The sequence below is a fragment of the Strigops habroptila genome, chromosome Z (genome assembly GCF_004027225.2).
Source record: "Strigops habroptila isolate Jane chromosome Z, bStrHab1.2.pri, whole genome shotgun sequence".
NCBI lineage: Eukaryota > Metazoa > Chordata > Aves > Psittaciformes > Psittacidae > Strigops > Strigops habroptila.
This window is the reverse complement of record NC_044302.2, coordinates 15,839,775-15,983,953: the sequence shown is the minus strand read 5'-3', so window position 1 is coordinate 15,983,953 and position 144,179 is coordinate 15,839,775. Positions and strand designations below refer to the sequence as shown.

Genomic DNA, 144,179 nt, shown 5'->3' with positions numbered 1-144,179 from the left:
TGCAGATCTTGAGACATTAGGGGTACTCATATTCCTTAACTTTGTTTCTCTGACCTCCTTCTGAAAGAGTCTAGAAAGACTAATTTAGAAACCTCCCCTATATTCCTAGAGGAAAGTGGTGTGAACATTCCTGTTGGTGTCAAAATGCACTCTGAGTGCATATATTGACTTTACTGGAGCAGCTTGGGCTTTCCACCACTCAATGAGACCTTGGTGTCCTATGAGTTTTATGCAGTTGAACATCCAAATCAGGAGTGGTGTATTTCCAAGGAACGTGGATGTAAACACTGGTTAATTATAAAATTTTAACCATTTGTTTTCCTGTTAACGTTAATGAAATCATATATTTATATGCTGAGCCCTTTCAAATTAATTTCCTGGACTTCTCTAGGGATGTAAGGGTGGTATACAACGCATAGTTTTTTCTTCTATATGTATGAACACAGTGGTATAATCTACTAGCAACTCCCTTTGTGTACAAATTTTAAAGCTCTTGAAAGCATTTAGTTGCACTAAACTTTGAGATAAGAATCAAGCCCTCTTTCTCTTTATTGGGAGGTTTTTTTTAGAATGTGAAACATGTTTCGTTCCAGAATACCAAGTAAATTTTTCTAAAAGAGGTGCTTTGCAAATAAGCTATTATGGTACTAAAGAAAACATTGATTAGTTTTAAATGGCAGTAACAATTCAAGTGCATGTAAAGACAAGTGCATTTGCTTTTGAGGTTAGGCCTCTAAACTTAATAATTGAAGGAAAAATACAGTAAGGTGCAATAGAAGAAGCTTCTGTGAAATGCGTTATGCAATTATGACTGCCATAACTACAACTGCCTTACCAGATCATATTATGTTTTCCACTCAGACTGCTTTTTGAAGCAAAATATTTGTTTATTATTATTTGGAAATATATGCTATTTGGAAAAGATTGTATACTCTGTGTGTTAATTCAGGAAATCTGAAAACTCCAGACACCATTCAAGTGAATATAGTATCCAGCTGAAGCAATTTTTTTAGTCTTTTCAACATTGTTTTTATATATTGAAAACTCTGGTTTTAGGGGATTTCTTTCCCAGTTTCCTCAATTAAATCATGTTATATTTTGTTTAATATACACAAGACCAGAATTATTAGAAAATAGGTTTTGGCTATGTATCGTGCAGCTCAACTTTAAAGAGACTCTTGACACCTTCCTTACCCAGTGAATTGCATAAGTCATTGATTGTCTAGATCAGAGCTTGGTTGTACTATTCACACAACCTGTCCTGAAAAGAAGGTGTGTGATGTAAAAAGACCTCAAACTGCACAACCTGGAACAGCAGCAGTTTTATACCCATTTGACAGACTGAGAGTTTGATTTCTTCGAAGTTGCAGAAGACTTTGGAGAGCGACAGGAACCTTCACTTAATGTGAATACCTAAACCATTCTTCCTGTCTGTAATACTGTTTCAGATCTGAGAGTACTTCTGGGGAAAACATAATGTATGAGGAAGTGCAGAAAGAGTGGGGTTGGGATCTTGATGACTGTTATGTAGTCAAATTTGTTGCAAAAGGGAATACTATAACCTGTTTTCCATCACATAAAATAGGCCAAGAAGAAGGACTCAAATTAGGGTTGCAAAGATTCACATTAGATTTAAAAAAAACAAACAACCCCAAAACAAAAAACCAAAATAACCTTAACCCAATTTTTGTAATACTAAGATAATAAAGCACTTAAATATATTGCCTGGGAAATTTTGAAGTTTCTGTCTTTAGAGATCTGCAAGAACAAGTTAAACAACAGCTGTCTGGAATTATACAGATACACTTGTCCCAATTCCCCATTTCTTTTTCTATTCTCCAAACAAATCTTCTGTGTCATCAACCAGAGTTTGGATTCTAGGGATCAGCCCATGTTGGTTTGGCTTTAACCAGCTTCATGAGTAGCCAGCAGTTACATGATGTATATAATGTGTAACTCTGTGAAAATATAAAGGCCACACTGGCAGATAGCAAACCATATGTTATATTTCAAATCATAGAATCATGAATACATTTCTGGCTTTTTATTCAATTTCCTTTTCATGTATGCAAATACAGTATTTTTGCATGACCTATGCATACTTTGGTCTTTGGTTACATCTTTAAAATGCTGTTAAACAAAAGATAGAAATAATATTTTGTGTGAATTATTACTTCTTCCTTTTTCTTTTTTTTTTTTTTTTTTTTACATTTACATCCCCACTTAATCTTCGTAGCTCATGGAACTTCTTACAAGCATCAAAGTAAAAGCAAGCATTCAGAAAAGCTGTGAAATCTGAAAAGGTAGCAAGCTTCCAAACTGACTTAGGAAGGTCAAGCCATATCAAATAAGCAGGGAAAAATCAGAAATGGCATACAGAAAGCAAGGAGAATAGTATAGCATGCTGGGGTGGCATTGTTTGCTGAATAAAGTGGCTATATGCCAGGGAGTTGACATACTAATGAGGAGATAAGCAGAAAAAGGGGAGATATATGGAGAATGTAAAGGATAGGATGAATTTAAAGCAGTGAATTATGACCCAAATCAGGATCCTAGGGACTGAAATTCAGTTTTGCGTCTTGAAAATGGAAAAAGCAACAAAGTTTGAACTTAGCTTGGATGACAGAGAAAGTAGGGATGTTTACCAAGAAGTTGTGTTGGATTAGGCCCAAAATTAGTAAGGAGAGGTGGTGGGAAGATGTTTGGCTAGTGGAAACCACAGGCTGATCCAACATTCAAGGAGTTTGATGTAGTTCCAATAAGAAGCACATTTTAATTGTCATGGTTTAAGGTTAAAAGTGAAGTGTGTTAAGAATAACTTCCACAAAAAAACATTTCTGAAGAATCCTTTGTTGTTCCATATTAAGAATATGGGGTGTAGATTAGAAAAGAGAGTGATACAGTTTGATACAACCATTTAGTTAGTGTGGGTCATGGTTGCTCAAATCATAATTGTAACTCCTCTGTGTGTTGCAGCTTAGGTAATATCACATTAGGTAATATCACAATCGGTGTTCTATATATACTAGTATGAACATACAGACCTGTACACGCTCATTTGCAATGATTTCTGACCTAGCATAGTTTTGTAAAAACCTCCAGCTCAATAGTGTTAAAGATGATAAATGAATATATAAATCCAAGGGGAAAGTACCAAAGTTAATAATGAATTTTTTTGCATAAAATAACTATGTTTTCCGACATTTTACAAATAAGTCCCTTCTCAGCTTAATTTATGCTGATAAAGATCAGTTTGGTACAACATTCACCTCTCATCTCACCACCCCATACCTGCAGTTTTTCCTTATTATGTCTATTCCCCTTAAAATCCAATTTTCTAGTTATACTAGTATTTATTAAAAGCTTGACTGTAAGGTCTTTGTTTACCAAAGATCTATTTTTATCATAACTGTTTATAATGATTAAACCTCAACAACTTAAACACTTTACACAAAATAATGTATTTCCAATAAATTGAAATATTAACCAATCATATGTAATGGTTCAGTTCTAGCAAATGGATTGCTAGAAATCCTTAGGGTTTCATATAAATTGAAAACTGTATTGACTGACCAGGCTACACTCGAATTACATTGCATTTGGATCAAAAAGCACAGAAAAAGTTCTCATTATAGTTCCCTGACATTAATTTGAGCATTTTTATATGTGTGTCCTATTAAGTACTTTAAGTGCTTTTTGATAATTGTGCTTTGTAGTTTTTACAGCACTTCAGCCTATTCCCAGTTCAATTTCCTCTTTTAACCGATGTTTGAAATATTGATTTCTGACAGATAAAAGCAAACCTTATAATCTCAGCAGCATGCAATAAGTGAGTAAGACAGGGCTACAGAATGCATCAGGGAATGGTCATATTTGAAACCGTCTTTGTTTTATTACATTTCGTCAACAGAATTTACTTACAGCTTGCTGATATTTATGTAAAAGCAGGACTCCTGATAGTCCAGTAATATTACCCGTTCCTGGTATACTTTTGCATTTAGTAAGATAAAAGAAGAAACTCCCTTGGTGGTTGATGATTGCAGCTGCTTAAACTGCTGTCAGCTGGCTTGAAGTAACTGTGATTTATCTTCTTCAGATTGTGCAGTGTTGTGTCCATGAACTTCCAGAGTTTGCATTAAAAAGTGACAGAACATCAGAGTGCCAGAAGCTTCTCATATTGTGGCTCTGAAGGAAAAGGCAAGAGACACTGTTCTTGTTGTGTGTTTAGGAACATTGTCCAAGCCCTCTGCAAAGCTCTTGTGACATGAAAGAGATCTTAAAGAAATGGGTTGAGTTTTGAACATGGACTAAGTACAGTGAAAAGATGCTAAGGATATAGCAACATACATGGATGCTGAAGAGGGACTCTGCATCAGGGACTGTAGTGACAGGACAAGAGGTATCGGGTTCAAACTTTAACAGGGTAAGTTCAGGTTAGATATAAGAAAGAAGTTCTTTACTGTGAGGGTGGTGAGACACTGGAACAGGTTGCCCAGAGTTGATATAGCAACATACATGGATGCTGGAGAGGGACTCTTCATCAGGGACTGTAGTGATAGGACAAGAGGTATCAGGTTCAAACTTTAACAGGGTAAGTTCAGGTTAGATATAAGAAAGAAATTCTTTACTGTGAGGGTGGTGAGACACTGGAATAGGTTGCCCAGAGAAGTCGTGAATGCTCCATCCCTGGCAGTGTTCACGGCCAGGTTGGACGGAGTCTTGGCTGACATGCTCTAGTGTGAGGTGTCCCTGCCCATGGCAGGGGGGTTGGAACTAGATGGTCTTAAGGTCCTTTCCAACCCTAACTATTCTATGATTCTATGATTCTATGGTAGGCTTGATGCTTTGTCTTACTTATTTTCATGGTGTCTTTTCTGCATTTTTAGAAACTAGAAAGCAGACTGAAGAATTCAGTCCAACCCAATTTCTAGTTGAGTAGTTAATGGCATGTTAGAGATTCAGTTTGCCTCTATCTGCTTTTCATTATCCAGTTAAGTCCTTTTGTGTCTCACAAGTAACACTGCATTAAACATCTCTACTCAGCTACATTAGACCTGCAGTAAAAGAGCAGAATATATAATCTACAGAGAATTAGTTGCTTCATTTCTGGCAGTATTTCCTCTGAAGTTGTAAAAATCAAGATTAGAATACTGTTTCAGAGGGTGAGAAAAGTTCCTCAGGTTACATAGTAGCTTTGTCAATCAATAGTAAACTCATCAATGCGAGAACACAACAGTCTCCATCCTGAAGACTAGGTCAGGCATACATTTTCAAGAGGGATTAATTTACCTGTAAACACAGGCAGGTGAAATAAAGGAAGGGGGGAAACGTTTTGCAATGATTTAGACATTTCTAAAATGAACACTGAGATTTTATTTAATCCCAAATTAGCCATTGCTAATTCAGCCACGTTTTCTTTGCAGGCCTGGAAATACCTAAGAACCTTACATTTAGGCCTTCACCCACTTGGGTATAGAACAGTTTTCATACAAAGGGCATTTAAAAAATCTAATATTACTGAATTTTGGTTGTTATGGAGGACTGGAACTCCGCCAGCCACGTAGCAGTTAAAGGTTTAATCTCCCAGCAATTGAAGTTTTCATTACTAAGCAATTCGCAGTTAAAGTTTCAAGTGATACGCACTTAACTGCATTCTGGAAATGCTGAGTTGGTGATAGCAAAGGTGGGCAGGGTTCTGAGGAATGGCAAGCCTAGAAGTGATTTGGTTAAGACTGTGAGGGAGAAAAGAGCTTCTCAGCTCTACAAGCCTTGCTCATGGTGTATAGAATAAAGGCTGATGGAGCTCAGTAGTAGAATGCACTAGAAAGGAGGCCTATAAGGAACAAAATATAACAGTGGAGTAATTAAAAAGGCTTGGTAGTCTAGGAATTGAGTTTAATAAAAAGTAAGAGCTAGAGGTCTAAACGCAAGGATCATGGAGCATAGCCCAGTCAGTCTGAACTCCATCCAGACTAGGCTGCTGACAGCAAGGTATGCCATATAATGCCAATCTAGACAGAAAGTGCTGTTGCTGGCAGAAAACGAGGGCTGGCTGGAGTTAAGCTTTCCAGCAGGTTTCTTCAGTGAAGATTTAAGAGTTGGGAACCCTGAACCAGCAAGACTACAGAACTAAAATAATTAAAGATTTTCCAATAAGAAAAAAGAAAAGTAATCTGTTGGTTGAATTACATTTAAGAGTAAATATGTCATTGAATAGTCAAGTAAAAATCTATAAGCCCCAAATATAGCAAAATCATCTTTTTTTTATGTTTTGGAATCTAATTTTATCATGCTAGCTGCACCTAACCCAAATGTCTGTGTTCCAGCAGACCAACACAGAAATTTGCATACATATGCAGGTTACATTCCTATACTTTCCACATATCAACACAGATTCTGCAATTGGTGATATAACTGTAGACAATCTTCATTAGAATTTCAAAGGAGCTATTTAGCATTTTTCATATTGAATTGGTTATTTACAGTTCACTATTTAAAAAGAAAAAACATTGGAAAAGGTTTTTCTTCTAATAAATAAAGACAATTATGACATCAAATCCCAAGGCCTAAAGGTATAAAGGCAGTTAGAATCATAGAATAGTAAGGGTTGGAAAGGACCTTAAGATCATCTAGTTCCAACCCCCCTGCCATGGGCAGGGACACCTTGCACTAAACCATGTGGTCCAAGGCTCTGTCCAACCTGGCCTTGAACACCGCCAGGGATGGAGCATCCACAACCTCCCTGGGCAACCCATTCCAGTGCTTCACCACCCTCACTATAAAGAACTTCTTCCTTATATCTAATCTAAACTTCCCCTGTTTAAGTTTGAACCCATTACCCCTTGTTCTACCACTACAGTCCCTAAGGAGGAGTCCCTCCCCAGCATCCTTATAGACCCCCTTCAGATACTGGAAGGCTGCTATGAGGTCTCCACGCAGCCTTCTCTTCTCCAGGCTGAACAGCCCCAACTTTCTCAGCCTGTCTTCATACGGGAGGTGCTCCAACCATCTTATCATCCTCATGGCCCTCCTCTGGACTCTCTCCAACAGCTCCATGTCCTTTTTATGTTGAGGACGCCAGAACTGTACGCAGTTCTCCAAGTGAGGTCTCAGAAGAGCAGAGTAGAGGGGCAGGATCACCTCCTTCGACCTGCTGGTCACGCTTCTTTTGATGCAGCCCAGGATACGGTTGGCTTTCTGGGCTGCAAGCGCACACTGCCGGCTCATGTTAAGCTTCTCGTCAACCAACACGCCCAAGTCCTTCTCCGCAGGGCTGCTCTGAATCTCTTCTCCACCCAACCTGTAGCAGTGCCTGGGATTGCCCTGACCCAGGTGTAGGACCTTACACTTGGCTTGGTTAAACTTCATAAGGTTGGCATCGGCCCACCTCACAAGCTTGTCAAGGTCCCTCTGGATGGCATCCCTTCCCTCCAGTGTATCAACCGAACCACACACGTGGGTGTCGCCGGCAAACTTGCTGAGGGCGCACTCAATCCCACTGTCCATGTCGCCGACAAAGATGTTGAACAGGACCGGTCCCAACACCGATCCCTGAGGGACACCACTCGTTACAGGTTTCCAACTGGACATCGAGCCATTTACCACAACTGTTTGCATGCGGCCATCAAGCCAGTTCTTTATCCACCAAGTGGTCCGTCTATCAAATTGATGTATCTCCAATTTAGAGACAAGGATGTCGTGCGGGACAGTGTCGAACGCTTTGCACAAGTCCAGGTAGATGACATCAACTGCTCTGCCCCTGTCCATCAGTTCCGTGGCTCCATCATAGAAGGCCACCAAATTGGTCAGGCAGGATTTCCCCTTAGTGAATCCATGTTGGCTGTCACCAACCACCTCGTTGTTTTTCATGTGCCTTAGCATGTTTTCGAGGAGAAACTGTTGCAACGTTTTGCCAGGCACAGAGGTGAGGCTGACTGGTTGCAGAAGTGTCTCTTACAAATTATTATTTATGCTATATTATGTGGGATATTTGAATGGAAAGAGCTTCTATGAAGAATTTGAAACAATTAGAAAAGGAAAAATACAGTGTGGAAAAAAGAGGACTAATGATTTTTGGTTGAGCTTCTTGTGGGAATCAAGTTGGGAAACAAGCAATTGTATATACCATCTGACATTTTCTAATGTCCTGATTGAATCTGACATTGTATATAATGCTGTATGCATGCATACTCCAATATTATAGCTGATAGAATTACCCTAATATTTTTATATGTGAAAATTTATCTTAAAATTTAAATCTCAGTGTTTCAACTGACAGCACTGGACACACCAAACTAATGCTGTTAAAACTACAAGCTGTTGAACAGCATCAGAAGACTGAAGTATAATATCCCTAACGTTGTATATGGGAAGGATTGTGTTGCCCTCAGTGAAATTACCACTTACTCAAACACTTAGTTGCTTTGTCTGATGGAGTATAATACCTTTGTGCAAAACAAAAAAAAATTAAATAGAGATAAATCATAAAGCAAGCTCAGAGTAAGTTTAGGTGTGATTTAAGTGGCCAGGTAGCTAGCTATGTAGATAAATACTTGACCTAAAATATCTGTAAAGAAAATCTACCTCCATTTTCCAGGACTCACTAAAAAAAATGCAGTTGCTTCCAATAATAAACAAGTGTGACAGTGAAATCCTTCACCAGGTTCTATTTTGTTGCTAAATAAACTAAACTAAAGAACAAAACAAAACAAAAAAACCTAAAAAAAGTTTAGTTAGAGGCAATGCGATCCAGAGGTTGAAATGCAGCTGGTTTTATTGTTTCCACCTTGTTGTTTTTGTACTGAAAGTTTTAAAGAACTACAGAAAATTTTGGAGGAATATTTTGGGAGAGTTTCAGCTAAAATGATTGGAATTCCCTTGCATAATGCATACAGCCAGCCAGTTCAAAAGGCCCAATTTGAGTCTTTTGTGCATGTGTTTAAAAGTTGGACAATATGTACCATTTTTTCACTGCTTACCCATTTAAAACTGAATTTCAACACTAATCTGATACCTTACAGTCATTCCATTTTCAATACAAGTGGTTATTACATGTTAGAACATTGCTAATAACTTGTGTCCTCTGTTACAAAGCCAAAAGAAACTACTACATTTTGTGCCACCCCAAAATATACACACTCTACACTACAGGAATAAACTAGAGTAATTTATCAGTATGTTTTCTACTTTGGCTCACTGCTGTAAAGGGTCAGTAAGAAAAATAAGTCTTCTTAATAGATGACTTCTCTCCTATTGGGCACTCTGAGCAGCTGTGGCTTGAATCTCCATGTACGCAATATAAGAAAACTAGGACATTGTAATGACTGTAAATACTGCCCCATGGTAATTTTGTTTGCTCTCAAGATTTCTACTTACCTGAGAAAAATAACTCAAAAATTTTACCTGTGTTTTTTCAGAGCATCTTTTTCAATTGTACTCAATATTTTTTAATGGGAATAAAATAATTTTCAATTGTACTCAATATTCTTTTATTCACCGCCTGGGATTCCAGTAAGATGCTTGAGGAACTAGTGCTCCGTGTGTGTGCTTGCAAGTGTTTTTAATATTCCTTTTAAAAGTTAGGCAAACTTATAATACTAGAGTATGTTTATATCATTAAATAAGTAACTCATCTACTTCATAAAACAGTGTAGATTGAATTCCTTTTTTACCTCAATCTTTCTGCCTTCCTCTTTTATTCTCTTTGATGTCTGCAGCTGTTGTCTGCCAAATAGGGCCTGTAGTGCTGCTGCTTTACCAGCTGTTAAAGCTCTACCATTCACCAGGCAGCCAGTTCTCTCCGCACACTGTGCTGCAGAGCGCCTGTGTTTGTCAGCTTGGTGGCATGCACACAGCCCTTGAGCTGCCAGTCCAGTCTTGTCACAAACTCTCAACCTGGAAATACTCAGCAGCTAGTGCACTCATGTTGATTTCCTTGTTAAACAAAGTGTCTAAAATGTCAGAAGAATGATATCAAGCACATTACACTACATAACCAAATGACAATATTTCTTTTTATTTTAGCTCCTTAATACCATCTTTAGCTGAGTGGGAAAGAACACAGATTGCATGACTCTGGGGAATCTTGTTTCAACATTTATTACTGGAAAAACGTATGGCTTTCAAAAGATAAAATGTATTTCAAATATCAGATCTCTCCCTATGCTGAGCTAAATGCTGCCTTGATGTATGCCTTGTACACTCTATGTTGACAGATGTGAAGTTCAAGTAAGAGCAGAATTTGACCAGCTAAATTTAACATAATAGGATTACAAATACTGCAGTGACAAAGGATTTTCTAAACATTAAATGCTACAGTGTGCCTGAATTCTGTTTCCAGATTTAGTCCTAAATAGTCTCGTTGCAGGGCTATACATATACTTTATTTTGTGGTAGTGATTTCAAATGTACAGTGTTTAGAGTGACAGCTACACAGTAATGTACTGGGAGGGTATGATGTAAGTTTATCTTAATATTTTTAGCCTTTTTTTCCCTGCCTGCCTGCCTCTCAAATATTTGGAAAACATTTTTCTCTTCTAGTATATTCAGGAAAGTGTTCAAGTTTCTTGGGTTATTTAAAGTAGTAATAAGAGTTTCCAATTCTGCATAACAACACGAGTCAGTTGTCTGCTGAATGCTAGAGAGGTTTTATTGATTTTAATAAAATCTTTTCTTAACAGTGTGCAAATGCAGAGCACATTGTTCAACTGAAGCTTTTGCCAGAGACTGGGACAAAGCTTTATGATAGTGACCCACTGTCATGGCTTTATCTTTACTCCTCTTACTGTAGAACAACCACAGAAGCAATTGCTACGCAAGATCTTGTACACCAGAATTTTTTCAGCAGCTCCATGTAACAAAATAACTTTCTTTTTTTAGCAAAACCGCCACTCACAGAGGAGTAGGTGGGGAATCTTCCAGTGATAGTGACTCTTATCAAACTTTTCTCAGTTTCACTAGTGGTGTAATTTCCATCAAGATACCTTGCTTGCAACAAAATAGGTAGTAGCTCAGTAATTGGTGTGTGGTATCTGAGGTATTCAACCACATAACAGATTTTTCAGAAAGGTTACTGGTTTATCTCTCAGTTATCACTGGTTAACAGAATACATTCCCAGGTGATGCATCCTTCATTCTTAACTCCTGGGTTCACCTTCCTTTGCAAGTGGTTTGTGGAAAAACGCAACTCAATGGATATTCTCATGACATATTTTGTAAAGGGACTAAAAGGGAACATCAAGATAGATATGCCCAACCTTGACAGATCTTGGGTGGTCCAGGAGTCAGCTGGGATATGAGCAATGCAAACTTTTGACATGTTTTACAAGAGCAAGAAATTGAACGTTGGTTACTTCAATTGCCAGCCGAATGAGCAGATTATTGGGATGTTGGATCCTTTGAGTAGCTATGAAGGGCATTATCATCTCTTCCAAAGATTCCATTCTCATTTAAATAAAAAACTAACTTTCCAAATGTCTTTTCTGTTCAGCTCTAATAATCAAACTTTTATCATAGTTTGAACTATTCATATACTGCAATTTGAAAAGAATATGTAGTGTAGTGTCCAAAATGTTTCCTCTGTAATAATCAGTACACAACTGTAGGCCTGCAGGACAGGACAAAGTTAGTTAGGGGCACATAAGCCTCAGTTGTACATCCAAAAGGCTAAATTTCAAATTTATCTGCAAGTACCACAATTTCAGTGGTATTTGACCATTTATCTAAAGGGTAAATCTGGCTTTTAAATTGTTCCCTTGAAGCAAACCTTGCTGATGACAGGATTTGAGGAGATATTTTATCGAAAGGGGCTTTCTTTTTTTCAGACAGTTAGATTGATTTAAAAAAAAAAATAGAAATTTGAAGTTTAGTAGAACTTTTATGACTAAGGAGAGAAACAAACCAACTACAACTTCATTCCTCGATTGAAACCAAATCTTTCTGGATAATTGCAAAAGTTGACCGAAGGAGCCCATCCACATTTCCCCTTTCCCAGTGATTCCATTAACTCACTCTGTATGACCTCTCTGCCAGGTTGCCACAGGTCTTTTACTTTCTAACTTGGTTTCTTTCCTGATAGCTACCTTCCTCATCCCCTCATCATCTTTGTTCAATGATTATTCTGTTTCCCTTTATGTGCAGCCCTAGAGTCACAATCTCTTGGAAAACTGTTTTAAGGCTAATTTAGCAAAAAGTCTTTTATATATATATGTTTGTAGATGAGTATGGGTTTTTCTCTTTTTCTGTCCTTTTGGAAGTGAATGGATATTGGTTTAGCATCATGCTAGTGATCATCACTAGCATGATGTGATCAGGCTTCCTGGCAGTCATGTGGACTTACAAAAGCCTGTTTATGCAACTCAAGTCAGCCAGAAATGTATTTCCTGAACCCCTGAAAGCAAAGGAGATTGTTGTCAAAATCAAAAGACTTCTCAAAATCAGTTACTTTCCCTTGAGCATTTCTTTATAGGGGAGAAAACAGAATAACTGCTATTTTAATATATGCAGGATAAAATGTTCTCATTTTTCCTTCCTAGATGACTTCTTTTAAGAATTTGATTTGTTTGCATTTACACAACTATGGCGGAATTGATTCCCTATCAGCACTGGTAGGAGAGTAGTAAAGAGAGCCTGGGAGCTGTGCCCCTGGGAACACCTGGGAGCTGTTTACCTCGTTACCTTAATGAGGGAAAGCTGTGATATAAAACATCAGGCAGTTGAATTGAAGAAGGTGCCATTTTGAGTCTTGTCAGAAAGAAAAGATTGCTGACTGTGTGCAGTTCACGGTCCAAGAGCAGTGTGGACATGGAGACATGTGCCTAAGGAGAGGTCAGCTGGCTGTGAGTGAGGGGGGCTGCTCTGGTGGGGTGACGGGAAGTTTGCCCCACAGACTCTGCACTGCAGAGTGGGCTACTGAGGCCACTGCTTGCTGGCACCAGCTGCATTCTCAAGCTTCACAATAAAACATAAAGGTTGTTTCCTTTTCTTCAAAGAAAGAGTTCTGGGGTAAAGGAAGCACTGCCTAGGATTAGAAAGGTGTGAAATTTGTGTTACACGTTGTTAATGAAACGAAAATTCTGCCTACACAGCCCTTCAGGGGAATCTCTTAGTGCAGAGCGTGTTCTTAATTTTATCTTCTGGATTCATGCAGGAAGTACCTGTATGCTGAAAAGAAGTCAGGTTCATCTTCTATGGGGATATTTTGTGTAAAGATCATGCTGCCCAAGATGCAAAGAGGGCTTGGTAAAACATATCTGAGCACTGTATATTAAAGATCTGAATGTTTAGGAAAGTGCAAAGAGATTTACTAGGAAATGCTTTGAGGTTTGGGGGGTTTTTTTTCCCCACTCTCTTTGCATATTGCTTACTACAGACACACTGCGGTTTCACCCCGATTGCATGGGCACTGTACATCCAGTGGTTTTGCCATTGACTTATGGCACGGAGCCTATATTTGTGAAAGTGTCTTACGTTTTCTGATGCTTCTTATTTCTTTACAGTGAACTAACTGTAAAGCACTGTTTACAGTGCATATTGCTGTCTAACACAAGCTTGCCCTGCCTTTTCAGGAGGGTGCATTATCTCTATTTAAGGCCTCTGTTAATATCATTATTTGGCTTTTTTCACTCTGAGCACTGAGTGAGGTGAACTCCCTTTTATGTACAATATATAGCATTAAAAATACGTGTATGGTAAAGTACTGTACAGTCCTGGCTTGTGCTTTGTGGTGATACTGAAATAAGAGTAAGTTAATCACCAGTGCAACTCGCTAGCATGAAAATATGAGTCTTGTACCTTGAAGAAGAGGAGAACAGGTATTCCTGACAGCAAATACTATATTTGGCTATTACTTTTCTTAAAAAAAAAAATATTAAAAAGAGATAGGGGCATGGAGGAAAAACTTTCAAATAAGGTTGTCTCTGTAGTAAAAGCAGATCTTAAGCTGTTAAAAATTGGCAATGATCCACTGACTTTCACACAGCTATGCCAGCTGAAGAACTGACCATGAATATTATCAAAGTTTCTTGGACGTGACAGGAAAAGAAATCCTTTACAATTTCCTCTTTAAGAATTCAGGATTTCCATTTTTATAACTGGAAATTTCTGGACAATTCAGAATGAAACGTAGAGCACAGAGACAGGCAACTCCATGCTGACTGTATTTGATTAGGTTAATCCTTTTTTTCTTTTTATGTAGTTACTACAGACAAGCAATTATTTATCATAGTATCAATTGCTTGAAGCACTGTAGACTACAGGTTAAATATTCTCATGTCAATGTGAACTTCTGCTCCAAGTTCTCATTGAAATCTAATGACTTTCATCTTCAAAAGAAATTTTAATGAGTCCAAAGTACCCTTCTGTTTTAATTGTTGTTCTTTGTACACTTCACATTCTGCAGATCAAAACCACCTATTCCTCATTCTTTTTCATCTGAAAATACTTTCGACAAGTTCTTTCCGGAGCTCTTTTCTTCTGTCTGCTTTTTATTAGCCATATTCGTGTAAGATATAAATCCAGAAATATGCAACACATACACTGTTAAAACCCATAGTAGATCTAGTACTTACCACTGAAAAAGTTAACGTGTGCCAGCCACTGTTACTTTGATTATTGAAATCAGAGATGTTACAGATGCCGGTGTCTATAACAGTCAAATAAAACCATTAAATAAGTGGTGGTAAATGTATTTGGTACAAGTGCCAAGACTTCTAGTGGACTGAGTATGGAACAAATCACATAAAAAAAGTATGTTGCATATATAATTTTGTCCCAACCTTTTCTCACTTAATGTGCCTGCTGCATGCATGTCTCGGGTGCAATTCGTTCAGTCCAATTGGCATCTTCACAGGGCCTTGAGTTTTCATAATCCCCTTTTGCTATGAGAGTCCTTCTTACACTCGTCCTCATAAATATTAATTATTGTGGTCTGGTTGAAATAAATACAGACAGACAGCTTTGCACGTAGAAAGTTATCATGTTTTTTCTAAGAAGCTATAGTCTTGAAATCAGTGTTCTGGTCAATATTTAGAATGTAAATGAAACATGGATGTGGCCTGTGATTAGCTGCAGCAGTTGTAGGAATTGGAGCTCTCTGAAGTATCTGGCCTTAATAGTTAAGTTTCCAGTATTCTTAACATGCAGCACTTGATCTGTGCTGTTCCACCAGCCCTTTAGAGTGAATTATTTCCCTTCTGGTTTCTCATAAAATTGTATAGTATATATTTTAGTATCTTGCATTGAAGCGTGAAACATTGTTGTGCTGGAGAGAGAGAGAGACACGTTAAGTCATTGGCATTGCATGATATACTGGATGGGCTTCAAACTTTAACAGGGGATGTTTAGATTAGATATAAGGAAAAAATTCTTTACAGTGAGGGTGGTGAAGCACTGGAATGGGTTGCCCAAGGAAGTTGTGAATGCTCCATCCCTGGCGGTGTTCAAGTCCAGGTTGGACAGAGCCTTGGGTGACATGGTTTAGTGCAAGATGTCCCTGTCCATGGCAGGTGAGTTGAAACTAGATGATCTTAAGGTCCTTTCCAACCCTAACTATTCTATGATTCTGTGATACAGATTGAATGATTCTTTGATCGATTCTACAGATCTAGAATTTTTTCCTATTGTGCTTATCTGGTTGTTCAATAGATGATAATGCAAAGAGCTGCTCCAATAACAATGGCTAGCAGACTATTAAAATGTTGGCCTCCACTCATTACTAAAGGTGGTCCAGATCATTTAAGTTCTCAAGTACCATATGTGATAAGCCAAGAGTAGAACTATCTCCTTACTATGGTTGATTTTTTTTATTAAGACCCTACATGGTTCATTAGACCAAGCTTTACTCCAGTACCTAGAGAAGGACCAAACACAAGCATCAAATCCAGGTATAAGCTGTTAATATATATCAGCAAAAAGTTCAGCATTAATTTTCCTACACAGTTTTTGTTACTCCATGAAATCTTCTTGGGAGAATGCAGTGGAAGAGCACAGTTTAGTATGTGCTTTTTCATGGGAAATGAGGAATGCAGCACAAAAATGCACTGCTTACATTTTAAAAAGGTACAAACTGCACCCATTGTGGAAGATTCAATTGGATGTATATTGCACTCAAAAATGGTTCAGACCCTTGAAGCTCTTCAAAATCTGTGTGATGTGTAGAATAAGGATTAAATCTGTGTTCAGGATTCCTGAAGTACAGCAGTGAGACACAGATCTAAATCTGACAGGACTTCTCAAGTATTTTTTTTAACTATTTCTAGAAAATAAGTTACAAGATAGTACTTGTGCTTATCTCCTTATATGATGGTCCAGCTTTAGAACTCAGTTACTAGTTATTAAAGATTTTTTAAAATTGCTCTTTTTTAGCTACTAATTTACTGTCAGCCATCTGAAGACAGATTGGTAGGATATAAATTAAATGCTATAATTATACAAGGGAGTGGGTCACTAACCTTTGGATTGCAATATCTTGTCTCTTTTGTCCTTTCCTTATATCACCCAGTCTATGGGATGAAATTGCATCTTTTTCTTTGGTTGTCTCAAGAATGAGGTGGTATTGTAAACTAGTGAGGCATGGTACAATGTAGGTGTTTGTAGCTTGCAATAATTTACCCATTTTCATTTTGTTTGATTTTATTAACACCTGTGTCTCCAGGGAACACAGGGCAGAGGGAAGGAAAGGAGAGAATACTTCAGCAATAATCTAATCATCAGCACTTATGTTCCCCCCCAAGCTCTGCTGTTATGTCAAATGTCAAGATACCTCACAGCCAAGCAATTTATAAAACAAAATACATATATATAAAGGAAGAGGTGCAGGTGGTAGAAAGATGTATGTCATGACATACGCACGTACACGAAGGACAGCAGGGAGTCATTAAAAATATGGATTTTTTTTTTTTTCTTTTTTTTTTTTTTTTGTAATGCAGTGGCTGTTTGTCAGCTGGTGTAATTGGCATATATCAACGGAACCACTCAGAAATATACCTTCTGAGAAATTTGTCACTTAATGGAAGTTAATCAAAATTTCTCATATGAGAGTAGCAAAAAAGGCTTGGACAGCTTTTGGAAACAAAGGAAAACGCAAAGAAAAAGTGGGATTGCAATCTGCTGAAGTTTCATCTGGGTATTTGTTTCTGGAGTATTTCTGAACATATTGGTGTTCTAGGCAGTAGAACACAAATATTTGCTGTCAAGTTAACCAGATGATTCAGAGATTTGAGAAATTATAATAGGGTTTAGTAAAAAACCTGATTTAAACATTATCGAATAAATCCAATAGCAAACTTTCAAAGTCAGAAACAAAAGAAGAGTTTTGTTAGCCTAGTTTTCTTTTCTCCTCCTTTGTAATTGTTAGAAAACTTTCTCAGTACAGTGTAAATGTAGCATTGTAGTGGCTTGACTGTCACTGTTGGGGTTTTTTCTTATAAAAAAAATCTGTGCAGAGTACTATGGGACTATCCCTATTTTGCTCAGAAGTGATTAATTGATTTTGGTTTTTAACAAATCTACTTTTTTCTTTGCTACTAAATAAACGATGTGAATCTCCATATTCAGGCAAATGCTATGTATTTAACAAAGCTTTTCTTAAAAATCCTATTTGCATTTAATTTCTGAAAGTGGTTTCTTGTCTATTGCATTTACAAGACTGGTATCAATACCCCTCTGAAAAACTTCTGCCAGATTAAAAAAAAATGCATAAAATAGCTCAGGTTTATAGTCTCTTTTAATAGGAACTTAATATCCGCAATATCTGACTGTGGTAATACCATTATTGTGGTTATATGGTCTGATCCTTCAGACTGTGAAGAATTTAAATCTTAATAGCAGGTTTTGTTCTTTTCTTTGTTTGTTTTCTTGTGATCCATGTATGTGGGAATCTGATGAGAAGGAGGAATTGAAAGTGAGAAAAGGAAGGGTGAAGTCCTGTGCTGTCATAGGAGAAATTGAAAGTAACACAACGTTTAAGATAGTAGTATTTCATGAGTTTAAAGTGTGGAGAGAACAAATCAAGCTTACTGCCAACTTCTCACTCTACAAACATCCTCGTGTTTTTTTTGTTGGTTTTTTTTTCCCTCTTTGGGTATAAGAGTAGAAAAGGTAACAGTATCAAGTTTGATACTTGGCAAAACAAAAGGTTTTTGTAGCGAGTGTCTTAGTCTGCAGGAACCATTTTGTATCCCAATAGAAGTCCTCAAGTTGTAAAGTACTACATCAATAAAAGCATACTTAAATCGAAGCTATAAAATGAGGCCTAAAATAGCGGGTTACACTTTAACAGAAAGCTGACTTTCAAAAATATATGTAAATTGAAAAGCCTTTATTCTCTTTCGAATTACTTGGGTTTTGAGGTCTTATGACTTTAAGAACAGTCTTCAGCAAAGCGTCTAAGGGTGTGCTGCACTGCGAAGCAGCTGATCTCTAAGCTAATGTGGAAAGAGTCATCTCTGCAGTCGAAAGCGGGGTAGCAAGATAATAGTGCACTTCTATTATATTCACTTTGAGGAGGTTTCTGGTTCCTGAGCTACTGTTTCTCAATGCACACCTGCAGTCTAAAGGTGGCAGCTCATTTAGAGTTACCACAAGCATTTATATACCATGGCAATACACTAGAGTAATCACTCTTTTCAGATCTGTGCTTTAACATGCCTGGTTTCACTTAGTTGAAGTTTTTAATAATTGGGCTTTTTAATTGTAATTGAACATAACTAAGGTTTTAAAAAGTTCTTTAAAACTGAAAAGATCAAATTTTTTTTTTTCCCCCCTGCAAATATTGCCTGCTCAAAAAAAAAAAAAAAAAAACCCAGCTGCAATTATTTGTGGGATTAATTTCAAACTTGTGAATTTTCTGTTGAGTGAGGGAGACTATGGGTAGAGAGAAAGACAAAAGTGTGTGCCACAGCAAAAACCAAAACAAAAAAAACCCACAAAAAACCCCACCAACAAAGTGAAAACTGAAGGCATAGCTAAATGGTTGCTTGCATTTGCCATGATTGTCAATACTGTTAAGCACTGGGTTTGTATTTTGTAAGTTACTAGTTTTGTAACAGGCAGTGGGAGCTGAAGACTGTGGCAGTACTGTATTGCTCAATATTCATGCTTTAGTGCTGTAGGGAAACTTCTGGGAAACAGGAAAGGTGGTCAGGAGCTGTATGAACAGGCGAACTCTGATGTTATCTTCCTCTTCTGGCTTGATCTCAGTCTGTCATATGTCACATGTTGTTCCTATGTAAATGCGTGACAATGAAATGAAGTCACTGGAGAGAAACATGGCCCTCGGTTCACTAAAGAGCCACAGCCACCTGGTGTGCAGGTGCACTATACAGCTGCCCTGGCAGTGTAGGAGGGAGGGGAGCATATTAATAGATTTAGGAATTTACATCCAGTTGTGTATGTTGCCATAGGATTCCTTTCTGCATGTTGATAGCTGTCTACTTTGTGTTTCTTAATTCCTTCACCTCTACAGACAGTGAAGCTGTCTTCTCTTCCTGCAAGTGAAAGCACTAAAACAACAGGTTGCAACTGTGGATGCTAGTTTTAAAAGTATTTCATACACCATGTTCCAGCCATCTGTGTGCTAAAACTGTTTGAATGAAGGGCAGTTTAAACCTTCACGGAACCGAGCCTCCATCCATTTAGTTGACTTAACTAAACTAAAATTGCAGTACGCCTTTAGTGAGGAACTAGTTGTAATGAAAAGTTATACTTCTAGGGTTTGTCTTTTCCTTTCCTTATCGCATATCTCTTTGGAACAAATATGAACCCTAATAAGAGGATTATTGGGAGTTTTCAGAATGTTAACAATTGCTGTGCAGCACTAGGAAACAAACTGAGGTTGTAACTAGAAAATCAGCATTGGTACCCCTCTGGCCCAAACTGCATTTTGCTGAGTGAGGTGACATGCTGAACACCTCTTTCCCTAGGGATAAAGGTGAAATAAGGCTGTGCTCATCCTCTTGGGCAATGCTTCCGCTTACTGTTACATCAAAGTCCCCAGGCTCTTGAGAAAAGCATAAAGCATGATATCTTACCAGAGCCTCTCTTATCCACTCTTACTGCAATCAAACAGCACGTCCAGATCGTTTGTGTGGTAGTTTTGGGGAGGTACTGCCAAGGAGGTTCAAAGGGAACAAAACTATTTACTTCTGTATGGTAGGGGGTTTTTTGTGTTTGTTGTTATTCCTTACAAATTTTCTCGTGGGAGAAACAAAGAAATGGGAGGCTCCAAGTTCAATAAATTGTTGCAAGAAACAAATAGGTCCATGTTGCCTAGACTGCCAGTGCTGGTGGCTTGTGGTCCCTTTTTCTTGTCATACTGTCATCAGCAATACTATGACTAAGCATGCTTATGTCTACCTAATAACCTTTGTATAGCAGTCTGTGTCAAGTCTGGTAACAGATGATGGGATCTCACCATAACTAGTTAGGAAATCAGGATAGTCTTACTTGCATGTCTTGGCAGTAACATTCAAGATGCTATACTTGTTCTGTGTCTGCTCCTTATTTCTGCCTATGCCTACCAGAATCACTGTTTCTTTCCTACTCCTGACTCTGATTTTAAGGCAACTTTGGTGAGTACTACATGTCTCTGGCGTGTCTGAAGTCATAGTATGTCAGTGAAGTAATCACAGGATAATTCTAAAGGTTGAATTTAGAGATTAAAATAGCAGGAAAACTGGAACTTACATGAAAAGGACAGGCTTGGTAGTGCTCTTGGAATTCACCTCAAGCAGGTGCTTAGAAGAATCAATCATTGGTCTGGTACCTAGGGAAACTTCATCAGTCGTCTGGGCATGAGATATTATACAAGCTTTTCAATAGTATATTGAGAATTTTCATCTCTGTGAGCATACCACGGCTGGAGGCAGGCAGGTTTGATTCTTCAGCATTAATGCTGAAATTCCTGTATGCTCAGAACCAAATTCTTTGGCTTAAATACTTAAATCGCACTTTTTCTTTTCTCTCCCTCACCCCTCCCACCTTATACAATTCACTCTACCACTTTGATCTATTCTGAAACACATAGGTTATATCAAATACCTCACATTCACTTCACTAACCTGTGCAGCTACAGCCAGCATTTTCCCAAACAACCATTTAGCTTTCCAGCTAGACACAGGTGTGCAGTTTTGCAATCTTATATGAATATTATTTAGCTGTGACTTTTCCTGTGCTTCTGTATGGAGGAAATAACTGTAACTTTTGCCCAAAAAAGTTACAGTAACCCTTTCAACAGTAAAATATATGGTCCCCTTAAACATCTTTTTTATGTGCTGTTTACATCTCACTATGATAAGAGTTATTAATAAACTGATAAAAGTAGCAAAATTGTCACCTGTTACTTTAGTTTTCCTTTACTTTCCAGCCCCACACACCTTCATTTGTTTTTGTAAACTCCTTTTGCTTCCAAGAACTTTGCTAAATGTTGTGTCGATTGGAAGTGGCGTGATAACGCTTAGGCTAACATAAGTGACATGCTAAACTAAACTTTCACCTCCTTCCACACCTGCACTTTTTGTGCATCAGCAACGTGCTGTCAATATTTTAACCAGTAATTCTCACAGTACCTTCCTCTTCCTTATGACAAGCTGCATTTCCCAGCATTATGTGCGTTCAGGAAATTTGAGGATCCCATTGTTTTCCTCCGACAGAGAATTATGTGATAAAACCTGTTAAGCCTGACTTCAGCCAAGCATCTGAACTAAAAGCTCCCTTACAAGGAAGGGCAGAGAAACATCCGTTGAATTTATCTACATTGAGGGTAGGTACTACTTTAAAAGCGTACAGTTTGCTCTTTAAATACAGAGTTTAGTGCTAAAGTAGGTCAGTGTCTAGCTTGTATACAAATTGAGTAGAAAGGTTTAGGCTACCCTTTTCCAGGAACAGTGACTTTTTCTATATCATCCCCAAATATGAGCATCACCCAGCTACTTGATGCTGAAGTTTAAGCTGCAACAGAAATAACTTAGACAAAGAGAATACAATTATGAGTCTGTTTGATGAGGACACGAGGCTTAACAGCTTGACAAAGTGGCTACAGAAATGCAACCCCCTAATCTTGTATCTTATCTGAATGCATTTACGTCAGCAGAAGAATATCTTCATAATACATAGCAAAAATCCTTCTGTTCAAAACTTGAGGGGGAAACTCAATGTACCACATCATCCATGACAGTTTCTGGAAAAAGCTGCTTTTCTGAGTATCACTTAACCTCACCTGAGCACATGGGATCTGATGCTTATTTCAATAAGGCAGTTAATTTCTTGCAATATTACAGGCCTAGTGGTCCCTGTTATGTTATAATGGATAACATTAAAGCATTAACTAAAATTTCAGTTCATGAAAGAATTAAGAAAAAACATTTTAACTTATAGATCTACAGTAACCTGTTTCTCAGAAGCAGGTAACGTATTCCAAGGAGTTTAATTAGATGCTGTACGTAATCTGGATTGGTTCTAAGATTGCTATTATTCTGCTAAACTGAACAGTGAGAACTCAGTTTTACTGACAATTATGATAATGTATGTGATGCATAGATAGTTCTCTTGTATAAATTTCTGATCTGATGGACCACGGGAGAGGCACAGGCATGTGGATAACCAAAGTTGCCCCTCATGTGACTAATACTACAGAAATAATATTCTTTGATAGCCAATTACAATAACTATGCAATATACTGCTGATGGGAACGCCTCCTCAGCTGACTTTGAGTCCTGGTTAATTTAACCTCTCCATTTTTTAGTTCAGTGCTATGGGCTCTGTACTTCAAGTTAAAATACTATGGTAATTACTCACTGTGGGTGAGTAGAAAGGTTCAGTATACAGTCAACAAGCACTTACCTCCAGCATGAGCAAGATTGAGTTGTCTGTCCAGCTGGTCTTCTGAATATGGAGTTTGGTCCACCATATTCACTGCTTTCTCATTTGAGGCATTCCATGCATCACAAGCTTTACTCAGAGCTTATTAAAAGGGTTACTTTCTGAATTTTCTTTAGAAGGTATTTACAAGTCCTCTTTCCTTTGCCCTTCCTACAACAGATGACCTTTGTAGTCTAGATTTTCAGACTAGGTTGGCCATTCTCATGGGTGGCTGTCATTGAATTGCTCTGCCTCCTTGACTGTGTACTAGTAATAATCCATCATACCCAAATTCAGTTTTAAATAAGTTGAGGAATCTAGTCTGCATTCATCATCTCGTCTCCCTCTGCTCGATAGTCAATGGAGAGGAAAAAAATTCATTTACATTTCAGGTGTTTTATTTTTCAGATGGGATTAATCATTCAGTGGAAAAAAAAGTGGAGGGATTTGCACAAGAGTCCCTCAATAGCAGTACTGCTACATCCTGATTAACAGTGGAGATAAAAAATAGGTGTGCAGATTTTTGCTTTATTGGTTTCTGAAATTGTTACCTGATCTTGAAGAATAACTTCAGAGAAGCAAAACTGGTGGCCGTGATTCTATTTCAGAGTTATGGGATGTGGAAGAAATGTGTCTCCATTCCTCAAAAATGGCAAAAAGCCAAGGGACTTGTTGCTTCATATTTACCAGCTTAAATGGATACAAAATCCTAAGATACTTGAAATTTACACACAGGAAAAGTTTTCTTTAGTCCATTTTTACGTGCCAAACCTAAATGTGAAAAACACGTAGGTGGGAGACAGTCTGTTTCGATATGACACCCATGCAGTTAAAAGGATATACTTTTAAATTCTAACTTTCAAATTTAGTAAAGAACTATCCTGAGTATAAAAGTTAACTAGAACTGTACTTAGTGAACCAAAGCGTTCCACAAGGGCAGAAGGAGATGAAGCCTCTGTTTCACTGGTAAAATAAAACAATCACCTCAGACTCTCTGTTGGGCTTCAGATAATGCATGGAAATTACTAAAAGCATGAATACAAAATAATAAATATTTTCTGATGTCAATTTTTAACTGGATTTCAGTTTATCAGTAATCTTCAAGGTAATACCTCAAATGATGAAAGTAATCAAAACTGAGACTACAGATTTTTAGCAGTAAGACAAGAGTACATAACTACGATGTGAGGTGTTTGGTTTTTTCCTCCACTGTGTTGGAAATGCAGTCAAAACCAGCATGAAAATATGAATCAGACTTTTGAAGTCACTAGTCTAACAGCTGATGTTCAAATCAGCCTTAGTTTTGAGTTCATAAGAAATGTAAATTACTTGTCTAATATACACTGTAAATGCTTTCATATGACCAACATTTGTTTAGCCAACGTTGGTGCTCTGCTAGATTAAAATCTGCCTTCTATGTATAAAGAAATCTCCTCATTTTCCCTGTTCTTAAATAGAACCTCATATAAAACTACAGGTTTTGTCTAAAGATTTTGTGTAACAAAGCTGCTTGTTTTTTGCTTTTCCTTTAGCTAGTTACCAAAAACCTATTCACGTGTATACATGCTGACAGTTTCAAAAAGTAAAGAAACTTGGTGCTAATGGATAAGCAACCTGTGAGCTTTCTTTATATAACCTTGAATTATAGATACCAGAAATAAGGTACCTTTAAAAAAAAAAAAAAAAACCAAAAAAAAACAAAAAAAAAAAAAAAACCCAAAACAAACAAAGAAAAAAACCCCAAACATGTATACTAACTGCAAAACTTGGGTTTTTTTGGGAGGTCTTTTTTTTTTTTTTTTTGTCAAATTTCAGAAGCAGTTCTCAATCATAGTGAAGTGACAAGCATAGATACTATCAAAGTCTTCTTGAGAAATTATTACTGTTTTTTGAAAATGTAGGTCATATCTCTGTAACAAATTGAAATAATCCTCCTAAACATAGGCTTATCATAAAAATCCATTTATTTGCTGATTCTATCTGAATACATAAATCTACACAAATCCAAACTGATTTAATAATTTCTTGTGAGGGAGATTTAATAAACAATTCTGCTTTCAATCCATGGAGAGTTAAGAGAAAACGCTTGGGAGGCTTACTTCAATATCATATTTGATGTTTTCATGACTTGAGAAAATCTTGAAGACACAAACTAAACAGAAATTCGTCCACTCGTTCTGAGGGCCTAGCGCTGGTAACTGTTTCATAATGATCGCTATATTAGTATTCAGGTTTTTAATATCTTGTCTTAATTTTTTTTACATTCACCAGAAGCAAATTCAAAGATTGAGAAATTTCCTCACACTCTTTAACATCTTTGCTGGCCTTAGAGACAACAAAGGAAGCTTCTAAACATTACAGAAGGAGTTGCTGAGATGGCAGGGTTCTGTAAAAAGAGAAGAAGAGTGAATACGCCCATGCTCAAGACTTCAATATGTGGGTACCTCTGTAGTTTTAGGAACTTATCTGGCTTTATTACCTACTTGTGTCTTAAATACAGAATCATAGAATCAACTAGGTTGATTTAAGATCATTGAGTCCAACCATTACCCTAGGACTTCCAAGACTAAACAACTTCAGTTCCCTCATAAAACTTAACCTCCGGGCCCTTCACCAGCTGCTTTGCCCTTTTCTGGGCCCACTCCAGCACGTCAATGTCTCTTGTAGTGAGGGACCCAGAACGGAACACAGTATTCAAGGTGTGGCCTTGGATTTGTTCTCATTGCAGTATTTTATTTTATTTTTATTTTATTTTATTTTATTTTATTTTATTTTATTTTATTTTATTTTATTTTATTTTATTTTATTTTATTTTATTTTATTTTATTTTATTTTATTTTATTTTTAATTTTATTTTATTTTTAATTTTATTTATTTTCTTTTATTTTATTTTTATTTTATTTTTTATTTTATTTTTTAAATTTTTTTCTTATTTATTTTATTTTTTTTTCAATTGTGTTCAGTAGAAGCCTTCCAGTGCAGGAAAATAAAGGAATGAGGAAAAAAAGACAAGATTACAGTCAACTTTGGAAGCCTATTTGCAGAAAAGTGATTTCTGGCAGATTAAACATCGTAAATTTTGACACTTCATGTAATGACAAACCTTCCTTCTCATGGAAACATCTCTTTCTAAGCATAATGGCAGTATTTCAATTTTAGCACATTATAATTAAATGGTGATCTTTACCCTGAGCAACACAGTGCATAACAGAGGCACCTGAGTTAGGAGGCTTATTTGCCTATGTAGCACTTCAATACGTGTGCCAATTACACAGAAAACTGTCAAATGTTTAGAAAGCTTTGAGACAAAAGCTCCCAAATTTAGCTTTCCAGTACTGTGCACCAGACTTCCTGCTTGAGGAGGAGGCTCTTGCGGGATGTGCGATAAATACGAGTTTTATATAGATATATATATATAAAAATAACAAGCCCTAGTTACCGGAACAAATTTGCGGTCTCATCCACTATAACTGATACTACAGGAGCCAGATTTTGAAATGAACTAGCAAAGATCTCTGCAAGACATCTTTTCAACTGAGATGCTGCAACCTGATCTTTCAAGGCCTCAGTGGCCTGTGCCATGAAATCCACCCTGGTGGGCATTGACCCACTGCAATGGCACAAAGCTTTTCATCAACCTATTTGCATACAAGTGATCGCTAACTCTGCCAGCTGTACTGCCTGCATGCATGCCCCAGCCCTGGTTTAGCATGCTAAGTTCCTTATGGCATCATTCTTTCTCAAAGCAAAACAGTTTCTATTCCTCACTTCACGCTGATGTTGTTCTCCGTAGCCTCTGATCTGCTTAAATAGCCCCGTGCAGCCATGACTAACAAACCATTTGTATTCACAACACCAGCTTCAGGGGAAAGGCACATGGTGGCTATGAAGGGATTTGAACACAGAACAAAACACAAACACTCAACCTGGTTTAAATAAATAATCTTTCTTGCTTTAAAGAAGGTTGAAGCACCAAGCTGTGGCTTATTCTGAAAGGCCCTTCTCTGACATGCTGAGTAGTTTTTTCAGTATAGGCAACCACCTCCTTCCTAGCACCTCCTTCCATTTTATTCAATAAACTGGATCCAGATTGCTGAAAGTGCTGATTTTAAATGGGTGAGAGAAAGAGAGAGAAGAGTGGGTTTAGTTCCATGGTGTTCATAGCTTGTGTGTGTATTTTTTATTTATAAACAGAGATGAGCTTTGCAATTTTTAGTGATACTTTGAATCCTATTTCCATCTGAATATTCAAGTTGCTATCTGTCTAATCAAATCCACCATTTTGGGCATATTTATGCTTGTTTTTCAAGTCAGTCATATATAAACAAGCACATTAACGCCAGTTCAGCTTCCCTTGTTAAGCTGCATAATACTACTGAAATCATGTATAGAGAGAGAAAGAAGTGGAGTTTGGCCTCTTTTTTAGGCTGGTTTATTCACTGAAAGACTCTTTAAGCCCATTGACCTCCCATGTCTAATAGACAGGCTCAACTTGTCAGCTCTGCCTATCAAAAACTCCTGTTACAGCAAGTGGTCGGTTAGGGAGAGCTTTTTTTTTAAAATGAGGAAAATGTGAGTTTCCTGAATCAAAGTTACTACTAATTTCAGTGAAAAAAATGGGGTTTCTGATTTCCAGTGCAATTTGTTAGAGCTCTGTTAGCATGTATGCAACGGTCTACTCTTTGTTGCTTTAATGCTTTTATTAGGCTGTATTTTTTAAGGCATGGAATTCACTGAAGAAAAATTGGTTGATAGAATATTAGCTAAATAAATTTTAGATAGATAAAAACCGAAGTACAGAACTTAACTTTGCACATAGCTTTGCCAACAAAGTAGTCTGCAGAGACTGAGTCTGAAATGTATATGGAAGTTCTTCACGCCAGCTGAGTGCTGAAGGTTTTATTTTATGAGTACAGTACATTAATTGATAGATAGGAGGGAGCAATCAAAATGTAAATAGAACTTGGTTTACATTAGTGCCTAAGTTTGCTGTGTAGATATAATATATATGCTTTTAGGAAGCTGGACTCAATTTCAAAGCATATCTTTAATTCATGAATTGTTAAAATGAATTCCATTTGGGGCTTAAAAAATATTGTGATTAAAAAATTATGCTTTTTCTGAGCTGAATCAACTTCTATTTTCACATTATTCCTGTATTGAAAGCTGAACCAGAGAGGAGCCCTCTTCTTTGTTCCAAAAGCATTGCTACCTTCTTTAATATTGTAAAATAATGTTCAGTTGACCGATTAATTTCACTGTGACAGCTGCACCTTTAGCAGATTCCAGTAAGCCCAGCTTAGGTTAAAGGCAATGTTTAGTGTTATTGGTATATGCTTCACATATTTAAATAACTATATTCTGAGGCACATGTTATGCACTGTTTCTAGTTATGCATTTATGGCTTCTATACGGTAGCTATACAGTGGGATAAAACTTCTAAGCTGCTCTGCCTTCCACTAACAGTGAATATAGGAAAGGGCACATACATAGATAGGGATGATTTTTACTCTTATCCTGTTCAACTGTCCTAGAGTTGTCATTCTTTTGGGTGTAAAAAATGAAGTCACTTGCAGAACCTCAGATAAATTTTCTCCTCCCCAGATGACCTGATAATGCCAATGCCTGTTGTATGTGATAGAGAAGTGTAACAGTGTACTCACTCTCACAGCAATGATAGTTTAACATGAGCAGTCTCAACACAGGGATGAGTGACTGAGTGGATGAGTGGCCAGTTCTCATCTCTGATGGAAGGTTCTCTTGAGGACAGCTTTTATGTAATGACCTACAAACCTCCAATTCAGGAGTCAATTAGGTGACTATCTGCATTATGCCTTTTTATTCTAGGAGAGCAATTAGTTAATAACCCATCTACTAACATGTGAGAGATACATATCCTTTCCCCTCATTTACAGCCTGTATTATGTGTGTTACTCAAAACCAAGTATTTACACTCAAATCAATACATGAGCCTTACATATATTATTGTAATATTTACCATAGGCTGGTATTTTTTTATTTTCTGGAATCTAACTGACCAGTTGACCACTACCAAAATTATTTTTAAATGCTAAAATTATCTCAAAAGTCATATGGGAGAACCTTAAATAATAAAATACTTAATTGTTTTGTAGCTAGGAATACTGTTACTAATGGTTACATTTAGTGATGCAAGCTATAAACTATAAATCATACCAGTGTTTCCCATGGCAGAGCAAGCTGCATTCGTGATCTGACAGTGCCCTTTGGCCTCTCTAAGGAAGGCATAGTGGGAAGTATGTGAGGACATTGTGCTTGATTAGTCTTTCCCTAGTTTGCCTGGGTGGGAAGATAATTGAAAACACAATGGACTTTGGAAATTGAAGGTTCTGAAACACACTTTGCAAACATATGCAATTTTAAATCTGTAATGTGCCATCTATATCAGCAGTGGACATTGTCTTCATTACACAAATACAATTCTTCTGCGAATACAGTGCAAATAGGGGTTAGGCAGCATCTGCATTTACTGTAATCCACACTTCAAACAGCATATTCTTAAATTCTGAGAATTAAATAGGAGCTTTGGACAGAAAAACTGATTGGATGATTTCACATTCTATGATTTAAACCATTCAATAAATACAGAAGTTGAATTTTGTCCGCTAAATGATCTTACGAAAAAAATTAACAGTATAGCTTGTACTTGAGGAGAATTGGGAGTTCGGGAAAGAAGGAATTTGGTTTAGCTATTTTAATACGCTACATCTATAAGCTAGTACCAAGACTATTATTCTGGATGTTTTCTGGTCTGTTGAGTCCTAATGTAGCTAATCTCCAACAGATAGTGCTGCCCAGGGTTCGTGTAAAACAATCATCTGCAAACATATTTATTAACCTTTGTTATTTAGTTTTCTGCAAAGTGCAGGCCATCCTGCTGAACAGTCTACAGCATTTACTTACAATGCTGACTCCTATTAGATATCATTAGGTACACAATAATTATAATAATTATGTGCATTGCTTAGGCTACTGTGCTAAATAGCAACCACTTTTATTCAGAAGTCATAATTGCAGCAGCTAGACTTAAAATGAAATCTAATTAGATTTCAGTTCACCCCCTTTCCCAGATGATCTATATCCACTGTATAGCTATGAAGTCTGTCCGGCAAAGATAATTCCTTTAGCCTGAAAAGTTATTATCTCTATGGTTTGTCAGGTAAAAGTTATAAAACAGTGAAAGATTTGTAAAAACAAACAGGATTGTTGAAGTGGAACTTTGGAAGTTTTGTATGACCTCTTTAGTGCGTAATGCTTCTTCACAGAACTATTGCAGTGGTAAACACCCTGGGGGTTTGTAGCCATAGCTGCATTAATGAACATAATAATTCTGTAACTCAGTAGTGGGATATAACCTTAAAATTAACTGTTACAAGTTTCCTGAGTTTTGCAGATTTGAATCTGATCTTTATATGAAGCTATAATCTCCCTTCTGTGAAATTAAGAAAGTCTGCAATATTTTGAGTAAGGAAAGGTAGAGACACAAACTTACAAAGTGAAGGAAGTATGGAAGTGAAGTAATCTTTAAAACTACATGATGATTCATTTACTAAACCTATTTTCTTTCAAAGGACAGAGCCAAGAATTAGCTTATACCTTCTCAATATTAGCCATTTTCCCTGGCACATGACCCCATCTGCGCAACATATAATCTGGCTGGCACTGGCCTTATTCAACCTATGACCATTGGAGCATATTACTGTATAAGAAGTCTCACTAAATGATTGCAGTAAAAGTTTTAAAACCTTGGATGCACCCAGGAAGGTAAAACAAGTGAGTGGAGTGGTTAAGGAATAAATAAAAGGAACAAATTCAGTTCTGAACATCTAACAGGTTAGAGTTCCACAGATCAGGATGGTTACAAATTATTTTGGGTTTTGGAGAAGGGAGCAGATTCTTTGCAAAAGGCTGTAAGTGAATTTAAGCACCCGTAACAAGTTTGCCAGTGGCAACTTTTTGCCAGGTAGTCTAAATGTAACTGGAAACAATTATATATTTGAAAACCGCAGGCTGTACTGCTTAGTAGAAGTTATGCTAAATGGGCCAGTAAGTATATGGCCCAATGTGGGAAGGGAGGTAGGTGTATTCATACCAGTCCTGAGGATGTTTCCAGTCTGAAATCTATTTAGAGTGTTCAGCCAGTGCGGGAGGCTGGCACATGGCAGCCTCAGTCCCTCCTCGAGTTCCTAAATCCCCACTTCTTATTCCAGTCCCACTCCAAAGTGACCTCATATTTCCCAAATACTAAGGTGGTTTCACACAGCCATATCCAATTCCAAAGCTATTTCTTCCTCTTTCCACAAAGCCCCTGTGCTCCCTTCAGCCCACTCTATCTTTCTTAATTTTAGTCTGTGATGTCTACAGTACCCTTATCTGAGGGTGACAACTTATCCTTCCTTACCCCTTCAATGAAAGGTGCCAAATAGGTTGCAGTTGATCAGTCTGTGGGCAGTGTTGAGTTTACTGAATGACCTTAGTGCTTGTGCATGCTTGCAAGGTCCTAGTGCTGAGTTAGTGGCTGATATGACCTTGCTTCTGTTCTATTCCAGTCTCGCTCCATGTTGGGTGCTACTCTGTTATCTTGAAGGCCAGCATCCTTAGTCTTATTTACTGTCTCCTTAGTTGTTGTCAGTCCCGTGATGTTCCTTCCCCCGCCAGCTGAACATTCCTTTCTCTCTATGTGTTAGCAAGTTAGAACAGTTTGCTATATTCTACTATGTTAGTTTAAAGACACACACACTGTTGTTAATTTAAGCCTACACTGCTTTCTAAAGTTTTCAGCTAGAATTTTACAACCTTAACTCCTGGAATATCACTGAAACAATGACATCAACTCTTCATGTAAGATTTCCATTTCTGTGTTTTGTTCTAGTTGGCCAGTTCTCTTATCCCTTAGTGATTCTGAGCATGCATACCCACTTAATGCATGTGTATATCCATAGGCATTTCATTTGTCTCAGTTTTACTGGTTGAGACATACTCATCCGGAAAAAGATGGGTGACATGTATTTGCAGGCACAAGATACTAGGAAGGGTGCAAAAGTAAATCTGCTTAGGGAGTTTTGGAATAGTTAACCAATGGACTTTGAATTCCTTGAAAATTGAGCCATTATTATTCTGGAGTGCAATACTGTGCACTGATACTTTTGTTCTTGCAGCATCAGTGATACTTTCTTTTTTCCTCTTCTCTGATGAATTAGAAGTTACATGCATCTGAAGTTACCTGAAAAGGTTATATGGATTCTGAGAGAAACTAATATTGTAGGCTGATGTGGACCAAATTCTTGTGATAGCTGTAACCATCAGATTTACCCCTCCATATCTAAAACAGATGGGCATCTGGCTTCCAGGACCACCTAAAAATCTCTGATCTTTATGGATCTTTATGTTGTTCTGGATGCTTAGTTATTTTATCATGGACAATGGTGTTCCAAATATGACTACACAACTGGAACAGGTTATTCAGATATTTTGTGGAATCTATGCACATTTTCAAGAGTCAGCTGCAGAAAGAAATGGTTGTTCTAGTGCTAACAGCGGTCCTTGCCTGAGTGGAGGGTTAGACTAACTGACTTCCAGTGCTTCCTTCTTACTTACACTCTTATGACTGTGATTGTCCAGAAAATAATATTAATTGCTTAGTGTGGAGTATAACTCATATAAATTGACCTGAAAGCTTCACATCTGCATGTAATTGTTTTGGCATTCATCTTGAGTTTCATGAGATAAATTAGTTAGAAAACTAATGCCCCAGCCATTGAGTCGGCTTCATTTGGAGCTCGGCTAAGGCGCCTCTATACAAATGCCCGTAGTATGGGGAACAAGCAAGAGGAATTAGAGATGTGTGCAAGGCTACGGGAATATGATATCATTGGTATCACAGAAACATGGTGGGATGGCTCCTATGACTGGAGTGTTGGAATGGAAGGTTACAGGCTCTTTAGAAAAGACAGGCCAGGCAGACGGGGAGGGGGCATTGCTATCTATGTCAGTGATAGGCTAGAGAGTATGGAACTCTGTTCTGGGGACGGGTGATGAGTCAACAGAGTGTTTGTGGGTCAGGATCAAGGGGAGAACAGCAATGGGGGACATTACGGTGGGGATCTGTTACAGGCCACCTGATCAAGAGGACTCTGTGGATGAAGCACTCTACAGACAGATAGGAGCAGCCTCACGCTCGCAGGCCCTTGTCCTCATGGGGGATTTCAGCATCCTGACATCTGTTGGAGGGACGGTACGGCCCGGCACAAGCAATCCAGGAGGTTCCTCGATTGTGTGGAAGACAACTTCCTCTTTCAAGCAATAGAGGAGCCAACAAGGAAAGGTGCCATGCTGGACCTCGTGCTCACCAACAGTGAGGGACTGGTTGGAAATGTGACGCTTCAGGGCAGCCTTGGCTCTAGTGATCACGAGATGGTTGAGTTTGAGATCCTCAAGACAGTGAGAAGAGCATGCAACAAGCTCACTGCCCTGGACTTCAAGAAAACAGACTTTGGCCTCTTCAGGAACCTCCTTAGTAAGGTTCCATGGGATATAGTCCTAGAGAGCAGGGAGGCCCAAGGCTGCTGGTCGATATTCAAGGATCACCTGCTATGTGCTCAGGAGTGTTGCATCCCGACAAGAAGAAAGTGCAGCAGGAGGGCCAGGAGACCTCCATGGATGGACAAGGAGCTGTTGAGGAAACTTAGAGGGAAAAAAGAAGCTTATAGAAGGTGGAAGCGAGGACAGGTAGCCTGGGAAGAATATAGGAGTATTGCCCGGGAAGCTGGGGACCAGGTTAGGAAAGCAAAAGCCCAGCTAGACTTAAGTTTGGCAAGGGATGTAAAAGATAACAGGAAAGGATTCTATAGATACGTAGCAAATAAAAGTCAGATTAGGGACAACGTGGGCCCTCTCCAGAAGCTATCAGGAGAACTGGCTACCATGGATTTGGAGAAGGCTGAGATTCTTAATGACTTCTTTGCCTCAGTCTTCACTAGCAAATGCTGTGACCACACCACGAAAGTCTTGGAAAGCAAATGCAGGGACTGTGAAAATTAAGACCTTATGCCCACTGTAGGAGAGGATCAGGTTCGAGACCATCTTAAGAACCTGAACATGCACAAGTCCATGGGACCTGGTGAAATCCATCCATGGGTCCTGAAGGAGCTGGCGAATGAAGTTGCTAAACCACTGTCCATCATATTTGAAAAATCCTGTCAGTCAGGTGAAGTTCCTGATGACTGGAAGAAGGGTAATATAACCCCCATTTTCAACAAGGGGAAGGTGGAACACACGGGAAACTACAGACCAGTCAGCCTCACCTCTGTGCCTGGCAAAATCTTGGAACAGTTTCTCCTGGAAAACATGCTAAGGCACATGAAAAACAACGAGGTGGTTGGTGACAGCCAACATGGCTTTACTAAGGGGAAATCCTGCCTGACCAATTTGGTGGCCTTCTATGATGGAGCCACGGAACTGATGGACAGGGGCAGAGCAGTTGATGTCATCTACCTGGACTTGTGCAAAGCGTTCGACACTGTCCCGCACGACATCCTTGTCTCTAAATTGGAGATACATCAATTTGATAGACGGACCACTTGGTGGATAAAGAACTGGCTTGATGGCCGCACGCAAACAGTTGTGGTAAATGGCTCGATGTCCAGTTGGAAACCTGTAACGAGTGGTGTCCCTCAGGGATCGGTGTTGGGACCGGTCCTGTTCAACATCTTTGTCGGCGACATGGACAGTGGGATTGAGTGCGCCCTCAGCAAGTTTGCCGGCGACACCCACGTGTGTGGTTCGGTTGATACACTGGAGGGAAGGGATGCCATCCAGAGGGACCTTGACAAGCTTGTGAGGTGGGCCGATGCCAACCTTATGAAGTTTAACCAAGCCAAGTGTAAGGTCCTACACCTGGGTCAGGGCAATCCCAGGCACTGCTACAGGTTGGGTGGAGAAGAGATTCAGAGCAGCCCTGCGGAGAAGGACTTGGGCGTGTTGGTTGACGAGAAGCTTAACATGAGCCGGCAGTGTGCGCTTGCAGCCCAGAAAGCCAACCGTATCCTGGGCTGCATCAAAAGAAGCGTGACCAGCAGGTCGAAGGAGGTGATCCTGCCCCTCTACTCTGCTCTTCTGAGACCTCACTTGGAGAACTGCGTACAGTTCTGGTGTCCTCAACATAAAAAGGACATGGAGCTGTTGGAGAGAGTCCAGAGGAGGGCCACGAGGATGATAAGACGGCTGGAGCACCTCCCGTATGAAGACAGGCTGAGAAAGTTGGGGCTGTTCAGCCTGAAGAAGAGAAGGCTGCGTGGAGACTTCATAGCAGCCTTCCAGTACCTGAAGGGGGTCTATAAGGATGCTGGGGAGGGACTCTTCCTTAGGGACTGTAGTGGTAGAACAAGGGGTAATGGGTTCAAACTTAAACAGGGGAAGTTTAGATTAGATATAAGGAAGAAGTTCTTTATAGTGAGGGTGGTGAAGCACTGGAATGGGTTGCCCAGGGAGGTTGTGGATGCTCCATCCCTGGCGGTGTTCAAGGCCAGGTTGGACAGAGCCTTGGACCACATGGTTTAGTGCAAGGTGTCCCTGCCCATGGCAGGGGGCTTGGAACTAGATGATCTTAAGGTCCTTTCCAACGCTTACTATTCTATGATTCTATAAAAAGAATACTGAGAGGAGTCAGAATTTTGGCCGTAAAGTGTCAGAGTTTCTGAATGATAAGAACTTCTTGGAAAATCTCCACTAATTACATAACCTTAGTTGGCTTTCAACCTCAGTGCTGGCCTTTGGTGGTTGTATTTTGGGGATTACTTGTTTATTTGCTTAATTTGGGAAGTGAAAGGAATCAACAAAGGATCAGGGCTATTGATTTTAAAAGTACAGAGAGATATCCTGGACACAAGGGAAATGATTAAGATAGAAACACACTTAGAACATTATATTCATATTATACGGTCATTCTTAATTTACATTCAAATGAATATACTTGTCGGCAGGGAAACTGATTAAGTATATATATATTATTACACAATATTGAATATACAGATAAGAAACAATTCTGAATTTCTAATAAACAATTAAGAATTGTAATTGCTTGCTAATAATAAATTTGATCAAAGTTGCTACTGAACCCTAGTGGAAAGAGTTGCATGAATGGGAAATCAGAACAGCAGATAAAAACTTTTTTAGGAAAGTCTGAATGGATGAAATGAAAGAGGATAGCAGTCTAATGTCACTTTAGTGTGTTTACTTCTTTCACTGTCATTTATGACTTGAAAATGCATGGTCTCACATAGAAAAAGATCAGTGTTATTGCAGACAAATTTTATGATAGGTGACTTCTATAAACAGGAAAACCAAGCAGCTAATAAAGCCCCTGATTAGAATATGTAGTCAAAATAAAGAGATTATCAAGATTAGAAACTTACATAGTGTCCATAAATAATAATAGTTCTAATAATCAAATGTAAATTAGGTAAATGTTTTCTGGTTTTGATCGAAACATTAATAGATTGAGACTGCTCAAATCCTTCTGTTAAATATTGAGAAATCATGGGCAAGAAAGCAATTGGATGTTATGTGTGGTTTGTTGATGTTGTGGGGAGAGAAAGTGAAAATAATTACTAAAAGTTATATAGAGATATGTAACAAAGACATTGTATATAGAAATAAAACCAAAGAGAGGATAGATTTCTGTTGATGACGTATAAACCAGGAACTGTAAGAACAGTTTGAAGCTTTCATTTTTATAACACCAAGATCAAAAGAACCTCAGTGAGCAGTTTTACTATGCTATCTGGTTATAATAAAATCAGGTATAATTATAAATAAAAGTACCAATGTTCAATAAAATTCTGTCTTTGGGATAAGTTGCTTTATGCTTTTGCATCAAGTGATACTTATGATAAATTACGGTTACTATAATTTACCTAAGAAATCTGGAGGATTATTTTATCTAAATGCATTGCAAAGGAATTTTCAATCTAAAACTAAATAAAAAACAAATTTGGTAACTAGAATCTGAAATTAGACAAGCTCAGGTGATACAAAATGCAGGATTCTAAAAGGGAGACAATGAGCACTGATTACAGGGGCTGTAATAATGTGATGACACTGAAAACACTGAGAGTAGAATGTGAATATTTAAAAATGTCCTCTTTTAACCCAAGCTAAGGACATTCTTACATAGCATTTGGCTTATGCTGTGCAGGTGATGGAAATGTTTCATGAATGCTGCAGGTTTTAGACTATGCATTTGTGTTCACAAAGGGTTGAGCAATGATCTGAAAGCAAAGACTTGTTCTGTGGAGTCATGCCTGCAGGACAGATTTTCTAAGTGCCTCAGTACCATTTTGCTAGGGTAGTTGTGCCATTACCTTAATAGAGGGAAGGAACAGTCTTTGTGAAGACCCAGTGATTTCAGTATAAGCCCGTGCAGGCTCACAGAGGCACCTGGAAGTCTCTAGGAACAGTGTCTGCCATTGCAGATGTCAGTATCCTCAGCCAGCAGCCCTACAAAGGGAATTTAAAGCCTTTGTATGGTCAAATTCATGCAGTCACATAAACCTGAGATGGTTTCATTTTTCGTTTACTGCTGAGGTTTTTTTCCGGGTGTGGATATTCTCCTTCACCTCCCCCTAATTTTTAAGGTCCCTTGACATTTTGGTATCTTATTTTTTTCAGTCACAGGGTTTCTCTGTATAGTTTGACTCAGGTGGTTGCACAGAACAGAGTGACTGATATAGCTGGCATGGCTACAGTCAGTGTGAAGAGCTGCTGATTCAGCAGGAGACAGTTACAAAAACACTTCTGAGGGAAACCACAGCATTAAGCAATGCTGTCAAAAACAAGAAAAAGGAAGGATGGAAGCAATCTCTTAAAAATAAAGTGCCTGACACTAGTCTTTCTTAAAACTGGAGTAAGTCAGGCTGCTGAAATGAGCAGTGATGGTAGTGCAAAAGGATCAGAAGCGTGTGCAACATCTGACGTGGGAGGTGTCAGTGAGACCTGCGAGAGGCAGTTTTCACTCCTTTCACAACTAGCATAAGTTAGGATGGGTTTTCTGTGACTAAATTCAGTTGCAGTTCCAAATAGAAAAAATGTCTGGGTAAATCCCTGCTATACACTGCTGTGTGCAGAAATAGTGCTGCTTCCTGATCTTCAGCCACATTCTGGTAGCTGTGTTTGTTAAATGTTGTGCTGCTTAGCTAAAGTAAGCATCAGTAGAGCACTTTCTGGAGAGAGCACTTTCTGGAGAGGAGTGCTTCTCAAGCAGTCCCATGTACTTCCACTTTCAAATGTTGAAAAGGGAAGTAATTGCAAGACTGAGTATGGTTTTATACTTTTTGTTATGCTGCTTCTGTAGTATGGAACTCTGACCACAGTTGGTATCTATCTCAAAATAATTCTATTTTAATAAAGGAAAGTTGGGGCAAACTATCTCAGGAATGCAAAATGTCATTAGCAGGAAGCGAATAAATACATGATAAGCCTGGGAGCTCAGAGGGGCAGCTCTCTCTCATTTCTGTGTCATTGTCTGTATAAAAGAGTCAGGACATGAGTTTTAAAATGGGAAAGTTTTTAAATAAGTATATTAAAAGTAAAAACTCAATAAGAATATTTTTAGAAATCTACTAGGCTATCCTAACAACAATTTTTTTTTGATGATCATTTGTTAAATCAATCTAAGGTTTTGTAGTTCACTTGCTTATAGAGGTAACATAAACACTGGAACAGGCCCTGTCACAGGGACCTTCTTCTTGATTTTAGAGGCAGTAGAATCAGCTTGGTGTGAACAACTTGTATTCCTATACGTTACATTGTCCCAGGGCTGCATCAGTCCAGGGAACTTAGTTTGAACTATGTCTGGAAAGTATTGAATAAATTTTTGAATATTTCTTCCTTGAATTATATGATCCTTCTATGAAAGGGATAGTGAAAAGGCAGAATATTTATCTCTATGTTTTTTCTATTAATTGAATGTTTAGCTTGATGGCTTACAGAATGTCTTTTTCCATAAATACAGTTAAAATAGTTCTGTTGAATATTAAAAAGGCAGAGGCAAGACATGAGTCAAACTGGGCTAAAAACTGGAAATAATATAATCAGCACACCATACTCCATTATATACAAATTAGTGAAGTACACTCAAAAAGGGAAAATTATCCTCTTTTTTAGGAATTGGTCCCTGAATCTGGCACTGATGTATTTCACATCAATGAAGCACATATCTTACTCACAGTATTCATAAAATCACTGATAAGATAGTTTTCCTTCAGCAGAACAATTGTGAAAGAATACACTGGTCACTAGATAAATATTGGGGTTGCGATTTGTCAAACTAAAATGCTGTCAAGCAAAAAAGTCCCATCTTCTTTCATTTTCTATTCACCTCTGTATGTGTTAAAATGGAAGCAACTTGCATTGAAATTCAGTACTTGCTCAGACAGTTATAAGGTACAGTGCACCTAATAAAAAACATGGGCAAAAAGGCATTTTAATGTTTATGTCTTCACTGAGATAATTCTGTTCATCCTCATATTACTAATTAAAAATGGCCTGATATTTTTACTTCTTTTCTTTAGTATGGTGTGACCATAGGTGGGGAGCGATTCCTACAGGAACACAGACATTCTGGAAATCTATCTATTTTTGTGATTGTAGATATATAAGATGTTACATGCTTAAGTTTACTTTTTTTTTGTAGTTGATATAAATCATCCCACAGCAGGCATTCTGAGATATATGTCCCTCACCTGAAACCCTTGCTGATCCACAAACCACACATGCTTTAGAAGCGAACAATTATAGCAGCTGGGAAATTGGATGCTTTTTCTCTTTTAAAGGTATGTAACTGATCAGTATAATTGTTTCCCACAACAATGACTCAGAGCAGATGAAATATATCCACCTTCTTTCCTCTCTTATACACACAGAGTATATCAGCCCTCAAGATACCACAGTATTTACAAGCCCATGCTCTTGTTAAGTGGACCATGCTGCCACATAGTGGAAGTCTGATACACTCTGTCTTCACCCATTTTATTAAGTTGCGCAAATATAAAGATGAAATAATGGGGCTTGTTCATTTATGTAATAATTAACGGCACATTTACACTCCTAGCATATCACTGTTGATGTTTACTATTTGATCAAGTATGATGGATGCCTTGTGGTTGCAGATTCAGATTAGCATAATTTCATCACCAAGGGACCCATGAAAAGGTTCAATTATAGAGCAATCTCATTAATACCAGGGCTTGTTAAACTAATAGAAATAGACATCCCAACAGCTCTGATATGTATACATGTGCTTGGAATATAATTAATGGAAAAGTAACCCATACCTGATACAAGCTTGAATGATATGATTACATGATGTACTAGACTGACTGAGACAAACGCTGTTACAATATAAAGAATGTTTGTTAGATCTGCTCAGAGAAAAAATGTCAGCAAAAATACAGGCAACTTTTCTTCCAAAATGCTAACCAGATAACAAAACATTTATCTTGTGTCTTTGAGTAATAAACAGTACCTACTATTTAACTCATTCTGTCCTTTGATAGGGTTGCAGGAGGAACAGTACCCTCTGCTCCGTTTATTGTTAGCCTCTTGATTTTTAAGCAGCCATTTTTCTAAAGCTTGAAATGGGAGAATTTACCTCCATACAACATAAGAAAATTTGTAGAAGTCGTACTTATTGCAGGTGAATGTGGGTGGGCAGCCAGCTCTTTCTTTGGGGGAGCACAATTCACATTTTCTAAAAAGGAGAACAGAAAACTACCGCAACTGGCACCTGTCATTCATGCATGACAGGAAGGAGTTTGAAGTCCAAGCAAGAATTTTACTTTTGCAGATTTTCTAGTGACAGACAAACCCTTTTCCTTGTTTTTTTCAGCAGTTAAACTCATTAATACTGTGTGGGGAAATTTTTTCCCCAAAGATGATTTTTCTGTGTCAAGAAAATTAGAGTTCTTAGAACATTTTTCATTGAAAAAAAATAGTTTGTATAATGATGGCCATATTACCATTTATTTACAAATAAACCTCATTTATACTCTGTAATATACCACCTTATCAGACCAATGGTGATGCGGAGACATTCTGCTTTGAACAGTGCAATGTGCTGAACACCTTGCATTGCCAGTTGAGAACTTAGCCCCAGCTCTCTTCCTTTCACTTTAACAGAGGACCTATTCTAAACACTCAGTATAAAACATTTATTTGACAAATCATGGTGTTCTGACCAAATATTTTACAAAAGGTGCCCTGCCAATAACACCTGTATGCAGCAGACTACTAACTGCATGGAAATAGAGGTCCGTCACTTGCATGACATTTGAGCAGCAGCACATTTGGGGATAGGCAGTAGGAAAGGGTATTAAAATAATTTGGGTAGGCTAGATGTAAGTTACTGTCTTTTTCATAGTATCACACTAGAAAATGCAGATCCCTTTTCCCTTATTCACTCAAAAACTTGATAACAGTGAAGGACGTTTTGAACCAGCTTGATTGTTATCTCTTGCTCCCATCCCCATAGGATGTCCATCCATTTGATGCCCAAATGACCAAGCTTTAATTTGTGAAATGGTGAACTTCTCAGTGGCTAAGATCTTGTATATTCTGGGAGAGCTTGTTCAGAATTCAGTAAAGTGTAAATTTGTTATTTCCACCCAAAGAAGCCCCATGAGCCTATTCTTATTTGATTTAGTTTATACTGCTTAGTAAGGAGTTTCAAAAAAAACATGAAAAGCCACTCTCAAGCAAGAATAAGAGTGTCAACACAGTCATGCATCTAAGAAAACTTTCAGGCAAAGTCTTGTGACACAAGAACTTTGGCTCTCAACAGAGGAAAAACTTCCAGATTTTGACACAATTCTTCCCATTATTTCTCCAGTCCAAATGGCTTTAGTTCAGCCTTGCTAGAAAGCCAAAACTGATCTCTGCTCAAGAGAACCATGACTAAATGTCATTTAGTTTGAACCTGTGTGAAAAGCAGTGTTGGATGATCATCATAAACACAAGGTTGCAAGCTCTGAGCTCTGCCACTGGTCTTTGTGTGCCTTGTGTAAAGCTTAGTATATTTTCCCCAGTTTATTTCTTCCAGCGATGATTCATGTCCTTGTGCTAAAACCCTTCCTTATGATATACAGCGGTTTTAGGAACTATTTAAAACAAAAACAAACAAACAAAAAAAGAAGAAGAAAAAGAATAAAACCCCTATGTAAATCTAGGAATAATCACTCTTTAGCAGTAGGAATGCTTCTCTGTATCATAGATTGTAGTATTACTGGCTCTTTCAATGGGACTTTTTCTTTGCTGACTTCAACTAAAATTAGCTTTGGATTGTGTACTTTGTATGGTATCTGATATTCTTATGATCAAGCTCTTAATCAGTTAGCACTCATAAAAATCTTACATGTCTGCAGAATGCTGTAGAAATGGTAAACTGCAGCAGAGTGTGGAAATAAGTATTGTAAGCACGGACAGCTTCTGAGGCAAGAACTTTTTGGCAACCATAACTAGCTTCAGTAAAATTGGTCCTGTTCAGAATACAATAACTCTCTAACAATTCATCGTTGAATCCCTCATTTCCTTTGTAGACCTAATTTTTGCTTAAATTAATTTTTTATGCTGATGTGTATATGCTCTGATTCCATCACATGATCTTATTAAATCTACAGTGCTGCATATTTTATTACTTCTGCTAGTCAATTTTTTCTGCAATTTTAAGCAAAATAACACAATTCCAAAAATACTTGAAAGCTCATGAATGACTCATACTGTAGTTCCTGATCACCATAAAATATTCGATGACTCAAAGTCCTAGCACAAACCAAAGGTCCAAAAAAGACTCTATTGTTCATGATACAAAGGTACAAAATCTGAAGACTTCTAATTCTTAAATTATGACAAAGGTATTCCTGCTTTTGCAGTTGTCACTTTTCAAAATTCCAGCTAATCCCTGTGTGGATTTTTAAAACAGTGTAATGGAACCTAATAATTTTATAATGAGAAACAGTGTGTTTGCTACATTAATTTCAATTTGTAATGTTGATTAGTTTCATGCAAGAGTGTAATGATCTGGATTGCAGGAATATATGACACTGGAAACTGGAAACAGTTTTCAAAGCATAAAGCAGCTGTGTTACATAGTTCTTCTACTTAGAATTACAATAGCAGTGTAGCTCACTTTCTCAATGATTCAGCTTTCATGTTTTGAACACCAAAAGCTTTTATTCTCTAGGGCAAACAGATCCCTGCAGTCCAACGATCGTGACTCTGGTTGAGTGGCTTAAGTAGGAAATGGCTTAGAATACCCTGATCAAGAACTGAGAATATCTGAGGAATGAAGTTTGCTTAGGCTTATTTCCCATCTGAAAAAGGCACACTTTATGTCAGTTACATACATGGGTATCTTTATTAAATTTCATTATTCCTGACCTGCTTTTAATCTAATATAACTTTGCACTAGAAAACATGTATTGATGTGACTAAACCAACATCCATGCACCAATGCCGTAAAGGAAAGAAGAACCAGCCTGTCATCTTTAAAGATTGTGTATTTACTTTTGAACACAATGGTATTTTGAGGTGTGGCCATTCACACGTGCAAATTTCATAGATCAGGTCCTTTCTGAAATGATATCACCACACTGATCAGCAAGTCCAGAGACAACTCAGCTGGTGTTGAGGTGGTGGTAACATTTGGTTTGTGCTAAGGTTTTGATAATGAAACAAAAAAGGTATTGTGAATCATGAGGCTGTTTGTTCTGCCTTGTAGTACCTTTGAAGACAAACAGGCGCATCAAAGTATCTTTTTAAGAAGACTGAGCATAACAGGGATTTAAGGATTTCATTGGAGGACTGAGTTTCTGTTTAAATGTAGTCTCCAGAGCAGATAGAAAATGGTAGATATGAGGCTAAGTAAGCATCACAGGAAACAGTAACACTATAATACTGTATTACTGCACCTGGTACAGTCAGAAACGTCAGTTTAAGAGAACAGATATATTTCTTATATGTAGATTTTTTAAAAAATTAGCAGCTTTGTGCAGATGACTTTTAAATGAATCCATAAGCATTGATACATTCCCTGCCAAGGTGCAGTATCATTGATCACACCTGGGGCTCATTGTTATTAAGGTTTCAACATTTATATTAACAAATCACCTTTGCATCATAAAAAGGCAGAGGGTTGATAGGCATTAAGAAAACAGCTGCATCATAGTGAGCAGCCAAGAGCACAATGGGTGTCAATAGGAGGTAAAACTACTCCTGCTGAGACAAGTGAAGAAGAAAAATGAAACAGGAGAATTTGTTCCAGCAGCCCTAATTGTTTATTCCCTTCTCATTCCATCCTAGTCACTTAAGGGCTACGGCTTCTGTCATGTAAAAGCAAAAACAAAGCTTGGGCTGCTTGGGTTTCTCTCACTGTAAATGAGTGGAATTTGGGTGCTGGGAAGCTATGGGCAAAGTGACGGCATGTTACCTTTTTCTGATTAGCTACAAGGCATGTACTTCAGATAAGTGCTGTGTGAGCATATGACCTCATAAGTGGCCCCAACCAACACTAATACTCTACTTTAGAGAAGAGATTAGATTCCACTAATGGTGTCACAGCATGAAATAAGATGCAACATATTAACTGGGGGGAGAGGGAGCAGGAAGTGGGAGAGAACTGGAGGGGGATGGGAGAGACATGACACTTGGAATGGAAAAGGGCAGCTTAAAGGTACAAAAGAACCCAGTGGTAGCATAGGATATCTGTAGCACCTGGATATAAATGGATTTTGCAGGCTTCTTTTGTAGAACGAGACAATTTAAAACATTACAAATATTAACTTTCCTTCACTGCAGCTGACACCCAAAAACTTGGGTGTCTTCTGTGTACTTGGCAAGTGCAGGAAAACCCAGGCACACCTCTTCTGTAGCTGGGCTCAAGCGAGTGACACAGGACTTGCCTACAGCAGCAGGTCTTTGACATCCCACATTGTCCAGTGTACCTTTTGGTGCCATGGGCAACTGTGCTGTGCTGGAATCATTGTATTGGTTCTGATAGCAGAAAACTAGAAGTTTCATTCAAATGCCAGCTGACTTCGGACTACTCTGCTCAGAGGCATCTGTTTCTCCTTCATGGTTATATGACAAGTTGTAGAACTGGTAGCATTGAAGCTACGGTGCTCCTCAAGAACAAACCAGGCATTTCCCATAATCTGCAGTAGGATCTCTTATAACTATGAAATGCATTTCGTAACTGGAGCAAACAAAACCAGTTGAAGTCAGAAACTTGCTGTCAGGTGAAATATACCTGATAAATTACATTAACATTGTTATTTTATCCACTTAAGTGGAGAGAACTGGGACAACTTTTAACAAATTGGTCAACATTTTGTGCAAATACTCTCTCTTGGTTCTAAAATTAGTGAAATCTGGCAGAAGAATTTCTGCTCTAGCTTATAGGATTTCTAAATTTTTAGAGCTCATCACCCTTGTACTGACTACATTTCATTGCAGGCTGAGGTTAAATGGTTAGCTTATGCATGTGAAAAATATTTTGGCCCTTGTCATTTCTCAGATTTTGCCATACTTATCAAATTGGATCCAGCAAACGAACAGATCGAAAAAATACTGCTCTGATACCTATTCACTTTCAAGTCTGTGATACTCCCATTAGAATCTGCTTTTACATGCTAGGAACCAGGCAGCATACTGTATATTGCATATTGTGTTTGCCAGCTGTCTTAACCTTACGGTTAAGTGGCTAAGTAAATACGTGAACTAGAACGTAACTTATAAAAAAGAAATCTCAAAACATGGTAAGGAATTTTTCATCTTGTGAAATATCTATGTGGTTTTGCAGTCTAAGCACAATTAAAAGTCCAGAAATAGGTTAATAGGTTAGCATGAGAGAATGTTTTTCTGAAGGTTGTCTGCTGATTTTACTGTTGTTTACAAGCTGAGAGCATGCGACTAACAATACTCTGGCTTTGAATAATAGGGAATTCTCACTAGAAGACATGTTCATCTACTCTTGAAACACTGAGGTGCAATGGTGCAATATTGCTGATGATGTGGGGAGAAATCCAAGAGTGACTTGCCCCTTCAGCAACTTGTATTTTTGGGGAAGTGAGAAGTATAGGTGTAGACTAAAGCACAGATGCTGATTTCTATTCCCTTGTCTCTCATACATATATATATATATGCACACACACACACATGTATACAGGCATAGATATATGTATATGCACATGTTTACAGACGTATGTATGACGTATGTATGACACGTATGTAAAGTGAAAAATAATCACATAACGGGCTCTTTAAGAAGAACATTTAGAGTTTTCATTAATTTCAGGGTTGGGTCTGAGACAGGGCATGACCTAATGAATCCCATGCCTACTTGCATTCGATGAAAACATTCCAAATCTTTGGAAAGATTAATAGTTGAATCTTTGGTTGTTCTTTGCATAATGGCAAGGTGAAATTGGAATATAGCCTCTGTGGAGATGACACCAATCGGTCAGACTCCCTAGCCCAGAGAATTCACTTTTGTCTGGACAAAAAGTCATAAAGTCAATTGAAGCTATCAAACTGTTTTCATTAGAAAAATACCTCTTCTGCAGGGTGCTTCACCCATTCGTTTCCACCTCAATTGAAGAATCTGAGGTTTTCTGTAGCTAATACTATTGAGAAGTTGGAAGTATTTAACAGTATACTCGATGCTAATGGAACACGGGACAGTTTCACATGCCTACAACAACTGTCATCTTGACTGGTATGTGTGCTTTAACATATCACATACCTAGGCTTGGTAGGATTCATGGACCTGACATCCATAGGCTCAAATTCCCTGAGAAGCATATGTTGATACCTCTATTCCTAGGGCAGAAATTAATGCAGGGCTTCAGTTTCCTTTGTCCTGTCATGATTCTTAAGGTGTGCGCAAGAAGGAAAACGATCCAAGATCAGTGATGCAAACCCTGTTGGAGGACAGGGAGCTTTGGATTTGCATGGTCTAGTCCTGTTGCCTAAGCACTTTAAACACTGATTCTCAGTGAAAAGAGAAAACAAGATAGAATTGATTCCTGCAGCTGAACCAGAAGTAGAATCCAGAGAGCACCTTGCAAAGTGGCACCTCTACCCAGATAGCTCCTGCTATCTTGCAGCCATCCTTCTTCCAAAGAACACTGAACACCCTCAGATCAAGGTGAGGAAGGATTGGGTTTTACCACTTCCTGGGTAAATGCTCCAGCTACCGGACTGTGGTATAAGCTAGAGTCAGGAGCACAATGTGCTCTGACAGAAGTTGTATTCCACTCTAATCATAACATTGAGTTCATGACAAAGAGGGGCTTTCATACTGAAAGACATATCTTGTCTTCAGTATGTCCCCAGGTGGTTTGGTGGCCCATAGCTTAGGGCAATTAGTGCACTGTGTTCAACACACTGAAGTGTGGCATAACAGTCAGGCCCTTGGGGCAGTTTTAGAAGGCATCTGCTACTCAGCACTATTTTCTCCTTACAGATTTTTTGTGGTGGTTCTGGATGCTTTTATAGGAAAAGATGCTTCTCAAAGTTCTCTGCTGACTTCAATATAGATGTGTTGCTGTGGGAAGGCAGTGAATATGGCTGTCTCTGAAGTCACAGTACCACTGTTTGTGTACTAGCTTTTCTAGCAAGGTAGCTGTGCATAGCTGGAGCAGAGTCTGGGGCTGGGGATCCCAGCTCTCACTGATCTGTGTGACCTTGAGTAACACATTTAAACTCTGTGATTCACCATCTTTGCTAAGTTGACATGGTGTTCCACAGTTCCTGTACAAAATCCAATTTCACATGAGACAAATGAACTCATGTTTTATGATATGAAATATAGCATAGACAACACATCTTCCACACAGTTTTCAGTCTTAGGAAGACATTGCAAGAGCAGTGTGTCAAAGTTTCTCCTACTGCTATAGATTTTTGTCACATTTGGCTTTCTTTGAGGGACTAGAAAACAGTCTTGCTGTAGTTAAAATACTGATTTCATTGTCTTCTAGTTTTCTTCTCGGCAATGCTATTAAACATGTAAATAAATGAAAAGCACGAGATCTGCTGTTGTAACTTCTGTGGCAGATGAAGACAGAAGGCTTTCTACATGCAATTTTTAAGCTTTATGTATTTTTCATTCAAATTTCATAAAGCCACAGAAGTAGAGCATCATTCCTGTGGGATACACCATTCCTTATTGAAACTTCATTCAATATATCTGCTAATAAGAACTGATCACTGCTCCCAAGACTATTTGAAACTCTCTGGCCACTGACCTCAGTTGTTACCACCCTCATTTCCCAATATGCCACAGATTTGTACTTACACTCTCTCTGGGAGCTGTTGAAGCTGCAGCAGGCTGGACGTGACATTGGCTATGATCCCAGTGCCCTCACACATGACCCCAATCAGCTTAGCTACAATTCTCATGATACCCACAGTGTTTCCAGATGGAAAGAGAAAAATAAATGTTACCAGCACAATCCAAATGGAAAAGAGTTACTTTTTTTCCATAGACATTCTCTGATGCTCATACAGAGGAATTATTAATTCATCTTTTTGTATTAGAATAGTTTCATTTATTAGAGCAAGGGAAATGTAACAGGCTTACTTTGATTGTCAGTCCTTTTTTCCTTTTTAAATGGGAAAGAATACTAAAAGGAATTATCCTTTATTTTTAATGCAACTTTTACTCCTCATCAAATCTCATGGTTTATGATATGGAAGGAATCGGTCATTAAATCTATGGCTAGCTTGTGCCTAATAATGGATAGTTTCAGCTAAGCTAAAATGATAGTTGTATTTAGAGATGACTCCAAGTCACAAGTCAGGTACTAATGAACAATATTTTCTCTCTAAAAACAGCTCGGTGAAGCTATGGAGGCACCTTTTAGTAACATAGGAAAGAACATTTCATAGTAGTTTTAACTATTTTGCAACATACTTTTATTTACTTTGAAAAAAAAAACCCAACTCTGCAGAAATCAATTGGACATATTCTGCGTTTGCATTAGTGCTCACGAGTTCTCATTCAGCCTTCAGGATGTAGATGTGCCTGGGCTTATCCTGTAGTCTGCTATGACGAAGAGAAAGTTTTTGAATAAATCTATAAAAAATAGCATCTTTGGTTTCTCATTAAATGTAATGGCAACTTTTAGAGCTCTTGAGCTTTACAGGCATTTTGATTTCCATTTTTTTCCATCTTTAGAGGCAGAAGAGAATAAAAATAAAACACAATTAATTTCTTAAAATAATTTTTTCTGATTCTTTTGACAAGGAAATATTTATCATTGTGCTTCTAATAAAATGTGCTTTTATGTTAGGCATTTGAAGTACCCTGAAACAATATCATGTGAGGTGTCTGGATAATGCCCACCTGCAATCATCATGATTTCATCTCATTAAAACTTTGAAAAAAGTAATCTGTGCAGACAGAAAAAGGGATTTTTACCCATCTACCCTGATACCCCTAACTTTTGGGGTATCTTATTAAAAGATGAACAATTGCTCTATGTCAAACAGGTTGGGGAAAATAAAACCAATATAACGTCACATTGCTGTGAGGAATAAGTGAACAGAGTTGAACTTCACACATTCACTCTGCAAAACTGTTTCTTTATGTCATGATAGATTGGAAATTTGAATAGTGATATGTTGCACTGGTAGCCTGTATATCTGCGTACACCAGCCTTGTCATTAACGGGATAGTGTTGTCATCAATGCAGGTCCCGTCCCTGATGTGATGGGTCTTTTTTGAGGGCTTGATTAGGATGTCTTTGCTCCATATCAATTCAGTCTTTGCCTTGTCTGCTAGGATTACGAAGAATGTCTTGAATTAGTAAAAACTGTGATACATTGTTCATCTAATTACCTGTAATTTTTAATCAGCTGAGCTAACATCAAACACGTTTTCTAAATACACTAACAGCACCTTCAGAACAAATTTGGTTTATAGGTAGTAATTAAAATAAATATTTAATCTGTCATTGCACAAATAGTGGCTGGCTGAGCATAATATAACTGTATTAATCATCTCAAAACCATGATGTAAGTAACTAATCAGCTCAAATACTAAAGCTGCTTTAGTTTCCCTCTAAATTATGTAGTAGCAATCTCACTAACATCTTCCCAGACACACTTTTGCCTCCTTACTGTCTTAGTAAATGTTGTGGACACAATGAGATTGTCTCTTCTTGATACTGACGAAGCAGATATGGGTGAAGATTTTTTTTTATTTGCTGCTTTCAAAGTTCCATTAGAGATAGCAGTTGTGGGAGGTGTTAAAGGAGCAGAGCTTCTTGATGGTCAGTCAGTCTGTTGTGTTCAGCTTGGTAAGATAAACAAATAAGGTGGGCAGCAATTGAAAAAAAGCAGCTGTATGTCTTCCTTAGCACAACCTAGGATCTTCAGTTGCAAGTATACATTTGCTTCTATTAAGGCAAAGGCTTCTTTTTATGTATTTCTTTTTGTGACAGATCTTGAATTTTTGGCCTGTTGCTTCATTAAAATAATCTCTGCTAAGGAATCTTTGTTGATTATACGAATTTTCAGTTCAGTTTACAGTTGTAGTGATGCTCTACTGAGCCAAAGCTGTATGCCAGCTAGATAGTTTACTGATTAAATATTTAGTGCCTGACTTCAGACATAGCTGTGCACATGTGTAATTCATTCATAAAAGGCCCTGTGTTAAATAAGACTAAGTTTTAAAAGTTTTCAGGATCAGGATCTGAAATGAACCTTTCTGCCCTGCTGCTACTCTTCTCAGCCTCAAACCAGTGACCCATGAAATAAACAAGGTGCTGAACTATGGAAAACTGTCATCATCACCTCACTTTTTATTTAATAACAACCAGATATTTTACTGCCAGATACATGCTGAGATTTTGATGATATTTATATGACATACATGGCCAGTAAGATTAATCACAGATCTGTATTCTTTAAAGATACCTGTGAGGATAGACTTCTGTGCCTGCTTTTGGTGTAAAGATAGCTTTCCCAACTGCAATTCACCTTACTGTATGTTCTTGAAAACCTTTCACTTTTAACATATCTTCTTAATAAAAATGCTTTCACTGACAGTGAAAAATTGAATCTATCCATGTGTTACCAGTCCACATTTCCATTGCTACCATCTAGACTTCAGAGAGCAACTACACTCAGCAAGAGGCAATGATGCTATTAGAGCCTGACAAGGGCATGTTGAGATATTTCGACATAGGTTGCACAAATTCTCTTATAAATCTATCTTTTAGAATGGGGGTTGCAGTAGAGATAATTAAAAAGTGCTGAATAGCAGGGCATAACAGGGATAAGTCTGAGAGCTCAGAGAGAGCACAGAAATTATGAGTGAACCAAAGATAAACAATTCTGTTCCCATTAAGGATAAAAGAAGCAACAAGTAAGCCCACCACCAGAACCAAACAGATCACAGTTTAGGTGGTGTTTCTAAAGGACTAAGAAAAGTACATCAATCTTAGCCTCAGATGCGGCAACTTTTAATAGCTCTGCCAGGGATGCCAGCAGTGCTACCATCTGGCTGCATTATAGTTACGTGGTTCACTTCAAACACTGCAAGCTGTGTACTGTTCTAGCAAAAAACCAACAATAGCAATGGTGGAAGTCCTAAAAATGGACAAATCATTTTCTTCACAGTATCCTGCTTAAATGGGAGCTGTCTGGTCACTCCTTTAGAAAGAAGAAATGCTCTTGCAAGCACATTTTTTGCATTTTTACAAGGAAGCTCCCAGGCTCCTACATATTCAGTAGAGATGAGCTTGAGTGTATTAAGGTCTCACTAAAGATACTTGCATAGAACGATAGATTGAAATGCTAGATATAGTCCATAGGCAGACAGTCAGACATAGGTATCTTTTTGTCCTACTCCCTCAAAGAGGATACTACTTTATTGCAGTCTAAATCTCAAACATATAGTTTTGGGAAATACTTTGGAGAAATGGTGCTTTTGCTTCAGTGCAGAATGGCATGGCGAGCAGGGAAATTGGAACAGTGTTAAGTTAGGAGGACCTACCACTTATGGTCATCCTCTGAACTGCCACTGGTTTGAGTACCTGCTTAGCATACAGAAATTGCTAAGGGTTCAAAATTGAGCAATACAATTGCAGTTGGATCTCCAAATCACTGAGCGTTTTTTTAAATCACCAGAGTCTTGGCTGTTGCAGTGTGAGCCTGAATATTCTTGTGGGCCAGGCATCAGAATTCCCATCCTTGGTCAGCAGCGTCTTACAGCTCTGGCTTCACTGCACAGACCAAGTGCGTGGGGGTTGGTACCCATCCTCTTTAAGGTCCCATCTGCACGCTCCAGGATTCAGAAGCTCCATGGTATAGAGCACCTGTTCCTAGCAAAAAGTAACCTCTATAATAGCAGAGGGAAAGCTTGTGTCCAACTCTCACTGCATAGCCTGAATTACTCTCTTAACACACAGTAAGTTGTAATATAGCAGTGATATATTCAGAGCTGGTTTGGCCTTTTGAAATGCAAAATAACAAGTAATAATTAGGTGCATTTGAGCCTTTGTGAGAATAGCCAAATGTTAAGTCTGTTTTCCAAAGCTGAAGGTCTGCTGTGTACATTACAGTACTGTTTAATAGTGCACACACAATAGTCATCTAGCTTAGCCAGGCACCAGTGCTGAGTCAAGTGTGCACTCCAAGTTCTCACTTCCTTTCTCATGGCTGTCTTGCCTTTGAAGTTAAGATGCAGCATGCTCAGCTGTGCTCAGCAGGAGGGCTGGAGGTTTGAATATTCAGATTTCATCTCTGTTTATATAGAGGGCTTTTGAGATGTAGGAATTCTGTTACATTGTCCAGTGTCTGGGGGAAGGGTTGCAGAGGTCGTTAATGGGCCCCGAGGAGCTTCAACCATTACACTAACCACTCTAGGCCCCTTCTGCTCATGCCAGATGTTAATGGCCACATAGACCTAGATGCATGATATCAGGTACTCTTAACAGACCTTTTCAATTGCTTTATTTCTGATGTTTCATAGTGGCTGCATGCTGCAGCAGGCAATATTTAGTCTATTCAGTTTAATTAGTGTTGTTTTAAAGTTGGTTTTGGTGTACTCTGCAGTAGCGGACTCACACACACATGAAGTCTCTTTAGTTTCCTTAAGGAAAAAAGTATGAAATTTGATAATTTAACATGGAAGCCATGGATTTTCTAAGCCCCATGTGCTTCTTAACCACATGCAGTACTCCCATGTAATAGGATATAATAGCCCAATTAATGAGAGCCCAGGAAGGGAAAGCAGAGGAGTGTCTGCCTGCCCTGTCATTTCATTCCAACTCCAGATAGGCAGAAAAGAACTATTATAGTCATACTAAATGACTCAGGAAGAACCTGTTTAGGCCTCTCAAAGTGGAAGTCTGGAAACTCATATAATCCAGAAAGCTGCTGCAAAACTCCATATGTGCAACAGTAGGTAGTAGGATTGAGGCTGCTGCTTCTGATAGAAGTGTTGTGTACCTGTATTTCAACAAAGTATTCTGTGGTAAAGGAATGCACCCCTGTCCTGTTTGTTTCCTGGAGGGCCCCTTTTTCGCATTACAGAAAATTGAACAGCTTTCAAGCAGTTAGCATGGAGCTATGTGTACAGCCAGGGAAGAGGCAGGCTTACCGAGCAGCTTGCTATCTCTTAACAGATAATGGCACTTTCTACAGTGTAGCTGGGGTGGACCTGTGATGCCTTTCTGCCCCTGGCCCCTATGACAACATACAGTCCTCTCCACAGTTATTCCTGCCCTTTTCCTTCTCTTGTGGGTAGTTGCTCCCCGTTCTTTATCAAGCACTGATAAATGAGTGAGGAGGAAAAGAAATATTGAACTGGATGAGCTGGTTTAGCACTGGATAATTCTAGGGTCCATGCAGCATAATTAATGGTCAATATGCTCCTTGTAACTCAAGGTCACTTTTTGTATCTGAAGTTGCACCTTAGACTTCCCCTGCTCAGGAGGAAGTAAACTGTTATAAAAGAGTGAATTGACCTATCTGCTTCTTCCTACACCTCTAGAAACCCACTTCTTTTCTGTAAATCGTTGCAGTACCCATTAGGAAATGCTGCACAGAGCTGCATACAGTTACAGTGCTATACAGAGCAATTTAATATATTTGCATAGGGTGTATGCTAGTCTCTGTGCCTTTTCTTGCCTCTTCTGTTTTATCCTATACAAAATAACTAAGCAGCTTAATGGAGAAGCTGCAAGACAGGTGTCATTTTCTGAACATTACAATAATGTAGCTTCAGTGTCTCGCAGAGGGAGCTCATATTGAGCCACGTATGAAGCAAGCACCTGCTATTAAAAGTAACACATTAAAGCAGGATTCCATCAATTTGTTTCTTGGGGTTTTTAATATTCATAAAAATACACTTCTGGAGGCAGAAGGGATAGCAATGAAAGGAAGGACAACTAACATCCGCATCTTCTCCATGTGATTAGAGTATTTGCATCAAATACTTTATTATGAAGGCTGGAGAACAAGAAAAGCACATTCAGTGTCATATGTTATGGCACAATCCCTCTCTGGTGGAGCAAACAATGGGACCATTATACAAGCTGACATATTTTTTGTTTCTAATATATTCTACTTCTTTGTGTCTGTGTGTGCTTAAATAGCAGGCACAGATGTACTGTTTCCAAAGGTCTTTGACTTGTCATGAGAATACTGTCTTTACCAGTAAAATAAATTGATTACTAGTGACAATGTTAACTATTATACAAAGAACACAGCTCTGGTGGGCTTTGTTAGATTTTAAAGAAAAGGTGATTATTTCTTCCTTATGACAGTTTGAAAGGTTTGCCATGTGGATATGGAAAGATTTTACTCATGAATATGCAGAGGTACAGCAACAGGCCGGGTAGCCAGATCTTTAAATTGACCGTTGGCTGTGATTGAGGAAAAAGAAGAAGAAAAACATGAGACAAACATAAAACATACAAAATCAGTGTGGGAGATGGTTGTTAAAATATTCAATGGTAAGAATATTATGAAATATCAGCTTTGGAGTATAATATCAGATTGATAATATAATTGCAGGGAAAACAGAGCCAACTGGGATGATGCACAGTGCATCAGGTTCATGGTAAGTACTTATGCCTAGGATGATTACTTTGTGATGTGCTCTTTAGCCCTCTGAACAGTGGCATCAGGAAACTGATCTATGACACAAGGCAATATACCTTTCTTATCAAGATGTGTTGCAATTTTTCTGGGAAACATTATAGCTTGCTGAAAAAAACCCCAACAACTATACCTGCAACCTATACGGGTGTTGCAGCATGTTATAGGGTAGAGAAATTACTGGAAGAACAGAGTGAAAAAAAAAAAAAACAGCCACAAAATACTTACTTGTTATATTACACTGCCTTTTCAAATATTTTTCCTTTTACAATGGAAAAAATCAGAAAAGGCATATCTAGAGTAAAGCTTTTACTAGAACCTTTACATTTGTGCAGGTTTCTGCTGTGAAACATACTCAAAAAGTTCTCCTTCTAGAGATCTCATGTTCAAATAATTTGGGATCTTTTCCAATCTAATTTAAACTGCTACAAATATTTTGTGTAATGAGGTTGGAAACTATCCATTTGCTCCTCCTAGAAAGCACTATGAGTTCTCCCTTGATTGCATTTCATATCATGCTGCTAAACACCAATTTAGAACAGAAATCAGGCTCCTTGTTGATTGCAGTTCAATTCATGCTGCTAAATAGTAGGTCTCTGATCAGCAAGATGCTTCTCTAGAGGCTCTGACTTGGGCCTCCCAAAGCCATGGGTGCATATTTTTTACATAGGTCGCATTACTAAAATTAGATCCAGCCTATCAAATCATAATTAAGGATAAAGTTCTTGTTCGATCATACAGCAAACCTTCCCATTTTTATTTAGATGGTTTTTAGTGATTCATCTAGTATTAGTGACACCTATGTGTTCATTTGGCACAAGTAATTGCCTCTCCTTTAAATCATTAACCCTTGTTCAAATATCTATGACATCTACTGCACATCTATCTAATGCATCTATTAATGCATTTAATCTTCCTGCTAGTTAGAAGACTTTTTCCTAAATTAATTCTTTTTCAGGTTACAAATGTTTTGATTTTCCTTACTGCTCAAAATGCTAGTAATTTTCACAATTGGTCTTCAAGTCAGGGGCAAAGAAAGAAAAAGACTCTTTCCTAAAATCTAGATTCTTTGACAACATCTTGCTGATGAGGCATCTTTCTTTTCCTGTTCTTGACTGTTAAATCTCTCCTGGTGACGCATAGTCGTGTCTACTCCATTTCACATCAGCACTCCTGGATTTGATTCCTGTTATTGCCCTAGCACCGTTTTTCCTTACCTTGTTTCCTGCACAGCACCTCCAGCCCCAGCATCTTTGTAAACTGCCAGTAGCGTTCTGTGTGAGTGCTCTGCAACACCTGCTTGTGGCATACTTACTTCTGAAAATAAGCTAACCAGTGATATTTGCCTCTGCTCCATCCCAGAAATCTCCAGGAGAGAACATAGCATGTTCCTATATTCTTTCTGTGATCAGTGGTGGAATATGATATATGGCAGAAGCTGCCAGCTGTGATTGCTGTCTTCTTGACAGAAATATGTTGTACATAAACAAATGACCACAGGCCAGATATGTTTCACACTCTTGTCCACCTTTCGATAAGACAAGAATCAATGAATCACAGCATGCTAGTTCTGCAGAGAGTCTCAGCATTATTTCAGCAAGACACTGTCCCTGAGATAGTGTTAAGCTTAATTTTGGAAAGTGTCAAGAATATATGGTCCTAGTGGACAAGCACTGGGAGGCTGTGATTCTTTGCTCCTTTTGAACCAATTTCTTACTCTATAAAAGCTTTGTTATACATAGCAGATGTTCTTGAAAAATTCTGTATAGTTCAAATCTAGAAAAGCATCCAAATTTATTATTTTATTAGGGTGTTTCATTTCTTATCCACTCCATCAGTAGGAATGCACATAAAGACCCCACCAATACTCATCACCTTTAGGAAAAAGTTTGATTATAAAATTTTTATAAGTGGGTGGGGTTTTTAAGGCAAATTAGTTACCTAATTCTCAGACTATCTTGAATCTTCACTTCTCCCAGCCCCCTCTTCCATGTTGCTTTTAAAACTTAAAGTGAATTTTATTGCATTTTTATTGGCCATAGAGATAACTCTCTATGTTTTAGGAAGATTGGGCTTTTGTACTTCATCCAATTCTCTTTGTCATCACCCTGGTCTTCTGGTTCTTATCCAGCCTTCCTTAGGTGTCCCTCCACCTGGTTCTTTTCTGATTTTCAAATTCAAATCAACTAAACTCCTTGCAATGCTCCTACCTTATTCCTAATCTGACTTCATATCTATGTCTACTCTGTCTCTGTTGACTGATGCTCTTAAAACACAGAATATGTCATAAATAGTAGTATTCTAAAAGGAACAGGTAACCAGCCAAAGAAAGGAAGTAAAAAATTCTCTGATTTTTTTGCAACTTTTCTGCACTACTCTTCTGATTAATAAACCTGTTTTACTCTGTATGTTTTCAAATTGCTAAGAATTTATTATGCAACATGTAGAAAGCATCTTACTGAAATCCCATAGAGACTTGGACAGGGCAGACCCTAAACTGGATGAAATGATGAATGAAAGATGGAACAGAATATTAAAGGAGCATGAGACCAAGCTTGCTTTGACATAGCAATTTCTGATCAGTCTCTATGTATCATGCAGTTGTATTTGTAATGAAAATATTCTCATGAAGTAAGAGAAAGCATAAAATGTTCATTCAAAAACATCTACCACCTACACATATAGTATTAATAGAAAGACTGATATACCTAATCAGGGTTCACATTTCAAACCAGTAGGCCTAACAGCTTCTGAGATATAACTAAATGAAAATTCATGATTCTGTATTGTGCCCAAGAGCCAGCTTTACTGCTATTGCCATATAATTATTTATAGCTGTAAACTATCGAATGGAATTGCTTACCACCACCTTACTGTATGTGGTAATTGATGTGAAGTGAGGCATTGCGTCCCCAGCTGACCCCAGCATACTGAAAGTCAGATGGATTATATCTAACTCAATTATGATTGATATTATCAAAATCCGTGAAGCACAATATGGTATAACAGGCTTTCTAAGTGCATCTATTGATTGTTTCTCTGTGTGTGCGTGTGTGTGTGTGTGTGTGTGTGTGTGTGTGTGTGCATGTGTTTTCCTAGACTGTTGCAATGGAGCGGTCTCTAGGGAAAAGAAGAGCAGTATTGCTAACAATTTCCATGTGTAAAGATGTATTTCTGATGGCTAAAGTTGCCTGCATTGCCTCATAAGGATTGCCAGAATTTGCACTAGAAATGCCCAGTTTCACTGGCTAAGAATTTTGCTACAGTAAGAAAATTTACCAGTATGTTTGGTGGGGTTGAAAACCAAAATATTCTGTGATCTGCTTAGCTGTGATTAAAGTAGAACAAGCATTCGTGTGTTCCAGTTCTTGATTTTGCTGCTGTTGTGCCATTTCTTTAGTCTGTTAGAGCACAGCAGTGTCTATGCTATGTGCAAGCATCTAGCCTAACATCCTGTCTCCTGCACATGTTTGAGGGGAAAAAAAAAAAAAAAGCAAAAGGCTGAAGCAACCAAATGAAGGTTTCCTTATTGCACTTATCATGCTATTTCCAGAGTTCAGGGACTGCCGTTTACATCTGTATCACAGTGTTTAATAATCCGTGATGCATGATTTTTACTAAAATTTCTCCAGTCACCTTCTGAACTCACATACAATTTTAACATCCAAATATATTATGGAAGTCTGTTTTGATGAAATAGGAACCATGGAAATAAATATATATTTCTATATACCTGCTGCTCTGCAATTTCACAGATTGCCCCCTAAGTGATGTAGTATGAGAAATGGTGTCTATGTATTCTCAATTCATCTTTTCCATGTTAAGGCATGTTTTTACATACTCTTCACAAATCCTTCCTCAAGCTTTCCTTTCCTAATCAAAGGGATACTATCTATGTAATTTTTCAGAAACCATTCCAAAACGTTGCTTGTTCTTATTATTTTTTTCTATGCTATTCTGTAATATCATGTTTGCAATTGAACACAGAAAGGTATTCATGAATCAGAGGTGCTGTGTATATACAATGTTTTTTCCATTCCTCGCCTAAGCATTGAGTTAATGTTTACTGTCCATGCTGTCTCTCTCACTTTTCTAAGTGATTAAATTATTTAGGGTCACAGACTGTGTTTCTGGCTTGAGGTATTGTTTTCTCCTCCCTCCCCCCACCTATTCAGTGTTTTCTTTTGTTAGCATCTTGTCTCTTCAGCCATTTTATTACCAAGTTGCTCAGAGATTCTTTTCAAAGTCTTGATCAGTTTAAGTTTTGACTGTTCTAGGTAATGTTCTACTAGCAATTAAATTGTCACCAGAATATGCACCCCTCCATTTTCCAAGTCAATTATGAATATGTTACAGCACAGATCCCAGTAAAGAGCTCTATACAAAGGTACATTCCCTTAATGATGAAAAATCAATTATTTAGTCATACTTTAGTGACCAACATGTAGGATGGATGAATTCACATGCTGGAAGAGAGGTTTTATTACTTTACCTGAGCTTTTTCTAATTTTGTTTTTAAGTTTTGTTATAGCCTGGATGCAAAGTAGCTCTTTCAGTAAGGCTTGGGAATTTAACAAGGCATCTCACTGCTATTCTGTGGACTGACTTTGCAAGGGGCATCCAAAGAGTCAATTTTTGCAATATCATGAAATTGCAACAACTACATGTCCAATCACTGTGCAGCTGGAAAGGGTTGTTTCCAGGTACTTGGCAGTTGATAGGAAAATCTACAAAAACATTTTTCATGATGTTATAATGGGAAGTCTGGATGGCTTCATAGGAAATAGTAGTTAGAATTCCAGGTGTTAACATTTTAGAGATTTTCATTCATTTAAATAAAAGTTCTTATTACTCTTACTAGCATTATAGACATTTACTTTGTTTATAACGTTTCTGTAATGTTCATCCTCTTTTTCTCAGCCTCTCAGGATTTTCCCAGGACTATGCAAAGCAGCCATAGGGCTGACCTAACTAACCTGGTCTTTGCTAAAAGACAACATCTGGACTACCAGATGTTAGATGTTAGGAAGTTAGTTTAGTAATGTTACTCTCTTCCCTGCAGGAATATACTTGGAAGATTGCAAATGCATCTATACTCCAAATATTGCCAACTGAGTGAAGAGCAGTCATTAGCTATGTGTAGCTGTTACAGTGTTAAAGTAAATTTACATTTGCTCTCCCATCCTACCAGACCAGCCATACACCAGACTTCTTGAAGAAATGGGTCAATGTGAGTTCTTAGGCCAGTGAATTTCAAAACCACAGATTGGTTCAGATTAGCTGTCAAAATATGAAATTATATAGAAAAAATAGTTTATTATTTCCTTCAAAGTAATTTTATTCATAGAAATAAGCTAACCACACTATCCTTTAATCAGTACTTAAATGGAAAAATTAAAAAAGTTGAAGAGGGTGCACTGTAAACACTACCTCCTCTTCTTATAGCCATCAACTTTTAGTGAATTAAAGAAATAAGCACCATTATTAGAAGGTTCAGTATCCATCTCACAAGAAATTCACAGAGCTGTGAAGTTACTTGCTTACTAAAGATGTACATTTCTTCTAAAGATGTACATTTTCCTAATAATTTGGTATGAGAATGCCTATAATGCACTAAGACATATCGATAGAATGCTTATTTTATGTTTCTCTCCTTGGAACAGGAATGTACTACTAATTCTATTGTTATTGATATTTAAATCCAAATAGAATAGTATTTACATGGGCTGTATCCTCAATACCTTCAAAATTCTCTTATCTTCTCTATCAAAAGGTGTGCATTTTCCTTATACAAAACTTCTATCTTACGGAAAGGTCTCTTGCTCTTTCCTTACTGTTAAAGAACATTACCTAACCTAGGAAGTGGATGAAGTTGCATTTGCTGACTTTGGTCATTCAGATCAAAACCATTCTGTCTTTGAGTGAGCCATTAAAGGCAAGATGTCTATAGCGTACTTTAATATTGACTCCAAATGTCAGGTAGCAAGTAGGTAACTGGCCATGGGATTCTCAAGCACTTTAGCCCGGGTAACTTTCATGCTTCTATGGATATGACACAGAGTTCACATGGTAGTGGCTGACCCAGTGTTTAACAGTGATTCACTGCTGGAAATAGTCTTTGAAATTCAAAAATTCAAGGCAAGCCTGTTTTATGGGGACTGATAATGCTGTATTAGTTGCTGGAAGTTAATGAGGTCCTGTGTTTGAGTACAACCAGATTAAAATGAAAAACGAACCACATTACATTCTGTTTCGACAATTATTATCAGTTGGTTGTAATATAAATATGTAAATTTTTCAGCTTGAACTTTAACATCCTCTGTAGAGACCATTCATCTCTTTAAAGTATTAATTTAAGTTGTAAAAGGATCCATACATCATTGCATGTCATTTTGAAAACAAATATTAATCAATTTTACGCTCTGAATTGCCACTGTGCAAGTTTAATGTCCATTATTTTGGAGCAAGTCAGTGGGAAGAAATTTACATATTCATTCTTGGCTTAAGAAATCATATGATAATACAAGTACAACACAAGAAATTCAAAAGACTTAAGACCTTATCATCATCTCTTCAATGGCAAAAAGCCTGCCTTTGCATTCTCAATTCATTGGTATGCAGATTAGGAATATGTTTCTCATTCCTATCAGTATAACCTTGAAAGCTGGTGACAGCTGAAGTGTAGTCATAAGTTTTCTATTCCAACAGAAAAATAGAAAGAAAAAAGGCAACAAAATGAGTGTAAAGGATACAGCAATTTCAAGTTTTATGATAAGCTTTTTGATAGTGTATATGACTACTTAGCTAGGCTGTACTGTGTGTGTATGTAGCTTGAAAGTGTGTTATCTCTAGATTTGTCTAGAATTGTAATTGCAAGTGTATCTTTGCTACTTAACTAAAGTTCATATTTCTGATATGACAGAGCTAAACCTATCTTTCATTAGTTAACACTATAGGAAATACTTGAATGTGTTTGCATGTTAAATACTGTGAAGGACACCAATTTTTATATCAACTGTCTCCCAGAGAAAGGAGACAGTTTTCATTTGAAGAGCAAGGAGTCCCAGACACACACTGTGCTGAAGGCCTTGTCATACTGAAATACAAAGGAAGCAACATCTGCAATCCAGGTTGTTTGCCTGTTTAGTCATAGAGGCTGAATTATTGTTTTACAGTCAGAATTGGAGTAGGCAAAGACAGAAGATAGGGTAAGTTAAATCTTGCTAATGCTTTTCCATCGTAGGTGTGTATCTTTGCTCAGGAGTGGCTGCTTTCTCAGGTCTGAGTGTGTCAAAGGGGAAGGTGAACCTCAGCTAATGCCAATGAGAGTGCTGCTCCCACTTGAGTAAAGCAAATATCTGTTCTGGTTAGAACTAGAGACTCCAGAAATGCCTTTTCTAAGCTCCAAAATAGGTGGAGAAAAGAAAGCAGTATAGATATTCCCCTCATAACTACTTCATCTTCGTTAATTACGCAAAACCAAGACTTGACATAATTGGCCTAGCAGAGGTAATACATAAGCTCCCTCTAGTGGATTATTAAGCAAGAATTTGTAAAAGCACACCAAACATTTTCTGTCGCTCAATGTGAACATGAGAATACTGTAGGCACCATGCTGTTCCCATGTATCTATCTATCTGTTATCACCATCCTCCTGCTTGCTACCTCAGGAAAGTATGTGAAACAATGCTGGCCATAAACCTACAGTTGCAGAGCAAGACTACTGCGGCATTTTCTGGCTGGGTTTGTTGTTCTTCACTGGGTCAGTTTGATTGCTGCTTTAGAATACTGATGTTTCTTAATCATCTCCCTTTGTTTTCTGGTTAAGTGAATGGGTGAATAATTTGCAACACATTCTCTGTCAATCCAATATATTGTGAAAGGACAGTTGAAACAATACACACACTCTTCGTTTCATAAATTTGTCATTACAGCGTAATCAGATCATTTGCACTTACCCTGCTTTTGCGAAGGCTAATTCTATATTCCTGAAAAAAACCACACTTGGTTAAAGTGCTCTGTCTCTTTATTTGCCCCGGTGTTTGCTTAGACCAAAACTGCAAAGGAAGTGTACGAGGCACTTGTGTTCCTTTTTTGCACAGTTCATGCAGGTTGGAGGAAAATCATAAAGAGTACATGTGGAAATGGTCAGATAAAAACACAACAGTGTATCAGATGTGTCAACTGGATTTAGGATTATAACAGACATGTAAGCAATTAGGGTATTTGCTAGTTCAAAATACTCACATGAATGAACCCACATTATCTTCTGAAAAGCATAATAATATGTAATTGCAGTAACAATTCCTCTTCCATTATGTCCTAGACATCAACAGTGTGTACGTTCTATAATATCCTGCACAATTGATAGCAGGCAAGCTCCTCAGTAAGAGAAATACTCCCAGATGTGGTAATGTCCGAATACTGTGGCTGCTACCTAATATTAAAGAATTACAGTAAAATGTTTCAACAACAAAGTAGAAGCATTTCAGTTTTTATGTGGCATAGATTGCCATAGACACTGCCAAGCAGCTTTATAGAGTTTTAAATCTTCATTCAATGCCCTTTTACATCATTTGAATGAAGATTTAAACCTCAATAAAACTTTCTGATTGCTTGTGGCCATCTTTGCTGTATACTAATCAAAGTGGGGTACAAGCAGACGAATGCACTCTAGTACACCTAATGATGAACAGTATATCTAGTGACATTTTCCTTTGTAAGATGAGTTGTCTTACAGGCTCTTGTCATGGATGGTGCAGCAGTACACATAGAAACAGACATTTACGTCCAGTTCTTATGCAACCCTTTAAGAGATTGCTTGGGGAGGGGGGAGAGGGAGGTGGGTGTTGTGGTTTTTTCCCCTATGTCATGGTTTTTTTTCTCTATAACTGTTTTCAATTAATTTCTTATAAGGAAGATATTTGAGAGAAAATAATAAAAAGAAATGAAAGCTAACATTTATAGAGAAACTTTCCACAGCATTACTGCTCCATTTCCTTGTTTGCTTATCAACCTCCAACTGTAATTAAGATATTACATTGCAGTGAGTTTTGGCATTGAATTAGAAACTTAAATGAAATTCAGCTGCTACTTAAGATATTGTCTGGGAAAATCAACACATGCTAGTGCAGAAATGCAGACACCAACTATGACTGAGCAGGATTTGAAAGAAATTTACTGTGAGAATATGCCATTGGTAGTGTGTATGTTTTGTTTCAGAAATACAGCAAAGCACTCAGAAAAACAATCGGGAAAAGAAATAGACAGACAGTGAACACGTCATGTTTTACTAAATCAAATGGAGACCAACTCATTTTGAGAGAGATTATTTAATTTCCAGTTCATGTTGTCAAGAAGTGCAAAACCGGTTGAGCTCTAAAGAGAGGCCCTCCTCAAAGCACCTGGGTGGGTGTCTGTCTCAAAGAAGGTGGGGCAGCAGTAGCACATGCTTCTCCTTGGTGATTTCTGGCTCAGAACATTAGCACATTGACCTTACAACAAACGTCTTGTTTCAGATCAAATTCAACTGTAGCTTAATTCTGTTGGCCCAGAACACATGCTTCGCTCTAGTGCTGATATTCCTGGATGCTGCAGAAAACACCACATTTGGAACAGCGCTCACTTCCAAGAAGCCAGAATATGGTCTGCCTGTCAGTCCTCTTCAGTCACTGTCTGTCAGTCCTGCTTCTCCTGCAGGCAGAGCAGTGGGCCATCACCTAGGGCTTGCCCCAGCAATGAACTAGAAGCCTGAGGCTGACAGTGGAGCAATTGGTGTTCTCAGTATGGTGTTAGGAAGGAATGGCAGTATTCCATTGTTTGTCTAGCTCCCATTGAAACCTAGCAAGAGAATGTATTTCCTCAAAACCACTGAAGTGATGTGGTTTTGAGGAAAATCCTGTTATGTCGTGAACAGGTTGGTGGCTGCAGTTTCACACAGCTAATGAAAAGAGAACCAAGATAGTACAAAATATGTTGCTTGTGATGAAGCATCTTTGTCCAATCTGTGCTGCAAATTTTTAGTGTTGCAATCAATCTCAAATCCAAAGTACTCCAAAGTACTCCAAAATAAAGACAAGCCCAAACTCCCCCAGACTTCTTTCAGTTACAGCATCTTGAAAATAAGAGCACATGAAGGTCTTTTTCTCCAAAACATCATATCCTTGTCATAATCTGCTACCTCAACTTTCACTAGAGGAAAAACAGGCCTCAGGGTTCTGTCTAGAGATTTGCAGCTAAAAGATGAGGGTAAAACTCAGGGAAAAAAAAAAGCGTATTTCCCTTTTGGGTTCAAAATGAGAACTGAGTTTAACATAATTTCTGAATGATTGATCCCAAGCAGAAGGTTAGGAAGGGGATGTTTTAAGCAATATCATCCCTTCCTTTCCTTTGTATTTCTTTATAAATAACATATTACCTATATTAAGGTAAACTGAATCTATTAGACAATTACCTAAGGGGATTGTGAAACTCGGGTCTGCATTATAAAGCAAGTGAAGTTATGACAGCTGTGACCCCAGAGGAATCAAGGCTGAATAAAGACTGTCTCCATTGCAGACAAATGATGATAAAGTGATCCTTTTAGCCAACAGTCAATGGAACCTGACAAGGCCAAACCTCCAACTAATGAACAGCCCAACCTTTGCTATCAGGGAGATGTACTGAAAGTTTAATCTCAATAAGCATCAAAATACATTTGCCCAAACATTTTTAACAAAAAGAGTGGCACATATCGTTAAATGGCCGCGAAGTTAGATGAGTGAGGAGGAAAATAGGAGGATGGGGGTGTATGTTCTTACTGTATCACAGGTGCACAAAATTGCCTTGATAGAACAATATCTTATTTTTCTCCTAAAATTGAATTTCAGATGGTACCTACGTCACACAGACCTAATAATACAGAAAGCAATTGTCTCAATGATTCCTACTAAATCTGTGCATTTCCAGATCCTTATAGAGTAATGTCAGTTACAGAACAATGTCAGGCTGACGGACGCAGCACAGCATTAAAGAAAAAAAATCATGCACACAATAGGCCAGCTGCACATTAATAAATATGTAATGTTTTGATTAAAAATATGGATCGTATTTTTCCCCCCAATTGCTGACTACCCCTAAGGCAGAAGATGTGATCTGGCTCCCACTGATGGGTTTATTTCTTGCTTGCTTTGAAAATACAAACTAAAATGTTTTCCTGTCCCAGCTGTTTCCCATTGTTCATGTTTATCAGCTCAAAGGGTGAACAGAGGAATAAAAAATACTCTCGCATTTCAAATGTGCCAGTCAGTCAATCTATTGTTAAAAGAAGAAAGCCTAATTGTCTGTGCTGGCAAACTTCTTTTTGGTGAATGTCCAGTTTTTAAGAAAAGCTATTCAGCTGTGCCATTTGTTTAATACATGCATAAAAAAGCACATAAAATCACAAGTTTTGTGTGGGATGGGATGGGGGGTGGGGAAAATCACATCTATAAGTTACAGCCTTAAAACACAAAAGTGATGGCCTAAGTAATAGTCCTTGGATTACTTTTTTCAGTTCTTTATTGGTCTGAATAAGTGGCTAGAAGGAATTTCCATGGAATAAGAGCTGGTGATGTCCTAAAACTGAAATTGGTCTCCTTCTCTAAATCTTACACTTAACTTTGCACCTTTGAGAAGCAGCACTCCTTTCAAATTACATCTTCAATGCAGTGGTTAAAGCCTTTTTCACTTATATTCACTGGAATATAAGTTTTTATATATATTTTTATATATATATAAATAAACCACTATATTTGTGTTTTTATTTAAGCTACTAATATTCTTCCTTTCTTCCCAAAATCTAGTCCTTCAGACCCTCATCCTATTAAAAAATGGGAATCAGGATGGGGAGAGAGCAGGAGCTACTTTACTGCATAGGAAAATCTTCTGATTGTATCCAACTCTTGTGATAATTACGCAGCTCTATCCTGTCTTTGACTTGCTCTCCAGCTCATGCTGGCAGTGCTACTCTTCCAGCTTTCAAACCAAGCTCAGCTAATCAGAACTGACACTCATTTTACACTATGCAAATGAGCAAAAATTTTATTCACAAACTACTATATTGACCTATGTTAGTCCATCTATCTGCAGCTAGCACTGTTTTTCTTTCTTGAGGAAAGGATCATCTTTAGTTCCTGAGTTGTACAGCACCAACCACAAAACAATTTTACAGACTGAAAAGTAAAAAGTAATCATCAATATAACAAAGCACTGTGATGCTTTGCTAGGGACTTCCCTGTTTTGCTAAGCTTTTCTTCTTTTTGATGCAGGAAGAAACAAGTAAGTGACATTATCATCCTGCTATCATCCCCTTGTGACACTAAGATGAGATGTCACTCATGGCAAATTGTACAGATCTTTCTTACATGAAGAGTTCAATAACTCTCATGACATCTAAATTACCATTCCTGGGTGTCTGCGTTAACACCTCACAGAAATGAATAAGGCAATAAGGTAATTGTCCCAAGTGCGCTGCAGATCGAGGTAGCTGTTTTGGTCACTGTGAGCTTACATTTCCCTGGGAGTCTGAGAGTCAGATAGATACTGCCTAAAATTGGAAACTGGGCATCTAGGGGTGAGTTACCTCACTCAGTAAGCTGAGGGCTTAGGTTTTTTCCTAAGTCTGCCTTTACTAAGATTTACTGGCATATATGAGGTATTTCATACTGGAAAGCGCAATGAACTGGCTCCAGAAAGACTTAGTTCAGAGGTGATCAAGATTAAACAGTGCTTGGAATACAGTACTAAGCCAGCCTTTACATGGTTACAGATGTAGACTTGGTCCTGCATTTGGATGTTTGTGAGTCTGTCTATGGACTGACATGAATGTGTCCATCGCCTACAACTGCACCTCACTATTGGTCTTTCAGTATCTCTGGCTTCTGTGCAGACACACTGGAAGATTCGCAGTGGACATATTCCTTGGAATCCCTGGCAAGTAATATAACACAATTTCATGAACCAGCAGTGGTTTGTGGAACACAGTTTGAGAATCACATTGTTGGAATACTGCTTCTGTAATTGTTAAACCTTTGTATCGTGCTAAAAATCCATTTATGTGCATTTTCGTGCATAATAGATGATATTTTATACCTTATTTTTTGTTATCTGTTCACTAAGCTATAGCTTATATATGCCAAATGTATAACTGTCAAGTCAATACGAAAACCAAGCCATCATTTCCAGTGAGCCATATTAAGTTAAGAAACTGGAATGGTTATGGGGAAAGTATTAAAAATAAAGACCAGACTTTAACAGCAATAGGTATTTAGGTGGAAGGGAAGCAGCCAGGGAGAAATGACACATAGCTGAATTTTAGCTATTTATTTGGAGGATTTTTGTCATTGGAATAGGGATGGCTTAGGCAAAATACCAGCTACACAGCTCCAGAAGAACGGTGCGCCTTGTGACCCAGGCAGGTATCGGGTGAAGGTCCCCCCCAGCGGGAGGTTTGGTGGCCAGAAAAGCAGACAGATGTGCTGGGAAGGGGTGAGAGAGGAGCCTGCAAACACTCTTGGAGGAACACAAGCTCTCCTTAACTCTCCAGGAGCCCCCATGTTGGAGTTACTGTAAAACTATTCAGTCTCTCTCTGTTTTGAAAACATATGGAGGACTGTGCTCTATTTTACAGAGCATTCAAACTGCCATAGCTGGGCAACATGCATAGTGAAGACTGTAGATGTTCAAGACAATTTTTATAAACCCACTATTAATGTTTTGTAGCTTCACTGTTAAATTGTAACAGACTTCTCCATTAAGGATGAATAAAAATTTTGGCCTAAATTCAGTAATTGCTGAACTGCTTAGAAGGTTTCAGTTAGTAGATTATGAGCTCTTAATCACATCAAATCTATCAGATTGGGCAGATTTTGTGATTTTTATTCCCCTCTCTGTCCCCCCCACAGCAAAAAGAAACTGAGTTAAAAAGGCAGCCCACAGTGCTATGATGCTGAATTGACATTTAGGGCCTAGTCCAGTATTTGCTTACTAGGGTTTCTCTGCAATGATATGGCAGTGTAACATTAATAGAATTTCTGATCTGAAGATCTGATAATGCACCAGGCAATTGCTCTCTTGAAAACATTAACTCATACGGATTTACAGTATCTAAAACTCCAGGTGTTGCTGACTGGTGATGTTCCAGCAGTGGAGATCCAGGATAGAACTCCACTGTACTGTGATTTGTGATTTGTACTGTGATCTATAGTGATTTTTACCCCAATCACCATAGAAATAAAGTAAGAACAGATCAAAATGGGACAGAGCTCCATTTCTTCAAGTGTGCTCAGGCCTAGTTCAGAGCAGTAGCAAATTGTGTCTCATGTAAGTATTAGTCAATATTATGCATGTGAATATGACTTCACAAAACCAACAGAGACCTCCTATTTAGTCATCTGCAATAACAGGTCAATAAGCACAGCAAGTGTTAGAAATTGTCACTTCTCAAGACACTTCTTCGGACATGCATACTCCATCCACAAAAATAAAATGGTATGCCTAAATCACAATTCACTTTGACCTGACCTGACAGAGAGAAATTTGCAAAATGATTGTTTAGTAATCATTACTATTTAGTAAATAAATGTTAGCTATTCTTGACTTTTCCAAAACTGATCCACAAGCTTAAGTCCTATTAGAAACACTCTAAAGTAAAGCCCCACCTGAATAATTGCCACCATATTTCAGACAGACACCAAATTTTTTCCAGAAGAGAAAAAAAAAAAAATAAAAATCTTTCAGCAGAGCCTTACCTGGTTTAGAAGAATATTTCTTAACAATAGCTTTTTTCTTTAATTTTTTATAAAAAAGGTAATTTTTTGAAATTTTTCATTTCAAATATGAAGATTTTTTGTATTCTTTGTCCTTTGAAAGACAGAATAATTGGCAAGACTTGGCAGAATTAGTGATATTATTGAACCTGTAATTGTCTAATGGCTTAGTGTCCTAGATGGGAAGTCAATATGTTATGATGTCCTCCAAGCCAAATTAATATAATGTTAAGTGTGGTGGTTTAGAACTGTTTGAAATGTATGTCTGAAATCTTGCATATCTGATATCTGGTGATTCAGAAGCTAGTAGCAAAGACTAGTTGGGTGCTTTATCTCCCTAAATAAATCTGTCTCTTCCTGGCTATTTTCTCTTTTCACACTGTCAGACCTTGTGGCAAAACTTTCTGCTGTGACTGATTTTCCTTCAGTGGCCCAGAGCTTTTCCAAGAATTCTGAAAGAGACAATAAAACATAACATATTGGTGAACAGCCCACATTCAATACACCTTTTTAAAATCACATTTAGCATTTTCTTTTGTAATATCAACTTCTTTTGAAAGTATTGCTCAGTACAGAATGGGCCAGACTGTTCAGGCATTATTTTATTACCATGAGTATTGTTATGACCTGCATGTAATGTACTCTCCATGACAGTGTCCGTGTTACCCACCGTACAACAATTTTACACAATGGAGTTTACACTTTGGACTGGGCTGGAATATACTATAAATAAAACGTTGTCACCTTTTTTAAAAATTTAATATACAAAGTACAGCATAGCAGGAGATTTTCAAAAGTAATTAGCACTAACTCAGCTTTCTTTCTTTGAAACCAAGAAAACTCTTGTCCTATGGGTCTGTGTCATTCCTGATTTGGGAGACAAATGCACAGATTTTTATAAAATGCAGCAATTGAAGCCCTGTTGTGCTTTATATAATTTCTCTAATAACATCAGAAAGAACAGGTTTCTTGTAGGCACTGTGGACCATCTGTTACATACAAAATGCACTTAGGACTGACAAAATCACTTTCTTTTCTTTGCCTCTGTGGTAACTTTCCTTGTAGATGCCATGCACTATTTTGTTTTAGGCAATATACTATAATATCTTGAAGAAATCAAAACAATTAATTTTGTCAGAAATCATGGCCACCCACCCAAAGTGGTGACTTTTGACATACCATAATGGGTGTTATGTATGGTTGGTGTCAGGACTTGCCTAGATATGCTGATAATGAGCCATACTTTTGAAAAGTCATAATCAATCCTTCTGCGTTTAGAAAGTCACATCCATCAGCCTGACATCAAAATGTCATAACCCATTGATCTCACATTGCAATCAAGGATTCTTGACCCTTATTAATGGTATTCAACTACGCCAGTTACATAAGGAATACCAGTTATCATTTTAGCAGTATCATTTAAAACACTGAAGTTTAGTGGCTAAATCCATTCAACCTTTTCTAAATCCTTATGAATAGTTTCCATTAATTCTAACATAGTTGTTTTAAAACTTCAAACAATTTTAAATCCAATATGAGCTATGTAAAAATTAAAGAAGACAAAACACCTGTGAGTCAGAAAGAGCCGAGTGGATTGGATTCCCTTCTGGGGGTCATGCTACCTCTGCTCTCATAGTTGGTGATGTCAACATGGTGTTTTAAAGAAGTTACTTCCTGCTATCTCACTGCTGCCCATCTGTTATTCCCATATCTCCTGATGACATGTCACCAGTGGTAGTGACAATTTCTTATCCACTGCTGTCAGAAAAAGAATAGCTTAGGAGCTTGGAAACAAATTTCAAACTAAAATTTTCTTTGAAGTTTGATCTGCTATTCAGTGGAGCACAGTGTAGAAGAAATAGTAAACATGTCAAGATAAAGAGGGGAAAAAAGGGAGTGAGCGTGGTGGAGCATGAGAGAGAGGAGCTGCATTTGCATCCCTATCCAATGTGCCTTTTAGGCACAGATACTCAGAGTTGCATAGCCCTGTTGCCATGTGGGATTGGAATCTGTGCTTTAGGATTTGGGAACATGCATTGTTTGGTTTGCAGTAACTGCTGAAGACAGAATCTAATTTTTTACTTAGGACATTTTTTGCTTGGGACATTTTATGTAATACAAGATTTTGCAGCAAAACTGTTCCAACACTGAGGAACAGTCAGGACTCCTCTCTTAATGCCAAAACGTTTTGTTTCCATTTTTAATTTAAACTTTAAAAATTTTAAATTACAATACAACTATTTAAAATCACTCAGAAAAAAAATGTTAATATCAGAGCACTATATGGACTGTTGGATTTTTTTTAAATGTTTTATTTTTAATAAAATCAAACCTCCCTATGGTGAGGCTCATGTTTGATAACCAGTACTTTCCAAATAGGAAAGCACCCAAATATTTTTTTTTACCTTGCCTAATAATTGCAAATTAACTGGGGTAGTTTGCCCAGTCCTACAAGCCTGCTCTTACCAGCCAGCTCCCTGCAAGACTCCCTCAGAGCAACAAGTCTGTGGAATCAGGCCCTTTATTTGGATCTGTGCTCATCCCTTCAGGCAGAGCTAATTGGCTAATTCAATCACGCTGGCTATTTAATTAATAAGGAAGCCCAAAATTCCACATGAGATAAAAGGATGAAGAGCCCAGGAATGACCCTCGAAAATAATAAAAGATAATTACAACCAAGAATTGCATTATTCAGACTTTGTTATTGAAATGATAAGCACTGCCATATGCCATGCAAGCTGCGATATGCACCCTAGTGATCATAGGTATAACAGAAGATCTTAGGTATAACTGCTTGCTGTATTTCAGTGCAAACGTGACTTCAGATGAAGAACTAAACACTGTATACAAAACCAGAAAGAAGAAAACTTCACAGCAGTAATGATGGGAAAGCAGTTTGGCCACTGTTGCCTGTGTCAGGTACAGCTGTAATACATGTAAGACTACATATTCATTTTTCTGCGTAGAAAGACTAGATATGTGAATTACCAGATCCTGTGCCAGGAAAAGCCCAGTCTAGCAACTGAGCTCCTGTGTGAGGGCATCTGGGTGCCCTAAAAAAACAAAACCAAACCAAATCAAAAAACCCCTCAAAATTATTATCTTTACTAGCAAAACGTAGATGCTTTATGAAAAAAGAGGTTTTCTTGCAGAAACAAGTGAGAAACTACTGGGAAAGGGGAAGTGGACTACACTGATTTTAAAAGCAAATTCCCAAAATGTAAAACAGAAGCTTCTGCAAGTTATAAATTTCCACAGAAATATTGGGACTATTTTATTTACACAAGGGAAAGAAGTGTCAATGATCCCAGTGAAGCAGCATGTAGATGCTGCCTGAAAGGCACTGGACATGAAGAAAAATAACAAGACTAGGCCACCACGGAAACCACTTTCCTTACATTATGTGTTACTTCTGAACGAAGACCAAGCTCTTGGGAACTAGTATTAGAAATGGATATCTGGGCTTAATTTTTGGCTCCTTGTGGACCCTGGGCAAGCTGCATATAGCAGTCGGTCTGGTTCTTTCTCCCGTGCTTTGTTTTATCTCATCTCTTCAGACTTAGATTGCTAAGGTAGGGACCATCTCTTCATCTGGGTATAGCACAGAAAGTCCCCAATCTCACTGGGGCTTCTTTGACAAAATTAAAAGTTTTATAAAATCTTCCCCAATTCGTGAAGAGTTCTTGAGTTTTATTAGAAGTCTGAATTAGACTCATTAGAAGTCTGAATCTGAAAAGCCAATGTATTTGATTTGTAATGAAGGTAACCCTTCAGTAAGATCACAGCTGTAATGTTACAGAATCAGTCATGTAAAGAATAGTCCCTGCAAGAAAAACTGCCTCCTCTTTTTTCTCTGTAACCTCAATAGAGCAGTTCTTTTGTTAATTACAGTTACTGCACACTGTGATATTGAAGTGCTCTGTTCTCAAACATATTCTTATTTATTTTAGTCTTTTTTTTCCCAGGTAATGAAATGTCAGAACCCTACTTTTTCTGGTTTTGTAGTATGTTGATCAAAGTGACCTTTGCTTTGCGGCAGACACAAATCAATATAGCGCTCTGCAGTATTTGACAGATAAAGGTGCAACATATAATAAATGGCAATCACTGACGAGGAGAGCAAGAAAATACCTGCCAACTTCAGTTCATACCGGCAATTTTCAGACAATGCCACACGTTATGTTCAAAGTAAAATTCATTCGTCCATCTAATAACAGAGATGGGGGATATTAAAGGACTCAGTTTTGTTAAAGAAATGTTTCATCTCACAGTAATAATTCAGAGTCCAGTCAGGGTCTGCAGTGGTTGGTTGCAAGTAAAGTTATTACATTTTGAAGACAGGTTAGAAGAGCAATTTTCCTTGCCATAAAGGAAAGGAGGGGGGCACTTTTACCCAAGAAATGAAATAGTAATTATATACACACATACAAACACAGTGTCTCATTCTTTCTCACACATCACAGACAAACATACAAATTTTCTTAATATCCTAAAGCAGCTCTCCAGTGTAGTGTTTCACAGACGATGATTTGATTTTCTTATGTTCTTCCTAATCTGCTGATAAGTTATATATAAATGTAACCAATTTCTATTTAAATGTTTAATTGCAAGTAGTATTTGCAAAGTATCTGCTAGAGATTTGAAATCAAGTGGAAGCTTCAGCCCACTGTAAATGAAGTCTCTGTGTGTTAGGGCAAATTTCTCTTTCACTATGGCTTGTCATACTCTCAGTAAGGCAAATATCTTGATGTAACAGTCTAGCCCAAACAGAAAGCAAAGCTGGATTTTACTCACTGTGATGGGTAGTGCTCAGCCATATCAGAAGTGGAGGCTGAGCAGCTGCTTTTCTCAGCACAAACATAGCTAGGCCAGCCCTCAAAGCAGGGTCATGGCAAAGCATGATGGAAGCAGAACTGTGTGAATGGAAACACTTCCTATCACAGGAGAGTGAATGTGGGACTAAGACTTGCCTGCAGCCTCTGTAGGGGGAGCAGCATAGATTCAGGCATTCTGTCCGTGGGGTGGAGTTCTGGATGCTTCATATGAAGGGTCTAATCCTGCCAGATGACCTCTACTTATGTTTCTTATTTCTCATTTCCTGACATAAGTATCTGTCCACAGAACAATGAAAAAAACCTGCCGGCAGGACATTTTAGTGAACACACTCTGCCTTGTTTGGGCACCTAGAAAGCATCTGTATTTTCTTCTCCTCATAGGAGGCTATTTTTATATTACGACTGAAAGGCCTTTTAATGCATCTGTTGTTCATAATGTATGTAAGCTTATGACTTGCATTTGAGTACTTATTTTCACAACTACATTTTATGAAGCTGTTGATACACTTCAGGCAAAAAAAAAGGCCAATTCACAACATATTTCTGGCTGTTAATAGCCATTTGATATGGTTCACTGAAGACACACATCTAATTCATGAAGCCAGCACTTTGGTTCCAAAATGTTGGTCACATACATGCAAATGCAGTGTGAACCTGCTAGTGCATCGTACCTTTCGTGTGCAAAAACTAAGATTGCATAGGGTGTATTAACATTTGATTATGATTGTCAGGATATGACTATTACTACTGTTCAGGGCTAATGGTCAAATTCAGTCTTGAAGCTTAGGGCCAAACCTGAAATATAAAAACCAGCTGTTGCTCTAAAAGCAGGATAGCCTCCAGTGGGAAGATGGTTCCCCCATTGCAAACACAGAGCTGCTTCAGCATGCTGACCAGAACACATCATCTTGTATAAACATGCAGGATGATAGAAAGTCTAATTCTAAAGAATATGTAAAGCAGCCCAAAAATTGGTAGGAATCTTTTTGAACTGCTCCAGATTCTTTTTAATTTAGTGAACTTTTCATCACTTATCCTACTCTTTTTCAACAGAAATATTGGTTTACTTTACCTGTACTCACAAAGTCTTTTCTTCTCTGATCTGTTCAACATGAGGCAGCTCATGCTGCGCATATAATACTACGCAAATGAGAATGTATCTATCTCTGGTTACTGCTGTGCCATTTTTATACATTTTCTCACCCTTTCTTTGTCAAAATTTAGTTTACCTTTGCTCATTTTTTGACAAAATATTGAACAGAGAACAGATGGTTTGCGTCATTTGTCTGCAATAATGCCAGACATTTTGCTAAGCTGCTGAATGCATGATTAACCTTAAACTGATCCTACTTTCTGTGTATCAATTTTCCTGTGTCCTGTTGTATTAAGCTGTATCCATCATTACCTGTGAAATATCATGTAGCCTAGTTCACGTTAACCCATTCTGAATTTCTCACACTCTCAAGCTGGTGCAAGACAATTCTTTCTCTGGTCATTATATATTTTGCCACTCAAAATATTTACCCCAAACCAACCACTTAATAGTGATCTGTAAGGAACTATTAGTGGTGCTGACCTTTCTGGCCTGGTAAATGTCATTACATAGTTTGGCAAAACTTTTTCTGCTTAGAACACCCTTGTTGTTTGAAATAAGCTGGTAGAGAAATGTTTCCATACTAAGTTATCACAGTCTGGCATGTTGTCAGGTAATTGGCAGTTAGGAAAACACATTCATTCCCCCTAAAGTTGATGTAGCTGTTCTGCTACTGTAAAGTGTGGATTTGGGGGAGGAGAGAGTCTCTAAACATCATAACCTTGCTGAGGAGATTGTTACCCCAACTGGCAAATGCTCAACTGTGAGAAACAGATTTATTACCTGACATAATTAATGGCCTAGATAGTGACATTTCCCATATTATAGACAATCATGAATTATGAGCCCAGCTGCTAGCCTTCTCATTCACTGAAATCGGTTGATAAATATGTTTATTCGAGGTCAGCTTGGCCTCATCCATTAGAAATATTGTTTTTCTAAACATTACATTGATTTAATTTAACTCTAATCAATTTAAAATGGTTCTGACAATTAACAAAAGCTTCAAATATGACCTTAAAGTAATAGGATTCATTAGCTATGTTTAGGATTAAACTTATCCTAATAGGGCTATTTTTCTTCTGAGGGCATGTAGTAGGCCGACTGGTGGTCAGTCAAAATGAAATCAATTATTATAAATTATACAGTTTGGGTTGATTATGTCATGCATGTTAATTTGTATAAATAAGGACCTTAAACAATAGAAGCCATTTATTAATAACTATCTGTACCCCAACCTGTATCACACTTTTTTTTACAGCTGCAGGATCATCTGTTACCCATGAAGTATTATATTCTCTACTGCTAGGCATATAGGCTAATTAAACCCATAATTAATTGTAACAGTTATAGTTAAAGTCAAAATGCTGACAGCCTTTTTGGCCTATTATTCATGGTAATCAACTGATTCAAAAGGCAACGTAATCAACAATTCCTGCACTAGCCAGGGGATTATAATACAATGGCAGCACCAGTGACAGCTGGCACCCACAGGTCTTTGGATACAATAGGAAATATAAACCTCTAGAACTGAAATGCTTCAGTATGAACAGTGCCTATTGTTTTTCTGAAGCAAAATACAAGCATAAGTCATATTTAAGAACTGAATCCCTAATGCAACAGTTAACAGAAATGCACAAGAGCCATGCTCCAGGAAGCCCACCCTGCCTTCCAGGGTAGCAACAGCACTGTGGGTTCTCAGATTAGGGATGAGAGTTCTGGACAACGTTTCTGAGTAGCAAGAACAGATTTTATCTGCTTGGTTCTCACTGAACATGTGTCTGCTGAAAGGTGGACAGTGGCCAAAAGGCATGTGTCTCCCTCGGTATGTTATCCACAGCGGGACAATAGACTGTGCACATTTCCTACATGCATCTGTGTATGTGGCAAATTCCATACCCACAGCAGCCCTGAGAGGACATGGTGGAGAGAGCAAAGAGAAAGGGAGAATCTGAGCATTGTCAGCAGAGATCCACAAATACTCTCCCAAGACTTGCTCTGAAGCAAGTGTCCCATGTGGGCACAAATTAGGTTGTCTCGAGACTGTCCTGAGCTCTTCAGCAGGCTACCAAGAGTGGAGTAAAGGCAAAATTAGTGGCCTTTTTTAGCAATCACACCCTGCAACAATGTCAGATGAGCCATACAAACCTGTTGCATTTACCAAGTGAATGTCTCTTCATGGGTCTCTACTTGCTTTCCTCCTCCATTTAAACCTAGTCTAGTTACCTCGCATTGAATGTGGCCTCAGACCACAGTCTCTCTCTGAGTCATTCCTTCTGTGGTCAGGCACACTCATGGCCGATAGCAGCAGTAAGCCAGCAAGTTTATACATACACAGCCTCAGATGTGCTGCTTCTTAAACAAGGTTAGCCATAGTTTCATTACTAAGATTTACACTGCCAGTTACAGAGATGCCCATCCAATCCTATAACACAAAAATTTATGGGCATCACAGAGAAATTTTTATTGTTAGAGCTCATATACAATGTGTTCCTTTAGTGACACATTTTAAAATAAAATATACTGTACTAGTGATTTCTAATGCTTAAAATAAAATAAAACAATAATCAACTTTTAGCTGCAGTTTCCCCGTGGTTATTGAGCTGAACTTAATGACTGGCTGAAAAGTATTTGTCAACACAGCAGCTGGAGAGCAACACTTTCTTGTAGCTTTATGTCACAGCATATGCCAGCCACTCAGAACATGTGATAATTCAACTGGAGCTGGTACTACAATAGCAGATGGGTTGAAGCATTGTTATTCTCACTCTAGCTCCCAGCCCTTGAGGGATCACTAAATAAAATCAAAGCAGATGGACCATTACAAGCTCATTTGTGTTCACTACAAGCACCTCAACCTCCAGTTGTGATATACTGCACCTTTGTATAAAATGACATGTATGGTAACATGGCCTAATGAAAATAGCATCAGAGTTGGCAAGTGAGGAATGAGGCTGGGAAATATGCACAGATCTATTTACCACTTGAGTTCTTAACTTGCAGAAAGGGTTCGTTTTTCCCCCCTCTTTCTCTATGTTTACCACTGTATTTCTCTTCATGTTTATAATTTCTTTTCCCCACACTTGTCGTAAGAACTAACAGAGGTGGCCACTCATTCTGGCTGTAGGAGGTCTAGCAGGTTTCCCAGCGTTTGCAAAGATAGGATGAATGCTACTAACTAACTAACAGTGCACAGCTGCTGTTACTCACTCATTTCTACATAGTGTTGATAAATATGCTCATCTAGGTATCCCACAAGTGGCAGGGCTTTGACCATCCAGTGGTACCAATAGCTGCAGGGATCAGGACTTCCCTGTGCACTTCTCAGCCTGCTCTTGTGATGAGGTCTGCCAGAACTCAGCAGCTTTGAGCCTATGGGGGACTGGACTTACTGCATAAAAATCAATTGCCCTACCAAGCTCCAAAAACTGTCTATGAGGTCAGAGTCAGCATCCCTGACCAAACTGTGGGTGTCCCAGGGCATGGGAAGCAATTACTCAGGTGAGAGTAATTAAGGATGAAAGGTATTAAAACTGTCAGTTGTCCAGACGGGGATCTTTTGGGGCCTGCTAGCAAAGTTAGAGTGTGCACTGAAAAATTCTTCATGCCACCTGCAGAAGCCCAACATAAAGTTGGAGGCATATCCAATGCTTGCGTAGAAAACATTGCATTCATTTAATGTTTCTTGAGCACTTTGTACAATGCACCAACAATGTGACCTGAAGGCTTTTGTCCTATAGTTCTCACTCAGGCCATCATGCTCCAGGGAGCAATGGCAAGATGAAATGTGGCAGGTGAGCTCTTGCTTTGTTCTATGACTACTGTGGCCTCTCCACAACCACATGTGTGCACACATATACACATGCACACGTACGTGCATGCAGGCAATTCCAAAACTAAATTCCTCTCAAATATGAGCTTTTTATGTCTACACCTATCTATCTTTTTTTCTGCCTAGTTTTAAGCAGTTTCTGTGCACTACTGCAGAGACAGCTACATTCAGTGCTAAATAGCATACACTGTGAACTTATCAAAGAGTTTGGGATTTCTTTTTTTTTCTGTCTAAACAGGAAAAGTGGGAATAGTCATAAAGAGTTGGAGGAGAGTCTGATGCTTTTGGTTTTATCTGCATGAAAGATCTATAGAAGACCATGTATCTTCAGTAAAAGCTCTACACATCAGCTGACTGCCACAGGGCCCCCTCACGCCAGCTGCTGCTGGGTTTTAAGGACCCACATAGGTGCAGCAATGGAAAGCCGAAGAAATTGCTTCATTAGGGATGATGAATACAGTTGAACTTCTGTGGCTGCCATATGCGAATTGAAAAAAGCTTGTCCAGCTTCCTCTGTGAAACAGCCTCCTGCTGAGTGTTTGCATTGTGTAAAGACTCTGAGCGACCAGGGAATACTACTCACCTCAGCCAGAAACTGCAGGGCAGTCAACAGGCTCAAGGACAGTGCTTCCAGGCAGCATACAGCATGCAGCTCCTGGCCACCTTCGTGGCTGGCTTGTTTGTTCTTCCTGAGTGCTTTCTGTTAAGTAAGTGCAGCAACTCATCCTCAACTGTGAATGAGTGTAACAAACACCATCAGAAGCATGTGCAGGTCAGGTCAGACATCAGCACTACGGCTTATCTGCTGGCCAGCCTTCCTATCAGGCAAAGTAATTTGGTAAGATAATTCTGTTTCCTGCGATCTATTACAATAAATCAACCACTGTAGCTTCATTGAAGTCTCTGCTAACTAATGAGTTGCCCTTGAAATTCTCAAAGCGTATGCAGGGATGGAGAAAACCCTTATTCTTCTAAATATAATAAAGTTTTAGATAAACAACTTGATGTTCTGGGCAATGCTGTGTCTCCTCAGCCCATGTTAATGGATCATTCTTGCCAGAGTCAGCTCAGACTGGGGCAAAACCAGTAAACGCATCAATCATTCCTTTAAAAACAAATTTTCTGAATAATGTAATCTCAGGTGGTGGGGCATACATGTGGGTAACTGCAAACATGGAGAGGTGAGACACGGAGAGAGTGTGCAACAGAGCGAGAGAGAGCACTTTCAGGGATGAGTGGGAGTAAAATGACAAGGGATCCACTATTGTGGCTATTGAAGAAAGAAATAAGGATGTTCTTATGAAATGGTAACCCCCTGTCATTTAATTCTGAATAGGAAAAAAGTATTGAAGATATAGATGGGAAATGAAAAAATGCGAAGCATCCTGGAGCATGAACAGCAGGAAGAACTCAGAAGCGAAACTAAGTTCATTCTGCAGGAGTGATATCACAATTTGCAGCCATATTTTAAATTAGAAGATATACTAGTTTATACTCTGCTTGTGTTGTTTTGTTCAGATTTGACATTTAATAATGCTACTGTGTTATTATTTTTTTTTTTTTTTTTTAAAGGACTTCCATCCCTCATGGAATTTCAGCATTTTCTTTTGGATTAGCCTTTGGATAACCAGATCGACATTGGGTTTGTAATAGCTCTGCAGGGATAAAACTCAGTCGTGCTGTACCAGTTAGTTAGGTTACCAAAGGGAGACAACACCTCAGCAACGTTGTGTTCATTCAGGCAGTCATTTGACAGAAGGATGTTTAAAAATAATTGCATAGCCCCTCCCTGTCTTTAAATATTCAGAGAAAAGTCACAGAAGACCTGATAATGTGACAATAATAATGAGGCTGAAGAACAGTATATTATAGTGTGAACACATCTATCCTTTCGTTTCATTTACATGTTTAGCAGCTGCTTGTTTCTCAGTCATAGAAAGATCATTACCTGACTTGTAAGAAGAGAGGGGAAGTCTGTTCAGCTTTGGGCAACTAGCTCTGCATTTATTAATAGTTGTTGCCCATCTCATTATATGTTATAATTTGAATTAACATTGAATTATTTGACTAGATGAGCAGAAACAAAATCACCGTTGCAAATTACTTTGATAGGTGGGAAGTTTATATGGTTAAAAAACCCAACATGCAGTGTGGGGTGTGAGATGCTGCCTAGCCAATAGCACCTGAAAAAACAAGTGCTAGTTAGAAAGTGAAAGCAAATCCAGCCAATTCATAGACTTCTTAAAAAGAAATTCCTAAGTAACTTATTTGCAATTATCCTTACACTCGGTGATGTCTATTTTTTTTTTTTTTTGTGGAACAGGAAATCGGCTGAAAATGAAGGATAAATAAATAGGGTGGGAAGAGAAGACTCCTTAAAAAAAATAGACTCTTAAAGGTAGGAATTTTGCAAAACACTTGGTTAAGCTAGGGCTGCCTTTCTCTTGGGTCCGTGGCTGGGCCGGCTCCTCATGGTATAACTGAAGACTCTGACTGACACTGTGATTTCTTCTGTGACATTTGTTTTATATGAGAGTTTTTGGTTTGAAAAATTACTGCTGTGTTCCAGTTGTTTGTTTGCAGTTTTCATTAGCTCCCACTAAGGCCCACAAATGCCCCCAGTTTTCCTAGGTGTTTCACATCCGAGCTGTATCTGGTTTAGTTGCAGCAACAAAGGTTTCAGTTGGATCCATCCCCTGAGCTTTGTGTGATGCAGTTCTGGTGCCACTGAGCATGAAGCTGCCCATTTCAGGCTCTGATATCAGTGCCCGCCCAGCCTTTGGGTAGCACCCAGCGCTCAGTGGGGACCTCTGAGCCACGTGGGATCCCTCTGTGGGCTTGACCATTGCAGGAAGCACACTTACTGCCAGCTCTGTGCTGAAGACCCGCCACGTTACATTTGGTGTGTTTGAAATTTATAAACCCGTGAAAGTTTTATATGTACCTAATTACGTTAGCCCAAAAGTAGTTTAAGAGCGGCACTATAAAAATGGGATTACGATAGCTGTATAGACACATCACAACATAAATCTCCATGTCTTGGAGTAGGCAAGGCGTTTGCAGCGGGTACAGGCAGTGCCCTCTTGTGACTGAACGCGCGAAGTGCAGGCACACCTCCAGCCGCAGCTCCCGGCAGAGCTGGGCTCTGCGGAACAGAAACAGGGATGTTGTTACTGCTGTAAAAATCGGTGAGGGAGATGGTCTGAGCACCCTTCCCACAGCGAGCCAGTGCAGGGCTCAGCTTTAGCTTAAGACATCAAATGATAATCTTACTGCAGATGAAAAACTCAGTTTAAAAAAAAACTCCAAACCAACCAACCCATCCTTTACACAGCAGCAGTAGGTATTTTCCTGAAAACATTCTAAATGGAGGTTATGGAAGCAGCCATGAAGCTACAAGCAAAAGCCCAGAAGGTGATCTCCAGAGTCTGTAAGGTAAGCAACACACGAAGCACTTACTTAAAAATACATAAATTTTTCCCCACAGGCAAACTACAGTTAGCTGCTGCAGTAGCTTTTTGTTGGGTTTCCATTCAGTATGAGGAACTAATTGTAAGATACAAGTAGCAGAGTTAGACCTGATTTGATATAATAATGCAAGTCCTAAGTTTCCTAGAAATGTTGAAATTAAGAGAGACTATCAAAAATATATATAAAAAAAAAATCTTTCTACAGTTGCACAGAACAAGCTAGTTCAACACTGTATTCCTTACTGTTTCTGATGCTTCCAAAACTTCAAGCCCCCAAAGAAAGGAATAGAGCCAGAAGAATAATAACTTTAATTTAATTAATACAGAAAGCACATAGTACATTCCTTTCCGGCAGCAGTTAATTCCACTCTTCCACTAGGGAGAAAAAAAAAAGTTAAGGCGAGTTGAAGACAACCTGATACAATGGTTTCTCTCCCGAACTCATTCTTGGAGACAGCCTTTGTAAGTTTAAGAGACTATCTGCGCAGAAAACATGGGATGTTTATTTAGCAAAACATCAAGAACAGAGAAAAACATGCTTTGTTACAGTGATAAAAACACACCATGCTTTCAAGCTGCTTTCTACACCAACTCAGTTCTGAAACCATAAAATTGCAGTTTGCAGCACGTTGTGCCTCAGCCTTGTGTTGAGCAGCTATCACTGGGGAGCCTGGAGACCATGTTCACCTATTCCATGGAGTGTAAAGTGCACAAGAAAAATAAGTGCATTGAAAAAAAAATGTGTGATAATAAGTAATTCCTGTTACATGCAATACTTGCTTAAAGTGGTACTGTCACAGGCTGTGTAGTGAAACACCGTACTACATTTGCAAGAGCACAGAATCAGCATCACAGGCATCAGACTTCTACTGAACCTAAGTATTTCTGTATTTTTTTTCCTCCAGTCATCTCCCACACCAAAACAGGCATTCTCATGCAGCTTACTGTGGCTCTAGGGTGTGCTCGGTTGGGTTTTTTGTTTAGTGATATGTAAGGCATCACCTGTAACTAACACCTTTTCTCTTCACCCTCTATGTTCAAAATAAGCAAGCAGTTAGTGGTGCAGTGACTTATTCCATCTACTACTGATTTGATCCCCTATTTCTAAAAACAGTTAGCAGAGTAGGAGCTCAGAGTTGTATCAGTGCAGTATTTATCCCCAAGTATGAAAGTTTCAGTATTACCAAACTTTACATTTTTACAGGCTGCCAGGAACCATATTTTCTGTTTTCCTACTCACAGGTTAAGGCCATTGTTAGCAATACTTAGGAGCCAAACCCTGAAACAATGATCTAAGTGCTATTATTAATTTATGGGCACATTCACCATATAAACAAAAGGAACAACTGACTGGGAGGTTCCCAAGTGCATTAAACATATAAAGGGTTGGGTGCAGCCCCTGGAATCTTTGGGCATTACATTTACCAGCAGTAGATGCTTTAGAATAAAGCCTGCTGCGTCAAAATAGCTTATTCAGATCCCCTATAATAAACGCTGAAGGCTAAAAACAGTTTCTTACCCTTGTATAGAAGTTATTTTACAAGTTTCCTTTCACAGTGAAATCACTTTTCTGTCTGTATACTCCTGTCTGAGAGCGGAAATAAAAATGGGGGTTAGTTTCCACAACATTTCATTTACACTGCCAGATTATCTCCAAGCCAGTGCAGTACACCATAAAGCGATACTTTTTGGATTAGAAGAAAAGACTCAATTGTCAAAACCAATGCTGTTTTTTTAGCTATAGAAGACATCTCTGCCCTCTTCACTGATAAGCAATAAACTAACCATGTAATCATATACTGTTTGCAAAACTACTTACTGTTTTGCAACAAGATAAAGCGGTACAAAGGGCAGGCTGTAGAGCACTGCCAGCACTTCCAAACACAGTATTTGTCACCAAGCAGAGTGCACAATAATGTACTTACACTCCACGTTTTTCTGTACATTCTCTACATGTACCACAGGAAGAATTCACACAACTTCTTTTCCATTTCCAGCCTAAGGCCAGACAATTGGCAGCAAGAAGTCAAGCAGCTCATTTACACCCATCTATTTTAAGTCACTTATGCTAATTGAATATGCATCCTGAAAAAATAGGATTCTTGGTTACTTGCACTTGTAAAAAACAATAGGTATTTTGCTATAAGATTATTTAGCTGGAAAACTACAACATGGTTGCCAAGTCCCAGTCTCCCATCTGGCTATAGCAGTTCCAAGGCCTCAGGAAGAGGTAAGGTAAAATAATTTTAGGAAGTACGTAATGGGGATGGCGGGGGTAGGGGGAAAGGGAGGTGAAGATGAAACACGTGGAAGACACAGAAGTTAAGGCATTGGGAAAATGAGAAGATATGGAAGAGAGACTACAGATGCTCAGATTGGTCTTACTGGTACATAGGTTTGTGCTTCTCCATCGCATAAAGCCTTACACTTAACCTGAGATGCTTCTATGGCATCTTTGTCAATATATCTGAGCATCTGCAGCAGAGCAGAATGGTATGTAGCCAAGGAAAAGCCAACAGACAATAACCCACCCACTGACAGATTATAGAATCCATCACCTAAACCCTCACTGTAATTTTTCAGGAGAAAAAGCGTCTAAGAGCTTGCAGTAGTACTTAAACTAAAGGAAGAGGTTTGCCAGGGAGCATAGACTAGATAAGTAAAGTGACGGAGCGTGGAAGCCAGGAGACTAGTAGAGGCAAAAGCAATAGTGACATTTCTAATAACTTTCTTGCTCGAGAATGAAAAATTAGAGCACACTTCATGCAGCGGCTAACAGATCAGATCAACTCCCTCAGCACCCCTTGCTTTCCAGGTCAGTCCTTCAAGCGGCTTTCAGATTTCTAATACTCTTCTGTGGTAGAGTGTGTCCCAAATGAAGATTCTAGGTTTTCCAAGAACAAAGTAACAGCATTTTCTACAATAGGGGATCAGTCTCCATTGTCTTTAAAAACAGTGGCTTTTTGCAAGTTGTATTTTGTGACTTCTCCTTCTACAGACTTGATCCCAAAAAGGAAGTTCTCCATATAAAACATCTTAGTTGAAACTGTACACCTCATATATATGCAATTTGTACAACCAGATTCTACTGTATACATATAGTTGCATGTTTGCGAGTCAGTGCAGACAGAAGTAGCTAAAAAGTAACTAAAACAGTATTTCACAGCAAACAGGAAGCAACAGACTTCAGAGATTAATATTTTACATCAACACAGGTTCACAGGTTCTGCAGCTTTTCAAGTCAATTTTCATTAGATACTTGGTATACAGTAAAACTCTGATCTACCTTTATTTATAGTTTCATCTTTCCAAGCAGACTTCTAATATTCACCACCAGTAATCCTGAAATGAACAGCCAGATGTACAACAGATTCTGGGATAGTCACTTAGTGTACTGTAGAAAAGTCAGTTTTGTTTACCAAGGTCTAGAATCCACTTCAGTAACATTCCCTGAGGCAACCTGCTATTTTATTGTTTGATTCTCGAATCATTTGGATATAGCTGCTCTTCTGTTCCAGACTGCTTTGTTTCATAAAAATAGACAGTTAGAAAAAGACATCTGTTGACTTTCATTGCTAATTTTGTACTTCAGCAACTATGCTTCCCCTTAATACCCTCTTCCCCCTTCTCCTTTTCCCCTCCAAAAATCTTTTTGCACAAGATAGGAATTTAGATCTTTAAATGAACATCCACTTTTGAAGAAGAAATGTGCGGACTGAAAAGAATGTAGTAGAGAGATACAGAATAGAATTAATATGCAATGAACAGTCTAAAGTTTATCTTGGTAAAACTGAAGTTGTTCTCTCTATTGAAGAGAGAATCTGTGGTGCTAAAAAGACCAAGGGTGCAGAGAAGTGGTGGGGTAGAGGGCAGAGAAACAGAAGAGAATCACCATCCCTGGTCCACAGAAACACACTGAGCAAGAGCCCAGTGTATCCTTACAGGCTCAATGGAGCAAGGAGGTTTCTCCTGACATAATTACCCCTTTAGCATTTCAAAAAAGCCGGTCTGTAATCAATGCACTTAAAGCTTTTAATTTTTAGTAACTTCACTTAGACTTTGTTTATAAAACAAACACACACAAGCACACTTCCTAGAGTGCAAATGCTTAAATACTTCAGTTACAGAACTCCACATGTAATTTTCAGAACAGTGATTGTTTTGCTCTCATAGTCAATTTCTTCCATTGCCAGCAATGGTTGCATTAAAACTAACCAAAACGTGCAGCAAATTCAGCAGTCGATAACTCTGTACTGTTTCTTCAGTTTTCCAGAGGCTGTTGTTCATTTGTATAAACTCATCGTTGGACTTTGATACATGCACATATACGCATCACAAAGTAGTCTTCGTGCACAACCTTGAATTTTTCTGGAATCCAACGAGTGTAATTCTTCTAAAGACATCTTCAGATATTCACCAACCTCTGGACATGGGGTAACTTGTGGAATGTTAAAGCCATTCTGACCTCCTTTTAACCATAGGAAAGAAAGAAGGAACAGATTAGGATAGCACCTACATGTATTCACTCTTTGAAATGTACTTTCATTACGACAGCATCACCAGCTCTTGAAAATGCCTTCTAAAAAAATCTAAATGTGCCTTTCTGGTCTACTGCAGGGTAAACGTCTAAGAAAAGTGTATCGGTCAAGAAAAATATCACCTTTGGTGTTAGACTATCTTGTACTTTTTACTAACAAAACACCCATCCTAACACCCCACCAGAGCAAGAACTTTAGGTTTTCATTAACATTAAAAATTCTGTATGACTGTGAGAGGGTGACCTGAATACATACCCCACTTCAAATGCTACTGAATTGGTTAATAATATGACAACTAGTAATGGCTGATGAATTTATAAACCATGTTTGTCTGTACCTGACTTGTCAGACTAAGTCAGAGTTTGCTCCTGGCCATTTTCCATGTTAAAATGGAAATGGAAATTTTCCATGTTAAAATGAGCACACAAGTGCTCAGACAGCACAAGTGTGAACATCCATGACACTGTTCCCCAGTAGATATTTTTAGTTTATAGCTAAAGAACCAGCTGGAAAAAAAAGTATCTGTGATACAGAAAACCCTAATATCAGCAAGATATATACCTAGTATCTCATATGATCTACATTCCTGAAATAAACTGGTTCTTTACACACTTGAGTCGTACATGTTTCCAAGCACTCTGAAACAAAGCTTGATTGCCTTCTGGTTGTTACAAGAAAGAGACTTTAACCCTGCAGCACCTTCATTTTCAAGAGGAGGCAAGATTCTTTCCCTCCCACCACATCACACTGTAACGTGAGGGTTCAAGAATTCTTAGTGCAAAGAGCTGTTACTATGAGTCTGACATGTCATCTACTGCCATTTTTCTCAGGCACCAGAATTAAACAGTATTTAATGCAGCAGTATCTAAGAGAACACTTGTTTTACTGACATTGTATTATTACAGAGTAACAGTTTTCCACTGATAACTCTGAAGAGATTCAAACAAAAGGCATAGATGTTATAATGTGTGACTATTTCTTTTATTCTAAAGACATCTACACTAAGTCATTTATGCAAAAGCAATAAAAATATTTGCATGCTATCCAATAACTGTGTACATCCACTTAAATATAGCCTGAAAAAACACATTCCTGCAGTTGATTATTTAAAATTAATTCCCTCTGTCAAACTTGCAAAGTATAGAAAAGTGTCTAAGAGTCCCACTAGAAAACCTGTGCAGTTACTGCTATACCAGCTACTTACCAACATATCCATCCAATTTAGGTAAAATTCAGATCATGAAAATCAGTGGCTGCTATAAAATCAATGCACTGATGTAAGGCTGGGTCAAGATTAGTGTCCCAGCACCACGTGCATCAAGTTAAACAATATTAATATCCCCAACACTTTAAGAAATGGGCACTAAAATTCAAACTAGTAATAGAAAATAAAGAGAAAAGTAGTAAGAATAAATGAAAGGTCTACCATCCCGATCTGCCATGCTGTCAAAGAAGAGCCAGGCGGAGTCATCCCTCCCATATTTAACAAAAGCTACATAGTGGCTTGTTTCTATGCAGAGAACAGCAAACAACTCCATCTTCTGGTACGGTATGCAGCCATGTCGCCAGTCCCAGTCTGGCAGGTCTTTAGGTAGTGACAATGGATTGAATTTATGACTCTGTCTCTTGGGATGAAGATGAACCTACAATTGAAGTGATATTTCAGAAGAGAGAAACCACCCCATAAGATTATTTGTTTCAGTGGCAGACAAAGCTAAAAAGAACATTACTGCTGAACTGAAGATTAATGGCATTAGAGAAGGAGCTACAATAACAGTAACAGACTTAAACATTTCTTTTACTTCTCCCTACTACTGTAGTTCAATATTGCCCAGAAAATTCAAATCTGAAGTTAGAAGGAAGGCCAGATTTAATGCAACAATCTTCTACTCTGCTCAGAGTTGAAAACAAGCCATGGCTATGACAGCTTCATGCAAGTTATCAAACAGCTCAAAATTAAGTGGTTCTGTCATGAATTTATCTATTCAAACAGGGTATCATATTGTAGGCTTAAATTTTAAACCAACAATAGTGTGTGTGCCTTTAACATAGTAGAATAGAACAAACTTTTCTAACTTACTAACACATAGAGAGAAAGGAATCTTCGGCTGATGGGGGAAGGAACATCATGGGACTGGTAACAACTAAGGAGACAGTAAATAAGACCAAGGATGCTGGCCTTCAAGATAACAGAGTGGCGCCCAACATGGAGCAAGGCTGGAACAGAAGCAAGGACACACCAGCTGCTAACTCGGCACTAGGACCTTGCAAGCATGCGCAAGCACTGAGGTCATCCGGTAAACAGTGAGGAAGACTATCGGCAACCACCAGAGACCCCCACTCACCAAGAAAGCTCATGCTTAATTAGGATGCAAATATTATAATTAGTTCCCAGAAATCTCATGAATATGTAAATAGTTTCCTGGAAAAGCTGTAAATATGCCTAAGTATGCTAAATATATACCTGCTGCTGGCAAGAAACGGGTGCGCTCACCTTTGCAAAACGATTCGTGTGTGTGCCCCGCACTGCAATAAAGAATGCTGCTTTCTAAAACTCCAAATTGAGTCTTATATTGTTTCTCCAAGCGACTTTTACAGTAACAATATATGTAAAATTATGATTTAAAGCAGGCAACAGTAAACAGATTCCAATTTGCTTATGATTACCTCTTCACTGTATTCCATCCTGGATCTGGCAGTTGCCATGTTTTTTGTAAGAAATCATCAATGAACACATTGCAGGGTCAAGTGGAGTCCCTGATTTGTCATCTGGTGAGCACAGTCACATTAGTGCTGGTGAGAAAAACATCTCACTCTGTTCTTATGCCTTTCTTTCAATTATTACAGCATACACCATTCGGGTTGAACTTGTGTAGAGTAACAAAGACAACAACTTACTTGGGTATTGCACGTTTTGCAGAACTGTTTGATTTTCCCAGCAGAAATATCAGTATCTTCGTAACATTCTCTGCACTCATACATAGCGAGCCCTCCGCAAATGCGGCACTGCCTGGGAGCTGCATTTTAAAAGAAGGTATTAGTCTCCAATTTGGGGAGGCTTTTTTGGTTTTTTTAAGACTAGGGGTATAGAAAGGAGTGAGGATTACTACTTTAAAAAAAACCCAAAACACTACATTAAAAAAAAGCTAGAACAAGACTGCCAATCAAAGCAGAAATATACGACAGTATTTAACTTTTCTTTGTCATACTGTGGAATAAGAGAAAAACACTTAGAGTGGGAAGTTGCAAAACAGTAAGTTCTATCAACTGCATGAACAAGTGAAAGCAGGCTTTTACATCAAGTTAGTTCTCCTTCATTATACTGGTCCAGCTAGCTTAGCCCCAAGGTCTGTCAACACCAAAGAAAAAAAACAAACTAAAAAATATCGTAAGCTGATGGCCATGACAGTTTCAGAGACTATTACCCTAAAATTTTAGTGGTTTTATTAATTCTTATCTCACATTTAAAACTGTGTGTCTTTCCTTAGGTGATGCAATGTAAAATTCAGTCACAAAAAAAGTGATCAATTTATAGCTGAAAAATGCACCATCGCTAGTGCTGTACGTTTACACACTAATCTCAGGTTCTCTTCTTCTGGTTTGATGAACTCTGACAAAGAGCTTAGGAACAAGCAGCACAAACTGATGAAGACTAATGAAACATAGTCAACATTGTGAATACCTGTTAACCAATCTCAGTGCTACATTTAGCTTTTAAGATTTCCTACCTGCATATTAATGAATTGTTTTGCTGATAATAACTCAATTTTAACAATACTGTCTCGAAATAAGAAGTTTAGTTGTCCGGATACTCAAGCAAGTTATATTCTATATAGTTATAAGCAACATATAAGCAAGGTATATTCTATATTCTTCTGAATTATAGCTTTTAATTGACATAAGAAAAAAAACAGCATTCAGCATTCTAGCCAGTAATCTTTCCTTTCTCCTCAGCCTGAGCCTCTTGCACTACCTGGTTAAGTATTTAATTAAAAACCAAACAAAACCCCAAAACTACCAGGTGTACTAACTTTCACTGTGTCAAGTCACTATCAACAAATCTTCCATCACACAATGCAATGTTATATACTTACTGTCTTCAAGTAAGTCTGTTATATTTAATTCCAAGGATGGAAAAATTTTGTTGAACATTTTGAAGTCTTTTCCAAACCGAGGCATCTGGATGATCAGGCAAGAGGGTGCCTACGTAAATTGCCAGAATATAATGTAACAAGCTTGAGATAGACAATTACCTAAATTTAGGGACATATGTCTAATCCAGTAAACACTCATGTTATTTAAAACTTGCAACCCTTTGACTTCAAAATTAACAAGAGGGTAAGCGAAAGAGAAGTCTTTGAGAGAAACTATAGCTAAAACACAAAACCAAACAAACAACAGGAAAGTGGCATCTAAACCACTGTCAAATGTCGTACATTCCAGTCATACTCAAGTAGGATAGTAAATGTACTGGACTACACTCCCGCATGGCAGGGGGGAATCTTGCTTTGTAAAGCTTTCTACAGAGGTATCTCAAAATACTAGTTCTTGCAGCAACTTACTGGCAGTAACTAAGAAGTTTTCTTTTAGTAATTCTTGACCTATGTTACTTTGGTCTGTTCAGCCAAAGGATACATGTCATTAAGGCAACCTTAAAATATTTCTGTAACATAGGCAACCTGTACCCCTACGTAGCACTCTCATTGCAAACACGTCACATTTTGTTTTCACACAAAAATCCCACTCTTGTTCCATTGCCAAATGGGCAAACATCCAAGTATCATCACTAACTGAGCAACAGCTGTCACCAACCTCTGCAAACTTCAAGTTGCTGTTGATGAATGACCACTCTAGTAACTGCTGAATTGTCGGGACTCCAACTTTCTCATTTTTGTCCATAAAAATTTGATAGAAGTAACAGTCTTGTACTTTCTGACCTGCTGATCTAAAAACAGATTAAAAGAAAACAGATTTAGAAGCTTTACTGTAACAATGATTGTATTTTCCTAGTAAAATAACATCTACCAGAAAATAGTCTATACAACATCCTCTCTGCATTGAAATAGATTGTGCTTCCAAAACCAACCCCAATACACAAAAAAACCCCAGCCAAACATGCCACCCCACCTCACCCCCCTCTCCTCCCCAAAACCCAACCAAAACCAAAAACCAAGAACCACAAAACCTCAACATTTTATATTGACAGAGAGAGGGACAAAAGATTAAGCTACCAATTTAAATAAGCTTTGAGGTCAGATGTTTCAAAACAAAGTAAAAATTAAGTACTTATATTTTCAGGTTATATTTCTCTAACAAAAACGTACATCTGCAGCATTTGGAAAGAGAGCTTCAGATGAGCAATACAACCTACTCTGTAAGGACGTAAGAAAGGATACAGAAGACTGTGCTTACATTAGAGAAATGGATTTTGCTATCATGGACAAAAAGCACATAGGAGTAACCAACAGAAAAAGAAAAAAAGTTAAGTAGGACCTGTTTCACCCCAATGTCAATGTTCCTGGGAACGTTCATCACATTTGCTATAAATGGTAACCTCCTCCCATCACAGCCAGCATTTAAGACAACACTGCTTTTTAGAGTACCCAGGTGTTGAGAGGATTCTAACAGTATGATGCTCAGAGTTACTATTATTAATTTCAAGCCTTATTTCTAAGAAGAAAGGAGACTTCTGAATTACTGTTTAAGAGTTAAGGTATGTGCACAAAACACAACATCTTCAGTGCTAAAAGCTGAATGGTGGAATCTAAGTTCTGTTCTCCTCCGTATAGCACAGGCGTGACAAAAACCTCAAAGGCTAAGCTCTACAAAAGAGGGATTAAAGAAATACTGAGGAAATGTACAAGCGGAATAAGAGGCATCTTCCCTTGCTTTTACTTTACTCATTTCAGCTGTGATTTCTACCACAGCAGCACACCTATTAACTACTAAAAACTAGAAATACATTCTCACATCAAGATCTATTATTCTAATAATAATAAAGACCATTATTATAATTATACTATTGTACCCCAGCTATTTCACCAGAATAACACATAAGCCACAGGAGTTTCTCAGAATGTATTTCATAGAATTGAAGAGACGTAGTAACAACTGTAAGGGCCTTAAGATGGCAAGCTGTTCTCTGAACACTTGTCTATATAAGCCAAATACATGCTTGAAGTTACTAGTTTTTGTGATTTGTGGGGGGGTTTTTTGGGGGTTTTTTTTTGGGGGGGAGGTTTTGTTGTTGGGTTTTTTGGGTTTTTTAACTTAACAGAGGCCTGTGTCCAGGCAGAAGCAGGAACACAGTTCCAAATTCACATATATACGCCTTGATCACTCATCCTTTCCAATTCTTTTCAAGATTTCCCTACGGAACCACCACAGAAGGTAGCCTCAGTACTCTCACATGGCATCTACACAGTGAACTACAGCATACTGCATAGAGATGCTGTAGTTACAGTGTCGTAGCTTCCATATCTCTGCACAGCACAACAGACAGTGGGCACCTACCTCACACACTCCTGAGCTAAAGCAGCGTATAAACTAATACAATTCCTGTGATGAAGAAAGGACTGAAAAATTACAGACACTGGGGCAAAACCCACCTACCAAAAAAGGCAGCTGTCAAATTTGTCAATAGAACTTTATTATATTCTTATTAGAAATATGAATCATATCTCAAAGGTGCTCTAGGAGCTCAATTGGAAAGGCAGCAGACACTCTCTCACCAGCCTATACAAATAGAAAAGTTCAACAAAGAGAAAAAGACTCACCTTATTTTCAACAGTGGCTCAACTCTTAAAATATGGTGAAATAAAATATTCAAAAATTCTTCTGGATCTGTGGGAAGAGGGAGAAAAAAAAAGTCTTATTAGTATGCAAAACCAGATACATTATTTAAGGCTGATTTTGAATAAATGTTTCCAAAATTTTAATAGGAACAGAAGTAAAGGTTCATTTTTATAGCTTTATTAACACTGGTAAGATGACAAACTATGAAGACTTTCATGACACAAAACTATTTAATCTTTTGGTGTCAAACAGTCGTAATAAAAGACACAGGCTCAACAGGGTAAAAAAAGCTTTCCAGTAAAGATCAGAAAGATGCTCTGTACTTCAGGGGAATCATCTGGCATCATGCAACTGTTCCAGAAGAAATAAAAGCTTTTAAAAGAAAACAATGAAACTGCAAAGAAGCAGTGAGGATGGTGACAGTAACACATAAAAACCACAAAAAAAGCACAAAGTTCATCTAAACTACAGACTGAATTCTCTAATCAAGAATGCAGCCAACAGTGGCTTCCCAGAGGTCTGTTCTCCCCCAACACTGAGAGTTTTCTGATATATTTCTCTTCCTGCCACTAACTAATAAATACTGGTTTTCAGCATTTAACAAAGAAAGTAGTGTTCTCCCAAACAAAAATGAAACAGCTACATAATACAAAGCTAATTAATCATTATACGCAGCAGAAGATCAAAAGGTTGGGAATTTATTTTTCTAACATGATTTACACATTTTATTTCTTAAAATACTATATAACCATTGTGACAATGAAATGTTGTAAAGATTATTCCTCAAGGACCAAAGGGACATTTTGAAAGAGGACAGAGACCCCAGTTTATCACAATCTTCATTTCTGAGGAAAAGCCCTCTCTGCTAGAAGGCAAGAAAAGAAATCCAGTCTTTCACTGACTTATGGCAGAAACTGTTCAGCTAGGGCTCCCCACAGACTGAGGAAGCAGAAAAGTCCTTTTTACCACCCAATGGTCACTCTGATCTCTGGTGGAGATATTACCGCTACAGAGAAATATATGTGTGGTTTGCTCTGGTGTAATTACATAGCAAGCTGTTTCAGTTCCTTCACATTATGGTTCTTATAAATCTCAAAGAAAGAAAAACCACCCCAGTTACCTTTTTCCTCTGAAGTGAATCCTGATGCAGCCTCAACTTTTTCAAGTATTTTCCTCAGTTTCATTATTTTTGTAGCACATACATATCCATATCTAAGACAAATGGGTTTAATAAGCTATTAGCTAGTTTGTGATCAAGTCAGAGAAGAAAAAAACCTCTTAAATGTTGAAATACAGGCTCTCAGATCCCTTTTTACCCGTGTACAGTGTTGCTTCAAAACTATGATTGACTCCTCATATTCAGTCTGACTTCCAGCTTTTTCAATGCAGTATAAGTTTAGTGCAGTGCTTAATAACATCCTTACATAACCTTTAAGACCTCTTTTTAAACATTAACTTACCAGGGTAAGTGTTTTCTGATTTGTCAGTCAATTACTTTTGATTTTTTTTCACTCTACTTTGCATCACTTAATACATTTTCAGAATGTCACATAACAGCACTGTGGGCGTTGTTAACAAAAATATTTCAGTATTTGAGAAAAAAAAGATACAGAAGCTGAAGTTTTAAGCATTCAATCTTTTCCTCTAAAACTTTATAAGAAGTGCAAATAAAGACTTGAGCATGGTGGAAAGGCAGGAGAAGTAAGACTTTCAGTCTTCTCAGCCACTTTTTCTGCGGACCAGGGTATATCCTACAGTCTATACCAAAGAACCCTGGAACACACCAGGCAAAGTACACACACCTGTGCAAGAACAAGGATTCAGAAGCCATCATTTTATTCCAGGAAACCAAAGAAAAATTTTGTAATAAATTGTTCAGTGACAGTCCACAGAATTTCAGAACTACGCTTAAAAAATAAAGTTACACACAAACAACTTTTCATGCAAATTTTTGCCACATTTCCTTTGTTCATTGTGCCTAAGAAATTACAAAGCTCATGTTGTCTAGATGTGTTTTGACCACTTGCAGAACACATGTAAAAATTAACAAAACTTTTAAAGCCCCGACAAATCTATCAAATTGTGAAACTCCACATGAAGTAATTCAAATACTTCTCTTGTCAGCAACAGCATTAAAAACATGTAAATATGGATCCTATGAACTAATATAACTTGCATTTATCAATGCTTCTGTATTCCTACCTATGCAAATTCTACAATAGCTTTATGCTGATCAATTTCCAAATAGAGACCAGTGAAAATATTTTATCAGCAACAATGAAGAACTATTTCCAGTTAGCACTGCTTAAATTTACCTTGATGAATAAGTAAAAATACTCAATCCAACCAACAGAAAAGATTGGCAGCAGCAGCTAGCCAGACTTTTCAGGTTTACAACAGGAATGCATACACAGCAGAATCTGGTGTAAAAATTTATATTAGACCAGAGACCAATTCATGTCTTTACTTACATTCTCAGAGGATTCACAATCTCTGTCCTCAACAGCTCTTGGGTCTCACTATAATACTCTACGTCATTCTTTTCTTTAGGTCTGAGTAACACAGTGTCCAAAACAGAGCTAAAAGAAAACAGGCTAGGAAGAAAAAAAGAAAAGGAAGGTTATCTTGATTCTGGAAGATACAACCACTCAGATGCCTGAGCAACATAAGACAAACCAAGCAAAGCCACAGGAAGAATTAATAGAACTAAATAAACTCAAAAAGATATAATTAAGGACAGAGGACAACACAGCTGTACTAAATAGGAAAAGACCACTCTAATCCAGTGTCCTTTCTGCAGTAGCGTACAAAACCAGTTGCCCAGGCAGGATTCTGCAAATATAAGAGATTATTTCCCTCCCTCCACCCCTCAGCCTGTGCACTCTCATCCTTCAAAAATTACCAGGCCAGGGACTCACTAAGTCAAAAAGAGTACAGATACATAAGGGCCAGCACAATTTGGACATGATTAGCACTTGTGTTCTGCTGCAAATGCTGCAGAAGCTGTTCAGATTGGAAGAGCATAGTAATGTGTCAAAGGTTGCAGTGCGTGACTTTGCAGGCTGCACAGCAATACAGACAGACAGTAATTACAACAAAGATCAGTGTTGTGCATTTCTAGCATGGGATGCCACTATACAAATTATGAACTTACCAGAATAAGGTGGAGTCTAAGTAACAGGAGTTGTAATGACCCTGGATACCTTTCTTCTTTCCAATCATTGTCTCTAAACCTTCTTTTTCCATTTTTGGAGGAGTGTTTTCTTCTACAACTTCACTTAAGTAACCTCCAAAGGCTGAAAGTTTTTTTTTCAAAAAACACTTTAAAGCCTCAAATTTTATCCTCCTTGAGATTTTCCTATTAATGTTTTATAGCTAAGTTGCTGCCTTAGTGTAAGCATTCCTTCTCTGGACTAGCACAGCATTTTATTATAGCTGAGACTCACTGCTTCCAGAAAGCAAGCAAGGCCTTACATCCCACTGACAATGAACATTAGAGTGCTTCAGAAAGCCTGGAGCACTGAATTAGTTTTATCCAGTGGGAATGAAGTTCTCTTCTCATTATACATGCCCTGCTCGCACTATTTCACAAGTATCAGACACTTTTTTCTTTGCTGTTGTCCCAGGCAATACAACATGACCCAAGAAATCTAAAATATTTGAAGCCAGGAAAAAATTGAGTTTTTCACCACTAACATCTACCATTCAAATACATGCTTATCTATGTTAACATTTAGAAAAAAACTAATTTGACATTACAGAAAAATAATTGTCTTAATTTCTGATAATGCAGTCAGCTATTGCTGGAGTTCCAAATACCATTTTCAACAAGATTGCTTTATCACTGCTACAGATGTACAGCATAACAAAAACAAAAATCCCTTAATTTTATGAATTTAAGTATATGAACATTTTCTTGTTTTAAAAAGTAATCCATAGAAGGGTTATGTTCTGTACAGACTGATATTCTAATCATTCATCTCATTTATATAATACCTGTACAGATTTTCAAGTGTTCCATACAAAGAACATATTGCAGAAATAAACAAAACCAAACCCCAGCTCAGTTCCCAGCTGATAAGTAAGTAGAAGCTCAGTACCTAAAGAGTTGCAGCGTTCAATCTGGTTGGAAACAGGCTGTAGTGAGGCAAACCTGGAATCTGGCCTGCAGCTTTTGAGTTTAACAAAAAGAGCTTTCTTCGGAGCACAAGTGAAGTATCGAGTTCCTTTAAATGTGCCATCCGTACAACCTGCACATTCATCTTCCTGAAAATTCAAGTGAGAATTCACTATGTTTCTTATTTCTCGAATTCTGGAGTAAGACATTTGACAGTATATCTACCCATAAATCACCCTTCAGCTACTCTGAAGTTTGATATACAATATTCTTGCATTTTAGTACACAAAGCTGCACCTGAGGTAGGCTTTAACTGGGTTTTTTGAGAAAATTAAGAGAGTCATTTTTTTCCTTCATGCTTAAACTTCCACTCAATCCAAAATAAAAATTCCATCAGAAGCAGCCTGGGGGAAGTGGAAGTGGAGAGCAAGAATTAAACCTGTCAACATTAGAACTTAACTAAGCTAGCCAGTAACTCCAGATACCTTCTTATAGTTAGAAAGAACACACATCCACTACCAAGCATCTTTTAAAACTGAATTAAAATCACTAAGCATTGGATAGTGTGAATACTTCCAGGGTGACTGTCACCCGCACAAAAATATATCTCATCTGCAGAACACACAAAATGTACATGAAGGAAAAACAACACAAACTAGGTATGAAAAATAACAAGTTATCATTATTGATCTTTGACAACATGATTTAAAGTATACTGTCTGCTTACTAACAGCTGCTAGGTTTTAACACAGAAATGCCTGATGGGCAAGTCCGAGACCCTGGTTCAACACAAGGCACCCTAAGATGAAACCTCAGAACACCTGTGGCAAATGGTAGCTTGAGCTTCACCCAAAAAAAACCCAATCTGAAATTCCAGTCATATTCTCCCTTACTTTGCTAAAGACGTCTGTTGTTTTACATAATTGTACACTGCTCTATCTGAAATGTTACTGAACATGATCCCAAAATAAAGAACCGTATCTCCCTAATTGCATACACATTTATTTAGCTGATAGCCAATCACAACCTTGGCAGCAGCTGCCACAGAGCAAATGTCAGCACATAGCAGCAATTCATGGTTGCAGCAACTGTGAATTTACATAGGGCCCACAGAACACATCAAGCACATAGCTGTCAAATCAATAGTACCACTACTAGCGATTATCAGAACCAGTGTTTTCTCTCTGACAGTTGTGACTCTGACCACTACCTGTTTGCTAGTATGCAAAAAATAAACAAAAAATTCATATTCAATAAAGACTCTTACAGCCAGGGCATCTTATGTAAACCTGCATTTTAACTTTTTTCAATTAATATCTCTGTAACACAAGCAAAGGGCACTCCTTTAAAAGTAAGTGAACAACCCTAGAAATTCAGTTACCCATTGTGACACAAAGACATCTCAGGGCCTACCAAACAGAGTAATGTCTAGGCCAGCCAAAGAAGTCAGAACTCATCTAAGAATTTAGCTGAGCTATAAAGAGATCACAAGGCAACCTGTTTGAACAAATTCCTCCAGACTGACTGCTTTTGCAAAGTATACAGGCACTCTCAGAAACAAAGCTAACATTAATATGAACTACAATTTATATTTACCAGTTCCAGTCCAGCTAATACTTCATTTACTCCAGGGGGCTGTCCAATCCAGCGGATTACTCCATAGAAAGGAGGATTTTCTTTAACTTCAGCCAAGGAACCTGCTTCAAGACCATGCGAGTTCCCAACTGGGCCTGCTGATGATGGACTCTCCTGGCTTGCTGTAGTATTTACATCACCAATGACAGACTGAACAGATAAAGAGAGAGGGCTGTGTCCAATAGCAGTACCAGTACCGTTAGTGTTTGACGTTTTTGTCAAGCTGAAAGGGAGGGAGTGAAATCTGTTTTCTGTAGACATAGAGTTCGTTAAAGGTGGCTGCAGTGGTGGTGAAGAATGTCCAAATCCAGGAGATGAATCACTAAGTGATTTTGCTGGGTCTTCGGCAGCTATTAAAAATCAAAACCACGATATCAGTTAATGTTGTTTTTTTTTTTCCCCATCTTACAAAAGGAAATACTTAGCTATCAAACCAATGAAGTGCATTTGCAAGCACATCAGATTTAATGGGTGCCCTGTGTAGGAAGCACTAACAGGTGGGGACATGTAGGAAGATGTTTGTCACTTGGCAACACTGGGGAGACAGAACTGGCTGAGCAGACACTGCTGCAGTCCCACCACTTTTACCAGAAACAGAAACAAACAACGGAGAAAGATGTTAGCCAGAAACTAGAAGAAGATTTACACTGAAAATGGTCTTTTTTTTAGCCCTTTGGCTCCACATCAGATTTTTTCTCTGAATTCAAGTTAACAGCACCAAGGATTATGACTGTAATGGACAAAACTAGGGAGAACTCATTGGTCAGTGTGATTGAGGAAGGGATGTGGTTCTCAGCTCATACAGAGATGTGTAATTGCTTGTAGATATGATCTACAGATGCAAAAATGTTTATTGCCCTTGCTCCATCACAATGCACTTTGGTTCTAACACAAAGAATCTATCAATGTCTATAAAGAATTAAGGATTTAAATAAGTAATGATTAATACAGAGCTTGATAAATACGATCACAACTAGATGTAATAGCACGTGTTCTGTATCTTATCTCTCTACATGGCCTCAAATACACAACTGATATTCACAGAGCAAAAGCCTCTTCTTCACACCTCTTCTCCCCATGCTGTTTTATTAACTGAAGTTAATGTCCAAAAATTTTTATCCTTTACTTCCACAGTCCTTTCTAGATCAGATATTTTCCTTGTTTATTTTAAATATTATAATAAACTATTTTTTAACCAGAGTTACAAACTGTTGGAACATCATCTTCAAAGAACAATTTGAACCCATTTTCTTTTACGGTTCATGGAATTCTGAGACTACTACTGCTATAGGCTTCCACTGTAAATTAACATTATTAGTTTAGTATTTACCCCTTCAGTCACTACCCAGCCAGTCACACTTCAGACGAATCAAGATATACTGATCCTTGAGATATGTGCAACCATACTTGGAAGAATTCAGGGACAGATTTTACAAATTAACTTCAAAAAATACTGAAAAAAAGAATTATATGCTTATTTAGATTAATTACACCCCCACCTCAGACTGATTAGCTGGCATGGCAGAATATTGCAGTTCCTTTAGGTCTATAACATTAGCTATGAAAAGACAGGCAAAATAAAATTACTCTATACACTTGGTTACAAGGAATATCTTCGTATCTTCCTTCCAAGCCTCAGCTTTTATTTTGCCTGCAAGACATGTGCATTCCCACAGAGCTGCGCACACGCTGCCGAGAATGCAATCTCCTACATGCAGGATAAAACCACAGGTCTGTTACTTAAGACAGAGTATGTTTCCATGGAGGTTCGAAGATGTTTTTTATGATACAGTATACCTTCCACTAAGACAATATATTCCAACTGCTTTAAATTTAAACTCATACTTGTTTTATTTGAAAAACATCAGTACACTCTAGTTTTGTTTTTTTAAATAAAGTGTATGTCTGCATGAAAGACAATAATCTCTCTTTACCTTCATCAATATACCATGGGGGTTTTGCTTTTGTTTGAGGCTGAGAGTCAACCGATGAGCCATTTAATGTGTAGAAGACTTCAGATCTGTTTCTATTTCCAGTTTCAGAGGTAGATCCTGGAAAACAACATAAGGAGATTAACCTCTGCCTACAAAAGCTTAGCTACACTCTTATTTCATGGTATAAATTTGTTACTATACTTTCAAGAGGACAAAACTGCCTTTCCACAAAGCAGCAAACTCCCCCATCAAAGCTAACACATTTCTAAGCTTGCGACAAGGTACTAGTTTATCTCAAACCAACTTAATCCTCCAAGCTGAAATTTCAAGTCACCAACCTGATGGCAGCAGAATATACCCCGCAAGTGCCAGTTTTTCATTGCTGTAAGTTATGGATATAAGAAAGTATTTGAGATACAGTGTACAGCAAGTATTTTTGGGTTTTAAAGCAAAAAAAATCAGAGTAGGCAAATAAATTACTGATTCAATTCCACACAGCTATGACTTGTGCCAACATAGAGCCACAGTTACTTGACCGAAGACCATTTCTGCCAGCATCCAATGCGAGGCAGAATGAAAACTTACAGGATATACTGTCATTAGTATTCTACAACCTAAACCAGCCACTAGTAAACTAGTAAATTGAATTTTGATTTCTGCCTTTTAAAATATAAATTTTTTCCCCTACAGGTTTTGTTTTGGTTTTTTTTATTTCGTTGGTTGGGGTTTTTTGTTTGGTTTGTTTTGGTTTTTTCCCTGGAAGGATTTTCAGAGCTGGCCAAAACCAGAGTAAAAAGAAGTTTATTCAAGAATTCAATCTTGGTTTTGAATTGCAGCAAAATTAACTATTTACTATTGAGTAGATCTGCTCCTGGGCTAAAAATTTGGAAGTTTCTAGTCCTGCAAAAGGGGTACTATATTTTTTTAAAAATAAAACACTAAACAAACACCCACACACCCCACACTTTCAGAAAATAAGAATACAGCCCTGAAATGGTTATAATAGACAACAAGCTAATACGCTCCTGAAGTTTTGCTAAACCTCAAACTGTTTTTCATGAAAGTGAAGGTGTTTTGAGCAGTCTTAACTTAAACCACCTACGTTATTATGATCAAGTAAATTCACACTAATATTCTACTTCAGAGAAATTTACCTTGATATATTAACTGAAATAATAAATGAAGTGACAGGAAATGCAAGGCAACACTCTTCCCGAAGCAACAGAAATTTGTAAAGAAAATCAGTTCCCATACATACCAGTAGACTTTGGCTTACTATGATTGAACAAGCTTTTGTCACCACCACCTCTTGAGGTATAAGCAAGCTTGGGAGGTCTCCTGTCCTGTGACACAGTCTCTATGATGCGGTACATAAAAGAATATTAGTTTCCATTTTCTATGCTTTCACTATGTCAGAGAGAAGTTCAACTTGAAATGTAACTGAACCAAGGTCTAGCATCGTAAGTTTTAACACTGAGTGGAGCAAAACCTTGTTTGGCACATAACCAGCATTTTACATATATAGGATTTGCTACTACCACATCAGCAATTACTTTACTCGGAAGTCTTCCATTATTTCTTGAACACACCAAATACATCGAAGAACATGAAATCAATCTACATGCGTGCTTCCATTATGGGAACAGATGCAGGAAATTCTAAACTTTGTTTTCTACCAACACATCTGCAACAAATGCTCTTTCCCAAAATGGAGAAGTTCCCACGAATTCTCCAGAGAAGGGGAGAAATCACGCAAAAACATGCATCCCAACTAAACCAACAAGAAGGAAATGAACGTAAGAGAAATCAGCCAAATTGAAGAGAGCAGACAACAGTTAGAGTACAGGCTGCACAGGACCACACAACTCAGAAAAGGAATCAGGGGACTGTGGTGATTACAAGTTAACATTATTCAGTGAATTATTGTGGATAGTGAACCTTTCCACAGTTTTGTTAGGAATTTTCAAGTATTTACTCATAGAATGCATAAGTAATACTATCGATAATTCTATCAATAATAGATAATACTATCAATACATTTCAAGCACAGAAAGAACAGCTTTCTGATCCAAGATACTTAAACTCCTGAAGTAAATTGAACAACATTCAAAAAATAGATTCCTGCTACCAACACTTACATATTTGTTAATTTTACATAACTGCACAGAAAATACTATACAATTTGACATCAATTCTTTTCAATATTAAACCTTTTCTAATATTGAGAGTGGAACAAAAAGGAGGAGGAAACTGAAAAGAAGTATAACACACAGAGTTCAGCTAATTCGAGTGAATTTAGGATATTAATTCCACAGTATTGTTTTAATCATGTAACTCTGCCTGAGTTGAGATGTTATCAAAGCTTGCCTTCTGGTTAAGAAAGTAGAGCATACCTGGAATAACATCATTGATATGCAAAAGAAGTGTACTTTCAACACTTGCAAAACTGCACAGCTGTATTCCATTATATCTTCCATCCCAGTTTCCAATAGGATTATCCTAAAAACAGAAAAACATGTTAAATGTATCCCAAGAGAAGATTTACAGCATACAAAACCCACACATATGTCTTTAGGAATGCAAAAAGTAAGAAAATGAAAGGTTTTACAACACCTGCTTTTTCCTGTAACAAACTTTGTATTTGGAACATCCAAACATTACGGTCTTCCAAGACAAACAGGAACTTAAAATCTGTTCTTTTGGAAAATATTTCTTATTTTAACAAGCATTCTTCTACTAAAATTCATTATTTGTAAACAGGTTAGAAAAACTCCAATGCATTGTTAGGCAATGGCTACTGTAATCAAGAAAATGGAAGCACCTGATGATCTACAAAAACAAAACACCCTCCAACTACCAAAAATTTGGAAGCTGTTCATTTTAAAAAATTGAAGTTGCTAGAAATAATTTTTAATGGCAAGCTTCACATTTTCTTGAAAGATCAACTTTTGTACTTAAAACTCAGTATTTTTAAGATAGGACAAAGTCAAACAAACAAAAGTTACATGAAAAACAAGCTCTTAAAAACAGCTCACAAAGGCATCCAGCTTACTGTTTCAAAAGCCAGAACAAAACCAGTCTCACAAGACAACACTCAACTCCATCACAGCAAGACTGACATCTAACATGGCAAGTAGCTCAGTGGAGGCTCCTCAGAGTAACTAGAGTATTTCTCCTGAACTGTTTAGAATCAAATAGGATACCATTTACCTGATGCCAAAAAACAATGACCGCCAAGGGGCATCTTTGAACACAAGTGTTTATTTCCCATTTTAGGTCAGCCTCCGCTGAAGTAGCTTGTGGATAATGCTTCTTCTATAATGCATGTAATTTGCTAGCTAACACACATGCAGAAGTTATTAAATTCAGATTATTTTCTTACCATGTCCACTCCAACAACGTATCCTAAACTTTCGTTTCCTGGTAAGACATCACAGAATATAACTGTCCCATACTCTATACTCTCTCCTATCTTCAGAGAAACCCTGGAGTTGATCTCCAGAGGAGGAAGTTCTACCTGCATTGCGTCAACAGGAGCTGCATAGTCACTTTCCAGTTCATTGTCGTCATCTTCCACCAGCTCCAGTTTGTCCAAAGCAACAAAAACCCCACAATCCTCATCGCATCTGAAAAGCTGCTTGCCTTGGTACTGTCCATCAGTAAAGCCCTGACCACGACCTTCTTCCTAAGTGTGGGAGGAGGAGGTGGGGGGGGGAAGGAAGGAAAAAAAAAAAAAAAGAAAAAGCAGCGTATTTTGTGCAGAAGCAGACTACTACAAAAGCAGTAACAATGCAGTGCTTTGAAGAAACTGCAATTAGAATTGGTCTGGTGAACTACCATTATATTTGGAGAAATCTGTTGCTGGAATCTGTGGCAAATATATGCTCTGTCTATCTTAGGGGAATAAACAGTAAGATCTTGTTTGACCAGAGAGTAGCTGCAGGCAGAAGCCTTTTTACTCGGAGAAGCATGTTTTCTTCAGGTGCAAATCTTGCTTCCATCATCAAATTTTTGCCATATCAAGACAAGACTAATACATATTAGACATAATGCTAAACGTTCAAAAGTTCCACTTAGACGCCAAATAAAGAGAGAAAATTTTCAGAGGCACTTGGCCCTGATATTCACTGAGGTTTAGTGGGAAACGCAAAGAATTTAGAGAAGTTTAAAGAGGACTTTGAAAAACATACTTCTAATGCCAGAATGACACCTTCTTGAATCTTAACCTTCAAAAGCTTATGGCCAACATTAATTTTGCAGATGTATCTCACTAGGCACACAACAGCAACATCCTCTATCTTAACTAGTTGCCATTTGACTTTTAGAGCTCTACGAAACTGGCAGCCCTGAAATCCAAGCCTGCATTTAGGGATTGTATCCTGCCACGTGCAAGGAAAACCAAAGTACTTAAAAGAAATCTGAGAGTCAAATATTTGCCACGGTGGGGATGTAAGTAATTAAATTTTCCTAGGCTGGAAGAGTCTGAGTACATTCTTTTTGCCAGTCCATGCACCTCATCAAGATTTACTTAACATGCAGAATACAAGGCAGGTGTGATAGGGTGTGTTCACAGGTATTTAATAACAATACTTATGAAAAGACTGAAGATTACGGAATTTTTAGGGGTAGTGATGCTTCTAGAACTGAAAACTATTATGACTGCCTCTTTCAACAGAAGAGTTTTAGCTCATCTTATAAAATATGTATGATGATTCCCCTTAGCAAGGAACTTACCAGTAACTCTACTCCAAAGTAGATCCCTGTTAGGGACCTTTCTTGCATCAAAGGTCCTCTGAAACGAACAACTCCAGGAAATTTTTCATCTCCTGATCTCAGCTGTACTCTAACAGGTGACCCAATATCTATTTGGATGCCTTTAGTTAACCTGCTTTTGCTTTTAAACAGACTGTACCTTTCCTCACAGTTAGTAATAGCCAAAAGCAACTCAGCTAGCTTTTCATTTATTTCTATAACATCTTTCTCGTCCACAAACAGGATTGCATGAGGTTGTTCCAGAATCTTTAATCCAATTTGCAGTTTCTTGCCTTTACAAGGAATATTTCTGGAGTGTCCCACAGAAGAACGGTCTTGAAAAAACTGCCCAATGCTACCTTTGGGCACTTTTAAGAGCTTTTGAGTCTGCTTGTCTAAGACACTGCATTCCTGGAGAAGCAAGTAAAAGATCCGCTCTTCCCAATAAGATGAACTTCCTTTCTCTTGACTCCATAAGCCCGAATTCATTGTGATTAAAACTTTATGAGCTGCATAGAAGTCTTCAAGAAAAATAAGCTGTTGATTTATGTGCACGGATCTTGACAAATTCTACTGGAGGGTCCAACCTTTGTGAAATAATGCAATATTCATTTTGCAAAGAACCAGATTCAGAGCAGAAAGCCTGGGGGGGGGGGGGGGGGAGGAGGAAAAGAAAAAATGCAAAATGAAACTGAGGAACTACATACTCTTGAGTAAAAGAAAGAAAAGAAAAAAACAAAACCGAAAAGCCTTTAAATCTATGACAGTCCCACTCCCCCTACAGATAAAAATAGTTCAGCCAAATTTTAGACAGTGAACAGTCTCAAAACAGCCATAGTATTTTTAATCACAGACACACCCACTTCTACTTGTAACTCCTGTGTATTTAATTTCCTCCTCTAGCTCCTTGAAGCAAGGGGCTAGGAGAAAAGTATAATAAGATGTAGAGAACTCACGTAAGTAAAAGGGAAAAGAAAACTTAATTTCAGATAAACAGGAAGAAATATCCTGCTCAAGTTTACAGACAATACTTTATGGAAGCTTACTTCTATGAAGATCTTTTCCAGTGACTAGTGAAAACTTATTTCGGACAAAGTGTACTGCATCTGTCATCACAGGTAACATTTTGATTTAGTGAAGTAGAAAATTATGTCAATGTAACAGAACAACAGAAAATGGACGCTTTAGTACTCTATAACAGCCATTTCTTTAGATAATAGAAGGGTTCCAGTAAGCAATAAACAATGTATGAAAACCAAATTGCACCAGTATTGCAACGTGCAATTCTGAAGAAAAACCTGTAGACTTTTCTTTTAAACATTTTAGAAAGATGATTCACTTCAACGAAGTAGAAGGAAATATATCAGTTATTAAAATACTCTGTAAAACAGATACATGGGTACGTATGTCTACAATTTAGATCATTCTGGATACATGAAGAAGATCTGCAGTACCTTAACTGGATTTGTTTTCTTCTAAAGATGACAGAAAAGGGTAGCATACAAATTAAGAATATATTGTCATGTAATTTTTTTCTATTAATAACCTGTGACACCACAGTTTGCATTCAGTTAAAGGAGAATCTCAATTATTTATGGATTTAACTTCAGTAAATAAAAAGCAAATACTCTTTGTCCTCATGCCTCCTCTTGCTACCCTTTTCCTCCAGATCTTTTCTCTGATGGCATTCAAATACTATAAAATCTATTGCTATGCATCCTAATTAGTTTGATCCCAGCTTCAGAAACTATTAGAAAGCAATCCAGTAGTACCGTAATTGTTTTCATCATCTGTTTTTAAACCAAAGGGTATTTAACAAAGCTCTTTCCCCCAAAGAAAAGTAGTAACAACCAGAGAGGACCTGAACTCTAAGCAAAGTAGTGTTTTTCCATCACTAGGAATTCGCCCATCTTTGTGCTGACTTGCCAAGCCTCCTGTGAGGCCCTTCAAACAACACAGCTATCTCGAACTGGAGATAGCCCGCTTCTCACAGGTGCTGTGTGGGTGTCAATGTCATCACCACACTTGGACACTGCTGCTGCAGCAGCTCACAGTAATTATGTGGTTTAAAGTGTTTCCACCTGCAAAGTAATTAACATCCAAGGGACAAAACCTGGACAGTTTCAGGCTTCACTGAGATAAAGTCTGGTAGACTGTCAATCTGCTTTCAAGTTAAAAAATTTATTTCTTCATTTTCATTTCATTCACATAAATGGGCTTTAATGCTTGTTGGTTATTAACACAAAAGTCTGATATCAATATTGGATTCAAATAGTAATGTTTTATGTAGACACTGATAAGGAACAGATCTCTCCACCCCTCACCCCCCCAACCAAAGGAAACACAATTAAATGACCATTATTTTTTGTAAGTCTACTCAGATATTAAAAGAGAGATCTATCCAAGTCCTGCCTTGTTCCCTCCCCTTACTTTTTCCAGACACTGGGAAAAAAAAGATACTGTCTTGTTCTTCATAGTTCCATTTTATGTTCTCGGCTTTCAAAGACCGGTGCTCTTACTTAACTTTCCTTTTTGTGAGTCACTGCACAAAGTTAATCAACCCCAATCCACTGCAAATAAGGATCTCCGACATTAGAGGGTTCATGACCTTTCCTATTTCACTTACAGAAATAATTAATTTTAATAAGTATGTATGGAAACAAAATATTAACAGAGAAGTCTGTTCAAGAGCTTAAACAGTAATTTCTAATTTTTATTTAAAATATTATTTATTGTATCTATTTTTTCAATAAGTATACTCTGCTTGCAGGTCAATTGCTTCAATATTACACAATCTTCACATGTTTAGAAGAATTTTGTGTGAAAACATGTTAACAGCTGTGTTTAGATTATACAATGATAACTTTATATGGCATGGTCAGCCTTTCAAAGTTCTAGTCATCCACAGAAATGTTATTAAGCTACTGAATACAGTACCAAAAGATCTTCCAGTACAAAAAAGTTCATCATTACTATAGAAAATGTCTTCCCTTAAAAACTTATCTACCACCACTGTCCCCTGTCAAAGAAAGTATACAGCTCTAAACCCCAAATCCTCCTCTTTTAGAATAATAAAAGTGATAAATTAGTATTTAGCACAGAAAAGCTTGTTAAAAAGGATGTTAAGTTCTGACAAAGATCAGAAATATCTCTCTATAAAACACTAATTTTGAGATTTATGGGTTTTTTTACAGCCATTTTCCATGGAATTGATTATCCTGTGAGCAAAGTATACTTGCTGAACAAACAGCACACCTGTATCACACTAAGACCAGAATGAACTATTAGACCTCAGTAAGAATTAACTTGGGAACCAAATTATGCTTAGCAATAAGTCATCGTTAGACTGCACAACATACCAGCAACCATAAAACTTCGCACATACCAGAGAGTACTCGACCATCACCACGGTTGTCTAAGTGCCAGAGCCCATTCAACTGCATTGTTCTACTCCGCCTACTACCTGACTTACTTTCATGCACAAGGATTTTGGGGAACAACAGACAAAACACAGTTATGACTACACCACTATGTACTTCAGGAAAAAAGTATTTTTAAAACGTCAGAAGTAGGCCATAATAACCCACCTAAATGCAAAGCTTCCCTAACTTCCTTTTCTCCCCAGTCTTGAGTCACTGCTGTCACTACAGAGTCATCTCATCCTAAAAACAGTTTGCACTGAAATACGAGAACTTTGTTTCTACCCTGGAGTAACCTTAGATGAACTACACGGACATGTCTGAATCTGCTATCAGGTTTCAGCATGAACACACAATCCTGCAGCTCTGATTCAGAGTATAAAATGACGAAGCTAAAATAAGTCGTACAGTTTCTTACAGAACTTTCACTTTAAATACCAAGCTTTAAACAGCTAAGATGCAAAGTTATGTTCTTCACAGTCCAAAATTAATTTTCAAGGGAAGATTAAAACAAGAAGTAAATTTAGTTGCAACTTAATGTGCACAGAATTACATAACTGCAATACAAGCCCCGAGTGGATAAAAACAGAAATTGTTTCTTCGAAATTGTAGCTGAGATATTGCCCAATACAAGTAAGTTCATACTGGTAACATGATTACTAAAAGAAATGCAGTTGGAAAACTCCACTGTTTTGTTTGCTGTTCTAAATTTGATACAAACATAACGACTTTGGTTCTTCCTCTGAAGTGGTACCAACCATCAGCATCCTCTGGCATTACTAGATTGGGCAAGTACACACCAATGCATCATCCTCACCGTTGTGCAGACAACCCCTCTGCCAACACGATACGCAAGTACCCTCAATAAAACTAAATGCCTATGCTCAGGTCTTGAATCGAAAACCAAATCACATTTAAGTTTGTTCAGTAACAGAGCATTTAATGGTAAGGGTGATGCCTCTGCTTATCGCCTAGCAAGACGAGATGCAATATATAACGTGCTTGCAAGTCACAAGGCTCGACGCAAGGCTGATTTTTTAAGAGTAATTATTCCCCACCCCCAATTTAGATGATTTTCCGTGCCTCCCTGGGCGGCGATGAGCAGACAGGGACGGACAGTCCCGAAGCGCTTTTGAAGTCGGAGCAGAGGGCGGCCCGGGCCTTAGCGCCGAGCTATCGGGCACGCACAGCGGGGCCAGACCCGGCTACGCACGCCTCCGCCACCGCCAAGCCCGCCTGGCCCGGCCCCGCCGCTGAGCCTCACCTCGCCCCTGACCCGCAGCGATCGCCGCGCCTCAGGCGGGGGGCCGGCGGGCACGGGAACGGCGGAGGAGAGCGGCCTGGCACGGCGAGGCCTCACCACACCTGGCGGCGCTCAGCAACGCCCCGCGGCAGCGCCCGGCCCCACGCTCGGTCGGTCACTCACCCCGTCATCCCAGCCTCGGGCGCCGGCACGCACGCACCCGGCCCCGACCCTTTCCCGGCGCCGGCTCACTGGCCTGCAGCGCTCCGTCCCCCGCCTCATACACCCATCGTCAACACCCGACGCCCCCTGCTGCCTCGCCGGGCCCGCCCTCTCGCCCGCTCCGCCCTCTCGGCCTCTCCCAGAACCAATCACAGCACGCGGGCGCCGCCGCATCTTAGCGCTATTGGCGAAGAGCGGTGCCAGGTTACGGCGCGATTCGGGGATTTCCAACGCATCAGGATTGTATGAGCCGCGGAGGAGGGCTGGGGGGGTCTGCAAGGCACGGTTGGCGGAACGCACTCCTGTCAGGGCGCTGATTGGTCAACCAGAGAGGGAGGGCGGGACGTCGGGAGCTACGGCGGGTCTGATTTGACGGCAACGGCGCCTGCGCGTGTCCGGTGGCGGCGCTGCCGAGGCCGGTTCTGTCCAGCCAGCGCTGGCGGCCGGGGAGGTCATGTTTGGAGCGCTTGGCAGTGATGGGGGTTACGCACCGGGAGCTCTTCCTGAGCAACGAGAGGGAGAATCAAACGCCGGAATAGAGTGTTGCTCAGCAGGGCGGTTATGTTTAAGCGCTGTATTCATGCATGTAGCATTTCCAGAAGACTGTGTTTATTTTTAGAGAAGATTTTTTTAATCACGTAGTCTTCTAAACTGGTGCTTTTAAAGCACCATTCCATTTTAAATACACTCTGAAATGTTGTGCTGCTAGAAGTGGGCTTCCTACAAACAAGCATCTGTGGGAAGAATAGGCTGTGACCATGTACCTCAGGTGGCTACTATAATGTTCACATACAAACACTTTCCTCGTTTCTTAGCATCTATAACATTCCATTAATATGCGTTTCTGTGTTATTTAGGAGCATGTGCAGTTCAACATCCCAAAGTAAAAAGCTGTTCTAGTCAATGCTGTTCACTACAGATCTCCAGGGTCTAGAGGGAGTCAGCAGGTCTAACGCACCCCAGGTCAAGGCTGGGTGCACCTCACTGAGCTCGGAAGCAATGTGTGCCCCTGCCACGGCTCTTGGCAGGAAGCAGGGAAGGCACAACACGGGCTTTGACTGGTCCAGGCGTGAGCAGGACAGGAGGGCTGCGGTCTGAGTGTCAGGAACCAGCGGGATTTTATTGGAAACTCCTGAGGAAACGATAAGATACCATCTGTTATGGAATCAATGCTGACAGTAATCATTTTGTTTCGTCACTTATTTAGTCACTTGCATTTTAAAGGCTCATTTTGGTTTTGAAGAATAAAGAGAAGTGAAAAGACAGTAAGATTAGTGCGTGGCGTTTCTTCACTTTGCGGAAGGGCACCCAGTGATCCGCAGCTATGCTCTGCCGATCCTCGAGGTGGCTGTCTACACACAGCAGCTGCATTTCCCGCTGCTCGTAGGGCTGCCTTTTATCCTATTGCAGAATGCATTAGCATGTCTGCTAGAAATCCTGTATATTTCATTATGTTTACAGTTGGGATATAAATAAATTACACGTGGAATGCAACTCTAAGTCTGAGTACACCGTCATTATATTTGAGAAGAAAAGGGGCAGAGACATTAGAAGAATAAAATATCAAAACACTAGATAGGAATGACTATGTGAAATACCTAACTACTCAAAACCAACTAATTAAAAACATTTCTCTAGTCCGTGTAATTATGTATTTAATCCTCCATGATTTCAGCAGGAAAATTATCACAGATCATTTAGAAAGTGTCATTCTACAGACAGAATGGTGCTAGTGAAATGCAGCCCAAGCTCACACCCCAGGTGACCCATGAGGCTTGCGTGACAGCTCTGTGTCACTGGCAGACCCCAGCTGAAAGCCTGGCCAAGACTTCTGTTTACTCTAACGCTCCTTTGTATTCCTGTAGAAGTATACAGGAGTTGTAGAGTGATAACAGGGCTTTGACAGCATAAAACGGGCCTGCTAACAGTTCTTTCATGTTGAAAACCCTGTCAGTAACACCAGCACAAGATACTTGCTGTTGAACAGTGAATTAGTTTAAACCACACTCAGGTTAAAAGAGGCATGTTTTGTAATAACGAAGTATGGTAAACAAGTTTCACTTCAAATAACATTACACTCTACAATTAAAAATAATATAAATAACATGGAACAGAATTTTGTGCTGTGCCAGGAGAGAAGTATGGTATTCATATATCACAGCATCACCCCAAAAGTGCAGACTATTCATACAGAACAGCTGAATTTCTCTGCTGCTTCAAATATGGAAATGATAGGTATTTATCCAGCTGCATTAATACAAGACAGGAAAGGTTCTTGTAGAAGCATCAAAGACAACATTACAGCACTTCCTAAATATTAGTTATGTGATAAAAGGGACTTGGATAAATATGTTAGGTACTTCTGCCTCCTCTTCTTGTTTCTCATTATCTACAGCTCTAATGAATGATGTGGTAAAATAAATAAGGTTTACTTACATAGTTTGGGGCCTGAGAGGGAAAAGCAGCACAGACCCTATGAGGCTGCCCAAAGCTGTGTTTCTGAGGACAGAAGCTGAAGAGTATTTTGTAATAGTGATATTACAGCCACATTCTTGAAAAAGAATGAGACCTTGCTGTGCCTATAATAAAATGCCAATAAAATCTGGCAGTAAACTGCAGTTTCTGTGTAACATTGGTTTATCTCACAGTTTTTCAAGTTGATACTGGCTTGTATTATATGGTTAAATATCGTGTCTGTGTTTATGTAATCTATCTGATTGGGAACATGGGAAGGGCCCAAACTAGGGTATAAATCAAGGCAGGTTGTTTTACACTATTGCAGCTGGTTCTTTAACTATCAAAGCACAAACATGGGTTTGCAACACAGGCATCCTTAACATGGCATTGCAAGGCTAGCTCATCTGGTTGCTGGTTGCCAAGGTTTAGACATAAACTTTCAGGTTAGTCTTCCTAAAATGAGTCCTTTCATCTTAAATCAGCGTGGAGGACCTAACTCCTATGACAACAACCTCCATGCACTGCAGCATCAGGATTTTAACCTTGCCTTGCTCTTACATTATTGCAAGGCCTTCTTTTTCCATATCTGTTGGTAGATGCATTTTAACACTGTTCTTTATGTATGCCAAAGTCCGTGCTTTTACAGAATACAGACTCTTAGCAAGCCAGTGAATGAGGATCCCTTTTCCATCACTGACTATGACATGGGTTTGCACTAAAATTTACCACACTTTTAGGAATAGTCAGATAAATTGATGGTGTCAGTGTGCTTGCCCATCTCTCAGAATGGTACACTGCTGTTGTGAGAATTCCCCTTTTCCACTTGTTAACCATTTACATAGTGTGTGACTGTTGGAAGTGGAACTGAGAATATAAAAAGAAAGGTACTAGTTACACATACTGCTAGCAACTGCCACTGTATACTGTAGAGTTTTTTTGAATGTGATAATCAAGTAGACATTTTGGAAGTAAAATGCTGCCAAACTACAAGCACTGGATCCCAGTGAACGGCTGTTTGGACCAAACCCAAGCTCATGGGAGCAGGGTGAGGAAGAGCAGCCTGTGGATGCCACGGCTCCTGGTCATGAGAAACCCCTTCAGGAATCAGCTGTGACCATAACAACTGGCTCAACTTAGGCAGGCAGAATTCTTGCAGAACATCCTTGATTTGTAAATTATTTCATCTTAGTCAGCCATGCTCATAATAACAGATTTCACCTTTTTTTTTTTTAATCATCCAGGTTCATTTGGCTAGGACTTGCTTATTCTGAAATAATTTAAAGTAGAGATCATACTTGATATACTAAAAAATATACTTTCCTCTTTTAGGTTTATCAAAAGCGGGACAATAGCACTAAGTATCACAAAATAATACATTGCTTTTTGGCAACACATAAATTAACAGATTGAGAATTCAAAGTTCAGGTACATCTGTGAACTGTCAGCATAAGTGAAAGGCACTGAAATCCCCCTTAGTTTTTGCTTACAATTGTAACCAAACCCATAAATCTAACTTTAAAGGAATGAAACTTAAGCCAGAAACCCATGCCTTGTCTACACTTAAAAGGGTTGGCTGATATAGCTACACCTTAGAGCTCTATTGGCAAGCACAGATTTCTTTTCTGGTATAACTTAAATCATTTTCTGCATGGAACACACTAAACTGGCTGAAGGACTGCCAATATAACAGCATCTACACTAAGGCATTTGCCAGTGTGGCTGTAGCTGCATGGGAGTGAGTTTTCATCCTTCTGACAGCTATTTTGGCAAAACTTCTATATTTAGACTGTGTCCAAGTTGAAGTTGGCATTGTTTTATGTTGCAAATAAAGCAGAAGAGAAGCATTGCCAGTTGATGGCCCTGGTTTTACATTATTTTAAATTGTTTGTTCTGAAGGAATGTGTGGGGCAGGGTCCATGTGGTCCTTTGGATGTTTGCCTCTCACATTTGTGTTGCATTAAAATCACTTGGTTTTTCAATGAGTGTGCTTTGGCAATGGTGAAACTTACATTACTAAAAAAAGATAGTGTTCATGTTATTCACCCCAGAAATAGCTGTTCCAATGCTTTAAAGCAAGTTTCCAAAGTGAACTGCAAAAAGAAGCATCTGGGCCAAAGGACCTGTGGATTAATGCATCATTCTTCTTCACTTTGCCCTCAGTTCAACAAAGAGTTTAAGCACAGGATTAATTATAGGCACACACGTAAGCCCATTTCAAATTTTGTAGTCATGTCAGATATGATAATGCTGCTTTTGAACTTTAATTAACAAGATATTTGAAATTAATCATGTTTAAGCACTGCGCAAAGTCGAGATTTCTGTCAGAACTGCAAGTTTAGATAGAGTGAGGCTATTTATTGTGGTCCCAGCTGCATTTTCTTTTCTGAACTGGATGCAAAGTCTGTAGTTTAAAGATCTCTCAAAGGGCATATTTTTTCCACATAAATACATTTACATATTTGGCTCTTTTTTCCTAACCTCTCTTTTGCTAAGTTTGATTTTCTGGTTTCAGAAATCCATGCAGAGAAGTTTTCATTGATTTTGTACTTGTGTTTACTGTTGAACTCTTTTGTCTGCCAGACCTCATGTTTGCAGGTGTAGCCCTGATGCTTGGGTTTGCAAACCTGCCCTTGCTGCTGGAGCTGCGCAGCGGGCAACAGGCCGTGCCTCACCCACAGATAGCGCAGGGGCTGTTCGAGGCAGATAGGAAATTTCATGCGTAATCAGTCAGCACTGAACCAGTGAGCCAATTGGACGAGGAAGTCTGATTTAATCAAGGCTTCTTCCTTCCTTTTTGTGAAACACAGAATGTTCCTGTTAGAAGAAAGCACAGACATATTTTTCTGCGTTTTGAAAATGCGAAGCAGGCTTTTTGTGGCTTCGCGCACACTACGCAGGCACTGGAACTAAAAGCTCTTCAGCAGTTTCCAGGTGAGTACACTGCACACTTTGGTTTCTGGTGTTACCTACAACTCAGTGGAGCAGTTGAACTGGCATCTACCCTGAAACGGAACAGGATGAGCGTCTCTTCAGAGTAAAACTGTATTATTTGTTTCAGGGGTTTTGAATTGTTTTGACTTTTTTTAACATATATATATGTAAAAATAAATTGAAGCTTAGGTAAAAGATCTTACAATGATTTTTAGTTGTGAAAATAAAACTGTTTCTATGAAATACAGGTAGTTTTCAAGACAGATATATTCAAGGCAGAAGACTTGTGTATCGTGACATTCACTTCTGCATTCTTCGGTTTACAAGTGTGTTGTGTTTCTCTGGTAAATCATGTTTTAAAGAGGTGTTTATATATAGAGACATACATACGTGTTTTATGTATATAAAGTTACACATATATAAAACAATACATATTTTCAGTATAAATACATTTGTGCTTATGAGGTTATACCAACTTAAAGCCAAGCAAAGAGTTGTAATTTAAATTTGTTTGGCCATTTTCAGATATCTTATTTAATCTACTATATTTAATATTATCTTTACATTAAAAACAAATATTTGCAAGTTTATACTCTTGAGATAAACTGTCATGGTTTTCCAAAGTCTGAGCAGTCAGACAGTCAGTGCTATTCTTCATGTTCAGAAAGCAGATCTTAAGAAGGACTAGAAGAACAGTGAGAACTTTTACCTCCTAATCCAAAGTCCAAAATTAAGGGTTTCCATGATGCTCTTATTAAGAAGGATAATAACATGTTTGTACTTGCTTATCCAAGCCAGGCAAAGGAAGAAGGATTTCTGTTAGAGGAAAATGGTTTGCATTTACATTATTTCCAGTGGGGAAAGTAGTTGCTTTTCATTGTATGGCCTTGCAGCTTGCCAGAAATCAGTATATCTTCTGAAGAAGTTTCCTTACCTCTGTATCCAGCATTGCATAACTGTGTGGTAGACAAGTGGAGGCAAGATGATATGTAGCAACATCCCTGTCCTAAAACCTCTCATTACTTAATGACCACTGCTTGGGCATTAATTTTACATTTGTAGCAGGGAGACTTGTTTTTTAAAAAAGTAAGTTGTTCTGTCATTTGATTTTCACCCTTTGGCTGAATTGTGAGCAACAGTTCTCTCATGCTAACTAACAGAACACAGTACCCCAGCAAAGAGTATACTGTGTGAAGTATTTTATCAGCATGTGGTAAAATAGTTGTCCTATCATATCAGAACAGGCATATAGATCTACTAAAAGCACAATATATAGGTTAAAGGACAAGTAATGGGAGAATTCTTCTGTGTAATAATTAGAAAACTCAGTTCTCCTTCCTCCTAGCCATTGTCAGATTCAATTGTTTTGTTCTCCTAGTACAGAGACAAGTCTTTGGAGAGAACTCAAATCTGTGAAATATGAAAAAAATATTATACTAGATTAGATATCACCCTGTTTTGTCCTACAAGTTGTAATTATGAACAGATGACAAGTTTTGGAGTCTTAAGAACAGTGAATTCTAGCAGTGTAAGAGAGCCAGGCTGCTAGTTATACTAATTATCACTAAGATTTTAGTTCATCTGAACTCATACTTGCAAGCTTGAGGGCAAAATACAGGCAGAAAAAATCTGCCCCCACAGAAGTATATGCCAAAATTCTCATAGATAAGAATAGAGTTCCCCACCTAATCTTATTCAACATAATTTCTTATGTTTTTCATGTTTGATTTTAATTTGCAAAAAAGATACCCAAACACTTTCTTTGTTAATGATAACAGAAATGGCTCTTCGCTGGTACCTACATAAATATTTCTATTTATTACTCTAGTTTTTATGAATCTGTGGTTGCCCTCATACAAGTTCACAGAGAACAGTGAGTAAGTCAATAAAAAAGATTACCAGACTGGGTTCTCTAAAGACAGGCTACTAAGAAATGTCATTTTTGTAATCTTTCAGTGATAGCTTGCAATGGACCAAGACTCGCACTGCACAGCAGAAAGGGAACTGTTGGAAGCTGTAAGCAGGATTACTACGTTTTCTACCACAACTCCATCTGATAAAGAACAAAATCAACCCCACACTGAAATTTCATGTCAAGTGAGAAAAGAAAACCCAGAAAAAGATGACCTGAAAGGTTGATGCTACCCTTTAATCTTATTTTTCATGTGGCTATTTATGCCATTAGCCTTTTCTGTTAAAAACTTTGCTTTATTTATTGCAGTAGTCCAGATTTACACTGCTATACTCCACTGAAAATAAGCCTTGATTAAACTTGGACTAATAATGTGGCAGTACTGAAACAGATGCACGTCCTGGTGTTTATATACACACACAGGGCTTTCCTTTTAAATCCCTTGCACCTAAAATGTAGTCCAGATTTAATTTACATACCAGGAATCAAAATGGTGATCATCAGATGGCCTGTCTCACGAGTGCACTTTCTGCATATCACAAAATCTGAACTTCTTGGCAGTATCAGCAAGGATACCAAGACTGAAGCTAATCTCAATGAGTAGTGTCTCACATACCCCGTGGAGAGGCAGCATTGAACACTCACTATGCCTAAGATTGCTGACATCTGTTATTAAATGAAATGTTATGTATTATCCAAAATATATATAATCTCATCAAGATTTTCAGCCTGCAAAGATGTCATAAACACCACCTCTCTTAGGAAAATACATGCTTCATGAAGATTGAGCCAAACCCCAAAGGCCTTGATAATTGAAACTGTATGGCCAAATGATTAAGAACATGTAAAAGTTGGGCCGCTAAAGGAGTACTGTGGTGCCTTTACGATTCTATTGCTGCATCAAACTGTTATCTTCCCATTCATTTGTGGTCATTCAGTTCCATTGACTGAATGTTAAATATATTGCAGACTGACTTCAGCTGACAGCATTGACAGAAACATTGTTGATTTGAAAGTGGGACTGGTGTGCCCACTGAAATATGAGTACTCCATTTGTTTTATCCACTTTCCTAGCCCATACACCACCTGATGAAAACTGTTGTCAGTAGATTTCAAAGACAGAAATCACCCTTTTGAAAAACTACATCAAATTCCCCTGTAAGCAAAGTCTTCAATCAGCTGTCCTACATTTTTTGTGTGCATGTGTCTATATGTCTGTGTGTGCATCTGTGAAGGGAGAGAGAGAGGAAGGGAGGAACGTATATAAAATATTTGTAGCTGAACTGTGGCATCAATCTAGCTACAAAAGAAAAAGAAGACATGAGAGTTCCTCCTTTGGCTGAGCTGGATATCCGAGTTTCTCCTGTCAGGTTAGGACATTCGTGTGTTCTCAGCTTTCACCGACTACTGCACAAGCCCAATATTTGAATAGAGTCAGTGCTTGAATGTATGCACTGTATTATCTCCTGCTTTTAGCAACAAAGTTGTCTGAAGAAACATCTGATTCGAAGACTGAGTCAGCATTTCTTAGGGCTATTTCTGGGAAGGTGAAGCCTACTTCCTGCTTAGACCATGCCCAAGGTTACAACCTAGATGTTCAATACTTTTTGTCAGTAATTTTTCTATAACGTTGCATTCTGCAGACTATTTGGTGTCTTTCAGAATGTCAGACCACAATAGCTTTCCTCAAAGATTCTGGATCTGTCTTTATTAGCAGTGAAATCACTTATTTTATCAGTCTTTAGGTCTTACAGCAGCAGAAATTCTAGGCTTTCCTTTCACAATAAATGCATAAGTTTCTTTCCAAAAGCAAAGGTTATAATCTGAAACACTAAATTTATTGGTTTTAGATTCCAGTGCATCCCTAAGTCCCAACTCTTCAATGACCACTAAGGAGCTTCAGGAATATTGGAGGAATGAAAAACGCCAGTGCAAACAAGTCAAACTCATTTTTGAAATCCCATCAACCAGAATTGTGGAGCATCACTTATCTAAATATGTGGTAAGCTAAAAAATGAATATGTAAGAAGATCATTAGTTTTTATTCACTCTGCAGGGGTCTGCACAGCACACAGCATGCTTCACTACATGAAAGCCTTACTGAGGGCCAAGTTTTGCAAGCTGTAATCATACTGAGTAGAAAGAACTTGTTATCACTGATCATATGGGCATAACTGATGGAATCTGCCCCTAAAAAGCCCCTCTGACAATCAGTTCACAAAGTCTGCGGAGATGGAAACATGATATCATGTGAATTAGTAGCTTGAGTGTCCTTAACACTCGGAGGCTTGTCAACATTAAGGAAATTCACACAAGTATAAAAATATCAGTATAGTTGCACTTCCACTGAGCTAGCCTGCTGTAGCAGCTGCATTGCATTTGTATAACTTCACCATCAGAGATTTATGTTAGCACAAGTGCAAAATTCTTTGATGTTGACAAAGTCTAAGACATCCTCCAGCTAGATCGCTTGTGATCGTTCCCCTTCCCTACCTAGAGCTCCATTAGATGGCATATTTCTGTCATATTTTTAAGGTGAAACATGAATATGGGGGACAGAACAACAGAACAAGTTGGATTTTTGTATCTTTACTCACAGTACCGACACTTGTTTTTCATTTCTGGTTCTGCTCCTGGCCTTCAGGGGGACTGATCTACAGCAAGTCTCTTTCAGTACTCTTGTGAAACAGAGATAGAGATGTTTTCCTTGTTTGCAAGGACCTCTGAGATCTATAGATGAAAAATGCTAGGAATCGTACTAGTGTTCCTGATACTGAGTGGTGCAACTTGGTAGAATATGCAGCAGGTAAATGTTTGGGAGACTGTGCTAAGATCTTGTTGCATGCTATACACACCTACTTAGATGCTGCCATTCTTGCATACACTCAATAGTATCCAACTCGGTGAATAGTTAAAAATTATTTTAGTATAACTGTATGAGAACAAGAGTATGATTCAGTATATGTGCAAGTAGTTAGACTTAGTCATAAGTTACATGCTTAGGCAAAAAGATGTATGTTACAATGAAATTGAGCCAATTTGAATGATTATCTAATTAAATGGTATATCATAGAATCATAGAATCATAGAATCGTAAGGGTTGGAAAGGACCTTAAGATCATCTAGTTCCAACCCCCCTGCCATGGGCAGGGACACCTTGCACTAAACCATGTGGCTCAAGGCTCTGTCCAACCTGGCCTTGAACACCGCCAGGGATGGAGCATCCACAACCTCCCTGGGCAACCCATTCCAGTGCTTCACCACCCTCACTGTAAAGAACTTCTTCCTTATATCTAATCTAAACTTCCTCTGTTTAAGTTTGAACCCATTACCCCTTGTCCTACCACTACAGTCCCTAAGGAAGAGTCCCTCCCCAGCATCCTTGTAGACCCCCTTCAGATACTGGAAGGCTGCTCTGAGGTCACCACGCAGCCTTCTCTTCTCCAGGCTGAACAGCCCCAACTTTCTCAGCCTGTCTTCATATGGGAGGTGCTCCAGCCCTCTTATCATCCTCGTGGCCCTCCTCTGGACTCGCTCCAACAGCTCCATGTCCTTTTTATGTTGAGGACACCAGAACTGTACGCAGTTCTCCAAGTGAGGTCTCACAAGAGCAGAGTAGAGGGGCAGGATCACCTCCTTCGACCTGCTGGCCACGCTTCTTTTGATGCAGCCCAGGATACGGTTGGCTTTCTGGGCTGCAAGCGCACACTGCTGGCTCATGTTAAGCTTCTCATCAACCAACACCCCCAAGTCCTTTTCTGCAGGGCTGCTCTGAATCTCTTCTCTGCCCAGCATGTAGCAGTGCCTGGGGTTGCCCCGACCCAGATGTAGGACCTTACACTTGGCTTGGTTAAACTTCATAAGGTTGGCATCGGCCCACCTCACAAGCGTGTCAAGGTCCCTCTGGATGGCATCCCTTCCCTCCAGCGTATCAACCGAACCACACAGCTTGGTGTCATCGGCAAACTTGCTGAGGGCGCACTCAATCCCACTGTCCATGTCACTGACAAAGATGTTGAACAGGACCGGTCCCAACACCGATCCCTGAGGGACACCACTCATTACAGGTTTCCAACTGGACATCGAGCCATTTACCACAACTCTTTGCGTGCGGCCATCGAGCCAGTTTTTTATCCACCGAGTGGTCCATCTATCAAATTGATGTCTCTCCAATTTAGAGACAAGGATGTCATGTGGGACAGTGTCGAATGCTTTGCACAAGTCCAGGTAGATGACATCAACTGCTCTGCCCCTGTCCATCAGTTCCGTGGCTCCATCATAGAAGGCCACCAAATTGGTCAGGCAGGATTTCCCCTTAGTGAAGCCATGTTGGCTGTCACCAACCACCTCGTTGTTTTTCATGTGCCTTAGCATGTTTTCCAGGAGAAACTGTTCCAAGATTTTGCCAGGCACAGAGGTGAGGCTGACTGGTCTGTAGTTTCCCGGGTCTTCCACCTTCCCCTTCTTGAAAATGGGGGTTATATTACCCTTCTTCCAGTCATCAGGAACTTCACCTGACTGCCAGGATTTTTCGAATATGATGGACAGTGGCTTAGCAACTTCATTCGCCAGCTCCTTCAGGACCCGTGGATGGATTTCATCAGGTCCCATGGACTTGTGCACATTCAGGTTCTTAAGATGGTCTCGAACCTGATCCTCTCCTACAGTGGGCCTAAGGTCTTCGTTCTCACAGTCCCTGCATTTGCTTTCCAAGACTTGGGTTGTGTGGTCAGAGCATTTGCTGGTGAAGACTGAGGCAAAGAAGTCATTAAGAGCCTCAGCCTTCTCCAAATCCATGGTAGCCAGTTCTCCTGATAGCTTCTGGAGAGGGCCTACATTGTCCCTAGCCTGTCTTTTATTTGCTACGTATCTATAGAATCCTTTCCTGTTATCTTTTACATCCCTTGCCAAACTTAATTCTAGCTGGGCCTTAGCTTTCCTAACCTGGTCCCTAGCTTCTCGGGCAATGTTCCTGTATTCTTCCCAGGCCGCCTGTCCTTGCTTCCACCTTCTATAAGCTTCTTTTTTCCCTCTAAGTTTCCTCAGCAGCTCCTTGTCCATCCATGGAGGTCTCCTGGCCCTCCTGCTGCACTTTCTTCTTGTCGGGATGCAACACTCCTGAGCACATAGCAGGTGATCCTTGAATACCGACCAGCAGTCCTGGGCCCCCCTGCCCTCTAGGACTGTATCCCATGAAACCTTACTAAGGAGGCTCCTGAAGAGGCCAAAGTCTGCTTTCTTGAAGTCCAGGGCAGTGAGCTTGCTGCACGCTCTTCTCACTGTCCTGAGGATCTCAAACTCAACCATCTCGTGATCACTAGAGCCAAGGCTGCCCTGGAGCGTTACATTTCCAACCAGTCCCTCCCTGTTGGTGAGCACAAGGTCCAGCATGGCACCTCTCCTCGTCGGCTCCTCTACTGCTTGAAAGAGGAAGTTGTCTTCCACACAATCGAGGAACCTCCTGGATTGCTTGTGCCGGGCCGTACCGTCCCTCCAACAGATGTCAGGATGGTTGAAGTCCCCCATGAGGACCATGGCCTGCGAGCGTGAGGCTGCTCCTATCTGTCTGTAGAGCGCTTCATCCACAGAGTCCTCTTGATCAGGCGGCCTGTAACAGATCCCCACCGTAATGTCCCCCGTTGCTGTTTTCCCTTTGATCCTGACCCACAAACACTCTGTTACCTCATCACCCGTCCCCAGACAGAGTTCCATACTCTCTAGCCTATCACTGACATAGATAGCAACGCCCCCTCCCCGTCTGCCTGGCCTGTCTTTTCTAAACAGCCTGTAACCTTCCATTCCAACATTCCAGTCATAGGAGCCATCCCACCATGTTTCTGTGATACCAATGACATCATATTCCCGTAGCCTTGCACACATCTCTAATTCCTCTTGCTTGTTCCCCATACTACGGGCGTTTGTATAGAGGCACCTTAGCCGAGCTCCAAATGAAGCCGACTCAATGGCTGGGGCAGCTGGAACATCTCTACATCGCTCCAAGCACTTATTACAGGTGCTGGCAACTGACCAGGAATGTTGGGATGGATCAATGCTCCCCTCCCCCAACACATCTAGTTTAAAGCTTTCCTGACCAGCCTGGCAAGCCTCCTACCAAAACAGCTCTTCCCCTTCTTTGTCAGACCAGCTCCACCAGCCTCCAGTAGATCTGGCCTCCCAAATGGAGCCCCATGTTCTAAATAGCCAAACCCCTGACTATGGCACCAGCTTTCTAACCATTTATTAACCTGCCAGACACGCCTAGCTTTTTTAAGGTCCTCCCCTTTGCCCTGGAGAATCGATGAAAAAACTATCTGAGCTCCAGAGCCCCTAACCACCTCTCCCAGGGCTCTGTAGTCCTTCTTAATGTCCTCCAGGCAACTGCTGTCTATATCTCTAGCACCCACATGGACCACTAGAAGGGGGTAATAGTCAGCAGGACTTACTAGAGCAGGCAGCCTCTCAGCAACATCCCTGATCCGAGCCCCCGGCAGGCAACACACCTCCCTCGAGACTGGATCAGGCCGGCAGATGGGTGCCTCTGTGCCTTTCAAAGTAGAGTCGCCTACTACTATGACCCTCCGCTTCTTCCTGGAGGCACCAGTAGCGATCCTCTGTACTGGTGCATCAGCAGGGTGCTCATTAGGTGTGGTGGATGCTTTCTCATTAGCCTCCTGCAGAACCGCGAAGCGGTTCTGGGTGGGGACATCAGATTTAGGAGGAAGCCCCTTGTCGTTAATTGTCCTCTTCCTCCTTTTTTTGTTCGTTTTTCTCGTGACTAATTCCCAGCTTCCTGGGTTGCTGCCCTCCTTCTTTCCTATACGAGCAATGCTGGACGTTTGCAGCCCCTGCGCAGTTTGAGCCTGGAGCAAGCAGCCCAGCTTCCTCTCAGCTTCCCTGGCATCTTTTAGCTCTCCAACAGCCTCCCGCAGCTCAGCCACCTGCTGCAGGAGGACCTCCACCAGAGCGCACCGAGTGCAGCCCTGTCCATCGTGCACCCCCGCCTCACGAGACCAGTCGAGGCACTTCCTACACTCCGAGGTCTGCGCCGCAGCCTCCCCTCTCATCGGCTCTGTCTGGGTGCCTACGCTGGCCACCGCTGGGGCAGAGCTCCCACAGCGGGCCCTGCTCCTAAGGCGAGTGCTCACCATCCCGCTCGCTGCCCGCTCGCCCTGCCTGCGCGAACTGCCGCGCAAACTGCCCCTTTTTCATGCACCCCTTTTTCATGCACCCCTTTTTCATGCACCCCTTTTTCATGCACACTCCACAAGGAAAAGAACGAGTACTTGTAAATTATTCACTTAGCTGCCCTTGATAAAGTGATAGCTTAAAAATTGCTTTTATCATTGTTTTGGATATGCATCAGGCATATATACACTTTTCAGCAGAGAGCAGGACAGGAAAGTATAGGAAAATGTCACAGTGCTTACAAATGAAAATTGATCAGAGAAGTCAGCTCAAATTTAGAAACCTTTCAAGGAGCACCTGTAAAGATCATTTATGAAGATTAAAAGAGAGAATTTCTTTTTAAGGAAAAACAAGGAAGGGAATCGGACAGACACTAGTGCTAATACTGGTTTGCACTCTTCAACAGCAGCAAAGAAAATGACTGGCATGAGTACAATGGCTCCAGTTTCCATATAATTCAATGAGGACAGGGTCAAGTTGAATATGAACATGGTCGTCGTCTAGAAGCCAGCAAGGTCAACAGTCCGTGTCCTTAGCTGCTGTGCGGTGATGCAGTTAAGCTGCCTTCAGTGGAGCTCCACTGGTTTACGCAGACCGCAGATTTGGCCCTTCCTCAGCATCATTGTGCTTGGATCAGGACCAGAAGAGAATCTATTTGTACAACACATAACACACAATTTTATTTTGCAGCTATTTTTCTAATATCACATTTATTATAGTCATTTTGAGGGTAGTGAAGAGCTGAGGAAGACATACTCTTGAGTACTATTAATGTGGGACAGCTTTGCTGTTAGTGAAAGATATTGGATGGCAAATGGATTGCTGTAGAAATGTCACTTTTTTGCATTATTTTTATGCCAAGTAAGTTTGAACAGCAGGACAATGATTTAGAGGGGAGAAAAGGCTTTGGAGTTGCTCCATCTTATTTTTGCACACACCAAATATTACTGCCAAATACTCCCTCTTCTTTCACAGCATTAATAATACCCCCAAATTCCTAGAAATGTCTGATACAAATGGCATTTCTGAGTATTACGACCAATGTGAAATAGATTACTTTCAATATTAAGTCTGGGAAATCCATTCACTTCACTGAAGATGATTGATTGCAGGAGCCATGGCTATTATAAACAAAGTTCAGCTGCAGAAATGCTTTGTTAAGTGATTTTACTTGAGTCATCCTGCTGCTAGTTGACTGTTCCCACCTTGCTGGGTGGGATCTGTTAGTGCATTACAACTTACTTACACTCTAAGGCTAAATCTGGTGACAAAAGTACAGAACACTAGGAGGTGGGAATTATTAATTTGATAGCTGCAGATTTCAAAGCAGTAATAGACAAAATCTGACTGCACAGGGGCAAGAATGGTCCTTCTCATGCTTGTTTTTCTGTTTTATTGTGTTTAGATGTATAAAATCATCATTCTGCAAACAGGGAGTTTTGACAGCAACAAATCTGTGATTGAACGCCGTTATTCAGATTTCGAGAAACTACACAGAAATCTGCTGGAGGAGTTTAGTGAAGAAATGGAAGATGTGACCTTTCCCAAAAAAACTCTGACAGGGAACTTCACAGAAGAAATAATCAATGAGAGAAAATTAGCCTTCAAGGACTACCTAAGACTTCTATATTCTATGAAATGTATCAGAAGATCAAAAAAATTTATTGATTTTTTAACAAGACCCGAGCTTCAGGAAGCATATGGTTGCCTGCGGGGTGGCCAGTACACCAAAGCTTTGGAAATCCTTTTAGAAGTCATTGGTCTGCAGGCAAGGCTGACGAGAGGCAACCCTGTCTCAATTGTCCCTACTCTCTGTGCCATAGTGGTGTGCCACAAGGACCTGGAAAACCCAGCAAGTGCCTTTGAATATGGAGAAAAAGCTCTGTCGCGCCTTTGTATGCATACTAGCCACAAGTATTATATTCCATTGTTAGAAACGATGATCACTCTGGCATATGAACTTGGCAAGGATTTTCTGTCTTTGCAGGAAAAACTGGAAGAATGGAAGGCAAAAAAAGATCCCATTCGTATTTTTACCCTGAAAGAACTTGCAGTTCACGAGTATGTACAATGAACACAAGAAACAATTTCTTTAAAGAGCAAAGCTGTCAGCTTCTTTTCCTGAACATAAGCTCTTGAAAGAATAAGAACTGGAAATCACCTGTTTGGCTAACATAATGTTAATAGAAAAAAAAAAAATATTTTCCGTATTCAGAAGGGACATTTCCATTTATGTTGGAAAGTATTATACTTACTCTACAGATATGAAGAGCACTTAAGCTTATTAAGGTTTTTGGAAACAAATTTGCAACAAAAAATCGTTTATGATTTGCCTATTTTGAAAATAGCCTAATTTGTCTGAAAAGTCAGAATAGTGAAATAAAATGAATAAAGCACTTAAGAATCTGCAGAATCAGAGGCATTGCTTGCTTATGTGGAAACTCCTTCAAGAAGAGAAACACCTTCTCAGGCAATCTAAAGGATCCATCTTCAGACACTGATTGTAGTTTTTTAGTCCTCCAGCTGAAGACTGGTCAAACAGCACTTTGCCCTTTCTGAAAATGATGGGATTGGTCCTATTCCCACTGGTCAATTGCTGTGGGCAGGAGAACCTGGGGGGAAGGTTTACAGTCAAATTCAATAGAAGGCTAGTATACAAGCAACGATCATTCTGTCAGATATGAGGGAGTATGCTTCATTTCTCTTTTGTAGCTAATACAGTTTTATGACCTGCATTGAAGGCACTTTCTTGTTTGGGATGATCTTTAAGTAAAGCTCTGTCCAGAGTAGAAAATTCGTGCCACATGTGCTATATACATAATGCAAAGGAACACAAAAGGGTGCTTTAGGGGAAAACATCTGGCTAATATAATGCTAGCATTTAATTGTGATTATCAAGCTGTGAGGCACGGTTATCAGACAGTCTGTGTTAAGCATGTGTTTCCCTGTTGCCTTTCAGAAGTTTATGTAAATTGGGCGTTGCCTTAGTTTGACAGCCTGGTACACTATGCAAATACCATCTTGGTGGCACTGCAATATTATAGCTAATTCTTTCAGAGATTCAACCCACGTATACAAATTCTAAGCTTGTCTTAGCCCTAATGCTCATGTGAAAGCTTCCTAAGAGCTGAAAAAAAAATCTCTGTTTACCTGCTTCTGTAATTGTCTCTCTCATACATTTATTTTAGTAATCTGGTAAAATAATTCTCATAAATATTGCAATTAAATGTCATGGTAGCATGGGTCATTATTCCCTGGTGAGTGTAGTCCACTGAGTACTTTCAGGCCTGTGCTTCAGGTACAGATGCTACATACACAGCACGAGGGCGCTGTCTATAAATTAGAAATAGCTGTATTAACTTACCTCCAAGAGACGTAAAAGAATCAGATAATTGAAAGTGCACTGAGCCTCAGAAACATTGGTGTACATTGGTACAAGAAGGATGGCTCAGAAAAAATACAGAATAGTGGGAGTATCAAGGGTGGAAAGTTAATATTTTAGGTAGCTATTAACAGCTAAGCGTTACACTCAAATGCTTTGTTTATTGTTACAGATTATTTGTTATTTGACAATTACTATTTTTTGTAGTTAAAAGTAAGAGAAGTAAGAGTAATTAACTAAGAGACTTATGGACTAATCTTCCCACAACATACCATATTGCAGGTCAGTTAAAATCAAAGATATCAAGCTTCTTAGGGGATGTCTGAATCAGTAACAATGCAGCAAAGAAGAATGTCTGGGGTCCACATTACACTCAGGCAACTTGAAGTTAAGGTAGAAAGGAAGCTTGGCTATCACGCTGCTCTGTCTCCACTGTAGTTTGTGGTGGAAGACCAAAAGAATGCCTTGAGTTCTCCTCAGGTTCCTGTGGGACTGTACTTGAGTAGCTAATTGTGTCCACAGGCCCTCACCTTACAGCTGACTACAAGATTAGAGGGTCCATAAGTACCTGCTGTCTAGCAAGGACAAATACCTGGAAACTGCTTGCGTGGCCATCAGTCAGCCACAACATCTCAGACCTACCCTGGAAGAATGTATCATCTACATCACTCAGAGGGCTGATTTCAATTTCTGCTGCATTGAGACATCCAGTCAGGCTGCTTCATGTATGAATCTGCACAGCCTACAGCACGTGTCATCAAAGGGTCAAGTGTAATGTTCGTAAAATCAGTTTGTGATTTCATTACTATTAGAATACAACAAAATTAAAATCCCCAACAATTCAACATCCCTCCAGCAAATCATGCATGCATTCACTTCGTACAAATGCAGAGCCTGTGACCTTCGGATTTATTAAACTCTTCAGATATGTCATTGAAAATCCTTGGAAAGAGAAAGCTTGTACGGTGACGGCACTGACTGGGGACCCACGAGGCCTGGATTTCACCTGGAGATCTGCCACAGACTTGGTCTGAACTTCGCACAAGTAACAGCTTCTGTGCCCTATTTCTTCATCCAGTACTTCCTCAGTAAGGTTCCCTCACTCAGGTTTTCAGTGGTCACTAGACAGAAAAATTGTGAAACTTGACCAAGTAAGTTAACTCCCGCATTTAACTTGGAAATGTGAACTGAGATGGAAGCAATTTTGATTTATACAAGCCTATTTCATTTCTTCAAGGTATCTTGACATAGAAGAGAACTTAGAGGCAGTAAGTTGCCAAATCTGTGTGCTTACGGTTGATTGAATAGTTTCTTACTAATGCAGTCTTTATTTTAGAATCAGACTTTACTTTCCTCACACACCAGAGAAGTTACGAAATTTATCTATTTATTGCATAGGACTGTAGTGAGACCATGCTGGCTCACCAGCCCCATGGACCGTCGGCCAGTTCTGATTTCTTAGCTGTGTTCTCCCAGAGACTTGTTGGACCTGCCAAAAGAATTTTCCTTTCATTTACTCACATTTCAAAAGTCAACTTCTGCAAATTCTTTTTCACTTGATTTTTACAGCGAAGTGAGTATTCAGCAGTTACATGTTACTAAAACAAACGGTAATGGAATTCCTGCTCCCATACTGACCCTCCTATCTTCCACTTGGAATGACAGCCTGCGAGGAATGGGTTCCCTCTGCCTGTACATGCGACTTTATCTTCCACAGTTCAAACCATATAGCCAGGTAAGGCAGATTTCCTGCGGAGAATCAGAGATTAGTTTCTTTCCCCATTAACATTGCCTGATGCAGGGATACAGTACTGCCTGCAGAGCGCTCATTCATGAATTGAATCTGTCCTGGCTTTTTCATAAAATGTATAAAAATTAAATGGGTGCTTTCCACTTACCACTGCATCTTGTTTTTCCTCTGAATAATGTTCTAAGAATGGCTTAAAAAGGACATGGATAATATTTTTGTCCACATCTACCTGTCTTGCTTATCTACTGCTCTTCCTTAACTCCTGTTAAGAAGCCACTGGAGAAACAATGACTAAAAACCTTGTTCACTCTCCATGGGGCTTGCATGCTATCCCCAGAGTACACATCCCACCTCACCAGGTGCTGGGTGAGCAAAAGCAAATAGCACTGCATCAGTGAAGCTATTTTGGAAGAAGAAAGCTCTAGCACTGCCACAGCTGCAAGAATGGAACATAAATTAAGAAAGCAGGTGGTTCCTGCTTCCAGACAGCTGTTTTACTTTCACTCTTCATTGCTTTACAATACTTGAGTGATAAAAACCTGCTTTATAAATAAATCCATTTCCTTTCTCCAAAACAATGTGTGCTTTTTACAAAAACTTTCTTCAGTTTAATAAAATAAATGGAAATAAGCAGTTGCTGGCATTTGTCCTGTGCATTATTAACATTAATCAGCCATTCTCTGTACCTGGAAAGCAGCTGAAGTCAACAATGTCTGGAGACCCAAGCTCTGCTCTTGGCAACCTCACAAGCCCACTGAGTCACCTTGATTAAGTCTAATCAAATCTCAGATTTCTTTCCAATACCAGTATTATTGGGAACTGTGCAAATAAGAGAAGTGATTTTTCCCAAAGTCAAATACAGTGGTCTGGAGACCACACTAACTGTGTGGAGGAATAGTTAAGTGCAGCTGGCATCACAGCTTTGCAAAACAGAGACATGTCACAGCTGCATGTTCTTAAGTACATCTTGAATGGACAAACACAACACAGCTTAATTTTTGCCTGGTATCATACACCTGAGACAATAGCCTGTGATGTCTATGGTAGAGAAAAGAGTTTGGTAAGTCTTACTAATCTGAAAAGCTAATAAGTGGTTGAGTAGGGAAAATATTCTAACCACTACTTTATAAGAAAAAAAACCCAACCAAACAAACAAAGCAGAAAGTCTTGTGTAAGAAATTTTTAGAATATATTAAAAAAACCCCTCTAGGCTTCAATATGATTTTCCACAAGAAGGAAGAGAAAAATATTTTCAAATGCATTTTTCCAGTTTTAAAAATTTCTTGGCACTCTGGTATTTCTTTCCACTGCTCTTGTAGCCTAAACAAGAAGAATCACACAACCACTACAGAGTACCATATATGTTAGCAAGCTGTTAGTATCCAGTTTTCTCAACAGCAGTGCACAATCAATCAGAGCTTTCCATACGATCTTACTCTTCACATTGACACCTCTGAAGTATACCTACAACAGATAAGAAGCCAAGTATAAATTCGCATTTAATTTTTTTGCAGAAAAAAAATGTCAAAAAAGAAAATACTGTCCAACCAACATCTGCCTAGCATGTCTAACAAACCACAGACCGCATGATACAAGCTAGAAGAAAATTTAAATAAAATCTGGGCAGATCATCTCCAAGATTCCATGGAGAGTTGTATTACGATCTATTGAGCTTTGACCCATTTCCATATCAATTATTATATCATTTGGGGCATTAAGTAGATAATACTGTTTACACAACTTTCTAAAATAACTAAAGAAGCCCATGAGAATGCTTAGTTACTTATGAAACATATGCAGACAAGATGCTCTCTGTGCAATGCAGCATCTTGTTTACAGGGAATCCTGTGATCTTTATCACATACTTGTTATTAACTCCTGTTATCTGCTGCACCACTGGAGGATAATATTTGCTTTTCTGAATCTTAATAAGGCTAAATACATTTATTGAATTAAACAGATTTGTACAAGCAGCATGGGAGTCGAGTTCAGGACACAAGATGAAATCTAGGTTGTGTGGCTCAGACAGCAGCTGAGCAAATCAAATCAAGAATGTTTATCTTCTGATTAGATCAAAGGCAGGAGCAAGATGTGTTGAAAAACTAAACACAGTTGTGATGGTGTAAAATACTGAATGTCAATACCCATCTGCATGAGGTGAGAACCCCAAAGAACCAATCTATTTACATTAAGATCACATTACAACATATGTTCATCACACTTTGCGAGTATATATTTGCTCTATATACAGATAAACAAGAAACTAATTTTCATGTCAGACCAGTGAGACTTGAGAGTAACTACACTGAAATAAATTAGGTTATAATGTAATCAAGAGCAGAATAAGGTCTACTGTCTATGTAAATGTGCATGATCTCTATACACGATGGATGGGTGGATGGACAGGTGGATTGATGAGTGGATAAAGCAAACAAATTTGAACGGTTTGATGCTTAAATGTTTGCCCAGCATTTTAAGAAATTTGGACCAAAGCTACTTTTACAAGTACTACACGGATATATATACATACATAGTTTTAAACGTAGTACCTTCTTTTATTAGAGATAGGACTATATCTGTAAGTTTGTAATTATTCAGGCAAGAAAAATACTTAAGAGAAATTGACTGGATGGACTTTGATATACTAATCTCTCTAAACTAGTGACATTTAAATATTGTTTCATTCCAGACAGCACCAGTGTAGACTCTGACTGAGATAACCGAAAGTAATCCTAAAGAATTTTACAGAAAATAGAGAATTTAAAGCCTAACGTTTTTCTTTATTAGCATTTCTAGAACATTTGCCTCCCCAGTGACAACTGTTTACAGTGCCGCTAGATGGAGCTACAGCATTTGCAGGAGCTCAGGACCCCTGCAAGCTGGAATTTTTTTTTTTTTTTTTTTTTTTTTTTTTTTTTTTTTTGGTGACGACTTGATTTTGGGGTTTTTTGGTTTTTTTTTTTTTTAATCTACTCTAAAGTCTAACAGTTAAATTTTAATATGGTTAAACTAAATATATATATACCTATCAATTCCATTTTTAGTTCAGACTGTAGCGCCTAGATTTCCAGCTGTCCTTCAGGACAATTTAACATACCCCTTTATCAGCCAGCTCTCTGAGCTAGCTAGAAAGCTGAAAGAGAAAATGTTCTTGCAGGCTTTTAGACCTGGTGAGTTCAAAGCCAGAGTCACTGCAGCGTCTCAGTTCCTGCAGTACCTCTTCCTTCTGATCAAAAGGAACCAAGTAAAACTCACAACTCTTAAAAGAACTATCAAATAATGGGGGGAGGGAAGTAAAAATAAATGGACCCATAATGCCTTCTGAGCAGTTCCAGGGAAAGTTCACTGACTCCATTTTAGATAGCCGCACTCCAAAGTGTGAAAATGAGAGCTGATCCTGTTTTGCATCCAACTGCTATAAAGTATTCTAAAGCTCCATTAATTTAATTATAGAAAGGTACAGATATACTGCAAACACCGTACACACGCGTTTGATTTTGAGCTTTATCCCCTTGTTGATAACATGGAAGGGGAAGACACAATGGCTAAAAGTGGACTGTAGTTGTCAGTGTCTCCTTCATCTATCCTTTAAGTAGCAAAACGTAGAAATGTTTTTGGAAGCAGTCCTGAAAAACAGGGCAGATTTGGCTAGCCTGCAGCCTACAGAACTGGCCTACAGTTCCCTGGGTTGTGCTAGTGATTTTTATCAAGGTGCTGGCATGGCCTGGATTTGAAGACTGACTTCTCCCCACTGTGTGCCAGCTGCAAACCAGAGTTTGAAAGCAACCTCCCTACCTCAAGATTTTGGTTTGTGGTTTGGATTTTTTTTTCCCCAAAAAGGTTTCTGCAGAAACTGCTAGCTTTTAAGTGCTTAGGAAACAGCATGAGGGAACTGGGCAGTCCAGTGGCAGCAAAACGCAGGAAGACTATGCTAAAGACTTTGAGAGAATAGTCTCAGGAGATGAAATCTTTGAAGGAGGTCACCATCCTTCCTCTTAATTTTTTTCCAGAAATCCTGGAAGGAAAAAAAAAAAAGAGACAAAAAGAAACAAGAGAGAAAAAGATACAATCTCAGAAAATGAGATACAGATTTGGTTGTTTCTGACACTGCACCTCACCTCCAGGAACAGCAGCTTAAACGTGCGCTGAGTTAGCAGGGGGAACTTCCATGGGCTCGGTAATAATATACAGTGCTTTTATAGTGCTTCACATGTTCGGACCATTTTATAAATACCAGGCCAGATTAATCCAGGCTTTAAATCTGCATAAACCTTGGCAGAGAGTTCTGGTGCCCATGAGATTATGAAGTCTGCCATGAAACTAAATTGTGATGATCAAAAAAAGAAGACTCAAAAAATGCAGAGCCAGGAAGAAGAGTTTGCTGGTTTTTTGAAGAGACAGAAGAAATCTGGGAAGAAGCAAACAAATGGTTGGTTAGTTGCATAACAGATGGCTACATTTTTAGGGCTGATGTTGGGAAACTCTGGCAAAGGAAGGTCATAAGTTTCCATTCATTTCATCTCCCCTGGAGAACAAAGAAACATGCAGATTTTTAAGGTAAAAACACTAACTCAGACTGACAGGAAGAACTCATTTTGGTTTATGCATTTATATTTTTATTATCCTGAGGAGACAGCAGTGAGGATACTTGGTTGCAAGTAAACAATGGTATAAATTATGTAGTCTTGACAAGCAGCAGTAAACCCAACTAACTTATTCCTTGATTATTATGCTCCATGTTCATCTGATTGGTCCACATAGCAGCTGTAAGAGGCTTGATTTGTACTGCATCAGAATATATTTTAAATGTACTTATATTTTAAATGTATTTAAAATTATGATTTGTCCTGCTGTGCAGGAGCTTAATAATAACTGACCTAATTCGCTATACAAAATCTCTTGTATAGGAAAGGAATTCATTTCCCTTTGGGAGGGCAGAGCACCCTGAAACAGCTTTTGTTTGCTGCTGCCACCCCAAAGCTCTTCAGTACTTAAGAGGCAGAGCATGAAGACAGTGCGAGGGAGAGACTTCATCTGATCTCAGCATGTTTTCCCTATTTCTGCCACACTGTAGCACGCCACTGATGCTCACAACAGAGAGGGTGAGGGAGCAGTAAATGCAATAAACAGAAACAAGTGGAATGCCGAGACAAAGAACAATTACACAGCTAATCACTGCCAGAGGAAGCACATGGTAGAGCTGGGCAGATTATTTGCATGTCAGTCCAGAGGTTCAGTCTTTCCACTGGGTGTATTGACAGGTACTATTTTGCATGTGTTTCACAATGTCACTTTGTGGCTCCACAAACCTTCTCTCTGTCTCAAACACTGCAATTATGTTTGAAGCAACGTAGATCAATTTATTAGCTATGGAAAGGTCTCTAAATCAGAAATAATGTACTTGAGAGACCATCTCTCTGTCGCCATGGTTGACAATTGATTCACCACAGCATAAAGGACTGGCTGCAGCAGGACAGGCTCCAGAGGTGTCCTTAACTTCCTAATTGATCTGTACTGTTGGTCTTTCCTCATGCCCAGATGAGATTTATTCACTGAATGCTGTAGCCTGAATGTACACCCTCGCCACATTTTGTCTTCCTATTTTGTCTTCATAATTTCACAGAAGCACATATAGCCATAGAGACCTAAAAAGCTCAGCCTAAAATCAAGTTTTCAGACATACACGCTTCCTGCCCTTCCTGCCATACTGTAGTACAGCTTAGCTGCACTCTGTAGTAAGTTTTCAGCTACAGTTTGGGGCCATGATTTGTTAGAAAACAAATCTTCACAGAATACACAACTTGCTTAATGCGTTAGCCATGATTACAAGAGTTCATGTCTCCTTGTAGAGTTGTATTTAAAAATCTGACTTTTCTCTGAAGATTTTTTCATTGTTCTTTGTAACAAATCCCAGATTTCAAATACTGTCTTCCCTAGCCACATGGCTGTAAAATTTTTCTTCCTTTTGTTCGCTATCATTGAAGGATTTCCTGCCTGTTGCAGCTGACCCTCAAAGCATCTGTGCTGATCACACAGTTGCCATGATTTGAGGTTGCCACTGATGCCCTTTGTCTCACTGCTCTGCAAGCAGCAGGGACAATCCACGCAGGTGGACTTCCACCAGCCTTTGGTACAGGCGAAGCCATTAACAAACATGTGCAGAGCTAACTGCTAGTGCAGACCATCATCAGGCAGCATCTAATTTTCTCAGCAGGTTCAATGCATCTTCAGGACCTACAGTTCTCTTCCATGAAGGAGCAGCGCTAGTGATCAAATTACTGCCTTAAAGAAACGTTTGTTTAAATGAAAAGGCTCAAAAGTCTCACAATGATGAAAGAGATCATATGCTACTCTGATTTTCATCAAGATCTCTAGATCTAGGAGGAGATCTAACTCTTAGCTGCCTTTGTCAGCATGTCACCCTGTGTCAGCCTGTTACTCCCAGTAACTTCTGGCAACAGTCTTCCTTCTTTAATCCTGAGAAACCAACTGGAGTTTGCTTTATCTCCAAGCCTCTTGCTCTGGCAAAAAGATTTGTATCATTTTGGATCTGTGAGTCACATCCCTCAAAGCTATTAGTTTACTCCTCCCACTGTCTTCCTTGAGGATGTTTGAGGCCATGTATCACAAAGACTTATGTGGCTTCCTTCTTATCAGAAGCAGCAAATGTTAGAACAATGTGTACGTAAAGGTTGCTCTGACAACCCACTTATGTATTGCTTCACCTGCAACCTCCAGGTCATTTACAGCCGACATGCAATTCATTCTGGTCTGTATTGTTAGAGCAGCACACTGCACTGCTTGGGGAATCACACTCCAAACCCGTTACAAAGCAATACACTGAAATAGTTCCTCCTCTGTTACTCTGGTGTAAGAGAGAACTTGCCCCTTTATCCGTTTTAACTTTGAACTGAGTGCATACATTTCTACCTTCTCTACCATTTTTTTTAAATTAATGTTTTAGGAATTTGTATGTAGTTCACAGCTAATTTTGGCTTTATCAGAAAGTGCTCTGGGGATGCTTGCATATAAGGTGTGATAGAAATGTACTACATTGCATCATATCCAAATCAAATTCAACGTAGTTAAAAATTAGCTATGGCAGTAAAAAAACACTTCAGGGACAAGGCTGGCACAGAGTCTATGCTGAAAGAAAATGCCTAAATAGTTGTGATCTCTGTATTTTCACAGATTAAGGCAAGGGCCTTCAAGGGCAATTTAAATCTGATGCTTTGAGATATGAGCTGATCACGTGCAGAAATTGAGATGGGATTTATAAGCAGTGGATAACTGAGCTGTAGGCATACAGAAAAGTACTAGTGGATATAGGCTACATAATGCTCTGTAGTTGTCGGCAGGAGGATATCTTCACTTCTCTTTTTCTCCCTGCCCTGTTGGTAATGATTCAAGGAACATGACCAGGGCACCTTGCTAGCTGAATCAATACTCAAAACCACTAAGAAAAATCTTATTTTTCCATGGTATGAGGAAGCAGTGGCACTTTCAGGTCAGAGTTAGGCACCCAGGTATACCTGGATAATTGCAAGCACTGCAGTTCCTACATGCAGTCTTCACAAACATACATTGATTCACCCCAGAATGCTTCCAAAAGAAAAGGAATTCTTCAGATTTCTTAACATTCTCCCATGAGAACAGGTTTCCTTTTCAATCCATTGTGCCACTGTTACAACCTTATTTTTATTTTCAAGAATTTTCATTGAATCACAGAATTTCTCTCTGACACAACTCACCTTTTAGAGATATTTTCCAATTGATCTAATCCATCCATTCTACCTAAGAACTCCTTTGCCTGTTTTTCTTAAAAAAAAAAAAAAAACAAAAAAAAAAAACCAAACAACCAAAGACCTAAGGATGCATGTAAAATGTAGCATCATTAACAATTCTTTAATATATACAAGTAAATCTAGTAACTTTAAATCATGTTACTTCTTTGAAACATGCCACAGACTGTCTTTTCTGCTTTCTACTTAGTGAATCTTCATAGGGTTTTTAATACTCTTTCTACTTTTGCCATGATCAAAGGAATTGCTCTCCGTTTGCTTGTTCCTCTGATAAGTGATAAAAGATGTCAGTGAGACTAATGAGAACTGCCTCCAGCTTCCTTCATAAAGCCCTGTAGAAAAGAAATCACAATGCATCGTCAAACCTGCTAGTCTTTAGGAAATCAAGTGTGGAAAAATACTAGGCACAAAGACAACAGGGGGATGGGAGTGGGGGAAGAGGGGAGAAAAAAGCTTTTACAAAAGAAACAAAACAGGATATTGATGAGTAAACAGAAATATTACTCCCATCAATAATCTGAATTGTGGTAAACCCTGAAACAACTGCATATGCAAACGTGGAGCTTCATTTCTTTATGCAATAGTATTTGCTTTCTCACACACACACACGTTGCACATGCTGAAAAGATAACAGAACTTCCCCCTACTCCATGATATAGCAGAGTTAAAAATCAGAATCCAAATCTGCATTAGGCCCTTACCCCTCAGTGCTGAATGATGGTTTACATTACTTTTTTCAGGATCTGCCAGAGTAAAACTCTTCAAAGTGAATTTTGCCCTCTAGTGCAAAGGCCCTCATTCCGGTGAGGACTGAAGACAGTTAGCACATTTTCAGGCCCTAAAACCATGGATATGTTTCCATTCACTCACACTGGAAACAACTGGAATAATATCCATGGATCAAATGAAGTGTGTGTGCATTGAGACCAGTCCCAAACAAGTGGCAAGATTTTAATTTGTGCTGTGAAGAGCTGCTCAGACTTCTGAGCAAATTCCTCCTCCAATTCCTGTTTCTTATTTGCTTTTGCAGATTTGATGAACAGTATCTCATCTGCAGCGGCTGCTTGTATTTCTCTAACCCAGATAATGGGCAAATGCCAGTAGACAGGCAACTTGTTAAGTTAGGACAGGCAGCCTCAGGTTTTTGAATTAAACAGAAAACAAAGATGTGTGCAAAAGTCAGGCTCATTTCTTACACAGCTTCCTCCTAACAACAGCTCAGACGCACCTATCTATACCACCTCCTTCATGGCAGATGTCTAGAGAATGTGCTTTTGTTTTTCAAGACTGACAGGGACATGCCAAAAGGTCGTAGCACTGTGATTTTTGCTGTGAATAACCCGTGCTATCACATGTGCTTATGGATTGCATATTAAACCCTGATGAGCTAGACCTCTGGGCTTCTTAGCAAGTTGTATGAATGTTTAGAATAGAACAGCCTGAGAAAGAATCATAACCTTTGAAGCAGAAAACTTGCCGATTTATTTTATTTTCATTTTTAACAAGATTTATTTTTGTCTTGTTTTTCACTGATACTTCTCAGTTATTTTCCTAAAGAGAGACTGATGATTTTGGGCTGGTAAATTTTAGAACATGTTGATTTATTACTAAATATAATTATTTTATTATGTCTACATACATAGTTTTCTAACTATACACATTTATTAAACCGTATTACAGAAGATAACACTCTACAAAAATATAGATTATAAATCAGTATTTATAAAAACAAATTAATCTAAGTGTCCTCAAGGGGAAAATGGTAAAGTTAAAAAAAAATGTATTTTGCTTTTCAAACAAATTATTTAAATCAGCAAAGGAAGGCTTATTAAAGTGACTTGCAATGGCTGTTTCTGACTATTGTATTATTCAAGATTTTAAAACTATTAGGTCTCATCTTGCACTTCATTTTTAACCATAGGTAGTAGAAGAAAATAGGCATACTGCTTTTTCAGACTCAGCACTGAGTGCCAGCAAAAGGGATATATTTAATTCCAAGGGGGGGGAAAAATTAATTGCTATCTTTTTTGGAAAATAACTGAAGACTACTCAGTGAAGACAAATATCTCAATTTTCTCTGTGTTGATTTTAGTCACTGGATGAAATTAAGTAATTGGTACCTAGAAGAACTATTTTCTCTTCACTGCTAATGAGTAGTGACTCACTGGTCTGATATGAGCACCTTGCCAGGAATACATTTTAAGGTTTTTTCTTTAAACTTTGAATGATTTAATACATCAGAATAAATTGGACTAAATATAGGCTTAAAACTTCATTCTAAATAGTTTTACTCAATAAAGATTTTCTTAAATTAAAAATCCAATTTATTTTTTAAGTAAGTAAGTCATTGATTTTTATCCCTCTTGCTGTTCTTCTTCATTAAGGGAAGAATGACTCTGATGCCTCAACTCTGATCTTTCTCCTGGAGCACGGTTTTCCCTTTATACTGATATTAAATATGAAAGGTCTATGGAATCTTAAATAAGAAAAAGAAATGGATTTCTAGGCTGGATAGGGGAGGGATTAAGCCAGAGAAGTAACTTAGGGGAGAGTGGAGCTACATAGAGAGGTAGACACCCTGTGGGATCTTCTATCGCCATTAGTTTCAGTGGGCTGAACCACCAATTAGTGCCAGCCCTGAACTGGGTCCAACCTCCAAAGTCACAATCACACACACTCTTAGGGCTCTATTCTTCTTCTAAAACAGTACAATTTGTAATAAATAAAGTACAATTACACAACACTAACCACTAAAACCCAACAAAAGTTGCTTTTGATTCTGTCTGGATTACTGTTAACTTGTGAGAGTCAGAGTGTGCGCTAACTGGCATAGGAATTCAGTTTCCTTCATGATCATATTCGCTGAAAGAATCTTTGATTGGGGAAGGTAAGCAGCTCTGCACTCATCATTTAAAGCTCACAAATGCTGTCCTTGCAGCTTTCGCCTGTAGAAAACACCTGCAGAGAAACAATGTTTCTTGTGTTCAAAGCAACAGATCTTTTATGTTTTGTTTGTTTGTTTGTTTCTTCACTGTCCTTGGAGTCTGTAGGGCTGTTCCTCTCATATATTCTCACTCCTTTCTCTGGTTTGCAATTGCCGCTGTCAGTAACTTTTTCCTCTTCTTAACTATGTTATCCCAGAGGCACTACCACCAAGGGCTTGGCCTTGCCTTAGAGCCCACCAGCATTGAATCCATTGGACACAAGGGAAGCTTCTGACAGCTTCTCACAGAAGCCACCCCTCTAGCCCCGCTGCTACCACACCTAATACTACTGTGCAAGCAGAGACCAAGAGAGCAGCAGTCTCCTGGCTACCTTGACTAGCGGTCTTCCATGAGGAAAGAAGAGCATACCAGAAACTGCAGAATTTCAGAATTTCTAAAAAGGGAGCTTATGCAAAAAAATAGATGAAAGAAAGAGGATAAAGAAAGAAAAAAAAAAAGAGAAAAGTAGTCAAACAAATGTACAGAGGTTTAAAATTATGAGTGAGAAAGGGAAGGATTTAAAAGAATAATGAAATGCTGAAAAAGAATTAAAATTTAACAAATAAAGTGTATAGGCGAAAAAAAGAAAAGAGGGCAGTTATAGAAGTAAAAAAGTGGAAAAAAAAGAAAATAAAGACAGTTAACATAAGATGCAGATTTCAGTTATTGTGGTATGCTAGAGAGAAATCCAGAATGGCTTTCTCAAAGCTGCACTTTAATGTCAATCTTTACTTATTTTCAGCAAGAAAACAATTACTCTTTTCACGTTGCTTTTTTCACCAAAAAAAAAAAAAAAAAAGAGAGAGAAAAAAAATCTGACTGGAAACTTCCCAATCCCCCACAAACTGCAAGGATTTTCTACTTGAAAATGAAAATTTTCAAAGGAAAATTGTACTGCAGCTCTATGTCGAAATGTTTTAGACAGCCCTAAGAACGCTATGGACTTTTCTTTGTCAAAAGAAATCCAAAACATCTCCAAGATTTGCTTAGAAATTGCTCAAAGCTTATAGGGAGAGCTGGGAGTTTTTCCAAAGCTGGTTTTGTTATTCTCACAGAAAATTTAAAGGCAGATGAATGGCCACATTTGAAATCTGGCAGAAATTAGATCCTAGATCTCTGTACCATCTGCCTAGCACATTTTTGTTATTATTCATTCAGGTAACGTCTCCTTCCTTCAGTAATTTCTGTGAAAACCGTTCTAAAAGCTATTCCAGAAACTTAAAGAAACATGTTGCAGAATTGCTGCAGTGACATGTACTAGTGTTTTTCCAGGGGAATCAGTTGATTTTAATTTTGTTGTATCACTTCTGCGAAACGTCTCAACCAAAGCACCTTTTTATACTTGATCATGTATTATGGCATTTCTTTTACTTAGTAGGCTTTTCAATATGTGTAAAAGGTTAGGAATTTACCTGTGTAATTTTTAGGATACAGAGGCAGAGTGTTCAAGGAAAAATATTTGTGGTGAGAGCTTGTAACAGGAATGTCATAGAAATGTTCATTCTTGTGATAAATTCCATTTCAGCGCTGTTAGCCAGACCTCTTGTAATAAATTTAGGCTTTCCTAAACAGGAAACCTCAGGAAAATTAATTTGATTGAACTGTAGCTGTGAATTAACATTCCCAAGTGCCTCTACGCAGACACTCACTTAAGGATTTAATAGGCCACAGTGCAGTAAAGTCCAGGGATGTTCAAGATATAGCTGTGATAGCACAACTTCTGCAGTGATTATTTTTTAACAACATAGTTCAAATTGGAAGACTCCTATTGCTTTTAGTGTCTTCAACGCTTCAGTATCACTTAGGTTCTGTTCGTTTTTATCCTTGAGAGATCCAAGATAACGAAGTGGAGCAATAGTTTGGCTTAGTGCTGCATGGAAATGAGGAGTAAGACTGAATTGCCATAAAAATCAGCAATGCTGTCCACAACAAATGCAAAACCTGGGAGATGGAATCCTTGTCCCTTAAGGCTTCCCCAAAATGAAGACCAAAAACTCATCTGGCTTACAGCTGTGCGGACAGACACATGGACACATAACTACCATGGACAT

At 38.7% G+C, this 144,179-nt stretch overlaps 2 protein-coding genes across 8 annotated transcripts; one reads left to right on the top strand and one right to left on the bottom strand.

The window, feature by feature from the left end:
* Positions 1–83,362: 83,362 nt before the first annotated feature.
* Positions 83,363–111,815, bottom strand: CYLD (CYLD lysine 63 deubiquitinase). 4 transcript variants are annotated; one of them, XM_030469760.1, is made up of 17 exons: positions 111,687–111,815; positions 106,824–107,484; positions 105,472–105,774; positions 104,483–104,588; positions 103,348–103,446; positions 102,090–102,206; positions 100,117–100,505; positions 98,504–98,669; positions 97,558–97,699; positions 96,875–96,997; positions 95,524–95,615; positions 94,385–94,451; positions 92,421–92,553; positions 91,703–91,811; positions 90,507–90,625; positions 89,035–89,251; positions 83,363–87,538 (listed from the first exon to the last, which is right to left on the bottom strand). In XM_030469760.1, the coding sequence occupies exons 2-17, from the start codon at positions 107,328–107,330 to the stop codon at positions 87,354–87,356; spliced, it is 2,874 nt and encodes a 957-aa protein (XP_030325620.1). In that variant the 5' UTR covers positions 107,331–107,484; positions 111,687–111,815; the 3' UTR covers positions 83,363–87,353. The 4 variants fall into 4 exon arrangements, with proteins under 4 accessions (XP_030325620.1, XP_030325622.1, XP_030325621.1 ...); XM_030469762.1 differs by having other exon boundaries at positions 105,607–105,774; positions 111,687–111,814; XM_030469761.1 differs by lacking the exon at positions 111,687–111,815 and adding an exon at positions 107,888–108,035.
* A 5,166-nt stretch (positions 111,816–116,981) lies between these two features.
* Positions 116,982–131,917, top strand: SNX20 (sorting nexin 20). Of its 4 annotated transcripts, none has more exons than XM_030469756.1 (4): positions 116,982–117,113; positions 119,070–119,247; positions 120,876–121,027; positions 127,616–131,917. In XM_030469756.1, exons 2-4 carry the CDS (start codon positions 119,082–119,084, stop codon positions 128,282–128,284), a joined length of 987 nt encoding a protein of 328 aa, XP_030325616.1. In that variant the 5' UTR covers positions 116,982–117,113; positions 119,070–119,081; the 3' UTR covers positions 128,285–131,917. The 4 variants fall into 4 exon arrangements, with proteins under 4 accessions (XP_030325616.1, XP_030325619.1, XP_030325617.1 ...); XM_030469759.1 differs by lacking the exon at positions 116,982–117,113 and adding an exon at positions 117,416–117,439; XM_030469757.1 differs by lacking the exon at positions 116,982–117,113 and adding an exon at positions 118,946–118,986.
* The last annotated feature ends 12,262 nt before the right edge of the window (positions 131,918–144,179 follow it).

Bases quoted from the DNA above. Each gene is read 5' to 3' on its own strand.
- CYLD (XM_030469760.1), bottom strand. From the start codon at position 107,330: ATGAATTCGGGCTTATGGAGTCAAGAGAAAGGAAGTTCATCTTATTGG. The intron at 102,207-103,347 runs GTATGTATGGGA...GTTGTTTTCCAG, and splicing joins TAGTAAGCCAAAGTCTACTG to GATCTACCTCTGAAACTGGA. The intron at 100,506-102,089 runs GTAAAGAGAGAT...GATTTTTAATAG, and splicing joins CCCATGGTATATTGATGAAG to CTGCCGAAGACCCAGCAAAA.
- SNX20 (XM_030469756.1), top strand. From the start codon at position 119,082: ATGGACCAAGACTCGCACTGCACAGCAGAAAGGGAACTGTTGGAAGCT. The intron at 119,248-120,875 runs GTTGATGCTACC...TATTGGTTTTAG, and splicing joins AGAAAAAGATGACCTGAAAG to ATTCCAGTGCATCCCTAAGT. The intron at 121,028-127,615 runs GTAAGCTAAAAA...TATTGTGTTTAG, and splicing joins ATCACTTATCTAAATATGTG to ATGTATAAAATCATCATTCT.